Source organism: Malania oleifera, chromosome 2 (genome assembly GCF_029873635.1).
Source record: "Malania oleifera isolate guangnan ecotype guangnan chromosome 2, ASM2987363v1, whole genome shotgun sequence".
Classification (NCBI taxonomy): domain Eukaryota; kingdom Viridiplantae; phylum Streptophyta; class Magnoliopsida; order Santalales; family Ximeniaceae; genus Malania; species Malania oleifera.
The window spans coordinates 140,040,725-140,184,903 of NC_080418.1; the positions used below are offsets into that span (position 1 = coordinate 140,040,725).

The 144,179-nt window shown below is 35.6% G+C and overlaps 4 protein-coding genes and 1 long non-coding RNA gene across 7 annotated transcripts; all 5 read left to right on the forward strand.

The window, feature by feature from the left end:
• Nucleotides 1–5,147: 5,147 nt before the first annotated feature.
• Nucleotides 5,148–6,654, forward strand: LOC131149477 (uncharacterized). Its single transcript, XR_009135222.1, has 3 exons — nt 5,148–5,452; nt 5,610–5,817; nt 5,895–6,654. It is a non-coding gene; the product is annotated as an uncharacterized LOC131149477 (long non-coding RNA).
• Nucleotides 6,655–12,619: 5,965 nt separating this feature from the next.
• Nucleotides 12,620–63,564, forward strand: LOC131149478 (uncharacterized). Of its 2 annotated transcripts, XM_058099934.1 has the most exons (10): nt 12,620–12,748; nt 12,889–13,021; nt 13,195–13,242; nt 13,640–13,709; nt 14,855–14,945; nt 15,021–15,082; nt 30,540–30,856; nt 30,934–30,967; nt 31,053–31,184; nt 63,222–63,564. In XM_058099934.1, exons 3-10 carry the CDS (start codon nt 13,195–13,197, stop codon nt 63,410–63,412), a joined length of 945 nt encoding a protein of 314 aa, XP_057955917.1. In that variant the 5' UTR covers nt 12,620–12,748; nt 12,889–13,021; the 3' UTR covers nt 63,413–63,564. The 2 variants fall into 2 exon arrangements, with proteins under 2 accessions (XP_057955917.1, XP_057955918.1); XM_058099935.1 differs by having other exon boundaries at nt 12,690–13,021; nt 14,861–14,945.
• An 11,255-nt stretch (nt 63,565–74,819) lies between these two features.
• On the forward strand, nt 74,820–77,114 carry LOC131148411 (receptor-like protein 3). The gene has a single exon (XM_058098111.1). It carries the CDS (start codon nt 74,820–74,822, stop codon nt 77,112–77,114), a length of 2,295 nt encoding a protein of 764 aa, XP_057954094.1.
• A 24,352-nt stretch (nt 77,115–101,466) lies between these two features.
• Nucleotides 101,467–104,621, forward strand: LOC131148914 (tyrosine-sulfated glycopeptide receptor 1-like). Of its 2 annotated transcripts, XM_058098879.1 has the most exons (3): nt 101,467–103,610; nt 103,711–103,784; nt 104,343–104,621. In XM_058098879.1, the coding sequence occupies exons 1-2, from the start codon at nt 101,535–101,537 to the stop codon at nt 103,732–103,734; spliced, it is 2,100 nt and encodes a 699-aa protein (XP_057954862.1). In that variant the 5' UTR covers nt 101,467–101,534; the 3' UTR covers nt 103,735–103,784; nt 104,343–104,621. The 2 variants fall into 2 exon arrangements, with proteins under 2 accessions (XP_057954862.1, XP_057954861.1); XM_058098878.1 differs by having other exon boundaries at nt 101,467–103,784.
• A 4,773-nt stretch (nt 104,622–109,394) lies between these two features.
• Nucleotides 109,395–109,910, forward strand: LOC131148412 (secreted RxLR effector protein 161-like). The gene has a single exon (XM_058098113.1). It carries the CDS (start codon nt 109,395–109,397, stop codon nt 109,908–109,910), a length of 516 nt encoding a protein of 171 aa, XP_057954096.1.
• Nucleotides 109,911–144,179: the final 34,269 nt, after the last annotated feature.

Below are 144,179 nucleotides of genomic sequence, written 5' to 3' on the forward strand. Positions count from 1 at the left end.
CTGCACGAACAGAGCATTGGACGAGTACCAGTGCACAACACGAGCCACGGGGTAAAATTGGCTATAGGGATATTTTGCTGTTGGTCATCTGATAAATCATTAAATGGTCAAAACACAGATGTGGGAATTTTGTAATATGAATAATAATATACCTGATGCATAATTGTATTTAAAATATTTGATTTATATTCCAGATGTTGAATGAAAATATGCACGTATGCAGTCACACATTATTGTAACTCCTTCTTCCTTACTGAGAGGTGTCTCACCCTATCATACAACCTTTGTTTTCAGGTCCATCAGTGCGTCGGTCCTAGTAGCTCAAGGGACTGGGGAGATTATTTTGGTTAGCTTACATAAGCATCGAAAATCTTGTATTAAACTTGATGAAAGTCCTTTTTGGAGGGTTGTAATATGACGATTATTCTAAGTCCGAATTTATGTAAATTTTGGATATATTAGTGAACTCTGGTACAAGACTAGTAGAAAATCCCAATGGATGTTTATGTTTTTCTGCGACATTTACATCATGATTATGTATGTTTTACACCCATATGTCCCTGTTAAGGGCGGGTTGTTTCCATATCTTGAACAGGTATAGGTATTATGTATGAATGAGTGACACCTGGATTCGTATAAAGGGCCGGGTCGTTACAAAAAATACTTAAGTAATTAAAGTTACACAATCAATGGCAGTTATTTCGTAGAGTTCCATGTATACAAATATCACAATCAATCCACATTGGATATAGACATTATCCATTCTTACCCACATAGGGTCTATATCCACACAAATTGTAACGTTCGCACAGGACTCTAGTACACACAACATACATGTCCAAAAAGGATTGTGAACCATACATAATACACGGTCCACACAGGACTATCATACATACAACATACATATCCACATATGACTAATCAATCACACAGATTACACGGTCCACACAGGACTAATCATCACACAGATCACAACACTAACCACCCTGTTCATGGTAAATAGGTAAACAAACTCCTCATACCACTGCCAATGTTTACCTCCTAACATAAATGCCCATATAATGACCTCCTCATACCACTGCCAACGTTATATGATGGTTATATCAGGTACGATATAACGACCTTCTCATACCACTGCCAACGCTATATCACAATTTACATAAACCACAACACAAATCAATAGCAAATCCACTCACTCAACACATCCACATATCTACCACAATGTACACAACAAACAGTATCCACAACCAACCAATATATCCAAACAAGCAGAAATCGCAGCCCAAACAGCATTCACAATCACAATAAATTATCATCTCACTGTACTTGCAACCATTAAATTTTAAAGTTATTTTTGTAAGAACCTGAACCGTGATAAATGGGTGCAAATAAATAAGAGAGGGGAAAAATTGGTATTTGAACAGGCTTCGTCAACGAAGCCAGAGTTCGTCGATGAAGGCCATGCATCTCTCGTCGACGAAGTTTAGAGACTCGTCGACGAGGAGAAGCCGAAGAGTTTCGGGAACTGGTGATATCAAGATTCGTCGATGAATCCATCGTCTCATCAACGAGAAGACTATAGAGCCTCGTCGACGAGTACACCATCTCGTCGACGAAAACGCCCGATTCAAAGGGCTATAAATATCAAATTTCATTACTTCTCAACTAAGAAAACTAAATCCTATCTCCCTCTCTCTTTAGAACTCTCTCTATACTTCCTCTCTCTAGATTTCTTTGCTGATCATCACGAGAATCATGACTTTGAAGTTACCACAAGGATCGTGGAAGAATTCTCTACAAGTTCTATGGATTGGAATCTCGTTTTGGAGATTTTTGGATTTTGGCAAAAAATCGAGGTAAGACTCGGTTTTCAATTTTGATCCGGTAGTTTTGTAGGGAACAGTGTTGTGAGTATATTCTGTACTGTTGATTGTAGGTTTTTGAACTCGGTTCGCTGTTTAGGGGCCTTCGAGTTCGGGATTTGCTATTCGGGGAAAAGGTAAGGGGAACTGTGTTTATATCGATTATTTTTGAAATCGGACTCAGTGGAACTGTGGTTCACAGTCCTGTGTGTGTTTTGGCTATTCATTTGGGGGATCTAACGGGAAAAACTATAGGTTTTTCATAATTACAGTTTTGGGAAAAGGGGGGCGATGGGCTGCATCCCTGGTTTTGTTGAAAACCGAGCGTACATGTTGATTTATATTGTGTTATTGGGATGGTCATGCCTTGACTTGTTTAAACTGTATGTGTTTGGAAAATCATGATTTTAGATTACCAAATGGGTGTGATTTGTTTGGTTATATGAGCATGCATGTGTGTGTGATTTGTTGAAATGCTAGTAGGAATGGGGTTCCGAATTGTTCCAGGTACTAAGAGTGTCCGGCTCTATATCTGAGGGCGTGTGTTTATTGCCTACCACGTAGGCAAGAGTGTCTGACTCTATATCCAAGGGTGTGAGCCTATTCCGGCAGATCGGGGCGAAGGGTGTGGATCCACCAGTTAGCGCTGGTACGATGCCATAGGAGTCGGGAACTAGCCATGTGCCGGTGGCGCCGTGTTCGTAGGTTGGTTACGGGCCAACGCCGTATGTCACGGGCCGGCTTCGGGCCAAAGGGTGTAACGACACCGTGATTGCTGATCATGTGTGTGTGTGCATGTATGTATTGTTGAGAAATTAGTACTGGACTGCATTTAACTACGTGTATGTTGTATCATGATAACACTCAAATGCCACACACCGATATAACCTCTGTTCTTCCTTACTGAGAGGTGTCTTACCCCTGCTGTATGTACATTTTTATAGGTCTTTCGAGTAACCGGAACTAGCGTCCTGGTGTAGGGAGCGTAGTGGCCGGTGTACTGCGGTTAGCGCTTGGGTAAGTGTTAGGATTGTATTTTGGTGGGTTGCCTTTTGGGATGTGTTGGGCACCTAGTTGTACGTTGTATGTTAGAGCCTATTTCTGCTATTGTAAAGATTCTGGTATGGTACTGCATGTATATATAGAATGACCTTTTTCCGCTGCGTATATGATTGTGTTTGGATGTGTTTAGGGTACTTAGGAACCCCATGGGGTCAGACCCTCATCCTTTGTCCTGTATCTTTGGATGTTTTGTATGATACAGGGACATGTTAGATTACTTTTTCACCCCTGGGTCCCATTTCCGGGTTTGGGGCGTGACAATTCTCATATCACACAAATTTTTCCCAATATATTATATATTCAAAAACAGTATTTTCAACACCTTTACGTTCAGAAAATTATACCTAAATATGTAGAATTTAAACCCAAAATTAGCCGGTTTAAAATTAATAAAAATGTTGTTATAAAATATTTCCCCTTACCTGCTCCTCGGGATTCCCACCTAAACTAAACAAAACAAGACCCTATATTCCAAAAATCCCAACTTACTCAAATCTTAGAAAAATATTCATTTAATACTTCCAAGGCTCCAAATAACTATATTTATTAAGAAAATTCCAAAATAATTCACTTACCCTGATTTTGGGATGTTTCCCAAACTTCTCAAATCGAAATTTTGCTTCGCCTATGTTGTAAAGAATCTTCCCAGGAGTCTTGTGGTAGCTTTCGATCGTCGAACCAAGCTAAATCCGGGCCGAATTTGAAGAAAGAAGGCAGAGGGGCCATTTTTTAGAGGGAGAAATAGAAGTAAAAATGAATTCCTTCGCTGAAAATCTAATTTTTGCCTATTTATAGGCAACTTGCCACGTGGCCTCTTCGACGATACATCTGGACTCGTCGACGAGCCCAAGAACACCGCTCGTGGACGAAACCAGGAGCTTGTCGACGAAATTCAAATATATAAGAACCTCTCTCGGTAAACCCTCGTCGACGAGACATGCATACTCAGCGACAAGGCTCAGAAGATTGCTCGTTGACGAGAAAATCTAGTTCGTCGACGAGTGCGTGCTTGTTACCCTTTTTAAAAGTTCTTTTCCTTTTCTTCTTTTTTCCCCCTTTCCTTTTATTATCTTTCTTATTATTTTAAATAGTTACAATTTTTCGGATCGTTACAACAATAATGGTATGAGAGTAGAGGGAAGCTACTTGAATGAGCGAGTAATCTTCTCTATCCTCAGCTAATTGTGTGTGTAAGTGTAAAATAAGAATGATTTCATAAATGTGTTTATCTACTTAGTGAACTGATTATTTTATGTACACTAAATGTATGTTGGCCACATACTGACATTAATTTAATCTTTCCTTTACTAAGTTGTGTCTCACCCCTACTTTACAAACTATCTTTTCAGGAAATCCTAGGAATCGGGTCTAGTAGGCTAGAGGAGTCAGGCTAGTGATTTAAATTTATGTAGGTGGTGTGTATGAACAAAGATTTTATTTTTGTATAATTTTATGGAATGTAATTATGTGAAAATGGAGATATTTGTGTATGAAAATAGTTAGAACTCTGGTAATGTAATTTGAAGATTTTGTATTTTATTTTCGTTGGGTATATGTGTTTCATATATGATGAATAAGGTATCAGGTATACAGACATTACTAAAGTAGCATCCAAAGCCCACGTGGCTGGTCGTGGTCGTTACAATCTCCAAGTTGTTGCACATCTGTCCATAATCTAAGATTGTCTCATTCTTTCATTTTTGTTTCTTTTGTTGTTAGCTGTACATAATAGACTAGGATCACTATGATTATTAATTTGTATCAAGATATTTATTATCTTCCTAGATTAGTCTATCATGATCCTAAATTTTAGGATCCTACCTTATACAGTGGCTATTTATACCTTCGATTAGAAGAGTAGTGCGTGTCTTTAAAAATTTTTCTTTTGACTTAAGGTTAAAGTTTGAAGGATTATGATTTTTCATACTTTGGTATTTAAATAGAGAATGATAAAGAGATGAACCTATAATTTCGATATATCATGCCAATATATAATTGGCCTCAAACACCATCATTCCAAATAATAATAATAATAATAATGACGACGACGACGACGAGGATGATGATGATGATAACGATATGATGTAAATAATAATAATAATAATAATATGATGCAAAAGCTTGGGCGGCCACAAAATGAAGGTCGGATTTATCGCGAGCATTGCTCGGTTGGTGGAATCTACCACGAACCTTCCGTAGCCGCCGCGGCCGCCCAATTTAAATGAAAAGCGCTCACCCCTCACCTCCAACACCAACTTCATCCGCCCACTGCCGCACGAACCCACCTGTTTACAGAAAAAAGAAACGGTGATGATGACGAATTTGAAGGGATGCTCTAAGCTGCCAGCTGTAGGGATTTTTTATTTTCTGAATTCGAAAATCTGAATTTGATTTACTCTCTCTCTCTCTGAATCCATCTCATTCTGATTCACAAAATAAAAGATCCCTTTAGCAGACGGTTTAGTTCGCAACTAAAGGCCTCGTCTTGATTTCTTCTCTTGATCTTCTTCATCGCTCCTAACCACAATGTGCGTTTATTTATTTCCCCAATTCGTTGCTCTTGTTTTTGATTCATTGTTCTTAGCACAGATTGTTTGTTTTTCCGTTAATTGCTGGTATTCTGATTCTTTTCTTGCCATGTTAATTGATTCTTTGTTTTTATTTGAGTTTGAATTTGCGCGACAGATCTGGCACCTCGAAGGGAAGAGAAAACGTTATCGAGACAATCTGTTGATCTTAATCGACAAACAAAGCCACGAACGCAACCCACTCGATCTCTTCCTCGCTCACGATTCCAAAAGTTTACCAATATTTGAGATTGCAAACATACTAATGCATCGTAATCTTCTGATGGAAATTATGCAAAAGCAGTCGCAGACTCGCATTGAAATATGTATATTATCAATCCGCAAACTTTATCTATCAATTTTAGCGAGCTATATATGCTGATTGAAGATTTTGTTTTCTCAGGTACTCTTGGATGGTTGGCTTCTGAAGGAATATGAAATTGTGAAATCCGTTGAAACAGGGGAGCATTTGATGCTTCTTCTTATTGGCATAAAATATATTAAATTTTGTTTAAATTGATTCAAATCTAAATTTAAAGTTTAAAATTTATATTTGAAAACGCAACGTCAGAATTAAATTTTCGAGGAACAGATCAACAAATTTACTGGGAAATTCTAGTGGGTGCTTGGACGAAGCCTTGGAATTTGGGAACAATCCAGTTCATACATCCTAGGCAAGTTCTCACTCAATACTCATGTATCCATGTTTTCATCATTATTCGCTCTGTTTTTTTTTTTTTTTTTTTGTATTTTTCATCAAAGCTATTTTTTTTTTTTTGTTTCATCTTCTGTGAATTTTTTACTCATTAGATTATTGTTATTTTGATTTGTTTCTTTGTAACTTCCTGAGTATCTGTCTTATATTGGATCATGCAGCAATATGTGGGATCTGGGTGTTGTGGCAGGCACTGATCAATATCAAAAGGTTAATGAGACTAGCAAGTAGTTTATGTTTATTGATTTAAGAAATATACTTGGATGATCTTCAACAAAATTTAATATAATTTTATATTATATTTTATGTAAATTCAATACAACTTCAAATTTAAGATCTCTCCAAACATTTGGCGATTGTTTTGTGAAAGGTTTAGAACCCATCAATAACAAGATGTTATATTAATGTTCGGGATCAATAAAAGGTTGTGCAGTTTGCATTATTGAAATTCAACTTCTCACTTGTGAGTATAGGAGTTATTATGATATCTTACAATTGATGAGTTCTAAATTTTACATGGATGAACCATTCATGTTTTTCAATAGATTAATACGGATAGTCAAAAGAAAAAAATAATTCTTATTTTTTGTTGGATGATGTTGTGCTTCATTATAACTGTATCCTTAATGAGTCAAAGACATTTAATTTGCAAATGAATCGAACAGTTATTGTGTAAGAATTTTTTTAAAAAATGATAGAATTATTGCGAGGCAAATGACCATGAAAAAGTTAGGTGTTATTTTAATTAGTATAAAATAGATTATGAATAACTATTCTCAAGTTTTATGACGTCGATATTTATTTATTTTATATTATTTCATATTTTTGAAATAATACTAAATTTTGCATGACTATATTTACCTAAAAATAATACTATCTTATAAATTATTGTATTTTAATACAAAATTTACTTTATTTTTTATATATTCCTGAAGCCAAGCTCCCTTTCATCTTCAATGTTTTATGAAGAAAAAGCTAGGGTTACATTTAGTTAAGTACAAAAAATTTTAGTCAATTTTTCATCTTTATAATATTTGTATAAAATAAATTAAACATAATAAAAAGTTTTAGCACTATTTGGTTGTTGAAATAGTTTTATTTTTTATTTATATTTTTTAAAATAATTACAAAAATATCGTTTTTTTTTCAACATCCTTTTGTTATTATTTTTCTAAATTTTTTACTCTACTTTGTGAATGGGAGTATGTATTGAATTTCTTTCAAAATCGCAGAAATTAAAATTCAAGTCTCAAAATTCTATGATCCAAGATACCACCTTCAACCTTTTATAATTTTCAGTAAATCAAAAAATATATTGTATTTTTAGTAATTATTTGAAATTTAGAAATAAAAAATAAAAAAAGCATTTTGCATATTTTAAATTTTTTTATTTTTAACCTATTTAATACATGTCTTGAAAATTTTAAAAAATAAACTAAAACTTTTAAAATTTTTTGAGAAATTAAAAATGAAAAATAAAAAATATTTTTCATAACTAATCATGTCCTTGAAAACTTTATATAAAAGTATCCATATTCTGAATCAGGGCGGAACATTAGTCAACCTTATCCCAATGCACTAATTTGAGAAATGACTTCTTGATTATCTTAATATTCCTAACCTTGGCTTTAGTGCTGTCATTGAAGGAAGTGACCTTACAGGTGTACAGCATCTTCTTCCAATTTTGAGATTTTTACTACATTTAATTTTCAGCTTATCTTGTTTTAGCTCCATTCAAATTTACTACATTCCAGTCTCAACTTAATTATATTTCACTAATAGAGTTGATATTATAAAGTCTATATGACTAATGAATGAAAGAAGAATTTCGTTATGAATAAAAAATCACTCAACCGCTTAACCATTAACCCTAGATGCACCCAAGTTCACGCGGTTGAAGAAAAAATAATTATGCAAACCCTTTCTCTAGACCTCAAGATAGATAGAGAGAGAGAGAGAGAAAATCATGTGGAATTTGCCTAATCAAGAATATAAGGTCAATTAGAAAATTCCTAATTCTTACACTTAAAGGACATGAATTCCAAGACTTTAAATTTAAATTTATATGAATTTAAACAAAATATAATATTAAAATATATTAGATTTCTTTCAAATTCATACAAATTTAATTAAAATTTTGAACATGTGACGGGTAATCAGTTTATTTTAGTTGGGATTTTCAAATTTTAAAACTAATCAATACCTCTCACTTGTGCGAATCCAATTGTTAAGTGATATAGTAGAATGACTGAGTTGTAAATTTTAGAGAAATCATACCTTACAAGTATTGTCTTGATAGCTTGCTGTTTGCACATCCTCTTTCCCTTTTTATTATAATGTTTTTATTACATTTTCATATATATTTTAATTTATAGCTAATATTTCATTTAAACTAGCAGTGGTTTGTTTGAATCTTGGTATGCTTTTTTCAAGTCTTGGTGTTTATTTTTAATTTATTTAAATCCTAAAACATGGAACAACATAAAATAGCCGCAATCAGTGGAATGGAATCAGACGCAACCTTCTTACTGTCGCCTCTTATATTTAAGATTCACATAATTGAGTCTTCAGTACTACACTTCCAAATCTTACTGCACTGCACTGCACTGCAGAACAAAGTGCTTTGATGCCACGCTCCATGATGCGGCCATGGAGGCGGTGGCATGTGTACCTAAAAGCATTGTTGAAGGAGAGGAGGGTTGATGTGGTCATCATAGATGTAGGGCCAGAGGAGGGGTCGTCTTAGAAATTGATCATGGTGGGGCAAGAGATATGAGAGGTTTAAGGGATTTAGGTCTCTAAGATTTTCAAATTTCGTAAGTTAGAATTTTTAAAACACAACCTGATTGATAGTATTCTAAAAATAAGATACAATTGCATATAACCAAAGAAAGTGAACATACCTTATTCAAAATATAACGCTACTTGATATTTAAAGGTATTTACAATGAATTTTATAATCAAAGTAAGTGAAGAAGAAGAAGAAGAAAAATGGAGAATGGAGAATGAAGAGAATTATAAGGCAGTTATTGGGATTTGAATGTGTGAAGAGGGAGTTATTGGACAATGAAATAGTACATTTGTGTCATATATTATGGAGCTATAAGATGTTTTAAAAAAGTGGAATCCTTTTTTTTTTTTTCTATTACATAGGAACTCCGATCACCAACAAGTCCTTTGGATTCCTTGGTGCGGCACCAAACTTACGGATTAGCGTCCTCGCCCTAAGTCTTGCTGATCAGGTAAAGTCCGAAATGTGGACACGATTTTCGTGCATCAGTTGGACGTTTGGTCAACCCAATCCCCGAGACACATTTCTATTATTATTCACGATCCCCGTTAGCTCACAGAGAATTCTCACCATTCACGGTTTCCGCTACCTCACGGAACGAATTCTCACCATTCACGGTCCCCGCTGACTTACAAAGTAAATTCTTACCATCCATAGGTATTGCTGGCTCCGTGAGTGTATCTACCTAAAAATTGAACTCTCAATGCTCCTTCTTACGTGGAATCCTCTTTCTTTTATAAAACATGGTATTTGACTTGTACTGCAACAAACACTTATTGTAAAAATTATTTTTTATAACTATTTAAGTGAATTTTAAGAAACAATCTAAAATATCTTTTTGACAACTTATAAATGACACTATTCATATGTAGGTCAGTTTTGTAATTACAAAAAAATTAGTAGCTATTTTGTAAATTTTACAATTATATTAGAAGATAACCAAATATTATTTTATTATCTATTATAACATATTAATTATTGATGAAATGTGATTAAAATTTGGAATTAAGAAGAAGAACCATCTATTAATTTAAATTAATATTAAAAAATTAAAAATATCAACTTAATTAATAAAATTATTTTAACGTAAATTAATATGATAATCAAATGTAATAATTATACATTAAAAACAAATTATTGTTAATAAAAATTTGCTTTAAAAATATTTAAATAATATTTAAAAATAACAATTAATATAATTATTAACTAATATTAATATTTAAATATTTTAATTTAGTTATTCATACTATAACTTAAATTAACATTTAATATAACAATTCATTAAATTTTTAAATAAAATCAAGATTTCAATTTAGTTACTAAGACTATTTTAACATAAATTAATTAGATAATAATATGTTATAAATATATATCGGTAACAAAATTACTATTAATCAAAGAATAATAATATTATGTTATTTTAATTAATAATTTGTCCTTTAATTTTAATTAAAAAAATTAATATGATTATCAATTAAATTTTTTATTATAAATATTATTATTTTTATTGTATTTTTTAAAAATAATTACATATTATATTATTTTATTATGTATTATGACTTTTTAGTTATTAATGAAATATATTTGATTATGGGCTGAACAATAACTATCTATTCACTTAAATTAACATTAAATAAATTTAAAAATTAAATTTATTTAAAAATATTATTTTAATTATCAATTTTTATGATAGTAATATGTTATATATATGCATTAATAACATGATTGTTGTTAACTAATAAAATAAATATTTTTATTTTATTTTAACTAATAAAAATATTTAAATTTTGATTAAAAATAGTTAGAATAATTACTAGTGAAATTATTACTTAAAAATATTAATATTTTTAATTTATAATATATTTAAAAATAATCGTATAACATTCCATAATAAAAATATCAAAATACCACTTATTTAAATGCAAGTAGATACTCTTTATAACTTTCAATACTTTTACAGTTTAACACTTATTAAATTCAACAAATTTTTTTCTTAAAAGTAATGCACATAAGTGCTTCCAAACTATAGATATAGATTATTATATATAACATTGAAATGACATCATTAAACCTGGATTTGAGGTTGATAATTAATTCATCTTATTTAATCAATCTAGTGAGTTACCCTGATACCATTTTTAAAATGGTAAAAATCTAATAACACACTGTGAGTTTTTTGAAAACGACATTCCACCCCTTGTATTTTTAAAAACTAACAAAAAACCATTTGAAGTTTAATTCTATTAACAAAATAGACCATACATTAGTTGATGAATAGGCAACAGTTAAGTATATATAAGAAAATGATTAGTTTTAGCCTTAATAAAATTTAATTTTTAAAAAATCTGTTTAATAAATTAAATTAAAAAAATTGGTTAGTATAAAGTCTAAAAGCTAATTCAGCAAGTTAAAGATTTAATTAATTCTCAAATTAACTAGTCTATCTGATCTAACGGCTTTGGATCAATCAATTGACAATAATATAATAAAAATATTCTATTATTACTCCAATTTTTATAAAAAAATATATAAAAATTACTAATAAACCATAAAAAAACCTAATAATTTGTAATACTACAAAATATTTACTAGATGTAATTTTCATAAAAAAATAATCACTAAACATATCATAAAACTAATAAACATAGTTTAATGTTTTCAAATTCAAGTAACTTACCATGCACAAAGCTAAAAAAAAAAAAGCAAAAATTTTAAAATTCATTTTTATAAATGAAAATTATTAAATTGGATGCTAGTTCCTTGATGTAAAATATAAATGTTAAATGGATAAATAAAACTCAAATTTATATTAATTAATTGACCACTGAACAAGGCAAATCATTAACTTTATAATTTTATTTATTGTTATTAAATATGGTCTTCAATCAACCCACAAAGTAAACCATGATTCGACCAACTGTTGATTTGAATCGACTTTTATATTATATTTAATGTGTTAAAGATATATATAATCATGTAATTTCATGAAATGTATATAACAAATATTTTGTAATACTATACTTATTTAATTATTTTTTTAAAATTATTTGTATTATCTATTAATTTTTTTTATATTTTTAAATTTTTTAAAAATAATAATTTAATTATGTTGTCATACTTATATCGATCAATCAACCGAATTTGTTAGTAATCGTTCAAATTGACAAATAATTTAATTTTCAAAATATATTATAATTAATTGACTAATTTTTTAAACTTAATTTATTAAATTAATGTTAATTTTTAAAATTTATTTTATTTAAATGGAAGGGTAAAATAATTATTTTATTAAGAATAAAACTGATTTTTTTAAAACTAAATTTTATAGTTGGCTATTGATCAAGAAAAAGAAGATTTAACCCCCGGGCACTGGCTCACGTGGCAAAGGCGAACCCAAACGTGCTTGTGACCCAAAAGCGTCCCGAGTTCGATTCCTATTTTGCCAAGCAAATCCTGATTTACCTCCTTACAAGGGCCTTGGGGTGGGAACTATGGGGCGTGGGATTAGTCTCCGCTGTGGTGCATCCCAGGGCTTGCTTTGGTAGATGCCAGCAAAGGACACCCGGTGTCACTCAAAAAAAGAAAAAGAAGATTTATTTTGTTAGGAAAATTAAATTTTAAAAATTTAGGATGAAATGTCATATTTTAAAAAGTTGAGGGGTTGTTGCTATTTTACAAACATTTGAGAAAACGGCATGTGGCTGGTGGAAGCCTGTCCGCCTCTCTCCCTTTCTTTACCGCGCGCGCTCTGGTAGGATTTTAAAAGCTCGCTTCGAAAATTAAAACCCAATAAAAGTCGATTTTGGTTTGAGTTTTTCATTTTTCCGAAGGCTAGCTTTTGAATTCTAGGGTTTATTTGGCCAAACCGTCCACTGTTTGCTTCTCTATTAGCGATACGTTTGGCCGCCGGGAAAATATCGGAACGAAAACATAATTCGGATTTTGAATCTCACTCAAAGCAAGCTCACAGCTAGTTGAGTTGAGTTGAGCAAAAGTTTCTTAGGGGTGCTGTCTCCCCCTCAACGTAAGTCTTCCTTTGTGCTCGCGCGCTGCATATGCATGCAAAACGATTTAGGGTTTTGTGATAATTTTGTTTAGTGTGGCAGTTTCGTGTGCGTAAAGATGCGCAGTGACACGGCGAATCAATTTCACTGATCGGTATTTAAATTGAAGTGTGTTGTTGATTTTTTATTGCAGATGCAGGCTCTTTACGCAAAGCTCTATGACAAGTACACTAAACTCAAGGTTTGTAATTTTTGCCCTTTTGTGTAAATTATATTAGTTCTTTATCCGTGTTTCGCAATCAGCTTCCTTTATTTCAGTGAAAAATAGTTCGTTGAGAAAACTGTGCTTATAGAGTATTTCTCAAATTATCAATTTGATTGTGAAGAAAATATGCAAGAAAACAACAAATTTTGATGCCACGAAGTTAATGCAACTAGTTGGCTTGTTTGTGGATCTTATGAACCTACAATTAATTTCTTAGTGTAAGCAATTGTTGTGAAACTTAATAACTCTTGGGCTAGGTTAGGGTATTCTACATAACTAGAAATATTTTTTTTAAAGAAAATGAACCATAACTATTTATTATTTATTTGCCGTCCTCAGCCTTGTAACAAATTTATGATGCAATCTTTGTTAGGGAAAAAAGGAATCTGGATTGGAGCAATTCAATCATGATCAAGAAGTAAAATTTATGAATTATATGTCTGGTATGCAATTATTTGTCTTGTACTTCCATTTTCTTTATTTCTGTATTTTATTTTTTGGCAAGACTTCTAAGATAAGGTTCCATTATTGGGACATATCCATATAACTGCCACTATTTATTTAACTTATAATGCCTACATCTCTTTGCAGTTGATCCCAAATCCTTGGACTTCGTTTTTAGTCCTGTTGGAGTGCATACATATTAATTTGAAAAAGATACTTTGTGAAATTCTTATTTCCAAATAATCATTGGTGCTGGGGCAACAACTTTTATCATTTTTTTGGGAAGGGGGGATGGTGGTTCTTGTGGTGACTAGGATTCAGGAAAATCATGGTGGAGAGATGGATGTAGTATAGGTATACCATGAAAGTGTACTCATTGTGGATGTGGAGGTCACAGGCCTGACCTATGCTGGGGTTTTCATGGTAGACCTCTTATGGTTGCTAATGTTGCAACCATTAATTCTGTTTGTATCCTTTGATAATTAGAGAACAATCAGCTATGCTAGTACTACTGGAAGAATATTCCAACTTTCTATAGTATAAGGCTTTGATAGGTAAGCCTACAACTTGTTCGTTTTCCAGCTCTATTTCCACATCTTGGGTTATAGATTTTTCTGCCACTGGCCATATGACAATTGATGAATTACCATATTTACCATTTTACCCTTGCAAGTAGGTCTGCTACTGCAGTTAAGGGGGACATGAAGCTGGAGGACTTCACTACTTTGAGTCCCTCTCACTTTCCACTGCCTGCTCTGCTGCAGTTGTACTGCTTTTGATACATCGTTGTCTCAATTGCTCTTTTTTGATGGTACCTTGTGGCAATTATCTATCTAAAGGCCCTTACCTTAGTATCAAGCTCATGACAGTTATTCAGTCAGCGCTGATTAAGGGGGAAATATTTGGGGATTAAAATGGATTTTTTTGAGATATTAGTAGGTTGATAATTATTTCTCATGTATAGCGTTAAAAAGTGTACTTCCTGTATGAAGTTTACTGCTTGTTATCTTTAGATGTCAAAAACTAATATTAATAATCTATTGTTTTTAGTTTTTACTGTCTTTTGCTGGATTATATTTAAGCTTAAACAATTATGCTTCACTTGGAATTGAGTGTTTGATTTAAACTCTCCTTATTGTTGCAGCTGCAGATGAACTGGTAGAACACTTGAGAAATGAAAATGACAATTTGCGTGAAGAAAACAATAACTTGAGAAGTGCAATGGCTTCAATCAGGCATGCTTTTCCCAAATTTTGTTAATTTTATTTTTAATAGGGTCGATTTATAATGCAATATTACTTTGTCTGTAGATCTGACAAGGATGAACAATATGCTGAGTATCAAAAGCTTTTAACGGAAGAGAAACAAAGGAGTAAGAATAATTTATTGTTTAGTGAATTTTTCTTGGTGTCTCTATGTTTATATTAACAGTTAAACTTCTCTGAATTCTTCTGCATCCTCGAAACTTTTTGAGTGTTATTCCGACTTCCAACTAGTTTCCATATGATACTTGGGGAATATGGACCCATTATGGTCAAGCTCCTTCCCTGGACCCTGCATGGGTGCGAGCTTCGTGCACTGGCTGCCCCCCTTTGTTTTTTTGGGGTAGCTGCAACTCTGCATGCTCATATGATATTTGGCTGGTTTATAAAATGATTATATGCTCCAAATATTTTCTGGTTTATTTGATTCCAAATCTTATTAACAATGTTATTAAACATTTGAAGATGAATATTAGGTCTGGAGCATTTTTTGTGGGTTACAATATCTTAGGCCTTTCTCCCATTTTCCAGATATAGGATATATTTCTCTAGTTTGAATTTAATTCCATTTTTTCTTGATTGCTTCTGCATCTAAGTAGGAGTTGTTTGACAATTCTTCTAGTGTATTTTTTCGTTAGCATGGTCATCGAAGTGAGTTTTCTTGGTTTCTTACTTGTTTCTCCATGGTGGTGCTGGTTGAGGGTTTCTATATCTTCGCATCCTTTAAAAATACAGTGGTAATGATAAGATAGAAGAAAGGGATCAATTCTATGTGGGATAATTATACACATGTTGATGAGGGTGAAGGTTCTTTATGTTAGTTGTGAACTGTTGGAAACTTACGCATGGATGGATGCATGTATTTGCCTGTTCCATCATTGAAGTGTGATTTCTTGGTTTCTTTTTCATCCTTTAAAAATATAGTGGAAACTAGAAGAAGGAAAAAAGGGGCTAATTCTTTGTGGGATCATTGCATATGCATTGATGAGGGTGAAGATTCTTTATATTAGTAGCTAAATGGTTATTATGGTTGGAATCTTATGCATGAATGTATTGATGAATTTGCCTCTTCCATATGTACTATTTTTATGAAATTAGCTACATGTTATTCTTTCATCTATTCTTTCAATGTGTTTATAGTGTATATGTGTTTGTCTATATGTGTACTGTAGGAATGTAATTCTAGGTGAGAGGGCCTAAGAAAGCTTTAAGATCTCAATCATATTTTTGTGGAATTCTGGATTTGAAATCAGTAATACATGGGCAGTGGGATCTTTCACTTTAGAGAGTATGACCTAATGAATAATGCATACTGATATTTTTTTTTTTAAGGTTTAGTAAAGAAATTTACCTTTTTGAATAGATTCCTATAAAAAAAAAATATATAAATAAATGATATGTAAAAATATGAGGCCCTTTTACATTATTGAAAGATCTTAGCAGAGCTGAATGTGTGTGTATGTTTTTTGTAAACAAGGGTGGGATCATAATCCACACAGAATGTTGAGTTCACTGTACAATGGAATGATGAATCTCTCTCGTTGTTTTTTCATCCTCTTTTGAGGATTTCTTATTCCCCTCCTTTATACGTTCTTTCTTCCTTAATAAACTCTTCTTTTTTATAAAAAGTTACAATTTAAGAATTTTCAAGAGCAAATATCTATTCATACTTTCATTTCCTTGTGTATTAAATGAAACATTTTTTAGCGCATCTTAGTAACATATTTTATATAAGTTGATTCCATATTTTTTTGTTATAATACATTAAATTCTTCTGGGTGAATATGGTGATTAATGTTTATGGTCATTATCAAATTATGTGTTACAACTTTGTTATTGAGTGATTGTTACTGGTTACCTAGTGTTATCACCATATGTTAGTGAGCATGAATAAGGGTTTGATGGTCATTATGATGTAAATGAGATATATTATAAATAGTGAGGGAGATTTATCATCGCATTAGGTTCTCATGTTACAGCAAAGTCTTCTATTCTATTTTCTTTTAATATGATGTAAGAACAATGGTCTTAAAATCCTAAAGCATCAAAGTTGTCACCATCATCATTTACATTATTGCGCATGCCCAAACTCTAAACAACATTGTGACCATTAAAAATGTAAATAAATATGAGGCCCTTTTACATTATTGAAAGATCTTAGCAGAGCTGGATGTGTGTGTGTGTGTGTTTCATAAACAAGGGTGGGATGATAATCCACATAGATTGTTGATTTCACTATTTAACGAAATGAATCTCTCTCTCTCTCTCTCTCTCTCTCTCTCTCTCTATTTTTTTTTTTTGGTTTTTCATCTTCTTTTGGGGATTTCTTATTTGCCTCTTTTATACATTCTTTCTTCTTTAATAAACTCTTCTTTTTTCTATAAAAAATTTACAATTTAAGAATTTTGAAGAAAAAATATCTATTTATACTTTCATTTCCTAGAATTCTATTAGAGTTTTTTCTTGATAAATGCATATTAAATGAAACATTATTTTACTGCATGTGAGTTTCATATTTTATATAAGTTGATTTTATATATTTTTTGTTATAATACATTAAAGTTTGCTGGGTGAATATGGTGATGAATATGTATGGTCATTATCAGATTATGTGTTGCAACTTTGTTATTTAAGTGATTGTTACTGGTTACCTGGTGTTATCACCATATGCTAGTGAGTGTGAATAAGGGTTTGGTGGTCATTAAGATATATTATAAATAGAGAGGGAGACATATCACCGCATTAGGTTCTCACGTTACAATAAAGTCTTCTATTCTATTTTCTTTTAATATGATGTAAGAACAATGGTCTTGAAAGCCTAAAGCCTCAAAGTTGTCGTCATCGCCATTTACATTATTGCACATGCCCAAACTTTAAGCAACATTGTGACCATTCAAGTTGATGCAATCACTGTTGGGAATCTATCTTGCCACTCCCTCTTTGATTGGCAATAGTTTCGTGCCTCCTTTTGATAAGCGACTCACAATTTTATTTAGAGTGTGCCAGCCTAAAATATTTTGTTTTTGATTGCCGGCACATGTGCCCTCGCATTGGTCACCACCCAACGGCCCAAAGCCACATGCCAACACGTGAGGAGTTTGCCAGCAACATTTTTCACTCCAACTTGGTTACTCTTGGTCATATGGACCTATAGAACATGTTTTTAAAGTCAAAAAGCTCGTTAGTACCCTTGTTTTTGCCTAAAATTCAGGTCTTGAATGATCGTTTTCATTCGTAACAGGTTTATGTTAACCTGTATTGGTATGAACTTTTGTCTCTATGACTTTGATATCTTGCTGTCCACTATATTATAGTGATGGAATTGATGAATCTCAAGAGTAGGGGTGTAATATGTTTTGTTTGGAAATCATAGTGAAAACTGATGGTTCAAGAAAATAAAACCGTTGGGTAATCGGTTCAGTTTAGTTTATATCAGTTTTTCAGTTTGGTTAAACACACAAAATTTTGCCTCCATTGTACTTTCCCCCAAGGGGATGTGGACAGGGATAAAGAGATGGAGAGGAAAGGGAAGGAGGTCTTAGTTCATAATTGGTTTGCCTCTATCCCTTGAACAAATTGATGAGGAGACAAAATTGCTACATTCTTATGAGTTTAGGAAGGATTGCTGTTTTATGTAGCCATCACGACAGCCTAGCCAAGGGGAGTGTATGGTTGCAAAGGACAGTTTAGGACCGAATATTTTCCCCTAATAGCAAAGCTTTGGTTTTAAGTATCTAAAGGGAGGTCAAGTTCATATGAGACCCTAATTTTAGAGGAACCTAGCCTTCCCTTTTGGGGGGGGGGGGGGGTGCTAAACTCAGTACAGTTTCTTCAATTGTCCCAAATTCGTTCTCTTAATCCTATCCAAATGAGGTTCACAATCTGGGACATGAAAATCTTTTGGCTTGCTTAATAGATGCCACTACTGAAGGTACTCCTCCTACTCCTAGGCATTTTTTTCACTTCTTTCAATTCTAATGTTTCATAACGAGTCTATCAATGAAGGGGAATTCCAAATTGTGAACCTTCTGAGTAATGAGAGGGGCAATTGTGAGGCTCAAAATCTCCTTGATGAACTAGATCTTAGCCTGGTGAACTTTAAAGGTGAAGCTGTTGGGATCGGTGGAGTGGGTACAAAAGGTAAGAAAAAATCATCTATACTGAGTAGGGAACTAGGCAAACTTGCTTCCTTGATAAATTATGGAAAGGGCGACAGATGTTTGGTAACCGTAGAATTAATTAAGGAAGATCCTCCCTTGGAATGTTTGTGGTTTGGGTTGTATTAGGAACTTTTGAGTGGTTAAAGACTTAATTAATAGAGTCTACCCTTGATATCTTGTTCTTACAAAGTCTAAGGTATAGGTGGTGGATAGTTTTTTGGTGAGGAGTTTTTGGGAGTTGAGGCTTTGAAATTGGGCCTTCAATTCTTCTTCTGTATCATCTAAGGGGCAGGTTATTGTGTGGGGTACCATGATAGCAGCTATTAGGAACTGTGGGACTCTGGTGGTTTTTTATTTCCTCCCTATTTTTGTGTTGTTAGAACTTAGAAGCAAAGGGTTATGGGAAGTGGTGGTTTACTTCAGATTACGGACCTACAAAGTTTGCCATGAGGGCCTCTTTTCTTTTGATGAATTGGCCAGTCTTTTTGGTCTTTGTAGCCACATTGGGTGGTAAGTGGGAATTTTAATGTTATTTTCCTTGCTACTAGGAGGTTAGGGGGCACTAGGGTGACCAGCAGTATGAGGGTGTTTGACTCCTTCATTTGTGATTCTGCTTAGGGACATATGTTTGAGTAACAATTATTTTGATTGGGTTTGTTTTTGGGGGTAGATTGTCTACTTCTTGTATTGATGGCTTTCTGTTCACTAGTGAATGTGAAGATTTTTTCCCAAATGTTGCTCAAGAGGTCACTGTCAAGCCAGCTTTTAATCATTGTTTGGTTTTTTTGGATGCTAATCCCATGAAGTTGGGGTATTACCTTGTTTAGATTTGAATATATGTGGCTGAGATAGCCTTCTTTTAGGGTTTCCATTAATTCTTGGTGGGGAAAGGGCAGTGTTCAAGGGTGGACATGGTTCAGATTTATGAGTACATTGAAGCTTGTGAAAACCAAATTGAGAGTGTGGAAGAATGGTGTTTTAGGTGATCTAAAAGAAGAAAATAATGCAATTCTTAATCAAATTGAAGGCCTGGATAGGTAGGAGGAGTGTGGGTTGGCTAGTGAGGAAGGCATGATTAGCAAGTCACTATAGAGATGATTTGGATTTGATCTTGTTCCAAGAGTGCATTTGTTGGAGATAAAAGTCTAGGGTCAAGTAGGTGAAGGAGTAGGATTATAATGCCAAATTATTTCATAGGGTGGTTAATGGGAGAAGGAGGAGGAGGAGTGGTAAGATTGGAGTTAGATTCAGGAAGAGTGGTGTGTGATTCCGAACTTATAGGGAAAGAGATCCCGGAATTTTATAAAAGATTGTTTATTGAGGTCTTTGAGCATAGAATGATCCTAGATGGGTTTGATTGGAGTTCTATTAGTGAGGACTTTGCTAGTTGGTTGGAGATACTGTTTGATATTGAGGAAGTGAGGGGGGTTGTGTTTGAGATGGAGAGAGATAAGTCTCTTGGCCCAAATGGTTTTACCATGTCTGTTTTTTTTTTTTTAAGGAGAGCTATGAGGCAATTCAAGAGGATATTATGATTTTTTTTTTTTCACAAATTCTATTGTAATGGAGTGGTGGGAAAGAGTGTTTACTTTCATTACCCTCATCCCTAAAAAGGAATCTAAGAAAGTGAGGGGATTTTGACCAATATCCTTGGTTACTAGTCTTTATAAGATATCGACGAAGGTTTTGTCTAAAAGGATGAGAGAGCTGTTAGGGGGACAATTATTTTGGGATAATCTGCTTTTATTAATGATGGGCAGATTTTAGATTCTATTTGATCACCAATGAAGTGGTGGAGGATGTGAGAAGGAGAGGAGGGAGCAAAATCTTATTTAAATTAGATTTTGAAAAAGCCTATTGTCGCGACATTCCCGCAGAGCGAGATGGCGGCTCCCCCGGTTGGTGGAACTGAAAAAGGTGATTTTAATATTTTCATGAAAAAAGGGTGTGATGGTGGAGTCGCCACTAACCTTTTGAAGTGTGGTTAGAACACTTGATTACTACCCAATTAGGGGTAAAATCGGTCTGCATTACCAGAACTGGGATCGGGAGTTCGGTTACGCGAGAAGAAGGTATTAGCACCCCCTACACGCCCGTTCTTACGAATGGTATCTAATTAATCGAAAATTATCCCAAATTAAACTCAATAGCTTTTTATTTTACTCCATTTGAAAGTCTCAAAAAGCACATGTAAATAAAATAGATCACACAAATATTTACAATATAAATATTTCCCTCAGAACTAGGGTCCGAAAAGTTTAAAAAGCTCAAACCCTTTCTTTATAATCATCAGGAATAAAATCGAGAAAATATTTTACAAAAAATAGCTCCTAGAATTGCTTCACAAACTCCATAGAAATTTTCAAAATATCAAATAGTATTTTCCAAATTTTTCGGGGAGGTTTTTGGACTCCTTGGGGATAAAAAGATTTGCAAAAACAAATTCTCGACCTCAAAAACATTTTTTTAAAAATTTTTCTCTGCTTTTCTAAATTTGTGTGATTTTTCTACATTTTTCCTAAATTTTTAAACAACTAATAAAATACAAAAACAAATAAATAAAGAAAATATAAAAACCAGTTTAAAACCGGCTTAGCGGGTCAACCACGAAAGTGTCCGCGGCTGTGCGTTAACAATGTGTAAACGTGTGTTAACGGTGTGTGTAAAAGTGTGTGTAAGAGTGTGTGCATGGGGTGCGTGAGTTGGTGTGTGTTTTAGTGTGTGCATGGGGTGCGTGATTTAGCGTGTGTAAAAGTGTGCATGGAGTGTGTAACAGTGTGTGTAAATGTGTGTAAAAGTGCGTGCATGGGGTGTGTGTAACAGTGTGTAAATGTGTGTGCATGGGGTGCGTGTAATAGTGTGTGTAAATGTGTGTGCATGGAGTGTGTGTAACAGTGTGTGTGCATGGGGTGCGTGTAACAGTGTGTGTAAATGTGTGTGCATGAGGTGCATGTAATAGTGTGTAAATATGTGTGCATGGGGTGCGTGTAACAATGTGTGTGTAAGAGTGAGAGAGTTAGTATATAAATTAGTGAGGGAGTTAGTATACAAGTTAGTAAGTTAGCAAGCTTACAATTTAGTAAGAGTTAGTATATAAGTCAGTAAATGAGTTAGTATACAAGTTAGTAGGTGAGTTAATATACAAGTTAGTAAATGAGTTAATATACAAGTTAGTAAGAGTTAGTATGCAAGTTAGTAAATGAATGAGTATACAAGTTAGTATATGAATTAGTATACAAGGTAGGAAGTGAGTTAGTAAATGAGTTAGCATGGGTTAGTATGAGAGTTAGCATTAGTTAGTATGAGAGTTAGTGAGTGTGTGGGTGCGTGTGTTAGCATTAGTTAGTGTGAGAGTTAGTGGTGTGTGTAAATGAATGTGCAAATGTGTGTGCAATCAGTGTGCGTGGTGTGTGTAAATTTGTGTGCAAACAGTGTGTGTCGTGTGTGTAAATGAGTGTGCAAACAGTGTGTGGTGTAAATTTGTGTGCAAACAATGTGTGTGGTGTGTGTAAATTTAGGAATCGGCAAAGAGCTTGGTGATGGCGAATTCGAGTAAGCAGGGCCGGCCCAGAGCTCAGAGTAACAGAAATTGTCATTGAATGACTTCTGCTTGTTAGAAACCTCAATGTCAATGGGGAGTGAGGTGGTTTTCACGGTGAGGTGTTTGGAGTCATCAAACTGAAATTTAGCACAAGGTGATGGTGTTTTGGGGGAATTGGAACAAGCCCTCTTGGCTACAGGAGTTGTACACCCCCTGAACGGTGTTGGGAGTATACCTGTCCCGAATTGAAAAGCTCTACAATTAATCTCCCTGAAATTTCTTGACGGTAACAAACCGAATCTGGCAGGCTCATTAGACTGGCTTCTGCTGTAGTATTGATTCCTATGCTGTGCCAAAACAACGAGCGTCTCCATCGACAAGAACACACAAGATCTATTGCTAAATTCAAAGCGGAGGGTTTTGAACCATGCCCAGATCCATGTTTATCCAGAACTAGACATCCACAATTTTATGGTTTGGGTGGAAAGAAATGCAGCAGAGATATCAAACCGATTTTTAATCTCAGTAAATCCAAAGCAGGCATACAAAATTGATAGTTACCTTAAAATCTTTAGCTCAGGCACCAAATCAAACATCCCATAACTTCCTACTATCAGATTGAGGCCTTCAATAATGTTTGAGCCAGGAAACAGTGCTAGAACGATCCAGAGGCTGCTCTGAAGCCAACATTAGATCTATGAGAGCTCTTGCAAACACTGATTTTCTGTTGTTTTTTTACCTTTTCTTCCTCACATCGCCATGAAAGCCGAACCCCAAGCATTTTTTGCCAAATCAGCAAATCTGACTGGAAATGGTATTTAAATGAAACACTGTGTCCATGTCGAGGTTGTGAGAGTGGAGGATGCGAGAGTTGAGAATCAGAGAGAGTATGGAGAGGGGGAGAGAGCTGGGAGATTGTGGAGAGTGCTCGCGGTGAATGAGAGAAATGGAGAAAAATGGAGATTGAGACCCCCCCCCCCTCCGGGTGTGTGGATGAGAGACCTGAGAGAGATGGGAGATGCCGAGGCGGAGATGGTCTGTTGGGGTGGGGCTCTTGTGTTATGCATGGCCGTGGGTTGCGAGGGACTGAGCTTGGGGTGAGAGAGAGAGGCAGTGAGGTCGGATCTGCTGGAGGGTGGCTGGTAGTGTCTGTGAAAAGGAGGGAGAGAAGAGAATGAGCGTGAGGATGAGAGGGAGAGTGAGAAGGAGAGTGGGAGAATGAGAGAGAGAGAGAGCGGGAGAAATTGAGAGCGAGAGAAAATGCCCCGGTCCTTCCCCCTGGCCTGCACGTAGCCTTTTTATAGGCTTTTTTTATTATATACATATATACATATACGGATACATATATATATATATATATATATACACACACACACACACACACACATTTGTACTCATCTTTTTTGTATTTTTTTTTTTTATGTATTTCTCTTTTTTTGTACTTTGATGCATTTTATTTTTTATTTTTTGTATTTTTGTTGTCCAATTTTGTAAAAGGAAAGCCCGGTAAAAAAATTTTTAACTCCCAAAAAAAAGAACATCTCAATTGAAATATATCGGGACTCAATTAAAATACTAGGACTCAATCAGGTCCTCCCATTCCTGGGATTCAAAGTCAATTTTTATTATGCCGGGTCTTCCCAACAAGGCCTGGTTAAAATTGGGGTGTCGACACCTTTGACATGATGAGTAGGAAGATTTTTGGCCATGTGATAGATAAAAAGGGTTTTGGAGAAGTTTGGAGGGGTTGGACTAAAGGTTGCTTATCTTTAGGTAACCATGTTGGTCTTGGTGAATGGTCAGCCAAGGGATTGATTTAAGACTTTGCAGGGGTTGAGCCATGGGATTCCTTTATGTCCTTTCCTCTTTACTCTTCTTGTTGATATGCTGAACCATATGTTGAGGCATACTCAAGGTCTTGATGTTATTTAAGGGCTTACGGTTGGTTGAGAGGAGATCATGTGTCTCACCTTCAATTTGCAGATGATACCCAATGTTGGGATGTTCTGAAAGGTTTTGACTTTGCTAGGATATTTGAGAAAATTTTGGGATTGAAGATCAACATGTCCAAGAGTGGGGTTGTGGGTATCAATATAGGTGAGAGTGCTTTATTTTGCTACTTTATCGAATTGTAATAAGTTAGATTGGCCTCTAACTTTGTTCTCCCTTTTGGGGGAAATCCTAACTCCTCTTCTTTTTGGGAACTGGTGGTGGAGAGAGTGGGTAGCAGAATGGAAGGTTGGAAATGGACCTATTTGTCTCCAGGGGGTTGTATTACTCCTATTAGTGCTGCTCTCTCTAATATTCCCATTTATTTTCTTTCCCTTTTTAGAGTTTGGCCAGGGGTGGCTCTAGCTTTGGAGAGAATTATGAAAGATCTTTTGTGGTCAGGTGTTGGGGACCATCCAGTTAGTTGGGAGAAGGTTAAATGACCTAAGCCTGATGGCGTTTTGGGCCTTGGGGGTTTGGTGTTTTTGTTGGTAAATGGATTTGGATATTCCCCTTGGAGGTTGACTCTTTATGGCTCTTGGTTATTAAAAGCAAGTACCGAATGCATAGGAATGGATGGGATACTAGGGGTAGTTGCATTGTTTCTTATGTTAGCCCTTCGAATTTCCTCTTATGAATACATGAATCATATTCAGCTTTCAGAAGATGTTTGGGTGGGTGAGTTTTCCAAATCTTTATCCCCTCATTTTTGCAGATTCTTTGTTTTTGTATTTTTTGGATAACAAAATAAATTTTTTATGTAGCGTAAGAATGTACAATCAGGAGAAGAGACATCTCCTTAATGAAATCTGGGAAACCCCAAAGAAAACTAAAGAAGGAAACAAAAAAGTGTAAAGAACAGCACAAGGAAATCAGCATGCTGAAGTCAACAGAGAATGCCAATTGTGCTGAATATTTGAAAAGTATGTCGCCTTGAAGTTACCATTACCCATACACCATAGAGAAGCCAGAAAATGAATCTTCTCCCACGCCAACCAAAATGATGACTTCTTCCCCTGAAATATACGCGGGTTTTGTTCTCTCCACAAACCCCAAAACACTGCAAATAAAGCACAATTCCATAATGCTTTTCCTTCCTTCTTCCTACCAAACCCAACAAAAGATATTGCTAAAAACTCCTCCACTCTCTTTGGGCAAAACAAATTTTCTCCAAAATAATTGAATGACTTGTTTCAAGCCTTCCATGCATAATTACAGTGCAAGAATAGATGCAGAGCAGATTCTGAGCAATTAAAACAAAGCACGCACATATATTTGGAGAGAGAGCCTTTAAAGGCTTCCCAGTCTGCAGCAAGTTATTAGTATTTATCCTATTAAGCACAACCAACCATAGTGTTATATCACCACTTTACCCAAAAACTTAAGCTATTAGGTTGTGGGCCAACAATTTATATCAAGTTTTACACTCCCCTGCACACGCAGCCTGACAGCATGTGGAGAGATAAATAACATCCATTACAAGGAATAAATAATTTTTCAAACACCACACGGTAAACACAGGCAGAACCCAGGACCTCCTGGCAACCAGCTCCAATACCATGTTAGATCATCCCACTTTACCTAAAAATTTAAGCAATTAGGTTGTGGGCCAATAATTTATGTCAAGCTTTAACATAGAAAAAACTTTGATTTTAGGGGGGATTTCTGCCTTCCAAATTGTTTTGTAGAGTGGAAAGGAAAAATCGATGCTAACCAAGAGTTCACAAAAAGATTTGCAAGAATAAATCCCTGGGTATCAAACAACCAGGATTGACTATCTTCTTCTAATGTTACCCAACAATTATTCAACAGGACCAACAATGAAAATAACTTGTTTTTTCCCTATCATTCAAGGATCTCCAAAAATGAAAATCCCAAGAAAGTAAAGGACCACTCGGATCTATGCTAAAAGAGGAAATGGGATCATTTTGTCTTGAGCTCAAACGAAATAGGTGAGGAAAAGAGGAGGACAAAGCAACATTCCCCAACCAAAGGTCTTTACAAAATTGAATATTACACCCCGAACCCAACTCAAATTTTTAGTATGGGGAATAAAGAGAGGGTAAATCTGGGAAATAGCTTTCTACGAACTTTCCGAAAAAAATATAAAACCAAAATTAGTATCTTACCCATTTCCATCAAGTCCAAAGTTGCTTAATAACTTCATGCCATAGGGAAGAATCCTCTAGAGGGAACTGCCAAAGCCATTTGGCTAAGAGATGTGTTTTAGACGCTAAATTTACATGACCCAAACTGCCCTCCTATTTAGACCTACTAACCACCTCCCATCTCACCAAATGATCCTAAAACTCCCTACCTTACCAGAGAAAATCTCTCATAATTCTCTCAATTTTATCGGCAACACCTGCTAGAATTTGGAAAATAGAAAGAAAATACAACGGGATACTAGAAAGACAAGCCTGAATTAGGTAATCCTGCCTCCTAAAGGAAAAAAGAGCTCCCATCCACCCATCTAGATGCTTGGCCACTCTCTCAACCACCGGATCCCAAAAGCTAGCTAGTCTAGGATTACCTCCTTACACACAACACCCCCCCCCCCCCCCCCCCCACAAAAGAAAAAAAAGGGGAACCTCTAGATAGGATATTAGCACCCCAACTCAGCGCACCCTACGTCCAAAGATAATTCCCTAGCATGCTTTGCAAGCACGTTAAATTGCTGTGATACCACTCCTCCCTATATAAATCTTAAGCCTCAAATCCTTTCAAAAATATGGACAAGCCCTAATATATTCAAAAAAGAAAGCCGATGATCCTCCAAGAAAAAGACAGTATCATCAGCAAACTGAAAGTGTGAAACTGTAATCTCCTGCCTCCCCACACTTAAACCTTTCACTAAACCTCTATCCACTGCCTTATCAACCATCCTACTTCTGCCACTAAAGCAAACAAAAATGGGGAAAGAGGTGCCTCTTGCCTAATCTCCCTCGTTATGCTAAACCAAAATTTAGGCTCACCATTCACTATCACCAAATAAAACGCATTAGACATACAACCTTTCATCTATCTTCGCCATCTCTCTCCAAGTCCTTTCCTCATAAAAATCTGTTCCAGAGAGATCCAACTCACTCTATCATAAGCCTTTTTGAAATCCAATGTAAAGATGGGCCCCTTCTTCTTCCTCCTCCTAATGCCCTCAATGGCTTTATTCGCATTCAAAATGGCATCCACAACTTGTCCCCCCTCCCCTCCCCTCCCCCAAAAAAGAAAAAAGCACATTTGGCTTTAGAAATAGTCTTATCAAGCACCGCACTCAACCTATTAGCTAGTACTTAAGTGATTATTTATTAAACACTAGATACTAGGCTAGTAGGTCTATAATCAAAAATCTTAATAGACTTACTTTTCTTTGGCGCCAAAGTAATAAAGGTAGAACTAATACTATTACTTAAAGTTCCATTCCCATAAAATTTATTGAAAATTTTCATCATGTCATTCTTTACTACTAACCAACAATCTTGACAAATAGCTAAAAATCAAAACCCTCCAGCCCAAGACCTTTATCCCTCTACATCCCAAAAACTGTAGATGTGACTTTCTCTTCCTCAAAATGTCTCTCTAACTAGGCTATCTTGTCAACAGAGAAAGGATCCCACTCCAACCCTTCCATTATCGGTCTACTCTCATCGTCCTTAGAAAGCAAGTTATAATAAAAATCAGTAATCTTAGAGACAATCTTGCTAGCATCTAAGACAATAGCCCCCCTATCCACCTCCAACTCCCTATTCAAATTCTTTCTCATTTTCCCACTAGCTATCCTATGGAAAGATCTAGAATTACAATCGCTATCTCTTACCCATTTAAACTTCATCTTTTGCCTTCGACTTCTCATTTCCTTAAATATAAGCTCTTCCAATTCATTCTTCAAGAAAACCCTTCTTATCTCATCCCTTGAAAGGATAGCGCTTTCTTCCTTATCTATCTCTTCTGATTCTCCTAAAATACTAGTCTTTTTAAACCTAATATCTCCAAACACCTCCCTGATCCACTTTCAAATTTTTCTTTCTTCTCTCTTTTGCATAATGCATCGAGTAATGCTTTTTATTCTTTTGAGGGGGCATCTCTCCCTTGGGTTTTCATTTCTTTAGTAATCTCAATGAGAGAGAGGTTGAGAATAGAACCATGCTGTTGCAAATGTTAGATTCTTTTGTTCTTCAAATGGGCGGTGACTCAAGTATTTGGATTGGGGATTCTTATGGACTTTTGTCAAATTTTTTTTGAAAGAGCTTAGAATATGAAAATATGTTAGTTTAATGAGAGAAAAAGTTAGATTTATTTGAACACTAGTTATTAAAAAAAATACATATTAAATAAGCTCCAAGGTGAATTTTTTATTAAAAAATTTCTAACTAAAATTGCTATAAAAATAATACTAACTAAAATGAAACAACTTAAATTGAGTTTCTAAGCTTCAATAAAGGGAAGAGAGGGAAAAAATGCAAATAAAAGGGCTCAAAAACCCATTTTAGTCATTCATAGTTTGTTTGATAATGTAGTGGCCTATATTAGCTTGTAACGGCCCTTAGAGGTCCATAATGGCTGTTAGGGTCTGGTATGCTTTGGAGTCCAAGGATGGTGACAGCTGTTAAGGATGGGAAATCAAAAGATGGAAACAATTGCTATGATTGGGAATCAGAGGACCTTTGAGATATCGCGAGTAATGGTCTCGATGCCACCATCAACTGTTGCACACTAATTTTTAAACTGTGGTATAGAGTTATTTTGTGTTTTTACCAAAACAAAAATCTATTTTGGGGAATCGAAGAGAACAAAGGTACAACCTTGCTTAGAGTATATAATAAATTTGAGATTGTCCTAGTTAGTTATTGAATGATGTATGATATGTGTTGACTGAATTACAGATGAAGTGTGGACACTTTATTTTGTTTTTCTTTTTTTTTTGGAGAATTTTTGTTCTTTGGAAAAGAAATTCTATAACACAAATGGCCAAACTATTATAATGATGTTATTGTGGGCCATTTTTGTATATCCTTTAATCATCTATATTATTGTGGTACATCAACCAATTTTTTTGACCACCTAAGTTATTTTGTGGCCAAAGAAATTTCATTTTGGGTGGTGGATCATGAACATGGTTTTAAATTTCCATGAAATTTTCAAAATTTCCAATTTTCATCCCCCTCAAAATCGAAATGGCAGTTGATTTCTGCCTTACAAAAGTTCTGATGAAACTTTAACAAATCATCCAAAATTTTTCAAAATCTTTAAATTTTTCAAAATCTTAAAATTTTGGCAAAACTTGTCTGAATTTAAGTACAGAATGGAGTTTCCATGGAATTCAAATGAGAGAGTTAAATGCAAAGTGAAATTTCTCTTTTGTTCTATTTAATTTTTTATTGAAACAACATATTATTACAAGGGCTTTTGAAATCATATAACAAAATTAAACCTAGATATTAGCGAGAACATTTTATTTCACCATTCATGCCTAAATTATCTTATAATAAAAAATATTTAAATGTATATTTTAATACACATTATACTATAACTATTGCACCTCATACACAGCATAGATATAATACACAGCATAGCTATATTTTTAGTCCCAAAACTTCATTATTATGGCTATTAATCATGTGTAAAGTTTCATAAATGAATTCCATGCTTTACTACTAATCTCCATCATTTTTTCAGATCAAAATGGAAATTGACATTAAAATTGAAATTTCCATACCTTTGGAGCTTCAAATTATTAGTCAAAAATCAAAATTTAAGACCTTGATCATGACTGCTTTGTGTGCCTTACTATGCAAGCGCATTGTTGTCAACCTATGACAGTGGTCCTTATGTTAAAAATAAATTCATCTTTCATTATTGGGGCATTCAAATTTATGGCAGATAAACAGCTTTCTGAGGAAATTGAGAGACTTCAAAACTTGCAACAAGAGGGTTATTTCAGCAGTTTAAGGGATGAAAGAAATGAGGATGGACAACTTAGTACACCCAGAGCTACTGAAGTTGTATCAGTGTGTGTATCTGATGGTTCAGCCATAAAAAAAACTAGAAAACGTAGTAGGCACTCTAAGGATGAGGCAAAAGAATGCATGTCTACGCCACATGCTAGAGATCAAATAGATCGAGCCATGTTAAAAGGGTCGGCAAAGGACCCATCCATTGAGGTCTTGTCCAGTGAAGCTGTTGTAACTATTCAACAGGTATTTCTAATAATTCTACATGTTTTAAGTTATTGGTTCTCTCTTTCTGTTCTGACCTATTTGCTGTTGGTATTCAGCCAGAATGTTGTAGAAGAATCATTAAGGGTTCAGGTATGTTTTGCAACTGGAAGGTTTCTGGAAACTACTGGGGCCTAATATCATTAGGGTTTACTAATGCATTGGCCATGTTTTTTAGGTGCCACTGTACTTGATGTGGGTGTTGCAAATTGCTTATTCCAGACTCTCATTGAGTGCTTAGTTGGCATGAAATTTTCTGCTGTTAATCAAACTGAAGGAATCTGCATATCAGCACTGCATCAATCGAGTGGTAATTGTTAAGCTTGAATGATATGATCAGTTGCTTGAATTTTAGGTTTTTTTTAATTCCTACTCCTTATTTGGCAGTTAGCTTTTTCTATTTCCTATCAAGTTTACTATTGTTTTCTGTATTCTGTCATTCGTTTAGTTTAAATTCCCACCTCAAGGTTCTAAGTTTTAGTTGACTAATGTAATGTTTTTTTGTTTCAAACATGCTTTAAGTCAAAGGATGTCCAGGTTGCTGTCTATTCTAATTTTATGAATTTTTACTGCAATGAGCATGTTTGAAAACACACATGCACAGGTGGGTATGCACACACGGAAAACGAAGGTTTTCCAGTGAAAATTATGATCACTTTTTTCTTTAAAAAAACAGTGAAAGAACTGGAACCACTGTGGGCCTACATGCATGGTGCACATAGTGGACACATCCAGTCGTAATTCACATACTTATATGCATTCATGATCATCATTAGGGTTGTAATCGGTTTGGTTTGGTTTGGTTATGGGCAAAACTGAAAACCGAACTGAACCGTGGGGTTTTTGAACTTCCCGAACTGAAATTGAAAACCGAACCAACTGTATTTATCCCATGGAGAACCGAACAATAGCGGTTTGGTTACGGTTTTTAACCGATTTTCTAATTATTTAACAATTATTTTTCACGAGGGTTGTTGAGAATCTATTAGGCATTTTAATTTTTTATAATGTTTCATAATTTTAACAAAATTAAACCTGTTAAATTGTTTAGGCAGCTGAGAACGTGTTGGTCTTGTTGGGCCTTTTCTTTTTATTCCTAATTCCTACTAGCTTTAGTAGCTCCTACAAACCATCATTATGCGAATTACATATCAATTAACCACAATGTCCCAATCCCTGGGCATTTTAATAATTAAATCTCTCTATCCTTAATTTCACAAAACAAGTAAGCAAATTCTTTGACTCTTTAATAATTAGGTTTATCTGTTTCCAATTACCCAAAATAAACAAATATTCGCAATAAACAAAAAAAATATAAAATATCCCAAAATACAAATAAAAAACAGACATTCAAATTGTTCACCAAAAGAGAAAATCAATGGTTTAAAATTTTAAGGAATTGAAGTCATCCACACTCTTCAATCCTATTCTTCAATCTTCAAGATTGTACTTCAATTCTCCAATCTCCATACAAGCATCATTCATCATTTATGGTTCCTAATAAAATGAAACAATATGAACGTTATAACAAGATAAAATTAAATTGACGATCAATGTTCAATTGTTCATAAAAAGAGATGAATACATAATCTTACCAATATATCATCGACAATGTCAATACTAGAAGAATTTAGGCCAAATTTATCAAATTCTGAAATGAATGAAAAAGAAAAAATCAATAAATTAGAGAAAATAAATACAGAACAATAATTAGAATAAAACAACTAGGAAATGTGAAAAAGATGCCGTAAGAAATTATTTTTACCTTTCTCAAGTTTTTCAAGGTTTTCTTCGTAGTTAGGGCGGAGCACGACCTCCTGTACTAAATGCAGACTCAGAGGCAACAGTAGCTATGGGGATAACCAAAAGATCAAGTGCTACTTGTGAAAGGATAGTAAACCTTGGATTATTTATCTTCCACCATCCTAAAATATTAAATTCATGACTAGCCTCTTCAAGGGTCCTTAGAAAGATACCTATCAATATCACTCTTGCCTTCCCCACCTTCTTCTTTTGACCTATGCCTCTTTAATTTATCTACCATAAGCATCCTTAGCTTCATTGATGGTTGCTTAGAATACACTCTACCACTAGAAGAAGTAGAGCCAATTTCATAAGTTTTAGCGCTAGGTCCACTGCATTGTCTACCACCATTTTTGTACTCATCAAACATAGAAAAAATACTGTCTTTCACCTTTTTACTCAAAATTGAAGATTTAGGAGGAGAAAAAAAGTTGAGAAAGGCCCCACTCCACATACTCTAACTTGTATCGAGTATCAAGAACGGTGGCAACAAACATCATGATGTTCAGTTTTTCTGGATTCCCCCAATAATTATCATATTTATGTTTCATTTTGAATGCCATTTCACTTAATTCAAAATCATCACTATTGCACCAATCTTCCAACAAAGCATTAACCATGCAAATTTCATTGAAAAAAGTATTAGAAGTCACATAATTAGAACCAGAAACATGCACAGTGAATTCATAGAAACATTCTACGAATTGCACCATCCTCACATGATCCCAATCATCTTCCATTGGCATTCCTTTTCCACCATCTCTCGAAAGATCAAGTGCAAAATCTCGATCTTTTTCATCATATCTATCCAATTTTTTTTGAAATTTTTGAGCTGTGTCCAACATCATATATGTGAAATTCTATCTAGTTGGCACAACTTAATAGAAATATTTTTTAAAATTAACCTTTTCCTCATCTGCACTCTTTAAATTTTGCAGTTCTACCAGGTGATTGCCTACTATATTTTACTGCTTGCCTTATTTGAAGTACCGAATCTCCCATAAGTTTCAATCCATCTTGCACGATTAATTTAATGATACGTGCAACACACCTCATGTGCTAGAACTCAACATTGAGCACACTACCCTTCCAATTGTTCACCCTCCTCTTTAAGTAACTAATGGCTGTACCATTAGAACTTGCATGCTTATACCCTAATCTAACAAAGCTTTCTCAATAGCAAAACTTAACACTTCCCCTCGGTGATTGGGAACTGGACTAAAACTTAAAATTCTTTTTTGTAACCTCCATTCAATGTCAAAAAAATGCCCAGTTAAACACATGTAACTAACATTCTGTAAAGACGTCCAAGTGTTTGATGTAAGGCAAACTCGTTGACAATTATGTTTCAAAATTTTTTTCAATTTCTTTTTCTCCTTTCCATATAAAAGAAGACAGTCCCTTGCCACTGTCACTCGTGATGAAACCTTAAATCTAGGTTCCATGATGCTACAAAAATGTTTAAAACCTTGTTCCTCCACAAATATGAAAGGTAATTCATCCACTATCACCATATATGCTAAAGCCTTTCTAAGAACACCTGCACCATATTTGTGGCATGTTAATTGTTTTTCTTCCATTTTTGTTTGTGGTTTGAAGTTAATTTGTGATTTATTATGATCATGAGGTCTCCTATAGGGATACTTAGCACATGTATTCTAGTGATTCCACAAAACTCTTGTTCCATTTCTTCTTGAATCAGCACAGAACACTTTCAAACAATATTTATATTGAGCTTTTACCTCTTGATTGTCATCAACACATAATCTAGTAAAATGGTCCCATACCTTTGATCTTGATTTAAACTTCCTCTTCTCACCCGATTCTTATTGATGCTTGGGCTTGGACTTGGGTTTGGGCTCAAACAAGGAGTTGTATTGAGACTTTCATTGTCCCCAATTTCAGACATCTATAAAAATCATGCAGAATTGCAAATTCATTAGATTTGAAACATAAACTAATATTGAAACACTCACAATCTCATATTCTCTATAATATTTGAGAAGCTAGTGCATGATGAAAGAGATTAAAAAAATAAAAAAACTGAGAAAACTTGTATGTCCAACTATATTTATCAACACAACTATATTTATCACGAGGTTGTCCTAGATATAATCACCTAATCTTGTTCTTCCAATTCTTCCATCTTAACAAAAATGCAAGCAATAAAACTGAAGGCAAGAAGAAAAATTACTAAGACTGAGTATAAATATTGGAAGAGAAGGAGCCTTGCAAAGAAACAAAATATAAGGAGAAGAAAAACAAAAAATTGCTGTGATAACAAATCCCTCTGACCTCCTTGCACATCGACCAGCTTCACTCTTGTAAACAACACAAACATAGGGCAGTAGAAAGAAGCAAAAAGTAAATAAATAAAAGGAACCTTACTCCACCATGCCCCATCCCACCCCAAAGCAGAGGGCATCACATCACCCTCCGAATTAAATGCTGATGCTTGTTCCAAACAAAAAACGGAGGAGCCATGACTAAATTTTGGATTGCAACCCAAATCATAGGACCAGTCTTGACACTGTGTTATACTTGCACCCAAACTTTCAGAGGTTAAACTCATGGAAACAACCTCTTAAAAATGTAGGGGAAAGGTTGTGTACATCACACCCTCCTCAAGCATCCAAAATGGCAAGGAAGCCATGTGCACTCTCTTACACAAGATCAGTTTACATGACCCAGCCATGGCATTATATGATAATGTTGAGGGCTTTAAAAATAAATTTGCACTGTTTTAAGCTCTGCGAAAGGAAAGAATAAGAAGCAAATGAGACTTAACCAGTTATCACACATTGGAAAAGGAAGAGAATTTTGTTTACATTATATACTCTTAACATGGGCGCAATAAAATAAGAGTGCTGCATCATAATGTTTGCACAGGTGCACATATAGGCAAAAAATGCATGGCACAATATGGGGCTCTGATAACCTGCTTCATCTGTACAAGACATAATAAACGTGCTTAAATTTATGCAGGCGGATCATATTACAATCTCGTAGGTTGAGTTAATTGCTTAGATTTGCCCTGATGAACCTATCCAACAGTTTGGTTGGTCGACCTAGCAACCAAACCACAACTCACAGTGCCAACAGGTGCCTCAAAGTGGTGCAATAGACTGTTAAGAGATAACAGCCTGGTTGTATGGAACAGATTCAAACCTGAACACTGGAGACAATCATAAAAAGAAGCATAAATAAACCAATAAATAGGCAACGAATTAGGCATTCCAAAACTTTACTAATACCTGTTATGATAAATCATATATGGTTGCATCAATGTAAAAAATCTACAAAATAAAAGAGAAAATTTAAAATCAGCGGGGGGATCGGTGAAGGCCGAGGCAAACGGTACCTTAGGTCCTCAGCTGCTTGAGAGTTGAGAGGACAGGGGAGGGAGGCAGAGCCGCAAAGGCCACCGGACGTTGACGGCATTGGTGCAGCACAGCTGCACAGCCTGGCGTCGACTTCGACTCTTCGAGTGTCTCAGAGACTGAGAGTCGAGAGACGGACAGATGGAGAGAGACTGAGAGTCTGAGAGAGGGGCAGTTAGGCAGAGTCGAGAGACTGAGAGTCTCAGAGAGAGGCAGTCAGGCAGACTCACAGATACAGAGAGCACTCAGATACTGAAAGTGAAACCCTAGCCCCCGTCCCTGACGACTCTGTCCCCAATCCGCAGCCCAAATTTATATATATTAACTGTTAAGTAATTATATTAATTTATATATATATATATTTTGTTTAAGATGGTTTTTTCAGTTCGGTTATGTTTTGAAACCGCAAATTTATGATTTCGAAAACCGACACTGAAACTGAATACCGAAAACCGAACTGCTTTTGATTTTGGTCTGGTTTTTGGTTTTTTGGTAATTTTTGTACACCCCTAATCATCATGCATGTATTGAATTGGCATAGTGAAGCTGAAAGGGTGAAAGTTCCCTTTTCACCAAGTAAAGGGACATTGCTTCATTTTTTTTTTGGGTTAACAGCTTGAAGACCATAAAATGCTTCATGTTAGGAACAAAATAGTTCTACAGATCTCCTAGCAAATGATGTGTTTTTTAATTTTCTAAGCATGTCCATGCAGTATTTGATTTGATTGCCTTTCCTGCATGTTATTTGTTGACTCTTGGTCTGGATATACATTTGTTTGCCACTCGGCTCCTACTTCAAAGGTTAGCTTTAAGGTTAAGTTCTGACATAAGATGGTACAAAGGCCATGGTTGGGTTGGGTTCAATTCTTATTGCTCAAGTTTGTTGTTTGTGCAAAATTATTGTATTCCTAAAATGGGCGTTATTTGTTGTCTGTATGTCTTCATTTGCAATTGGGCTGCATGTCTAGGGGAAGTGTTGAGGCTTGATATGCATTCTTGACCGAAAATCTAACAACTTTGGGGTCGTTTGGTGTCACTATAAAAAATTATGAAAACAAAAATAAAAAACGAAAACTAAAACTTAGAAATAGAAACTGAAAACCAAAAACCAACAACTTGTTTGGTTAATATTTGTAGAGCTAAAACAAATTAAAAATTAATTAAAAATACTCATTTTTGTCTTTAAATCAAATTATGTTTTAAAAAGTATATTCAAAATAATTTAAAGAGTAAAATAACACAAATTAAAAATACTATAATGAAATAAAAAATTATTATAATTATTTTAATTAATTGTACATTTTCAAAATTCAATTTTACATTGACAATCTTATTGTACATGACAACAGAAAAATATTAAAGATATTTTGTAATTGAATTTTATTATTCTATTATTTTTAATTTTTTTAATATTATATTTTAATTAGATTTAAATTCATATGATCATTTTATTTTAATTTTAATTAAAAGGTATGTATAAAATGAATGATTTAATCCAAATTTTTTTTTTTTATGGATATTTGAATTTTCTAGTAACAAGTTGTCGAAACAACTAAAAATCATAAAATCTGGTATTCATTTTTTTTCACAAATAGTTGAAAATTGACAATAAAAATAGAAAATAGGCAACATAAACAGTCACATTTTTATAGTCTATTTCTTCACTATGCAGAAATGAAATAGAAAACAAAAAATAATAATGATACCAAACAGGCCCTCAAGTTTTTAGGTCAAGTGGTGACATAACATTGTTGTTAGTGCCATAAGAAACATCATTATAAAATAGTCTTCTTTCTTCTTTGGGCCTTCTTGGAAATTTTTAGTATTATTAAATGTTATTATTGTGGCATTTTCATTCTTTGGGACTAGGTTTATATCTTAGGTTCCCTCGATGATGCAACCTTTTTTTGACGAAGCTCAGTCTATCTTCTCCAGCGAGACTGCTCCTCCGACGCCATTGTTTCCCTCTAGCAGACCATGAGTCTCTCATCTCTCATCTCTTATCTCCTTTGGTGATGCAACCTCTTTTTTATCTCATCTCGACAAACTTTTTCCATTTCTCGTTTTGAGTCTTTCCCTTCTCTCTCTTCCTCTCGTGAAACAAAACCTTCTCCCTTTTCGTGCATATGATGCTATGTAGCCTTCTAGTGTAGGCTATGATGAATTGAGTGATACAGATCGAAGGAAAACCCTTTGATCTACATTTGGACTAGCGTGAGTGGATCTCATCTTTGCTTGTGGTTGAGAACAACACCATTCGCAATTGATGGGTATCAAAAGAGGCTGTATCAAGGTTCATTGATGGATTGTTTTTGGTCGGATGGAGAGAGGTTTTCAGAGCATTCACAAGGGTATTACAAATTATTGGTTTTTGATTAGGTGGATGATGGTGGGAAAGTTCCTAAAGTTTTGCGTGGTGTAGTTGCAGATGTTCATCCATGCATCAGATCATGGAGATAGGTGGTGTTGGAAGGCAATATAGGTGAAGGCGAGGGTCGTGACTGCCAAACTTTTCTAGAATCGAGGTATTTTGGCGGAAAGGCAAGAGAGGTGCTTTAGGTGTGGTGGTTTGATTCAGACAAAGAACTTTGGGCTTTAAAAGACAGTACTGGTCAATCATAATTGTCTAAGAAAGAAGCTACATTTTGTTAGGGATATGCTCTTCTTAGAGGTTGCTAGGGATGCATTTGCCGGGGGTGGGGGGTGTTGTGGGAGGTGTAAAGGTAGATGGGCCAGGCTAGTGTTGGACCAAGCCCGACCAATTGAAAAGAAAGGTATCTCTTTTTATATAAATTGAGCCATGGACTTGAGCAAGCCTAGGGCTTAGGTAAATCTGAGTTGGGCTCCAACGAGGAGTCTAAGGGAGGACTCATTCTTTGGGATCCAAACAGAAGGTTAGTGGCGATAGTCAAGATGCTGGATCTCAAGAATGGGAAGGCCTAGATTTAGTCCTCAGAGCTCAGAAAATGAGCTGTGGAAAGGAGGATGCTAGACTTGATTCCCAGTTTCCAACACTCCATTTTGTATTGGGCTGAACAAACTCTGGAACATACTCAGAATATTAATAGTTCGGAGTTAGAATTAGGCCATGGTGTTAAAAATGTAATTAGCCTTGAAGAGAGTTCAAAAGTTGGGGAGGTGAGAAGTAAAAAACCAGGAGCTGTTTTGGGGCAGATTGATGATGTCCTGCGTCGAATTTTGATAAATTTGAGGGTAGTAGGTATATGCTTGTTGAAAGGTAGTTTGTATGCGTGCTAGATGAGGAAGGTGAGAGAAAATTTTGGTGTAATAGGGACTAAATTTTTAAGGGGATACTAATGGAGAACTTAGTCTAATGGAAGACTATTACAAAGGAGGAGGTTGGGTGTAGCAATGGGGAAAGAAAAGAAAAGTAGGTAAAGAAATAGGGGGACTTTTCAGATTCAGATTTATGATGTTAGTGAATTTGATTGTGAGTGGTTGTTTTTGGATGAGATTTGAAAACAATATGGGTGCGTATCAAATTCTTGTAATGAAGTAAGCGATTTATTTTATGTTCACTCTCCTCCGTCGGAAGGTCTGGATGGAGTATTTTTGAAAAATGGTGGTTTAGTCAACGATTTACAGCGTAGGGATGGAATATTGCCGACTCCTGTAGAGGAAATTGCCAAGAAGGACTTAGAAGTTCAAGATCTTTTGGATAAAATTGATTTAGAGTTGAGTGATATCAGAAGAAATGAAGTTTGCTTGGATAGTGGCAAAAGTTGTAAATTGAAGGGTCAAAGGGAATTAGCAAATTTGAAGATCTTGGTATATAATGGCGGAAAGGGTTTGAAAAGGGGTTTCCTTGGTTGATTTTGTCTAGTTTCATGTTGCAATCTTTTATTTTTTAATTTTATTTTTAATTTTTTCTGTTTGTTTGGTGGATTCCTTGTCCTCGCACGATGTACCTTCTTTTTTCCTAATATACTTCCTTTTATTATTAGGAAAATGTTCATTCTTTGTGTGTGTGTGTGTCTGTGTTTTTTTTTTTAATAAGTTGAATAAATGTATTAAGATAAAGTAGCATTACAAGGAAGGGAGAAAAAGAAGTGAAAAGAAAAAAAGGCCAAAACTATTAAAAGGTTGAGAAACTATTAAAAGGCAAACCCCTCCAATCTCATTGTACATTAATTTGTCCCATTCCAAAAAGCAAACCAAATTCTGAACATGATAGTGTTGCCGAAAGAAGTCTACTCCACACCAAATTAGGAGGCATCATCCTTTGAAGATTGTAAAGCTACATTCCAACCAAATACATCATGCCATGGAAAAAGTAGCACATCTTCAAAGAATCTTCCTCTCTTTCCAACCTCTAAAGTCCTTGATTTTTGAAGAAAAAATTTCCAAGAAAAAGGGCATTCCAATACTCAAATGCATAGAAAAAAGACTGCTACTAATTCCCCCCCAAAAAAGGACAATGCAAAAATAATGTGCATTTGCTTCGCTGGTTCAAAAGCACACAACACAAACAAAGCTTTAAACAATCTTCTAACCTGAAGCAAATCATTAGTTTTCTTCTTTTTGGATAAAGCATTAGTATTAATCCTGTTACAAACTGCAAAGCAAAGAAAGGCCTTTATTGTGGAAGGGATCTTCTATATTTGTTAGAAAAAAAACTTTATCGAAAAGCAAAAGAAGAAGACAACAAAAAAGGAGGACAAGAAGTCCTCAAAAAGCACAATAGAAAAGAAAATATTACATCATATTAATAAAACACTCTAGTCTCTAATGACATCTTGGAAACAGAAACCCGTAGAACAGCTGGTACTATAAGCTCAAAGCCAGGTTGAATCATGTCCCTAAAAAGCCCAGTGGTAATTTCTTTCCTGTAAAAATTCTAGTAGTTCTTTCCACAACTTTTTGGCATCCTTGCATTTCCCAAAGCCAGTAAAAGATATAGTCAACATATCTTTCACTATGTTTGGACAGATTCATAGTTCTTCAAGCACCACAAAAAGAGTGTTTGAGAACCACTTGACCTAAAAGCCTAAGCTGTTAGGTTGTGGGCCAACTATGTATATCAAGCATTCAAGCTTTAACACTCCTCCCCATGTGGATAGATAAACACAATAAACCATTACAAGGGATACAATAATTTTTTAAACAACACACAATAAATGGGGGCAACAAGACTAGAACCTAGGACCTCTTGGTAACCAGCTCTAATAACATTTAGATTACCACTTTTTGTAAAAGCTTAAGCTATTACGTTGTGGGCCAACAATGTATATACAGATTTCTATCATCAAATCCTTTCAAAAGTGAAAATCCAAATATGAGGGATGTAAAGAATAAGAAAAGACGAAATCACATCATTATGATAGCGATATAATCGAACACAAGGAGAGAGACCCCCCCCCCCCCCCACAAAAAAAAAAAAAAACACACGCACACACAAACAAAAATAAATTGAATGCAAACATTTTCCCAAAAACCTAACACTGTCATCTCTCCCCAATTGAAATTTTGTTAGAAGAGAAGAAGAATAAACCTGAGCAAGGAACTTGTAGGGACTCAAAAGAATTTCTAACACCCGAATTAGCATCCCACCCATTTTTTATAAACTACGTTTACTCTTTATTACTATGTGCAAAGAGACTTCACCTCCAAAAGAAACCTGCACAACCATTTAGCCTAGGGAGGTGCTTTTAGACTCCAAATTACCAAGACCCTACCCTCCCCCTTCTTTGGACCTATAGACACCTACCACCTAACCAAATGATCTCTCCTCCCCCTTACACTTGATGAAAGAAAGCCCTCATAATCTTCTCGAACTTTTGAGCTACCCCTCCCTAAATCAAATAGGAAAAAAATATAGCAGATAGTAGAAAGGTTGGTCTAAATAATAGTAATTCTACCACCTAAAGAAACCAAAGATCCTCCACCTATCCAACTTCTTTGCTACCTTAGACACAATTGAATCCTAAAAGGCTAATGAGCAAGGCTTGCCACTCAAAGAAACTCCTAAATAGACCAAAGATCACTTTAAAACTCCACACCTAGTTTGGGGCAGAAAGCTCCAAAACCCTCTAAGGGCTAATATTAATCATGCCAATACCACCCTTCTCCAAATTAATTTTAAGAGTAGAGGCTCTCTCAAAAATCTGTAGAATAGTGAAAATGTTTACAGAATAGTCCACATGGTCATCTAGAAAGATAATGGTGTCATCTGCAAACTGTAAATGAGACAACAATGACTCCTTTCTCACTTTAATACTCGCAATTCCCTAGTCAGTAGTCTTGTCGACCATTTCTAGCTTGGGAATAAAAGTATACTCGGCTTGGGTTTGGCTCATTGCCCACAATATTTGTCATTGCCTATGAGGTCTTTGTTCTTACACCTCTTTGTTGCTCCAGTAGTTGCTAACATTGGTGGCAGCTAGCAAGAGGAAATAATTTAGATGGAAGAGGATAGTTTGTGAGCAAGGAGAAGAAGTTGGTGAGGAAATTGGAGAGGAATGATTTCATAGGGGACATTGGAGTTGAAATCTCCAAGTTCAGGGTTGTAGAAGAATCCATCAGGAAAGGAGGATAGTCTATTTGGGAAAGCAAAGAAGTTTGCGACTGTTTGAGATCTTATAATGATTTAGATGAAGAAGGGGTGAGAATGCAAAAGGGGTGAGGTGAAACTATGGTTTGTGGATGGGTTTTTTTAGTAAGTTACACATTTGCCTCCTTTACATTAGCTGAAATTGGGCTAAGTGAGTGCATGCTAGTGCCCCATGCACAACAATCCAGGCCTTAGGGCTAAACAAGCTCAGTACCTAGCCTAATTTGAGCCTATTAAAGAAGCCCAACAACAAGCCTAATTTGAGCTGATTATTGAACCCAACTAAGCCTATAATTGAGCTGCTCACAAGCTGAAACAAGCCGATCCCATTTATGTTTAGATTCGACTCAAAATTGGGCTTGAGAAATTACTCATTTAAAAAATGAAGGAGCTTGAGTGAGCTCTTACTAAGCCAAGCTCCTGAACTGCTCATGACCTAGTTCATTTGTAGTCCTAGTTATCATGTAATTAAAGTGTGCAAACTGGTTTGGGAACCTCTGAAGGTGTATTTTGGTGTAAATAACATCACTTAAATCTATCAGGCTTTTCAATCATACTTTAATGAGAAGTCGGATTATAGGCTCTTAGAAGAATACTATTTTGACATGTTATGATTTTTATTGAATTAAATATGTTTTGGTGCATTTCCTTTAATTTTTATAAGATGACTAAAAAACATGATTATTGACTTTATGGGGTCTGAGGGTTGAGGTTGAACTTGTTTTTGCACAGATTCTTGTGAGCTTAGAAATTACTTTGTTGGTTGAAGCTTTTTCTCATATTTTTCAAGCTAAATTGACCAAGCAAATCAAATCTTACTTAAGTTTCAATTGGGGTGATCTATATTTGCAACTACATGTGTTGGTTGTGATGATTATAGTCAAGGTTGTAATAATTGTTAGGAAAGAGGAAATTTTGGAGGGTGTTTTGAGATTGGGTGAAGTTGCATCATAGCCGGCGGTGGGTGTGGCATTGATTGATGTCCTATGGGTAGACGCTGATAATTATGGTGCTGGTCGATAAATTAGTCGTAGAGATAATGGGTGTATTTATTGTGGCTTTGTAGGCCTCTCTTGTAGTATTATTGGTATCTCTAGGACTACAATTATTTTTGCTAACTTTGTAGTAGTAGAGGAGCAGTCTAATGATAACACTCTCTAGCCCCCAAGCCTATACCCGTGAGCAATTATTTCTAGTGATGTGTACTCTCGATTATTGGATTCTTAGGCTTCATCTTCATCTACTGCTACTGCTGCCTAGTTAGGTAATGATGATCTTGCCTATCTATTATCCCCTTTTGTACCATGGATTTTGGACTTGGGAGCTTGCAATAATATGACCAAATCCTCTACCTTATTAATCTAAGCATCCTCGTCCCGAGTAACACTTGCTGTGGTACCATATGGTCTGTATCTCCCATTTTGGTGTTAGAATTTCTATCCATGTACAAATATTTCCCTCTTGTTGTGAGAGGAAGGGGATGAACGTGTGTGCAACTGAGGAGGGGTGGGCCTAGTATGGGGTGCACAACTGCTGGAGAACAAGTCATGGGCTTGCTAGGGCAGAGCGGCCCATTTACTAAACAGTTTAAGCAATAGAGGCCAAAGTGTTGAAGGGCTAAGGAAGTATTAGGAGCCTGTGGGCTTTCTGATACATTATGAGATTATTTGGACTACAATGGGATAGCCTCTTCTTCTCATACCCATGACCATCCAACTTCGAGAAAGCAATGTTTTGAAGAGGGCCTATAAGTGAATCCTCTTCAAACTCATTTCTTTCTTTAGAAGTTCGGAAGCTTGGGAAAGTATTGCGTGGTAGTGGGTGTCAAAACGATTGAGCGCAGCAGAATCAACCTTGCTTGATGTGAACAAGGGTTAGAGAAACTTGATTGGGGTGGCCAACGGGAAAGAGCTGGGTAAACCTTTATCTAGAGGGTTGAGAGACAAGCAAAGGGAAGCATTGAAGAGTGTTGAGCCTACCAGAGGGGTTTCTAAGGATGATGGTTGTTAGGAAGCGCACACAATAGACAATGGTATGCTTGTTCATATTGGTAACTAGAATGGTACAAATTCCAATAATGATTAGGGGAGCCAGGATGGGATAAAACATCCTCAAGTTGTCAATAAATCAACAAATTCAAAGGTTTACACTCGTTGGAAGCATAAGAGTGAGGATAAAGGGGATGGTTCCTTTGAGGGGATGTTTAGGGCTGTTAAGGGGCCAATTAAATTCTTGAAAAGATGTTGTCATGGTAATTTTTACATCGAGGACTCAAATTGGTTGAACATTGGTATAAAACAGAAGGTTAATGGGGAAACCCCTACTGCAAAGAAGAAATGGGGAGATGTGTTAGGTGAGGAGGGTGATTTGGATAGTAATTTTGATTATGACTTAGGGCTATTTATAGATGAGATTCATGCAGAAGGAGGCTTTGAATCAAATTATTTAGATTTGTTGGGTGTGCCTTCTTTGCAGTCCCCTTCTCCTAAGGATGACTTAGGACGGAGAAATTGGTTCAGGGAATGATAAAGAAAATGACAGAGGAGACAAGAATGTGCTGAATGAGTTTAGTTATTACTTTATGTCTCATTTTCAACATGCAGTGGATAATAAGGATATGTGGCTTGTTGATTTGGAGGGAAAGGAAGTCCGTTTGGATGGCAATAAAATCAAGGCTAGGAAGGGCCAATGGGAATTGCTCAATTTGTAGTGCTCTATCAACAATGATGGGAAGGGTTTAAAATGAGGTTTTTCCTAGGTAGTATTTTGTTTGGGGGTAGGTAGATGGTACAAGTTTTGTTTAAGTTCCCTTTTGGGGGACGGTGGGCAATTGTGGTTTGTGTATTTTGTTTTTTTCGTTTATCTTCTTTTTTGATTTTGTGAAACACAAATCTGGATGCCTCTACTACTTTTTGAATCAATAAAAAATTATTGTTAAATATTTAAGAGAGTGATGTTGCATGGACACACTTACTATTGTTGATGCCGCTAGGGCTCGCACACAACTCAGACTCAAATATCAAACCCTAGAACAAACAAATTCTAATCCAAATTCCGATGTACCTCCAAAAGGTTTATATTCCATCTATATATGTAGATTTCCCAAAACTCTCAAGGGAAACATTTTCCTAATTTACTAAATGGAAACACTTTCTTAATTTAATAGATGGAAACATTATTGAAGTCAAATCAAATCAAAGTCCAGGATAATCAGAATTTCGGTTGTTTTTTACAGGATGCATAGGGTTTTTGGGTAGGCCTAATTCTTCATGGTTACCACTTTTGCCACAAGAGAGAATAATTACAGAGAGAAGGATAATGTATCCTTCAGTGAAGAATAGAAAGCTGATGAATAAGAAAAGAAATAAAGACAAGTTTAATATAATTCAACATGGTGTTATATCATGATTCTAAAATGTGAACCCTAATTGTTATCACCACCGTCAAACCTGAAGCCTAAAACCCAAAAACTGCTGCATATATACCATCATAAAAGAATTTCTAGCAACACTATAGCTCTAGAAAACAGCCAGAAGCTACCGGAAGTTTGACTAATCACTGGAAATTTCCTGGGCTACATTGCCATTTCAGGAACACAAAATCACTATAGATTTTGCAAAAACAACACCATAGTCACCCATAGACATTACTAATCTAACCCCCACCCACACCCCCCCCCCCCCCCCCCCAAAAATTGAAATCCCATCTCCAAGAATTGGCCCACGCACCCTCGTGCTGTTTGAAGGCTGCTAGGGCCGAGGTGAGTGAAGCTACTTTTAGGCATGTTTTTGACCTAAAATCATCTAGTAGTGATCCAATCCCTTTATTAACATGTTCATTGAGTTTTTCGTGATGTTTTTGGTCCAAAGATCTCACCTTTTTTAATTGGTGATGTGTGGCAAATGGTTGGTTGATGCTTTGTGAAGCTGTTTTTCAATGGTTATTGAGTTTATTGGGTCTGAAACAGTGGGATTTGCTGTCTTTTGATTTAATTTTCTAGTTCCTTTCATATAACAAAATATCAAGCTGTTGGGCATGTGCTTTGCTCAAAGATCCAATCTTTGTTTTGACCATGCACTCATGGTAATTCGTTAGTTGTTGTTCAGTGTCAATAAAAGTCATTGGTGACTCTCCTGGAGCAGTGGTAGTGTTCATAAGCTGTTTTTTGTGAGGCTGTGGCAGTGTTGTATAAATTTTTGGTGATTTGTCCATGGTAGTTTCAATGGCTTGCTTCTTCAATTGTTTCAGTGCTTTTTGTTGCTTTCTTGAGGCTGTGTTTGGGTTTTTTTGGTGCTGTGGCAGCCTTGTACTGATTTATTTGCTACTTGTTTTACTTGGTTGTTCTGATTGTTTGAATAATTAATCATGTTATCATTGGTCTGAGTTTGTGAGTGTTGGGATGGAGTTTGCGAATCCCAAAAGCATAGTTCCCTCATTAGTCACTTGTTTGAGTGAACTGCGTACTATGACCATATCAGAGGAGAGTATTCAAGGTTTCTACAGTGCCAATCATCTCAACAGGCATCTTATCACATTACATCTTTTGCCCAGAAAGGTAATCCTACAGTCTGTATGTCATTTGGTATCTTTCCCACTAGTCCTTAGGTTATCGATTCTGCTATCACTGACCATATAACAGGTGCAATCAACCTTTCTCTGACTTCTAGTATCCCAAAAATCTACCTCAAGTTTGTTGATGGGTCCACTATTGTTGTTAAGGGGATAAGAATAGTAAATCCTACTCCTTCTAGCTCTCATTCTTTTGCTTTACACATTCCTAAATCTCCTTTTAATCTCATGTCAGTTAGTAAGCTTACAAAGTCACTAAATCGTTTTGCCACTTTCTTTCCTGATTCTATGGTTATTCAGAATTTGAAGATGTGGAAGACAATTGGCATAGGATGTGAGGCTTGTAGACTTTTGCTACTTTGAGTTGCTTTCTCCTCCCATTGCTTGCATAGTCGCAGCTACACCACTTCAAATTCATTGTCGCCTTGGTCATCAATCCTTGGACAAGTTGAAACAGCTAGTTCCTACATTGTGTTCTGTGTCTAATCTTGAGTGTGAGTCTTGTCAATTGGGAAAACATCATTGTGTTTCCTTTGCTTCTTGGGTCGATAAACGGGTGGTTAGTCCCTTCATGCTAGTCCATTCCGATATTTAGGGTCCTAGTTGTGTCACATAGAAATTGGTGTTTTGGTTCTTTGTTACATTTATCGATGACTACTCTAGGATGACTTGATTATATTTATTGAAAGATCATTTTGAATTGTTCGATATATTTTATGCCTTTTGTTCCCAAATTAAAGACTCAATTGGATACGCTAGTTAGGATAGTTTATAATGATAATGCTAAGGAGTATTTTAGTACCCAATTCATTACCTATATGACTAATTTTGGTATGATCCATCAGTCTTCTTGTGCCCAGACTCCACAACAAAATGGATTTGCAAAGCAGAAAAATAGACATATTCTTAAAGTCACTTGTACCCTATTGTGTCAAATGAATGTCCCCAAAGTTTTTTAGAGTGATGCCGTGCTCACTACTTGCTCCCTCACAAATAAAATGCCATCCTATGGCCTTGGTGGTAAAACCCCTTATTTAGATTTCTTCCCTATGGCTTCTTTGTTCTCACTTCCTCGTATATTTGGTTGTGTCCTTTGTCCATCAGCTAACTTTAGGGATGGATAAGTTGGATCCTCGTGCTATCAAATGTAATTTTATTGGCTATAACTATACTCCAAGGGGATATCGATATTATAGTCCTACTTTACATCAATTCTTTGTCTATGCTGATGTCACCTTTTTTGAGTCTGTACCATACTACTCCGATTCCTCGAGTTTTGTTGACCTTAATGCTTCCCTTCCTTTGCCTTGCCTTCTAGATCCAAACCCATTCCTTGTGCCCAATCCTCCTACATCTTAATTCAGTTTGAGTCCTTGTCGCTATCCCAATTTGAAGGTATAGACACGGTAACCCAAGGAAGGAGTGCCTTCTCTAGCTTCTATTACTATGCCTCTAGTTCTCTCGTGAGATGATCTTATTTCCCATGATGTTGATCTTCCTATAGCTATTCGGAAAGGCAAATGCATTTGTACCAACATCCGATCTCTAATTTTGTTTGTTATGATTTTTTGTCATCCTCTTATTGTTGTTTTGTTAGTACTCTATCTTTTGTTGTTCTTCCAAAATTTAGTTCTAAAGCCTTATCCCATTTTGGGTGGAGGACTACAATGGTTGAAGAGATGCATGCACTACATGATAGTGATACTTGGGATTTGTTATCTCTTCCTCATGATAAGTTTGTGGTTGGTTGTCGCTGGGTGTACAATGTGAAAGTCAATCTTGATGGTTTTGTGGCTTGTTTTGAAGGCCCGCCTTGTTGGTAAGGGATATACTCTGGTGTATGGTTTGGATTATTTAGACACATTCTCTCTAGTCGCCAAACTTGCTTTAGTACCTTTGTTCATTTTTTAGCTTCCACTTGTCAATGACCTCTACATCGGTTAGATGTGAAGAATGCTTTCCCATATGGTGATCCTCATGAGGAAGTATATATGGAGCAACCACTTGGGTTTGTTGCTTAGAGGGAGTCAGGATCAATGTGTTGGCTTAAGAAATCATTATATAGATTACAACAATCTCCAAGAGCATGGTTTGGCCGTTTTAGTGCTGTAGTACTTGATTTTGGCCTTTGTCAGTGTGCAATAGATCACTCTGTATTTTATCGTCATCCTCCATTTGACAAGATTTTGCTTATTGCTTATGTGGATGACATTGTGGTCAACCTCCATCCTCCGTCTGCACAGCTACGAACCTTCTTCCCCGTCAATTTTTGATTTCAAGATTTAACTTCAAATTGATTTCAAGCCCAAACCATATTTTCAACCTAAATTTATTTTCAAAACCACAAGCCAGATTTTCGATTCAAACTATAAACCTGAATTTTCAAATCATGTATTTTCTCGTGCACGTTAGTTTTCATCCTTGCCCTTCATGAGCGGCCCTTCGATGACCTTTGTCGTCGGAGGGAATGAGAGGGTGGGTCTTAGGTGGATGGGTTGGATGATGTACGGGATGGAAAGATGGTTGAGAAGGAAAATAGTGCTTTGGGTGGTAGATGTTCTTTTGCGTAGACCCTTCAACGGCCTGTGCCTCAATCCAATTTCGGTTACCGTTGAGGAAACTTGAGATCATCAACGGGGAATTAGGTTTTGTCTGTCAGATGTTGAGATGGATAGAGCAGTTGAGGATCTGAAGTTTGCACTTGTTCTGAAATTCTTATCGATGAGGCCGTCAGTTGATGTGTACGGCTTCAGATTATTAAGACGTGGGGTTTCAGTGAGGTTCCGATGATTAGCTTTATGGATAAATATTACGTGTTGCTGCACCTGACTAATGAGAAATATTATTTGCACGCATGGGCGAGGGAGGGACGGGTTGTGGCTTGTTGTTAGTTTCGATTGTTTAATTGAACGGTTGATTTTGATGTTAAAAAAGAATCATCCATTGCTCCTCAATGGATCTTCCTACTGTGCCGTTGCTCTTGTATCGGTTGGATTGTCTTCAAATTCTTGCTACAAGGTTTGGAAAATTTCTTAGAACAGATAATGCCACACTATATAGAACTCACGCTATGGGGGCGAGAATTTGTGTGGAAGTGAATTTGCAAGAGGAGCTAGTTGATGGCTTCCCATTGGTGGTAGGTAAAAAACATCATGTTTGGCAAGAAGTAGGACTGTACATGGTTCGGTGCGGTTCGGTTTTGGCTAGAACCGAAAACCGAACCGAAATTTTTGGTTTTGGGATTTCCGAACCGAAACCGAACCAAAATTATGCTTTAATTGAAAATCGAAAATGTGGCGGTTCGGTTGCGGTTTTTCAATTTTAAATCGATTTTTTTTTACAAAAAAAATAACATTTATTTTTCATAAAGTTGTTGAAAATTTATTGAGCATTTTAATTTTTTATAAGGACTCATAATTTTAACAAAATAAAATCTATTGGGCACTTTTAACAAAAATAACCTTTATTTTTCATAAAGTTCTTAAAAATTTATTGAGGATTTTTATTTTCTATAGTGGCTATATGGCTATGTTAAATGCTATATTTTTACTAGCCATATATATATATGTATGTATCTTATATAAATTAGTTTTTCGGTTTTTTTTTTTTGCGGTTCGGTTTCAACATAAAATCGAAATCGAAATTGAAACTGAACATTTTTATTTTTGAAAACCGCAACCGAAACCGAAAATAGAAAAACCTAACCATTTATGGTTTCGGTTCGGTTTCGGTCTGGTTTTCGATTTTTCGGTAATTTTTGTACACCCCTAGCAAGAAGTGGTGTATGAGAAGCGGGGTTTTTATTGCAAAAAGTGTTTCTGTCAGGGCCATACAGAGGTTGTTTGTAGTTTGGGTGATTGTGTAAGGGCGAAACTAGTTAACAAGAATGGGCTGTAGATTGAAGGGAAGAAAGGGGAGGTCAAATCTTGGAAGGAGGTGGGAAGGAAGGATAAGAATTTAAATAAAGGTGCAAGTGAAAATGTTGAGGTGGATCTTATTATCATGTTTGATAATAAGGAGATTGGTAAGGACGTAATGTTAGTTTTGGATAAAGGAAAACATGTTTTAGAGCTGGGGACCGCTTGGATAAAGGAAACCATGTCTGGTAATCTTATTATCATGTTTAATAATGTTGAGGTGGATCTTATTATGCTTGCCTTGTCTCGTGTGCTGGGGATGAGTTTCCATCATGTAAATATTAGTGTAGGGTTATTTTTTGCTAGTAGATTCTTTGTATGCCAAATAAGGCACTATGACTCCTCAGTCACTTTGATGTTTCCTAGTGTTGGGATGATATTTACATAAAAACTCTTTAGGGGAGGGTGAGTGTTCATCAGTCTTGTAAAACTCACTAGCTATTGTCAACGTGTTTAGCCTACTTGCCTCGCTCGCTAAACACACAACGTCAATGGAGGTGGTGTTAATGAATTGCGTTGCTTCAATGTTTACTGCTTGCTTGTCACTGCTTTCATGATTGCTCACTGTTTTTGTTGCTATTTGATTGAATGCTAATGAAAGTGTTTCGTGGATGAATGTTGGTAAACGATAGGCTGGCTAGTTAAGCAAGAGTGCTTTTGCTAGCGCTGCACGACCCTTTTACAAAGGTGTGAAAATAGTCGGTTGATGACACCTAGTATCAGAGCTTCGTATTGGGAATTTAGTTACCTTCATTGTGGGATTGAGATAGCTTTGGTAAGTGACCATGGCGCACTAGCCAATGTTGAGAGAATCAGTGTGCTTGAAGCATAGGTTGAGACAACAACCAACAATGTGGCCGCACAGGTGGCCCGACTGAGGGAACTTGTTGATGAAGTGATGAGATGACAAAAGCATCAAGCAAGTTTGATAGGTGAGCATGGTTTTAAATAAAGGCCGTGACTGTTACGTAATGCCGTTACGTAAAGGTTTTTTGGGTTACTGATACCGTTACACTCCGCGAAATCGGTGGGAAGAAAAATCACGGCCGTAGCGGCCGTTACAGACCGCGACCGTTACGTAAAGGCCGCTATGGCCGTTACGTAACCGCTACAGGACTGTTACACCAAAAAAATATTTTATTTTTTACTTTTTCTTCTCACTTTTTCTCTCTCTTTCATATATCATTCTCAATATACCAAGTGGCAAGAGGGGGAAAAGATTATAATGAGGATGACAATGATACAAAATTTACTTTTTCTTTAAATACTCACAATAGATGCATTAATTAACAATTTCAAAATACTAACTTGTTATGAATTTTTTTTTAATAATATTAGTAATGTGATATTTATGTTCTTTATTTTTCAACTTCAACCTTCTTTCTTTTCTAGCTATTTTATATTTATATTATTCGTATGTCTTATGTGTCTAATAGACTAATGGAGTGTATAATGTATTTTATTTTATTAATTCATTTAGCACACATAAGAATTTATCACAGATAAGAACAATGAGAAGTATAAATACGCGCGCACACGTAATTTTCTATCAATGATGGTTTAAAACAAATGTAAACTTGTTGCCCTTACCAAATAACTTAGTTACTCGAACTAAAGGGTCTAAAATACACTAAAACCCTTTCTAAGAATGGCCAAAAGTTTAAAACATGCAAGTATGCTAATATGCGCAAGGTTGTGCGTGCTTCAAAAAAATTCACGGCCGTTACACCCGCTTCCCGTTATGTAACATCCGCTACTCCTGCTTCCCGTTACACCTTTTACCGTTACGTTATGCTACCCGCTACCGCGATTTAAAACCATGTAGGTGAGATGTTAGAGGATGTTCACGAGACTATGGAAACTTTGCAATCTCAGATAGGTGATCTAGATGCAAAGATTAATTTGATGGTTCTTGCTATGGGGAACTGCAACACTTCGGGAGTTAGCAAGACCAAGGTACTAGAGCCCAGGACGTATAGGGGTGCCCGTGATGCCAAAGAGTCGGAGAACTTCTTGTTCGATATGGAGCAGTTTTTCCGCGCTGTGAGGATGGCCTCAGAACTGGTGAAGGTGGATACTGTAACCATGTACTTGGTTGGTTACACCAAACTGTGGTGGCCTACCAAGTACAATGAAATTGAAAATGAATGCTGTGTGGTGGATAGTTGGCCAGACTTGAAGAGAGAGCTTGAGGCTCAATTCTTTCCTGAGAACGTTGAGTATAATGCTAGGAAAAAGCTGAGAGACCTCAAGCATAGTGAGTCAATCAAAGAATACGTGAAACAATTTTCTGCTTTGATGTTGGATATCCGGGACTTGTTGGAAAAGAATAAGCTATTCTATTTTCTTGAGGGATTGAAACCGTGGGCAAGAATTGAACTTCATAGGCAAAGAGTTCTAGACTTGTCTACCACGCAAGTTGTCGCTGAACGCTTGATTGACTACGCTGGTGATAATACCGCTTCGTCCAAAGAGTTTGGCGGAGAGGGAAACAGTGGAAAGTCTTTCAAGAAAGGTAAACCCAAGAGTGGGAGAGCCGACTATAAAGCATCAACTTCGAAAGAAGCTTCATCCTCTCGAGGGTTCGACAAACCCAATGGAAAGGGGGAAGATTTCGTGCTACTTGTGTGGAGGCCCTCATAGAGTTATGAAGTGCCCACTCAAGGGATCCCTCCATGCTTTACAAGCTTCCACTTTGGGACAAGTGGTGGAAAGCAATGAGGAAGAGGAGGATACCCCGAGGGTGGGTGCAATGCATCAAGTGAGCGCATTGAAAAAGTAGGCGAAATCACCGAAAGTTACATAAGCCAAAGGACTGATGTTTGTAGACTTAAGATCAATGGGAAGAGTATCCGCGCTATGGTAGATACCGAGGCTACTTATAATTTTGTTTTGCAGTTGGAAGCATGGAGACTTAACTTATCCTTGGAGAAGGATACAGGACGCATGGATGCGGTAAATACCGTAGCCCAGCTACTCCGGGAGTAGCCAAGCAAGTGAATGTGAAGTTTGGACTGTGGGAAGGTCATGCGAATTTCACAGTGGTGCCATTGGATGACTTTCCAGTCATTCTGGGAATGGAATTGTGGAGGGAGACGTAAACAGTGCTGATGCCTTCTACTGGTTCCTTGTGCCTGATGGGAGATTACCCTTGCATGGTGCAAGCTGTTGTGACGAAAGGAGACGATGGGATGTCCCTTTCATCCATGCAACTTAAGGAGGGATTGAGAAAGGGTAAGCAGACACATCTAGCCACGGTGGTGGTAGATGAGGAAGTAGGCCAAGAGCTAGTTCCTATGACCATCTAAGTGGTGTTGGATGAGTACAAGGAGGTGATGCCGGATAAGCTACCTCACAACTTGCCTCCACGATGGACCGTGGAGCATGAGATCGAGTTGTTGCCAGGATTGAAACCACCTCTAAAGGGGCCATGTCGGATGACGCCTATAGAGTTAGCAGAGTGGAGGAAACAACTTGATGAGTTGGAAGAGGGATATGTTCGCCCTTCTAAAGTACCGTTGAGAGCATTGGTGTTGTTTAAGAGGAAACATGAAGAGCATCTACGAAAGGTGTTGGACAGGTTGAGGGGAAACAATCTGTATGTGAAGAAAGAGAAGTGCTTTTTCGCTCAGCAGAGCAACAAATTCCTTGGCCATGTGGTTGAGCAAGGTCGCATTCGGAGGGATATTGAGATGGTAAGGATGATTCAAGAATGGAAGATCCCCATGAGAGTGAAGGAGTTGCGTTCCTTTCTTGGCCTTACCGACTATTACAGGAAGATTGTTGAGGGGTATTCGCGGAGAATGACTCCAATGACAGGACTATTGAAGTAGAGGTATTATTGGCCGCATATGTGCGATGATGTGGTTCATTATACCCGAACTTGTCTCACTTGCCAACAAGACAAGGTGGAGCAGAAGAAGAGTGCAGGGCTGTGGGAGCCCATTCCAACACCGTCCAAATCGTGGGAAAGTGTCTCACTGGACTTCATCACCAACCTGCCCATAGTGGGAGATGCAGAGTTTATATTTGTGGTTATAGACAGGTTTTTGAAGTATGGTATGTTCATGGCCACACCAAAGTACTGTTTGGTGGAGAAGACAACACAATTGTTCCTTTTGAATGTTGTGAAATATTGGGGTGTTCCCCTAGACATTGTTTGTGACCGAGATTTAATATTCACTGAAAACTTCTTGACAAAACTTTTTAGGATCCTCAGTTCACATCTTGACATCTCTTTCGAGTTCTCACCGACAGAAAGACGGACAGATGGAGAATTCAGAGCTGCTGGAAGAGTACTTGTGCCATTTCGTCAACGAAAGCCAAAAGAATTGGGCGCAACTATTTGATGTGGCTCAGTTTTGTTTCAATGTCCAAAGAAGCTCAACAACCAACAAGAGCCCTTTTAAGCTTGTTACAGGCCAGCAGCCGCTGTTACCTCACACACTAGGTGAGCCGTACAGAGGAAAGAGTCCCAGGGCGTACATCTTCACTAGAGAATGGAGATAGAATGCAAAGATTGCCCGAGCCTCTATGGAGAAAGCTTCTAAGTAGATGAAGAAGTGGGCAGATCAGGGGGAAGACCACAACACTTCAGCCGAATGAAAGTGCATCATGTGTTTCATGTCAGCTGCCTTAAGCCATTCAACGTCGACACCGATGATCTGAGCAGAAGTTAGTCAAACAGAGCAAAGTTGAAGATAGTGCAACCTGACAGACGTGAAGTTGAAGATATCCTTGCAGACAGAGAGTTCATATCCTCAAGGAAGAAGCAGCAAGAGTTCTTAGTGAAGTGGAAAGGCCTTGGTGATGAAGAAATTAGTCGGATTTCTGCGGAAGATATGTACTGTTCGTGGACAAAGTTCAAGTGTACCTAGCGCCAAAGTCTATAAGGATGTCGATTGCATAAGTGGGGGAGTGTCACGAGATAAGCTTGTTCAGGGCATTATGCTTGCCTGTGACCGCTTGTCTCGTGTGTTGGGGATGAGTTTCCATCATGTAAATACTAGTGTAGGGTTATCTTCTACTAGTAGTTTCTTTGTATGCCAAATAAGGCAGTATGATTCCTCAATCACTTTGATGTTTCCTATTGTCAGGATGATATTTACATAAAAACCTCTTTAGGGGAGGGTAAGTGTTCATCAGTCTTGTAAAATTCACTAGTTATTGTCAATGTATTTAGCCTACTTGCCTCCCTCGCTAAACACACAATGTCAACGGAGGTGTTGTTAATGAATTGAGTTGCTTCAATGTTTACTGCTTGCTTGCCACTGTTTTCAAGATTGGTCATTGTTCCTGCTGCTATTTGATTGAATGATAATGAAAGTGTTTCGTGGATGAATGTTAGTAAACGATAGGGTGGCTAGTTAAGCAAGAGTGCTTTAGCTAGCGCCGCACGACCCTTTCCCAAAGGTGTGAAAATAGTCTGCCCATGACTTATAGGTACGTCAAAGAAATGCTTGAGGAATTTGGTTAGGAAATATTCGATATCTATGTTGACCATTTCGGAACTGTTCATGCAGGAGGACTCTATGTTTCGTTTCGCACAATTTTTAGATTTTCCTAACTATTGTTCGAATAAAGCAATGGGAGGTAAAGTGTGGTAATGTGGAATGAGCATGATGATTTTGAAGTGGTGAGTATGTCAGATCAAATGATCGTGGGATAGGTGGTCTTAAATGGGACAAAAGTGCTTGTCACCTTTGTATATGCGAAATGCTCCTTTTATAAGCATAGGGGTCTTTGGAAAGATTTGGAAGCTCTACAAGTAGGGTTGAATCCTTGGCTTATTGTGGGAGACTAACATTATTCGGGAGGACGGGGAATGAATTGGGGGGCAGCTTAGACCTTTGACTGACATGGAGGTGTTTAATAATTGTTTGAATAATTGTGGTGTTGTTGATTTAAGGTTCCATGGTGGGTGTATGTCTTGGTTTAATGGGCAAGTAGGTCCGACTAGGAAATGAGCGAAGCTTGATCAGGCTCTTGTGAATGTGCTGTTTATTAATCGTTTTCAAACTACTAGGCTAGAATACTTGGCGAGGAAGGCGTCGAATCACAAGCGTATGCTGATACATTTCTTAAATCCTTCGACAAGATATGGGCCACCTCCTTTCAGGTATCAAAATATGTGGAGTTCCCATGAAAATTTCATTTCTTCTATGCTATAGATTTGGATGGAACCAGTTCAGGTTTCGGGCATGTGTAAGTTGGTTGCTAAGCTAAAAAAGAGCTAAAGTTGCTTTAAAAAGGTGGAATGTAGAGGTCTTTGGCCGGGTGGACCTTACTATCAAGGATTTAGAGAATAAAATGATAGACCTAGAGGAGCAGTTATAAAGGGGATATAACAGGAAGTGGAGACAGAGTTCTTGGTTACAAAATGTGAACTGGATTATTGGGAAAAAAGGGAGAAAACACGTGTTTCTCAGCTTGCGAAGAAGCGATTGTTGATGAAGGGTGATCAAAATTACTAGTTTTTTCATGCGGTTATTAATAAAAAACGGAATTCTTCAATGATGAATTCTATGGTCTTGGAGGATGGTTCGGTTCTGGCGTCCCCTGAGGAGATTCATTAAGGTGCGGTTAAGCATTTTCAACATCTTCTCTCTGAACAGTTTAGTAGAGCATTACCTGATTTGAGTCAGCTTATTTCTATGGTGATCTCGGATGAAGAAAATGAGTGTTTGGTCAAAGAACCTTAAAAAATGGAGTCGAAAACAACTGTAAATTCTATCCCAAAAGATAGTAGTCCAGGACCTGATAGGTTTGGTTTGGGATTTTAAAAATCTTGTTGGGACTTTGTTAAAGAGGATTTGTTGGAAGCTGCTAAAGAATTTTTTAGTGGAGCGCTTCTCTCCAGATTTTTCACTTATTTTGTTCTTATCCCTAAGGTGAATGATATAAGAAGGTTTGAAAAGTTTAGACCAATTAGCCTGTGTTCTGTCGCCTACAAAATTTTTTCAAAGATTATTGTCAGTCGATGGACGCGATGTCTGAATAGAATTATCTCTCCGGAGCAAGGGACCATTCTCCCTGGTAGAAGTGGCTTTGAAAATATTACTCTGGCACAGGAAACGGTTCACTCAAATCAATAGAAAGAGCAAATGGGGAAATGTAGTATTAAAAGTGGATATGGCAAAGGTTGATGATCAGGTTGACTTAAGATTTTTGATTTGGGTCTTGGAGGGTTTTGGCTTTTTTAGTCAAGTTTGTAACTTAATAGCAGAATGTGTTAAGACCCCATGGTTTTCGATCATGATGAATGGTACGTGTAGGAGTTTTTTCAAGTCCCAAGGGGGCCTTCGACAAGGTGATCCATTATCTCCATATTTATTTATTTTTATGGAAGAGATTCTTTCTAGACTTTAAAAAAGTTTTTTTGAGGAAGGCAGGATTGGAAATTTTATCTTCCGAGGGGAGCTCCTTTAATCTCTCATTTATTATATGTGAATGACTTGCTTGTTTTTGCTAACGGAGAAAGGTGATCTTTGAAGATGCTTTTGAAGATGTTGGATTTGTATGAAAGGTGGTCTGGCTAATTAATCAACAAGGAAAAATTAGCTCTTTTTTTGTCCAACAAGATCAACATTTTTAGAAGAAGGGGGCTATTTCGATTGATGTGTTTTGCAGAAGGAAAATTTCCTGCGATGTACCTTGGGGCACTTTTGATTTCTAGACGCCTTACTGCTAGAATGCTTGAACCGTTGGTCTCAAAAATTTGAAATAAAGTTGCGAGTTGGAAGATGAGGTTGCTGTCTCAGGGAGGTCGTCTCATACTTATTTGGCATGTGTTATCATGCATGGTGACATATATGCTAGCGGTTCTTTCAGTTCCTTTGGTGGTGATTAGAAATATTAATTCCATTCTATCTTCTTTTCTCTGGGGGAGAGTAATGGTAGGGAGAAAATGAAATGGTGTGCTTGGTCAAAGGTTTGTAAACCCTTAGATGAGGGGAATGTTGGCGTAAGAGACCTTAATGACGTTCAAAGATCTTGTCACATGAAGTTTGCTTGGAGACTTATGACGTTAGATAATCTTTGGACCCTTTTCTTTAAGGCTAAATATGTTAAATCAGTTAACATGGCTTTAACCAAGTCTACTCCCGCGGTTTCTTGGTTTTGGAAGACAATCTTAAAGGTTTTTCTAGAGGTATATGAGAATGTTTATGTGAAGGTTAGAGAAGGAAAAAACTTCTTTTTGCTTTGATAAGTGGTTGAGCAGTGATCCCCTTGCTGAGTGTTCTTACGCGGTCCATCATCTTGAGTTAAAGATTCAAGATTGCTAGGAGTTTGAGAATTAGGATACCGATATGTTGAAAGATGTCATAGGGGTTCCCAAAAGGAATGAGACTTTGTTGTCGTCTATAAAGCACAAAGCGGGGCTTGATGTGTTTATTTGGAAGCCTTCCATAAATGGAAAATTTTCAACTTCCTGGGCTTGGGAGGTGATACGAATTAAAGGGGAGTAGTGCCCGTGGATGGAGTGGGTTTGGCATAAATTACTTCCTAAGAAAGTATCGCTGTGTATGTGGAAAACCATGTTCCAATGTATTCCTGTAGATGAGAGAGTGAGGAAACTGAGAGTTGATATGGCCTCATGTTGCAACTGCTGCGCGAATAAAAAAGAGGAGATCCATTGCAAGTATGGTATGGAAGAGAGCAGCGTCTGTCTTGGGAATTCTAAATTTTGATGCTGAACCTTGGAGGGTGAAAATTCATAGATGGTTCAAATGTGCCAAAAAATCAACCCAAAAGGGAACATTATCGGTTTGTTACCTGCTATAATTTCTTGGAGACTATGGCTCAAACGTTGTAAAGCCCGTATGGAAGATAAGTATGAGTCGGGGAATGCAGTTTGGTTATCTGTGAGGTTTTGGCTCGCAAAAGTTGCAGAAGGTGTGAAGAGTTTTCTGACCTGTATAGATAAGAATTTTATTAGAAGAGTTCTAGGTGAAAACGAAAATGCCGAAGATTAGAACTCCTTGAAAAGTAGTATGGGAAAAGCGTCCAGTAGGTTGGTTGAAGCTAAATATTGATGGCTCTTGTAGAGGAAATCTGAGTTCTTGTGGTGGTGGTGGTATCATCCGCGACTCATCGGGTAATATTAAGACCGTTTTCTCTGAAAAATTTGAGCCAAGTACTGACAATGGAGCGGAGTTGCGGGCTCTTAATAGTGGTGTTCGACTCTTTAAAGAGTTAGGATATCAGAATATTTGTATTGAAAGCGACTCAGAATTGGTGGTGGGATGGCTCACATTTGGAATTTGTTCCTCTTGGTATTTATGGGACTTTCGGGAATTATTAGAGGAGTTACAAGGTCTTCAGTTCTCTATAAAGCACCAATTTAGAGAAGGTAATTAGGTGGCAGATTTCTTGGCTCGTCAAGGTGAGGGAGGCAACACAAGGAAATATTTTGTAGGTGATGTGCTGCCAAGTAAAATGAAAGGTCTCATTCGTGTGGATAAGATGAGTATTCCAAGCCTTCGTCTTTAATTGACATCATTTGGTTTTTCCTCTAGTTTATTTTTGCAGGTAATTGACAACATTTTGTAGGTAATTTGTTTATGTTTGTTTTTGTTTGGTCCATATAGGCATGTTTAGATTGTTTTAGTTGGATTATGGTACTGGTTTTTTATAATTGGTTTCGATGCATGGGATGATTTTTATAGTTTATTTGTAAATCCCATGTGTCTTGTTTGTAATCACTGCGTTCTTCTGCCATAAGCGAGGACTATCAATAAAATTGCGGTTTCGTTAAAAAAATAAAATAAAAAACTTGGGACCATTGAAGTACTTCTTGGGTATAGAAGTATTTAGATCTCGTATGGGAACTGTCTTGTCACATAAGAAGTATGTTCTTGATCTTTTAGATAATACGTCACTATTGGGATCCAAATGTTGTTGAGCCGCGTCACCTTCTGACCGAAGATCCATGACGGGGTATTGTATATTTTTCGATGGTAATTTGGTGTCTTGTAAAAGTAAGAAACAAACCGTGGTCACCAGGTCAAGTGCTGAGTAAGTGTATAGGGCTATGGTGCACACTACGTGCGAACTTGTTTGGTTGAAGAACATATTGAAAGAATTAGGTTTTCCACATTCTTAGCCTATGGAGTTTATGTGTGACAATCAAGCTGCTATTCATATTGCCTCCAATCCAGTCTTCCATGAGTGGACAAAGCACAGTGAAGTTGATTGCCACTTTATTTGAGAGAAACGTGTATAGAAGCTCATTACAACTACTCATGTGAAGTTTGAGTTCAACTTGCTGATTTGTAAAGCCTTGGGAGGTGCTTGTGAAATTCACTTGTTATAAGCTAGGAGGATATGATATTTATACTCCATCTTGAGGGGGGTTGTTAATGGTTATTTAATCATTTAGCATTATTATTATGTGTTAGTTTTGTTAGTAATAAGAGTATTGTAGTCATTACTATTTTACTTGACATATATTATAAATAGAGGGAGAGACCTATCATTGAGGTAAGGTTTTCCATTTTATCCAATAATTCAAGAGGTACATGCTGATGCGTGGTTGACATGCCTTATGTTGTATTAACTATTAAGATATTTAACATGATTATTAAAGAATGACATGATTGTTTACCATGTCTCTGAATATTTTTATCTCCCTTTAGTAATTATATGAAAGTTCAAGGGATGTTTCATTATTCTTCTTGTGTTGCTGCCCTGCAACAAAACAAAGTAGCTGATTGGAATAATCAAAATTTACTGGCTGTTGTTAGTTCTATGTTGTTTCAGATGACTGCTCCAAAATTACATTGGGATGATGCCATTCTCATGGAATATCATCTTATCATCATCAACATTCTCCAGTGCTACAAAATCAATCTCCTTTTTCTGTGTTATTTTCACGTCAAAATCCCTTCTCACAAGTTGCATGCATTTGCTTGTATTTGTCGTGTCCATAATCTTACTTCTGGTTTAGATACTTTTGATCCTCAGTTCTTTGAATAAGTATTTTTAGGTTATGCTTGTACTTGAAGAGGATAATTGTTGTTTTCATCTCCCCTCGTCTTCAATCTAAGGATCAAGGATGTCACTCTTTTTTGAATTCTCTTGTTGTTTTTTTTTTTCTCATTTGAAGCACTCTCCTTATCTTTTTCCATTTTCTACTTCTTCTTCTCACAATGGAGGAGAGTAAAAGAAACCAACACTAACCCTGTGTTTGGGAGCATGGTTTCGGACCTTGGATTTGGATTTGGGTGGATCTGGACAAAATTCAATACAATTTTGTATTACATTTTGTAAGTTCACTCAAATCCAAATCCAAGACCTCTCCCAAACATAGGGTAAGAGTTTTACAGAAGCGTGATGGTTCGATACCAAATGATGCAAGAGAGAAGATATCAAATAAGAGAACTATGCAAAGTAGGAGCAAAAACAATGAGACAAAATGGATAAAGAGGAGCCAAGGTAAACCATGGGATTACATAAGCAATAGGAGACATTTTCAAAGTAGAACAATACTTCTCACTATATGTAAGGCTCCTTTTTTATAGCCCTTAATAATTTGCTAATTACTGTAGACTCCTCACATTTCCTAGACAACTAACATTAATTTATACTATTTTTTCTTTGATACATTAACTACGGTGAAGACTTGGCTTGTGCATTCCCTGCAAACAAGACCCTAGGAGGCTGTCCTACATAAATTACAGGAGTCAATATATAGTTTTGTTTTCTTTGAAAGATGCTACTCAATAACTTAAGGAGGCCTTTGCAGATAATATTTTGACCTTTTTAGCCTTACGCTTTTGATTTTATCCCTTGTTCTGTTCATCTATTTATATTTAAATGGATTGGGAAATGAAGGCTGTAGAAAAGATAATCTTCTAAAACCACTGGCAAATTGAATTTTCTACTGATAGAAGGTTTCTATATCATATCCTTAATTTGGGCGAGCAATTAGCTAGTGTTTAGTTGATGTTTGACAGGCAAATTGTGCTTTATCAATCCAATTGTTCGCAGTGCATTATAATCAAGTTCAATTTATATCTTTTTTTTAAATACAGCTCAAGAAAAAGCTGCAGCTGTGAATCATGTAGTTAACAGAACTTCTTATTTGATATTTGTGGTGGTTGCAGGATTTTCGTTCAGTTTGACATGGGTAACCAAGCCAGGCAAGGATGAATCAGAGCTGCTATACCAGGTGTTGTCATTGGGGACGTTTGAGAGAGTTGCACCCGAGTGGATGAGGGATGTCCTTATGTTCAGCATGAACATGTGCCCTGTCTTCTTTGAGAGGATTTCTCGTGTCATCAAGCTGCATTACTGATATTTGCCGAGTCCATGACTCTGTAATGCGCTGGATCTGTTTTTTGGATTGAAAGGCAGCCACATGCTGCTTTTGATGTGCTAATGTGATTTGTCCTTTTGTTGTACAGCATTGGATCTGAAAACTTTTAATTTATGATTGCCTTTTGCACACCTACAGATTTCTAGGAATGTTGAAAGATGATCTAAAATCCTGACCTTAACATTATTGATATGGGTCTCTCGTAAACGTATTAACGAGAAAGCTTAAAGCTGCATTCAGTTGCAAGTGGCAAATGAATCCTGAAGCGACAATAGTGAGCAAAAAATATGTATGGAGAAAAGCCAACAAGTTTCACAGGGGTGATGCAGTGGATCTATATGGGCTTCATAAGATGATGATGTCTAATTGTGATCGATTTAAGGAAACCATACTTAATGGATTCACATATTTTGGCTGAAGAATGCAAGCACTCATCTTCATCAGTGCCCATTTCATGGTGGTCCAGCTGCCTACTCTTCTAGCAGCTGTCTCTATTTCAGATAATTGGGCGAATTGCCGCGTAGGATAATCTTTCCAAGGTGTACAGAAAGAAATTTACCCGCAACTGTTGTTTCTCAAATGCAACATCTCAGATGGCTTTCAAAGAATCATTTAGTTTAATTAATATAGGCAGAATGTCCTCACGAATGATTTTGTTCATATTTGGAATCTAGACCCATTTTTCTTGAAGGCATTGACATCTTTCTTTGACTAGAGCTTTAGTTAGAAATGGAGACTGGACTAGCCTCCCTCGAAAGAAATTGCCAGGGAGATGGGTGTGCTGTTATATATTTGATGAAAAGAATGACGGTAATTCTTCGTGCAAACAGTTGAAGCTGAGATGACTTGAAATATGAAAAAGAAGCATGTGGGAGAGGTTTAGTGAAGTGGGAGACATGCTATCATTGAGGCCTTTGGAGGGAAGCCATAGATGGGTGACCCAACCATTACGATCGCACGCAATCCCTTCCTAGAGGCAGCAATTGACATTACTAGAAGGCCAATCTAGAGGGAGATGGACATGAGACTCCCAATCAAGTTGGTTGCTAGCAGAGCACAGGGAAGGACATGGCAAGTGAATGGTGATGATGCTCAAGCATATGGCTTTGGTTTGGTGCCTTTGTGATGAAACACCAATTCATCATTTCTTATAGAAGCTTCTAATCAACTCACTTGAAGAAATCAGGGACTTCAGGTTGACAACTTGATCACATTAATATTGGAGTGGTTCTTCCGACCCCCTCCAAGACTTCTCTTTAACCTATCATCATCTTGTGCCTTTCCGAAAGATTTGGCATAGACATGAATGAGCTACTGCCATACAAAATATTAGGCACTTTGGGAGGTGACTGTATGTTCCATATATTTTCTTCTTTCTTGACTATCATAATTCTTCGTAGTTCATTCATTCCAGTGACTAGAAAAGAAAATATGAAATTGAGTAACTTACCACTTTATCGCTATTCATTTTCCCTTGGAAGCTTGGCTTGAATTATCTTGCAATATTGCCTAGATGTAGACTTCGAAATATTTGATAACTAAAATACAATGTTTCAAGATAAACATTCCCTTAATCTGATCAATACTAAATAGAATAATTAATTATAAAAAAAAAAATTAATGAGCAAAGAACCATACTAATCAACCACACGATCACAAAGAGAATACCAAGATTTATGTGAAAAATCCTTTGGTATAAAGGAAAAAACTACGGGACCAAAGTTATGTCCAAATAGCAGGTTATAATAGATTTTTCCTAATTGAAACTAGAGTCATATATCTCCTAAATTCATCAAGAACAACAAATTCTTGACATACAAATCAATTTGCATCATCACCAACAAAGCTAGAATCAAACTTCAATGACGAAGAGGTCTGCCAAAAAACATAGACTATTGTCCAAGTCATGATACTAAGGAAATTGAACTCCAAATGATAATCAAATTGAACATAATGAAGAAGGATGAGTTACAAACAAGGTGTCGAAATTTAAGCTTAATCGGGTGAGAAATCATCATTTTATTGTTGCAATCAAGCTAATTGTGCAAACACCTTTAATTCGAAATTCTCGGCAAGTTTTCTTCTCTTCCTCACTCTCTTCTTGGCTGCCCCCAAAGATGCACGAAAATGCACTAAGTTATAACAATAATTTTCCTAATGTATTGCCTTTAAACTTCTCAAAAAATGATCCTTCATCTTCCAAACAAATCACAACAAACTTATTAATGAACTCCTTCTAGCATGACATCTAATTAGGCATTGGTTAAAGCATCCAACTAAACCAATTTGTATAGGTGGCCCATTGTCCACATAGGAGGGTTATGAATGTAAGATACTCTCAGAATATGAGTATTTTGTATTCATGGTGTCCTCCTAATTAGATAGTCTTAGATCTAATGACACATGTATGTGCATGTAACACATGTTATTATTATTATTATTATTATTATTATTATTATTATTATTATTATCTTTCATTTTTTATTTGAAAGAACATTTATTTATTCAAAAAGAATACTCGATAATTCATTTATAATTTCATAATGTCTCGGAATACCTTTTTGTCCCTTTTAGTAGTTTTATGAAAGGTCATGTGATGTTCCATTACCATCTTACATTGCCGCCCCACAACAAAATAGAGTAGTTGAAAGAAATAATCAAGATTTACTGGTTGTTGCTAGTCCTTTAAATATTTATTTTTAGGTTATATTTGTGCTAGAAAAGGAAATCGTAATTTCATCTCTACCTCTCATCTTCAGCCTAAAGTAAGGATGTCATTTTTTTTTTTGAATCCTCTCCATATTTCTCCTATGAAACACTCCTCATCTTCCTCCGTGTTCTACGTACTGGTCTCACCATGGAGGTGAGTAGAAGAAAGTAAAAGTAATGTATTTGAGAATATAAAATCTTAAATTTTGATTTAAAATTTTGTAGATTAAAAAAAAGTAATATAATTTTATATTAGATTTTTGTTGAAATCAATATAAATCCAATATAGACCTGAAATTTATACTCCAAAATGCTAGATAAGAGTTTTACACTAGTTTTGATAGTTTGATATCAATAAAGAGATTGAGGATCGAAAGAGAATTATGAAAATTAGGGGATTCCACATGAGGCAAAGATGAATGGAAAGGAGTGACATTAGCACTTGGGAAACATTTTCGTGCAAAATCAAACAATACCTCAAGCTATTGATAATTATATTAACTTTTCTAATTAAAATTTAAATATTTTTTTATTAATTAAAATAATATAATATAATATTTTAATTAACAAAAATCTTGTTACTAATATATGAATATAACATATCATATTAAAAAAAGCGATTTTGAAAAGAACACCAATTATAATAAATGCTCCTTACAATAAAAATCAAATACTATTTTTATTTATAAATAAGTGATATAATCTTTTAAGTTCTCTCAAACAGAGATTAGGTCGCTCTATTATTTTATTATTTTATTTTTAGGTTTTCACAAATCAAGAGTGGGTCCAACAGTTCTTCCCATGGAAGTCTTTTCTCTTCATCTCACATGCTGGAAGAAAAACTGCCCAATAGCTCCACAATTTTCCACAGCCGGCGCCCGGCGTGTATGTTGAGCTGAGTTGAGTCGCATTAGGTGAAGAAGAGTAGGCATTGATTTTTTCTCGGTGGTCATGGGCCGGCTCCTCACAACTCTAAGCGAATGATTTAATCAGGGAACTTTAATATATATATTTTTTTATTTTTCATATTTAGATTCATATTTTCTAGTTAATATAATTAAATTTTAAAATTAACACTAATTATAAATTAATAAATTATGTAAATAAATTTAATAAATCTATAGAAATAATAGATTGAAATAATATAACCTAATTATTATTGTTATTACAAATCGATCAACGAGTGAGACTTTAGAGATATCAAATTATCGCTGGATACAACGCTTTAACCTCAAAACTTCTAAAATCTAAGAAAAAATAGAAAGAAAAAAATTCAGAGTAAAAATAATGCACAAACATTGAAATCAAAATTAGGGTTGATGAAAACTATAAAGAATCGAAGGCTCGAAAATGATGAACACAAGAGGCGGAGTAAAAATCATATAGAGACTAGGAGATGAGAGTGAGAGATGGAAATTTTTTTTAAAAAGACTAAAAGAAAGAGATGAGAGAAATAGATAGTAAGAAACATAATAAAGTTAGTTGGGAAGTTAATGAAACTTGAAAAAAAAAGAATTAAATTGCATATATTTTATATTTTAAAATATAATTTCATTTATTTGTTAGTTGAGAAGTCAACGTATGAGAAGAAAGCATAATAAATAATGTTAACATTATTTATTTAAAAAAAATTAGGGCCTAAAAAATATATTATTATATTATTAAAAAAATAATGTCATCAGATTTTAAAGAACTCTACTTTTAGAAAAACAAAAATATAAAGCCTCTCTTTTCCTAAAAAGAGGGTTAAAATTTTTTAAATATGTTGAGTTCTGTAAAATATATTTTATATTTTATTTTTAGTTTTTAAAAAATTGTGAAAAAATGAACCATTTTTTAATTTTATAATGTTTGTAAAAATATGAAAAACAATTAAAACTTTAGACAGTATTTGCTTGTGTAATTATTTTTATTTTTTTATTTCTAACTTTTCAAATAAGTACAGACATGCTAGATTGTTTTTTTTTTTTTTTAAAGTTTTTAAATTTATATAAAATAGTTGAAAAATAATTTTTACTATTTTATTATTTTTATATTTTTATCATTTTTTTGGGAATAAAGAATTTAAATATTAAATTTAGATTAGTATAAATTACGAATATATATATATATAATATAGAATTATATTAATTTTTTTCTACTACACACAAATTCAAATATAAGTTTCAAAATACATGCTCACCTTGATTACTTTATATAATTTTGTAAAATTAATTTTTATAATTATTTTAAAATAGAAAAGAAAGCGGGATTTATGAGGGCACAATTTTGTCAACCTCACAAAATATTCAAATAAAAAAAAAGTTTTCAAAAAGTCATGTAATACAGTGATTCAAAACTTTAATTAATTACTTTGGGCCCCACCAAGTCCTTTCAAGAACTTTTCCGTCTCCATTCAAAGAGCCACCCCTTTGATATGCGTGAAACAAAAGTGTTGACTTTATGAATCGAGTGCCTCTCACGAGGTCAGGTGTTCAAACCCTCCTGAATTCATTTCCGCCCCTGAACTCCTGAATTTACCCTTCCTTTGGAGTTGTGGGGTCAACTTCAAGGGGCGCAGGATTAGTCACGTAGACCGTAAAACGGACACGTGGATACCCGGTGCGTAATCTAAAAAAAAAAAAAAAGAGCCACCCCTTTGATATGCGTGAAACAAAAGTGTTGACTTTATGAATCTAATTATATTTTGATAATGACAAATCACTTGGTATTTAACCTATGCAATTGAGTTTGTGAACATGATTATAATTTAAAATGCAAGAACAATAAACTTGTATAGAAGTCACGAGGAGCCTAAAGTACATATCACTTGGGACAATCCGTAGATCTAGAGGAATGAAAAGATGATAAAACAAACTTCAAGTTCAAGATCTTCAATGGAGTGAGTATATAAAATTGAATGTATTTACATATGTCATATGATATAATTCAAAGCTCAAATATACCCTAAACAGACCTTAGAACTCATGCATTTCATGAAAAATACATTTACATTAGTTTTAAGTTGAAAGAAATTTTAGAGGCCTCGTCGATGAACTCATGAAGGTCACTCGGCGATGAATAGTGTTGTCTTGTTGACGAAAAAATACCGAGAGCCCATAAAATTTAGACAATACTCTCGTCGACGAGGCCATCGTCTACGAACTCATGGCCTCGTCGACGAACGAGTGTTGTATACTCATCTGCTTATCCTAGATAAATCTCAAAAAATGATAAACACTTAATACATATTTGATACTATTGTTATGTGAGAATTGGAGGATAATAAATTATGAGAAAGAAAGACAACAGAGAGTCACGATCAACTTGATTACAAGTGTTTAGGTACAATTATTCACTTATTACAAACTAGTTGCTGCTTATGACAGTTAGTTGTGATCAAAAGGCCATTATAATTTAACAGTGATGATTTTTTGGGCAATTAGTTTGGCTTGTTTCATCTCGTGAGTGACTCGATTATGGGTTCGATTTGAGTTTCTTTAATATAGTTGAGTTAAAATTATTTATGATTAGCTAGTTCAATCAGGTCAAATTAGATGTGAGAGATTATAGTGAGCTTACAAGTTGGGATTGTTTGTGGATAAAATTATTTAGTTCAAACTCTATAACATGAATGTAGTGAGAAGGCTAATTCTTGTCGCCAATTGGCTAGCTCGACCATGTAAAAAAAAAAAACTTTAATCATATGTTTGAAGAGGCTTTGGATTTAGATTTGTACTAAATTTTAAGAATATGTAATTTGCATTGAAATTTATCTAAATCCATTCAAATTCAAATTTAAGGTTCGAACTTCATGCTCTTAAATGCAATAAGGGAATATTACTATGAGCTACTTTTTACCCTTTTGCCTAACAAAACCTTTGACCTCTAAAAATAAGAGATTTCAGGGGAATCAAATTGTTAGTAAGCATTTTGGTAGCTCGACTCGATAAAGGCTCATGAGGTCTTTCATTTGCATGATAAACAAAGTTAAGCAACTATATTAAAACTCAATATGAGCTCGACTCAAGCTCAAGTTTAGTTAAAAATTTAATGACTAAGTTTGAACAAGACAAAATTTGGCTCCATTCGATTTTTTTGCAGATCCTAACTCCTATCATAGTTAGATATACAAATTTGAAAATTTATTGGTATAGATTTAGAAAAGAAATTGAATGTAATTTTATATTATATTTTATTTAAATCTATATAAGTTTAAATTAAACATTTATTTTTATTCTCCCAATTAAATGCAAGAATATTATATATTATATATGTACGCGGCATAAAACGGACCATGACACCGAGAAAAAATCAATGCTGGCTCTGGAAAATTGTGGAGATATTTTTTCTTCCTCCACGTGACATGAAAAGAAAAGGCCTCCATGTCAGCTGTTGGACCCACTCATGATGGTTGAAAACATTTTAAAAAATAATAATAATAATTTAATTTTTATTTGAGAGCACTTAAAAGGAAGCTGTTATTGAATTTATCACTTACAATAAATATTTTTATAAAAAAAATCTGTATTTTACTTTCCTATAGCAAACACTTATTGTGAAAAATAATTTTTCAAAATCAGTTTTTTGATAACCATATGTTAATAAATATCACTTTTTTGCTAATTAAATATTATATTATATTATTTTAATTAATTAAAATATTTAAATTTCAACTAGAGAAGTGATTAATACAAACATCATAACATGCCATCTAAAATAAAATATAACTAGCAACAACCAGTAAATCTTGATTATTTCGTTCACCTACTCAAATTTGTTGTGGGGCATCAATGCAAGATAGTAATAAAACACCCTATAACCTTTCATAAGACTACTACAAAAAGGTATTCCAAGACATTATGAGATTATAAAAAATAAGTTATCGAGTATTCTTTTTGAATAAATTATTATTTTTTTAAATAAAAAATAAAAGAAATTAAAAAACATTTATCGTGTGTTACACGGCATACATATGGCATTATAGAATAAGGAGTGATTGCCACAACAGAATGTTAAGATCCTTTAAAGCCACCCCTTTGATATGCGTGAAACAAGAGTTAGGGATCCAAAAGTCATACTTGCGTACTTTTTAGTCTTTAAAAGTAATGACCGTACGGATGACCAAAAGGGCTTTATTTCTGTTCTTTTCTTTCTTATTTAAGGCCAATGCATACATAACTAACAAAAATTGTTCCTTGAATGGATATCATAGAGTAGTAAATTAGCTAATTACTATTTGAATGGTTAGTCAACCATTTCGTATTTACAATTGTACTTTTGAATCTATTCTCAATTTCTTGTAAACTTTACCCATTTTTAGTTATGTTGGAAGAGAATGAATTTGAAGTGCAATGTAATGAGAAAGTTATATGATGGATTTGTAAAATTATGAAGATCTATGGGCGATAAGCGATTTCATCCCTTAGATGATTTTTCTGTCACCTACAGTGTTTGAATTATGTCTCCTTTAAACGATTCTCCACTTAGTAACTTATGCGATTAGGCAATATGTGATTCATTTTATCTAGGAGACCTATTTTTTAAAATGAGTATCCTGACTAAACGATCATCATCACATTCTAAGGAGGTGCACAAAAATATGATTCAATTAATTTCACATGTATCTTGCATTATTTGTCTCAATCCCACTTCATTAACTACGAGATACATCTTCCTTTAGAGATCCAAATCAGTTTGGCCAACTATTTTAAAAAAATAAAATTTTTTAAAAATATATCGTGTTTATATGATTAAAAAATGAAAAAAAATTATCTTATTTCAATTTAATTATATTGTCAACAAAATAAACTTTCTTGTATAATAATATAAAGTAAAATAAAATAAATATATTTAGAAGCTATGAGCAATTAAATGAACATTAAATATTTTATTTATACACACACATTCACCTAGACATACCACATGCATGCATATATTTATTTTACTTATATTTGAGATAGATTAGAGGTTGATTTCGATTAATCGTATTAACATTTAGAATAAGATTCGAGCTAAGAATACAAGTTCTACTTATTGCCCCAAATTGCGCGATTTCACAAAACTTATCCCAATAGCTACTCTTAATCTATCTAAGAACTACTAAATTTTTCTTAGAAATCAAGTTAGAATATTCACCTATTTGATTCTATTTACATCTCTAATCTCCAAAAATGAACTCCAAACTACCATTATTAATTCGATAATAACTATTTAAAAAGAATTACTTTGCATTTTGACTGGCACAAAGAGTATTGTTTAACGAAATTAGAATAACATTAAAGTAAAAATTAATAAATTATTATGAAAGCCATAAAAAACTAACAACAACAACAAGAAGAATGATTGTTATTGTCACTATTTTTATTTCTAAAAGATAACAAGAAAATTCAAATAAAAATACCATTTATTATTATTATTTTTTGAAATAGAAAAATATAATTTATTATTTTTATTAAATATATTAAATATCATGATATAGAAAATATAACATTTTCAATAAAAATAGCATTAAATTGAATCCATATATTCACAAAAGTATAAATTAAATATTTTTATATCATGAGAGTTTTGAAAATATTTTTTTCTCACTCCAATAATAGTCATTATAAAAAAAGAAAGAAAGAAAAAAAAAACAAACATTGAAAAAAAAAATTTTAATTTTCGATAGTTATTCTTTGTTACTAGTCAAATATAATATTTTTTTTCTTAACAATGACCATATTCATTTTACAATTTCATTCTTAGTGAATTTGTTTTATCAATTCATTTTCATTCTACAGGGGGACCTTAACGCGTCTTATTAGTAGAAGCCAATGAAGTGTGTTGACTGACTAGGTCATTGAAATTAAATGCAATGTTTAGAAAATTCCTTCAGGAAAGGGATTTTTCCATAGAATATTGGCAGTTCCTTGAGGATTGGGGGGTGGGTGGGTTGGGGTGGGAGTACGAAGGTCTATGAAAAAAAATATATTTTAAGAAGCCTTTAATTTGCTTATTCTAAGGTTGTATTTAGAAATATTAAATTTTTTTTTAAAAAAATTGACCTTAAATTTGTTTAAATTCAAATGAAAAATACCTACGTGAATCTAGAATAATCATCCAAAATAGTCAAAAAATATTTCGCATTGGAAAGAGTGGCAATTTTATAGGGGCCTCAAATGTCACAATGAATTAATTCAGAGGGTCTAAAAGACGAAATTGAACTAACAGAAAATGGAAGTCGACTTTGTTTTACAAGTGCACAAACATCACAAGCATTATTAGACTAGAACGGGAAATTTAACAAATGTTTTGCCATAAAATCTAATCTAGAGGAAGACAAATGCCCTAATCGGCGATGCCACAAAGCGGTGGAGGAGGTGACCAGAGAACTAGGTGAATGGCAAGAAGTGACTGCTGTGGATGGACTTTGAAGTTTTGGCTTTTCGGATGCTAACGCAAGCAAGTAATGGAGTCAGTCTCATTATTCACCCAAACCAATCGTTGTCCTTGTCATCAAGTCCTGTAAAATACACCAATGAGAGAAAAAAGGTTACTAAACAACTGAGATCTCTAGTAACTCACACAGACATTAAATCCACCTTAAACAATGGCACACCAAGCATATTTTTTAAAGTAACAACATAATTCAAAGCTATATTCCCAATGGATGTAATCGAAGCTTGTTCTCCACTTGGGATAGCAATTGGTGGCAAAAAGGTGTTCTTACTGTTGTTGACAAGCAAATTTGGAGATGAAGTAATGTGGTCTGTTGTACCACTGTCGATAATTAATTGATGGAATCGCAACAATGTTTGTAGCAAACTTAAGGAAGTATTAGGAGCATTAGCTTTAGGATTGGCAGATTGTGTTGTCTCTTTTCCCTACATAATAGATAAGATTTGCTAGATTTGCAAATCTGAGAGCTCATTTGTCACTAACGATGCTTCCAGCATTATTGGACTCTCCTTGACATTGTTGATTGAATGGTTATGGATTGACGACATCAAGCTTGCCCTCATTTGAAGGTTGCTTGTTCACCATGATAATGGGAAACAACGATAAAAAGAAGGCAAAAAAAAAAAAAAAAAAAAGGGTAGGGAGCTAGGGTATTGTTTCCTGCTCTGATACCATGTAAAAGAAAAAAAGGATATTTGCCTTTGAATGAATTTTATTGAATTGGAAGATGCAGTTTTATACAAGAATTTTTTTTCAATCACTCCTACAATCATGCTAGTCTATTCTAGGTAGTCAAATATAAAAGGCCTTCCCAAAATCACTCCTACAATCATGCTAGTCTATTCTAGGTAGTCAAAGTATAAAACGCTTTCCTACAATCACTCCTACAATCATGCTAATCTATTCTCGATAGTCAAATTATAAAAAACAACCAAACAAATATAAAAGTAATACAACATATTTGTCAATGGCTGGGTATTGTTACCTTCTCAACAAAGTCAAGTCATTTCAACCACACAAATGAACAAAAAAAGAAAAAGAAGACTAATAATGAAGAATGATGGAAGTTAAGAGAGAAGAAAATATCTTGGATGAAGCTCATTCATGTGTTTTTTTTCTCAAGTCAAGTCTTTTCGGAGGAATTAGATATGCTAGGACAACTGAGGTGTTGATGATCAATTGAAGAAACTTCTATAAGAAATGAATTGCAATTTTCATTATGAGGTGAGTACTACAGTGCATGATTGCAAAAGGGGTTATGAGTCATCAAACAAGAGCCATGCTTGAGCATCATCACCGATCCCGCATGATCTCCATCATCCCATGGATCGTATTGTCTTGCCTTATCCCTCCTTTGCTGTGCTATGCTTGCAACCAACATGATCGGAACTCTCTTTTGTCCATGTCTCCTAGCTTCTCTCCTCTTCTAAATTGGCCATCCAATGTCAATTGCTGTCTCTGGGAAGGGATTGCATGTGATCATAATGGTTGGGTAACCCATATTTTGCTACCCTCTAGAGGCCTCAGTGGTAGCATCCCTCCATCTTTAAGAAACATTACACAACTCTCTCACCTCAATCTTTCCCATAATTCCTTTGCTGGACCACTTCCAGATGATTTCTTTTCATCTTTAAATCACCTCAAGATCCTAGATCTCAGCTTCAATAGACTACATGGAGAATTACCGTCACTTCTTACATCAAATGGCTCACCCATCTCCCTCCAAATATTGGATTTGTCTAGCAATTACTTTCAAGGGTTGTTATTCCAATCTCCATTTCTTCAAAGAGCATGGAATTTGTCAATTCTTAATGTTAGCAACAACAACTTCGTTGGCCTTATCCCTTCCTCTATTTGTAGCAATTCTAGCCCTGTTAGACTCTTGGATTTCTCTTTCAATGATTTTAATGGCCAAATCCCTCACGAACTAGGGAAATGCTCCAAGCTTGAGGTTTTTCGTGCAGGTTTCAACTCGTTAATTGGACCACTTCCAGCTGACATTTATCATATGTCATCAGTGCGAGAAATTAGTTTACCTTCCAATAAACTCTCGGGACCGATTGGCAGCGACATCGTTCAGCTTGCTAACCTCACCACCATTGAGCTTAACAACAATGAACTGAATGGCATGCTCCCTCAAAATATCGGGAAGCTTTCTAACTTGGAACACTTGCTCCTTCAAATGAACAATTTAAGTGGTACAATACCTGCTTCCTTGCTGAATTGCACCAATTTGAAAAGATTGAGTTTGCTGATGAACAAATTAGGAGGTGATATCTCCACTTTTAATTTCTCCAAGCTTCCCAAACTTGTCATAGTTGACCTTGGTGTTAATCACTTCATAGGTCAATTGCCAGTAAGCCTTTACAAATGCAAGTCCTTGAAAGTAATTAGACTTGCTCGTAACATGCTAGAAGGACAGATCACATCTGACATTCTTGCTTTGCAATCTCTTTCATTCCTTTCACTTAGTACAGTTAAGTTAACCAACATCTCAGGGGCAATAAAAATTCTAATGGGTTTGCGCAACCTTAAGGTCCTCTTGCTTACAGAAAGCTTTGTAAATGAGAAAATGCCAGATGATAACAACTTGGTTGATTCAGTTGGATTTCAAAATCTTCGATATTTGGATATAGGCTTCTGCCAACTCGTTGGACTAGTGCCAACATGGTTGTCAAAGCTTAGAAACCTAGAGATTCTCATACTAGCATGGAACCAAATTAGAGGTCCAATTCCTAGTTTCTTAGGGACTTTGCCAAGCCTTTTCTACATTGACTTGTCAAATAATTTCATTTCTGGAGAATTTCCACTGGAACTTACTAGACTGCCTGCATTAACATCCAAGCAAGCTTATAAACAAGTTGATCAAATTTATCAAGATGTGCCAATCTTTTTTGCCACAAATTCAGCTTCACAAATCAATGCTCGGAATATTACACAATACAACTCAATCTCAAACATGCGAACAAAAATTAGTTTGAGTAACAACAGCTTGAGTGGCCGTATTCCCATTGAGATCGGTCAATTGAAATTTCTTCAATGCTTACGTCTCTCTCGAAACAACTTCTCGGGCAACATTCCACATCAACTATTCAACCTTAGTAACTTAGAAGAACTATACCTCTCAAAAAACAATCTTTCTGGTAAGATTCCAGAATCCTTAAAAGGTCTCAATTTTTTGTCCATGCTTGATGTCTCATACAACAATCTTCAGGGAGCAATACCATTGGGCACTCAACTTCAGAGCTTTAATGCTTCTGCATATGAGGGGAATCCTAAACTTTGTGGCCCCCCACTACCATACCAATGCCAAATTGTTGGTGTCAATGAAGATGGGAGCATTCAAGATGAGGAAGACGGGCATGAAACGCCTTGGTTCTATGTGAGTATGGCGCTTGGATTCATCACAGGGTTTTGGGCAATCTGCGGTAGTTTATTGTTGAAACCTTCTTGGAGGTATGCCTACTTCCAATTTTTGACAGATACAAAAGATCAATTTTCTATGACACTAGTTGCATGGGAGGCTAGAATTTGGAGATGGATTCAAACTTAAGTGGTAATAGTCCTTTTTTTTTTGCCTTTCTTCCAATTTTTTATTTTATTAAGGTTTTATGAATGCTTTATACACACACTGACACCTGTGCGTGCATAGACATGCACGTTCTTATGTTTTATTCATGGCAATATGCATCAATACAAATAAAAAAAAATCACCCTCAGGTTGTTTCTAGAGGCATTTTTATTTCAGATAAAATAGTATAAATAATTTGTATGCTGGTTCATTTATCAAAGTCTTCATGAACTTGAAGATTTTGTGAGTGCATGGCTCAAGCATGCATTTCAATTAGAGTTATATGAATTTGAAGAGAATTTAGAAGCAGTTAACACGACTAATTGAAGAATTAAATTGAAAACTTCGAAACATAATACTAGTTTGGTATGTGATGAAACAGGCGACGCGTACCCAGCTATAAAGGTGCTTGTAACTATTCAAATTTCTTCGTACTTAATTTTATTATGGTGCCAACTAATTGCAGCTTTTATTTTGTTTGTTTACGAACACATAGTAATTAAGCTTTTTTTTTTTTAAAAAAAGTTTTGAAAGGCAACAAGTTGATCTCCATGCATGAGGATCAAGTTTTCCTATAACTGGAGTGGAACAACAAAGTGCTAAAGGACAAAGGGACCAACATACCAAGATTAATTAAAGAGTCTTTATTTTTTGTGTAACGACCTGCTTATCTTAATATATAATAAAACATAATAAATATAATAGTCAACCTGAATCTGTGGGTAGTGGGGACATCTGTCATACACAGCGGAACCTAGACAGCAGTAAATGTAAATCACATTTATCAACCACAAATAACATAATACCAGAGTCTACTATATTCCCAAAGATGCTATATTTATATACAATCTCCAAAACATCAAAATAAACCTAGGATCTTACAACGAAAATCTCTTGATCCTAGATCAAAACTTACCATTCTAGCAGAGAAGCTCAACTAACTCAGCGGCGGCCCTGACCCGCCGGTCTCTCCGGGTTTCCTGAAATAATTTAAACTTAGGGTGAGACACCTCTCAGTAAGGGTAGATAAATTAAAATTAGCTGTGTGGCAACATGAATATTTAATGCTGTAATACATATACCGTACATTTCACATACCATAAAACATAAATCGTAATATGGTTAGATAAACATATAATTTCATACTTCCAAGTAATCATACTAATCATGTATTATCTAATATAATCTATAATACTGAAAACTACCCAGGATGTATAGCTAGCGGATGTCATGTATTACCCCCCATGACGAGTTGTGCAGCCCGAAGGAGGGACCCGGCAATGGCTGGCCGACCACTGCCTAGTACAAAATGTCTGTAAGTACGATGGGCTTGCCACACCCTGGTCCGGATTGCGAACGTCTACAACTCTACACTGAAAATGGCTTCAACTATCCATCTCCCACCCCCTCGGGAGGTGGTTAGCACCAATTTAAATATAGATATCTGATCTATAAGCTACAGTACCGTGCTCCTGAAATTGAACTAAACTAACATCCGGGTTCTAATAACATATAGTATATAAACATATGCTGTTTATCATAAATCAAATAATAGCATTTTCTGAATCCTACATTAATATAATAATTACGACCTAGCACCGAAAACATGAATAAATGCGGCCTTGCGCTGAATAACATGAGTAATTGCGGCCTTGCGCCGACCATCAATTACGGCCTTACGCCGAACATATCATACATTCTGAAATCATAATTTACTGTGTTTATCATGTTATTCATGAAAATATTTGTAAACATGCTTTATTTTGTAAATCTAACTTAACATTGTATAATATATATAATAATATTCATGCTACACGAATTGAATGAAACCATATATTCCGTTCTGAAATCACATTTCTTGTACAATTGCATTATTTTCCCAAACTTACATTTTCTTAATTATACTCATATATAATCACATGCTTTCTGAAAATTATTCTACTATTAAATAATAGTAATTCCAATGGAAAATAATTGCTTTAATTTATCCCCTTACGTGGCAACTAAAAAGCCCCTCTATAACACTAGTCTTATATTTGTAGGAAACCCTGAACAGTACCCTGAAAATGATAACTTCCAGAACTAAACTTCAGTACTTATTCGAGTACATCATTTACTTCAACTGTGAAAAGACCAAATTTCGAATAAAAAGCCTTACCTCAACTCAAGGATGAATTTTGACTTGCTTCCACCCACGATCCGCTCCGTCAGATTTGGAGAGAACTTCCCTAGGAGTTTTTGTGAATTTTCTGCATAAAAATCCGAGTTTCAGCTATTTATAGGTCCAGATTCGTCGACGAGACACGTCACCTCGTCGACGAGTCCTATAGAAAGTTCGTCGATGAACTTGCACCCTCGTCAACGAATTTCAGACTTCCAAAAATCCTCTCTTGGTATCTTCTCGTCGACGAAACTTGTCTTCATCGACGAGACCCAATTGTACCCTCGTCGACAAATCCCCAGTGTTCGTCGATGAGGACCTGATAAATTTTCTTGAGTCATTGCATCCCAAAGTGCAATTCGCGTTTGTCGACAAAATCGGCTGCCTCCTTCTGTTACTGTTTCCATTTCCTTTCCTTTCTATTTAAATACCATTATTATTATTTGAGTCATTCCATTTTATCTTTCTTTTATGCCTTTGAATAAGCAAATTAAATAAAGATGGTGCTTTTAAAACAATTCTCTTTGGTATTTTGTTTCAAAATTAGGTCAAAATTTAAAGAGTTTCATCTCCTTCACGAAATTAAGGCACTAAAGAAGATTGAAATTATGTGTGTCACGTTCTTCTTATGTGTTTCATGTTTTGGTACAATTAATTGTTCTTGGAATAAGCTTTTTTTTTTTTTTTTTGTTCCCTTCACTATGCACTTGTGAATTTCTATTGAAAAACTGTGTACATGCCTGTTATTTATAAGCCTACTCATTGACTTATTTTTTGCGATGAATAATGATACCCTTTTTCCTACTTTATATCTAAGTGATATAGTTTGTAACGACCTGATTTTTCATGCTATTTTTTTTCCACTTAAACATATATAGTAAATCTCTCTGTATTATCTGCTAAAAATGTTTCAGGCCCCAAGGGAGCATTGAGGAAAACTCTTTTCACATTACATTCCTAAGTAGTGATAAACATAAAATTGTGAATTATATTTATAGTTCCAGAAATCTAATAAGTCCCAAATATACATTACAAAACTCACAGTGACATCCATCAAAAACCCTGGGATCTATCCAAACAACCAATACCCAGGAAACACTCACCCTTCAAAAAGGGTAGCGCAAGAACCTCCTTACCTGCGAGCCTGATCTTCTCGCCTAGCTGGATTACCTGAAAAATGTTGAGTCACTGGGATGAGACAATGCTCAGTAAGAGTAAACATGCTATTACTAGTGTGTGGCAACTGAGTTACACATTTAATATACTGATATAATACTGAAACTGTAAAACTGTTAGTCTAGTATACCGTACATATTACATTTATTATAGTTTAAATACATCTGTATATCTGAGTTTTCTAGTTACACATAATTATAGTTATATAATAAATCTGATGTACTGTAAATTTGTGTATATATAGAAATAATTGTGATAATACCCTAGAACTGAATATCATGATTTAACCCCTCATGACAGGGTTGTGCGGCCCATAGGCGGGACTTAACACTGGTTGGTCCACCTGGTAAGTCAACCTAAAACTCTATCAATCATTAATCTAGTCCACTGCAATCTCTCCACGCATGATAACTAGTCTCTACCTCGTCAAACCGGCCAATTCGACCAAGACTTTTGGGGAGACTACAATCTCTCCTGGCACGGTAGACATTAACCCACATACTATCTGAGATATGTGATTGCACTCTGATTTGAAATAGTAATGGTACCGTGCTTTGCTGTTTGAATCTGACTTAATAATTCATCACAGTTTGATACTATTTAGTACTGATACTTATAATTATCTTACTGTTTTTGACATGATTTTGAAATAACCATAACATTTTTAAACTGATCTGCATAATCTGAATATCTGGCTGAATAACTGAATAACCGAGTGTTATGGTTCTGAAGTCATGACATTCTGAAAAATACTATAAATCATATTTTCTAGAAAATTGCATATTTATATTTTCTGCTAATATACTGTAAAACATAATATTTGTAAAACTGTATAAATACTATACTAAACTATTATGAACTCATGCCACACAATTGAGTAATTAAATTTCCATTCTCTAAAATATGCATTTCCTAATATAATAATAATATTCTGGAAAAATAGAATAATAAACTGATATATATATATATATATATATATATGTAATTTTCTAGAAAACTTTCTAAAATCCTAGCATAGCATATTCCCCTCCACTCAACTCTCACACCCTCGATGTACCAACCCCAAAAACCTGCATTTACATATACAAATTTTCCAGTAAATCAATACACCCATATTTTCCTAAGATTGCCTATTCATAATTTCTTGAACTATAATTTACCTGGACTCTCAAACAGAGACTTGCCGGGGTCCTCAACCCATGACTATAGGGTCCCAAAACATCCTACTCCTGAAAATATGACACCCCAAATTTATCCCACAATACACCAGTATATTCTTATAGAATACAAAATCTGACCCCAAATAATACTGGTAATACTGAAAATACCTAAAAATCCACTTACGCAAATTTTAGGATGGTTCCTAAACTGCTCAAATTGAATTTCCGCTCTAATTAGGTTGTAGAGAATCTCCCTAGGATCACTGTGGTAGCTTCTGATCATCAAACTGGGGAGAATCAGAGCCAGAAATTTAGAGAGAAGTGAGAGGAACCATTTTATAGAGAGAGAAAATGAGAGAGAGAGAGAGAGAGAGAGAGAGAGAGAGAGAGAGAGAGAGAGCGAAATTTTTCCTGAAAATCTGTTTTTGCATATTTTTTGGTGACTGGCCACATGGCCTCGTCGACGAGTCCATGAGAGCGGTTCGTTGACGAAGACAATGCTTCAGTCGACGAAATTTAGGCCTTGAAAAAAACCTCTCCATAAATTCTCATCGACGAGACACACGTCCACGTTGATGAGCTCGAGAAGATGATTCTTCGACAAACGCGAATCTTTTGTAAAAAAAATTTTGTTTCCTTATTATTTAATTACTATAAATTCTCCGAGTCTCTACATTCTCCCCTTCTTATAAAGTTTTGTCCTTGAAATATATTATATGTACCATACACCACTCTCTGAAGAAAATTGACTACTTATTTGATTAATTACCCTCATTTGTGACGGAGGAATATCGTGGTTATATTCAAGGTCCTGGGAGATTACAAATATACTCATAAAAGAAAATTCTCCCAAAACCAAAACATTACCTATCCTATAATCTAAAATACAACTATACAGTCATCATTCCCTACTAATTAAATTAAAATTGCTGTTATTTGAACAATACCGACTATTACTGTATCCCACTAAATAGGTGTGGGCATTTCTGTCTGATTTCCTCTTCAAGCTCCCATAAGGCTTCTTCTATAGCATGGTTTCTCCACAAAAATTTTTCTAGTTGAATTTCCTTAGTGCGCAATTCTTGTGTCTTTCGGTCTAAGATTTGTACTGGTGCTTCCTCATAGGCTAGTGAATCTCTAAGCTCTATTTCTGCATAACTGAATATGTGGGACGAGTCTGCAACGTATTTCCTTAGCATGGTAACATGGAATACAACATGTATTCTAGGAAAAACTGATGGCAGAGCTAGCATATAGGCAACTGACTCCACTCTATCAAGTATCTCAAAAGAGCCAATAAACCTAGGGCTCAACTTGCCTTTCTTCCCAAACACATAACCGCTCTTAGAGGAGCTACCTTCAAGAATACCCGATCCCCCACATCAAATTCTAACTTCTGGTAGCGAGTGTCTGCGTAGCTCTTCAGCCGACTCTGAACTGTACTGATTCTTTCTTTAATTAGTCAGACTTTATCATACGTCTGCTGCACTATCTCCAGACCCAAAACTCGCATTTCTCCTACTTCATCCCAGAAAAGAGGAGAATGACACCTCCTACCATAAAGCGCCACGTAAGGTGCCATGCCAATGCTGGCGTGATAGTTGTTATTGTAAGAAAACTCAACCAACGACATAAACAAGGTCCAGCTACCCCCAAAATCCCGCATGCATGCACAAAGCATATCCTCTAATATATAGATCGTCTTCTCAGTCTGACCATCTTTCTGAGGGTGAAAAGCAGTGTTGAATGCTAATTGTGTTCCCATAGTCTCCTGGAAGCTTTTCCAAAATCGTGAAGTAAATTGGGGATCTTGGTCTGAAACTATGGATACCGGCACACCATGGGTGCGAACTATTTCCTGAACATATATTTATACCAGTCTGTCCATGGTATAACTGACTTTAATAGGGATGAAGTGAGCGGTCTTCATCAAATGATCAACGATCACCAAAATAGCATTCAACCCCTATCGCACTGGTGGTAGCCTAGTAACAAAATCCATAGAGACGTGATCCCATTTCCACTCTGGAATGAAATGTGGCTTTAATTACTCCGCGGGTCTCTGATGCTCATCCTTTATCAGCTAGTACGTCAAGCATTGGTTTACAAATTCAGCGATGTCCTTCTTCATGCCACTATACCAAAAGGATCCCTATAGATCCTGATACATTTTAGTACTACCTGGATGTACGGTGTATAGGGATCTGTAAGCCTCCTCCAGTATAGTTTTCCTATTCTTGACATCTATAAGAATGCATAATTTGTTACGGAACCGCAAGGCTTTGTCATCTGGTATGCTAAAATCCTACTCATGTCTGTATTGCAGTATTGCACCTTCTCTATCAACTCCGCTAACCCTGGGTCAAAATTCTGGCCAGTTTCAATCCTTTCTTGCAATGTACGCTAAATCACTAGGTTAGCAATGAATGAATGGTGATCATTCTCTATTAGCTTCACACCTAATCTCTCCAAATCCATCAAAATAGAGTGTTGAATCTCCACTGCTGATAATATTGCTCCCACTGATTTTCAGCTCAATGCATCAGCCACCACGTTTACTTTCCCTAGATGGTAGCCAATAATGTAGTCATAATCTTTAATAACTTCCGACCATCTTCTTTGCCTTATATTTAGCTCTTTCTAAGTAAAGAAATATTTTACACTTTTGTGGTTTGAAGATTTCACATTTCCCTCCATACATATAATTCCTCCAAATCTTGAGAGCGTACACCACTGCAGCTAGTACCAAATTATGCACATGATATTTTTTCTCATATTCTTTAAGCTGCCTAGAAGCATATGCGATAACCCTACCATGTTGCATCACAATGATCCCAAATCCCTTCAGAGATGCATCACTGTATATCACAAAACTGTCCTCTCCTGATGGAATAGCTAACACTGGGGTGGTGACCAACAGCTGCTTCAATTCCTGAAAGCTCTGTTCACAGTCATCAGTCCATTCAAACCTCACATTTTTCCCCTTGAGTCGCATCAGCGGACCCGATAATCTAGAGAAACCGTTAACAAAGCGTCAGTAGTATCTTGCCAAACCTAAAAAACATCTAACCTCTTGGACATTCCTTGGTCTCACCCAACACACCACTGCCTCTATCTTACTCGGGTCAATTGATATGCTAGCCCTAGAGATCACAAGGCCGAGAAAAGAAACCCGTCTCAGCCAAAATTCACATTTCTTGAATTTTGCGTACAACTTCCTTTCTCTCAATATCTATAACACAAACCTCAAATGATACTCGTGCTCCTCAAAACTCCTTGAATATACCAGTATATCGTCAATGAATACTACAACAAATTGGTCCAAGTACTGATGGAGCACCCGATTCATTAAATCAATAAATACTGCTGGGGCATTAGTCAACCCAAATGGCATCACCAGAAACTCGTAATGCCCATATCTAGTTCAGAATGCCGTCCGTCTTCGAAATGTCTTTTGCCCTAACTTTCACCTGATGGTAACCCGACCGAAGGTCAATTTTATAATAGACATGGGCCTGTTGGAGTTGGGAAGAGGATATTTATTCTTGACTGTCAGTTTATTTATTTCCCTATAATCTATGCACATCCTCATGGTCCCATCTTTATTCTTCACAAATAGAACTGGTGCTCCCTAGAGCGACACATTGGGCCTGAGAAATCCTTTATCTAGTAATTCTTACAATTGATCTTTTAGTTCCTTTAACTTGGTTGGGGCCATTTGGTAAGGTGCTATAGATATTGGTGCCGACCCCGGTAGAAGATCCATAGTGAATTCAACTTCACGGCCTGGTGATAAAGTAGGAAATTCTTCTGGAAAAATGTCTGAAAATTTTCGGACCACAGAAATATCAACTTATTTCAATTCTTCATTTGGAAATTATTTTATGTAGGCAACAAATCCCTAACAACCATCTTGAATCAGTTTTCTCACCTGAATAGTTGACACAAGCTGTGGCGAAGCGCGCACACGAGAACCAATAAATTTGTATTCTTGCTCACCAGGAGGTCTGAAAATCACTTTCTTCAAATGACAATCAATACTAGCATGATTAATTGCCAACCAATCCATACCCAATATCACGTCAAACCTTTGCATGTCTAATATTACTAGATCAGCTAGCTGTATTTTTTCCCGAATAGCCACTCGAAAATCCCTAAGTACCTTCCTACACCTCACCACTGACCCAGTTGGCATAACTACAACCAACTCGACATCTAACAATCATGCCTCATACCCAGTCAATTTAGCATACCTTGGCGAAATAAAAGAATGGATGACACTTATGCCAGAAAAAAAAAAAAAACAACTTAATATGAAAAAGTGGTAAAAGTACTTGTAACTATGTCTCTAGCTGCCTCAGCGTCACCCAGCATCAACGCATAGACCCTCGCCAGTGTAGTGTTCCTTTACTGGCCTCCATGGGGCGCCTAATAACCACCTCGAAATGGTCTAGGAGCTGATGCTTGAATCGACAATCCCTGACATGACTAAGACTTGTGCACAGGTCTCCCACATCAATAGTAGACTTTCTCTTCCATCCTACATTCACTTGGATGCCTCCAGCCACATATGGGACAAATAGGAATAGTTTGTCCACCCAGAGGACCATGGCGCCCCATCAACCATCCCTGAATTCCTCTATATTGGTCTCCCCTCTATGGCCCCCAGCTAGAACCTGCCTGGAAATCCTGAGGCGTGGGCCTCTTCCTCTGACTTTGAGCTACGGCACCCCTCTGCATGCCACTCTCGATAACAGCAGCTTTGTCCACCACCTCCGCAAATGTCTGAGCCTAAAAATCAATGATCTGCTCAAACAAATTCTGCCTCAAACCTTCCTCAAATTTCCTTGCTTTCTCCTCCTTGTATAGTGCCAAGTATGAGGCAAATCGAGACAACTCAATAAATCGTGCTGCATACTGTGATACTGTCATTTGCCCTTGAACTAAATGTAGGAATTCTTCCGCCTTCGCACTCCGAACAATAGTAGGGAAATATCGCTCGAAGAAAAGCTCCTTGAACCGAATCCACATCATTGGCACGGGATTAGGCCTCTGCCCCTCAATCAGCTTTGCCAATCTCCATTAGCGTTTTGCCTCCCCTGTCAATTTAATCAATGCAAATGATACCTTCTGTTCATCTGTACATGAAAGCACCTCCAGTATCTCCTCAATGTCCTCAACCCAATTTCAGCTACGATCGGATCAACTCCTTCAACAAAGGATGGGAGCTTCATCTGTGTAAACTTCTCGATCGTGTAGCCATGCTCCCTTGAGCTTCTAGCCATTTCAGCCATCGCCTGCTGGGTGACATTGAGCAGTACTGCATCAAATTCTGTACCCCCATACTAGAAGGTCTTGCTTCGTCACCTTCAGCATTTGTACCATTGCTTCCCGGCTCCATCTTGAAAAGATGAAGAATATAATAGAATGACCGTATCTCCCATACAAATCTAATTTATTTCATCGAATTGAAATATCATATTCACTATTAACTACCCTCCCTGGTCTTAACTCAAAATCCAATCCTGCAACCTAGACACACGACTCATCAATAGTTTACTATGACTTTCCTGAAATCGTCACCCCAAAAAAGACACAAAACCACCACGAAAATCCTAATACCCAGACCACAGAACAAAACCTCAAATCCCTTTTTCCTATTTTATGGTATTGTTTCTACTGCATTCGAGGGTCTACAGAACCTAACAACCTTGGCTTTAATACCAAATTGTAACAACTTAATTTTTCATTCCATTTTTTTTCCACTAAAACATATATAGTAAATCTCTCTGTATTATATGCTAAAAATGTCTCAGGCACCAAGGGAGCACTGAGGAAAACTCTTTTCACATTACATTCCTAAGCAGCGATAAACATTAAACTATAAATTATATTTACAGTACCAAAAATCTAATGAGTCCCAAATTTACATTACAAAACTCCTAGTGACATCCATCAAAAACCCTAGGATTTATCCAAACAACCAACACCCAGGAAACACTCACCCTTCAAAAAGGGCAGCGCAAGAACCTCCATACCTACGAGCTTGATCTTCTCACCTAACTGGATCAACTGAAAAATTTCAAGTCACTAGGATGAGACAACGCTCAGTAAGAGTAAACATGCTATTACTAGTGTGTGGCAACTGAGTTACACATTTAATATACTTATATAATACTAAAACTTTAAAACTGTTAGTCTAGTATACCGCACATATTACATTTATTATAGTTTAAAATACAACTGCATATATGAGTTTTCTAGTTACACATAATTCTAGTAATGTAATAAATCTGCTGTACTATAAATCTGTGTATATATAGAAATAACTGTGATAATACCCTGGAACAGAATGTCATGATTTAACCCCTCATAACAGGGTTGTGCGGCCCATAGGCAGGACTTAACACTGGTTGGCCCACCAGGTAAGTCAATCTGAAACTCTATCAATCATCAATCCGACCCACTACAATCTCTTTGGGCACGATAACTAGTCTTTACCTCGTCAAACTGACCACCTCAACCTAGACTTCTAGGGAGACTACAATCTCTTTTGGCACGGTAGACGTTAACCCACACACTATCTGAGATATGTAGTTGCACTCTGATCTGAAATAGTAATGGTACCGTGCTCTGCTGTCTGAATTTGACTGAATAATTCATGAGGGTCTGATACTATTTAGTACTAATACTTATAATTATATTACTGTTCTTACCATGATTTTGAAATAACCATAACATTTTTAAACTAATCTGCATAATCTGAATATTTGGCTGAATAATTGAATAACTGAGTGTTATGGTTATGAAGTCATGACATTCTGAAAAAATACTATAAATTATATTTTTTGAAAACTGCATATTGATATTTTCTACTAATATACTGTAAAACATAATATTTGTAAAATTGTATAAATACTATACTAAACTGTTATGAACTCATGCCACACAATTGAGTAATTAAATTTCCATGCTCTAAAATCTGCAATTCCTAATATAATAATAATATTCTGGAAAAATAGAATAATGAACTGATATATACATAATTTTTTGGAAAACTTTCTAAAATCCTAGCATAGGATATTTCCCTTACTTATTTGACTGAGAGGTTGGCCTCCACTCAACTCTCGCACCCTCGGTGTACCAACCCAAAAACCTGCATTTACATATACAAATTCTCCAATAAATCAATACACCCATATTTTCCTAAGATTGCCTATTCATAATTTCTTGAACTATAATTTACTTGGGCTCCTGAACAGATACTTGCTGGGGTCCTCAACCCATGACTATAGGGACCCAAAACACCATATTCCTAAAAGTATGACACCCCAAATTTATCCCACAAAATACCAGTATATTTTCAGAGAATACAAAATTTGACCCCAAATAATACTGATAATACTGAAAATACCTAAAAATCCACTTCTCCAAATTTTCAGATGGTTCCCAAACTACTCAAATTGAATTTCCACTCCAGTTAGGTTGTAGAGAATCTCTTTACGATCACCGTGGTCGCTTCTGATCGTCGAATTGAGGAGAATCGAAGACAGAAATCTAGAGAGAAGTGAGAGGAACCATTTTCTAGAGAGAGAAAATGTGTGTGTGTATGTGAGAGAGAGAGAGAGAGAGAGATTTTCGTTGAAAACCCATTTTTGCATATTTTTAGGTGGCTAGCCACGTGGCCTCGTCGATGAGCCACGTCGTCGCGTTGACGAGTCCATGAAGGTGGTTTGTCGACGAAGATAGTGCCCTCGTTGACGAAATTTTGGCCCTGAAAACAGCTTCTTGGTAAATTCTCGTCAACAAGACACGCATCCACGTCGATGAACCCAAGAAGATGATTCGTCGACGAACGCTCCTGTATTATTTTTTTTTTAAATTTCCATTTCCTTATTATTTAATTACTATACATTCTCCGAGTCTCTACACAGTTAGACTCTCTTTATTTGGTTAAAATGCACATACTACATTTTCATAATTTTTATAATATTTTCTTATTTTTCAAATTAATTTGGTGTCATTAAATATAGAATTCAAGGCTTTCTTTTCCAATATTTACGGTCATTTGTAGTATGCTATGTGTGTCACACATAAATTAGTTTTTCTAACAAATTCTCAATGCACTGTAACAAATAAATTTATTAATTAAAATACAAACACTCAGAGTTAATTACAAATTAGTTGTTTAATATTTAAATCATTAAAATTCAAAAATTATAAAAATCTTAGAACTTTAAAAAAATAGAAAAATTAATTTTGGGTGATAGTGTAGCCCTTACTATTTTATTTTAGCATTGTTACTTACTCATTTCATGGTTTTTTATTATAATAAAAAAATCTTAAAAAAAACCCATCATAGAGGATTTTTAATCCTTATGTTTTGTTTGAGATGTGTCATTTTATAAGAATAAAATAGTCATAGTTTACAAAAAACAAAAAAAAAAAAAAAAGTGATACATTTCATTTCCTCACTTGCAGTTTTTTTCTCGTGAATTATAAATGATGCATTAATGGACAGACTACAATGCTTTCATGCCCCGATTTTGTGCCACCTGAATGGTTCAAAAGACTTGCCCAAATTGGAATTTCAAATCATATATATATATGTTATGATATAAAAAATGATACCTCATATATTTTAAAAACTTGCAAGCAAGGGGAAGCATTGAATTATTTTTTAATCTATTGGAGGCTTGCACTAGGCCTAGGCTACAAAATGGGAGGTAATCATCTCCCATTCCATATTTCCTGCCCCTATCAAATTCAAACTTGAAACCTTCAACAAAAATGTCTCAAACATTAACCAGATATTTCCTAAGGGGCAACATTAAATTATTACTTTATCTAAGTTAAGCCAATAAACTTTATTATTAATCATCTGCTTATCCTAGTTAAATCCCAAAAAATGATGAACATTTAATACAAATTTGATACTATTGTTATGTGAGAATTGGAGGATGATAAATTGTGAGAAAGAATGACAATAGAGAGTCACGATCAACTTGATTACAAGTGATTAGGTATAATTATTGACTGATTACAAACTAGTTGGCGCTTATGAAAGCTGGTTGTGATTAAAAGGCCATTATAATTTAACAGTGATGATTTTCTGGGTAATTAGTTTGGCTTGTTTCATCTCGTGAGCGACTCGATTATGGGTTCAATTTGAGTTTCTTTAATATAGTTGAATTAAAATTATTTATGATCAGCTAGTTCAATCAGGTTAAATTAGACGTGATAGATTATAGTGAGCTTAAAAGTTGGGATTGTTTGTGGATAAAATTATTTAGTTCCAACTCTATAACATGAATGTAGTGAGAAGGCTAATGCCTGGGACCAATAAGCTAGCTCGATCATGTAAAAAAAAACTTTAACCGTATGTTTGAAGAGACTTTGGATTTAGATTTGTACTAAATTTTGAGAATATGTAACTTGCATTGAAATTTATCTAAATCCATTCAAATCCATATTCAAGGTTCGAACTTCATGCTCTCAAATGTAATAAGGGAATATTACTATGAGCTACTTTTTAACCTTTTGCCTAACAAAACCTCTAACATCTTAAAATAAGAGATTTCAAGAGAATCAAATTGTTAGTGTGCATCTTGGCAGCTCAACTCGATAAAGGCTAATGAGGTCTTTCATTTGCATGATAAACAAAGTCAAACAACTATATTAAAACTCAATATGAGCTCGACCCAAGCTCAACTATGTTAAAAATTTAATGAGCAAGTTTGAACAAGACAAAGTTAGGTTCCGTTTGACCTTTTCGCTGATCCTAACTTCTATCATATTTAGATATATAAATTTTAAAATTTATTGGTATAGATTTAGAAAAAAATTGAATGTAATTTTATATTATATTTTATCTAAATCTATATATACCTTTAAATTTAAAATTTGACACCGAGAAAAATTATTGTGACTTTTCTTTAACTCAACTCAACTCATATACACGCTGGCTCTGGAAAATTGTGGAACAGCTAGATAGTTTTTCTTCCTCCACGTGACATGAAAAGAAAAGGCAGTTTTTCTTCCTCCACGTGACATGAAAAGAAAAGGCCTTCATGTCAGCTGTTGGACCTACTCTTGATTGTTGAAAACTTTTTAAAAAATAATAATAATAATTTAATTTTTATTTGAGAGCACTTAAAAGGAAGTTGTTATTGTACTTATCACTTACAATAAATATTTTTATAAAAAAAGTATGTATTTAACCTTCCTATAGCAAACATTTATTGTGAAAAATCATTTTTCAAAATCACTTTTTATATAATCATATGTTAATAAATATCACTTTTTTGCTAATTAAAAATTATATTATATATTTTTTAATTAATTAAAATATTTAAATTTCAATTAGAGAGTGATTAATACAAACATTTAGAAGAATTTAAATCAAAAGTTCAAGATTCATATTTCCAAATACATTACTGCTGCATTCTTTTAGTCATCTCCATGGTGAGAAGAGCAGGTAGAAAATAGAGGAAGACAAGAAAAGTGATTCATAGGAAAAATATGGCTAGGGGATTCAAAAAAACAAAAAATCCTTACTTTAGGCCGAAGACAAGAGGGGAGACAAAAAAATGATGTCCTTTTCTAGCACAAATATAACCTAGAATAGATATTAAACGGACTAATACGAAACTAAGAAATTTTGATATATATGGAAATAAGATAAAAAAAGGGGGGGGGGGGGGATTGATTTTTTTAATACTGAAGAATGTTGTAAATAAGATTTCATATCATGAGAATGACATGCCATCTAAAATAAAATAGAACTAGCAAGTAAATCTTGATTATTTTGTTCAACTACTCAAATTTGTTGTGGGGTAGCAATGTAAGACAATAATAAAACACCCAATAACCTTTCATAAGACTACTAGAAGGGACAAAAAGGTATTCCAAGACATGATAAGATTATAGAAAATAAGTTATCGAGTATTCTTTTTGAATAAATAATTATTTTTTCACATAAAAAATAAAAGATTTTAAAAAACATTTATCATGTGCTACATGTGCATACATGTGGCATTATAGAATAAGAAGTGATTGCCAAACCAGAATATTAAGATCCTTTAAAGCCACCCCTTTAATATGCGTAAAACAAGAGTGTTGATTCTATGAGTCCAATTTTATTTTAATAATGACAAATCACTGGGTATTTGACCTGTGTAATTGAGTTTGTGAACATGATCATGATTTAGAATGCACGAACAGTGAACTTTGTATGGAAACCACGAGGAACCTAAAGTACATATCATTTGGCGCAATCTATGAAACTAGAGGAATGAAAGGATGATGAAACAAACTTCAAGTTCAAGATCTTCAATGGAATGGGTATTTAGAATTGAATGCATTTACGTATGTCATATGATATAACTTGAAGCTCAAATATACCCTAAATAGACCTTAGGACTCATGCATTTTACAAAAAATACATTTTAATTAGTTCTAAGTTGAAAGAAATTTTAGAGGCAAAATTTAGAGGCCTCGTCGACGAACTCATGAAGGCTACTCGACGATGAATAGTGTTGTCTTGTCGACGAAAAAATACCGAGAGCCCATAAAGTTTAGACAGTACTCCCATCAACGAACTCATGGCCTTATCGACGAACGAGTGTTGTACACTCCTCGGCGAACGTACCCATTCGTCGACGAAGGTTGGGACGGTGATTCACGTTTCAGCACGGACACGAATGGAAACTCTTGTTTTTAAATGATCCAACAGCCAAGATTTAATCTAGGGTCGAGAACACTTATAAAATAATTGCTAAACCCTAGAGCACCACTTTTTGCCTATCTCTTGAAATTTTTGAACGAATAGCTAAGAATCCTTGCCTGCACTCCAAAGAAGTCACATTTGTCTGAGCATTCGCATATTCAAGATCTGAGCAAATACACGCACTACTTCTGCTAAATCTGGTTTGATCTTGAGATTTGGAATAATATTTTATTGAACTTTCAATTTTTATTATTTGGTCGTCTTCTCCATTATTCGTTTATCTAAAAAATTTTTTTGGGAGCAATAAACTTATTTTCCCATAGTTATTTATTTGAAAATTTTTTTGGGAATAGTATTCTAAAGTTTTGAATGCTTGTGATATTCAAAGTAATATTTTTATCCAAAGAGATCTACTTCATTTGTGCAAAGAGTGTTGAGAAATATTGTTTAAATCTTTGAAATATTCAAAGTCATATTTTTTATTCAAAGATTTAATCTTACGACTATTTTTTAAAAGGTCTTATTTGGTATTCTTGCATAAAGTGATTTGAACTCAAACCCTAAGTTCTCCAAAACATTTATTTATAAAAATTATTTTTGGGAGATATTGATAAAAAAGTAGATTTGTGAAGCATATCATTCTTCTTATAAAGATCGTATTATTACATACATACCGAGCTTCAAACATTTATCATATGATTATGTGCTAGGATTTATCTTGTACTCACTAGCTTAGTTAAAAGCATTTTGAGTTGTTGCTGAAATTGTAATCTTTATTTTATATACACGGTTCGGGCTGTGAATCGAGATTGAGGAGGAAGTTACGCCTCTTGTAAGCAACAGGTTGTAAGGGAAGCTTCATCTCAGTTAAAGGAGTGGACTTTTTGTAGAATTCATGAGTGGGTTGTTCAAGGCGAGGACGTAGGCTGGGATAGGCCGAACCTCGTAAAATCGAGTTTGCATCTCTCTTACCTTTACCTCTATTTAATTTCCATGTAATCTCATTGTGTATGTGTTGAGCTTTTGGAGCGTGTGTGAGCAATTGGGTAACATTGTATGCTTGATAAAGACATTCATAAAATTAATTAATTGTGAAACATTGAGGTAGTTGCAAGTAGCTTGCAAGTTAGAAATTGATAGTTTTAAAAATTAGAATCTAAATGATCTAATTTTTTTTAATATACCCAATTCACCCACCCTCTTGGGATAACACCTATGGATCCAAGAGTCATACTTGTGTACTTTTTAGTCTTTAAAAGTGATGACCACACGGATGACCAAAAGAGCTTTATTTATTTATTTATTTTTTCTTAATGAAGGCAAATGCATACATAATTGTTAAAATTGGAGAAGAATAAATTTTCACTATTGATTATTGTGTTTAATACAAGAATTACAATAGTATATATACATAAGAGAATTGGGAAAAATGGAAAGTAAATATTGTGCTAAAATGGAAAGTGTATATATTTTTAATACTCCCCCTCAAGTTGGAGCATGGAGATCCGTAATGCCCAACTTGCGTGACAAGGTTTGGAAATGTTTAGGACCCAAAGCTTTGATGAAGATATCGGCAAGTTGACTGTGGGTAGAAATATGCTTAGTAAAGAATAGGCCAGCCCATAACTTTTCACGAATAATATGACAATCGATTTCTATATGTTTGGTACGTTCATGGAAAATAGGATTCTGGGCAATGTGAAGTGCTGCTTGGTTGTCAAAATATAAGAGCATAGGCTGATAATGTGGTATGCCAAGATCATGTAAAAGAGTTTTGAGCCATGTAAGTTCACAGGTAGTGGAAGCAAGTGCCCGATACTCAGCTTCGGTGGAGGAGCGAGAGACGGTAGGCTATTTCTTAGTGTGCCAGGAAATTGGACTAGTGCCCAACTGAATGAAAAAACCAGTGGTGAAGTGGCGAGTGAGTGGACAACTAGACCAATCCGAATCAGAATAAGCTAAGACTTGAAGATTGTTGGTAGCGGGAAAAAAATAAGCCTTGACCTGAAGATGCCTTAATGTATTGAAGAACACGTACAACAACATCATAATGCAGTTGTCTGGGCTGGTGCATAAATTGACTGAGAAAGTTAACTGAAAATACAAGGTCGGGACGAGTGATGGTGAGATAGATCAAACATCCAACGAGTCTCCGAAATGAGCTAGGATCGGAGAGGAGAGCACCATTAGTATTATTGAGCTTCAAATTTTGTTCCATGGGAAAGTGGGCAGGACGAGCACCCAGATGACCACTATCAATGAGGATGTCAAGTGCATATATGCATTGGTTGAGAAAAATGCCAGTGGGAGAGCGAGCAACTTCGAGGCCAAGGATATATTTCAATTTGCCAAGATCCTTGAGTTTAAATTTCTGAGCGAGCATGACTTTGAAAGTGCTAATAGCGGTGAGATCATTGCCTGCCATGAGAATGTCGTCAACATAAATAAGTATAAGAGTAAAAGATTGACCCCAAGAGTGGGTGAAAAGAGAGTGATCGGCCTGAGACTGGGTGAAACCTGCAGTAAGTAAAAAAAAAGATAATTTAGAGAACCAATTGCGAAAAGCTTGCTTGAGGCCATAAAGGGATTTCTGAAGATTGCAAACGTGAGTCTCCCCCTGTTTTCAATAACCCAGGGGGGGGGGGGATCATATAAACCTCCTCATCGAGGTCACCATGGAGAAAAGCATTGTTGACGTCCAATTGAAGGAGATGCCAATTCCGAGTGGCCGTCACTACAAGAACACACTTGACAGTAACGAGATTAGCAACAGGAGCAAAAGTATCATAATAATCCAAACCTTTTACCTGAGTGTAGCCCTTGGCTACCAAGCGAGCTTCGTGTCGCTCTATGGATCCATTGGCCCAGAGTTTTGTTTTGAACACCCATTTACAGCCAAATGATTTTTTTCTAGGTGGAAGGTGTTAAAGAACCCATGTATTATTGGTTTCTAAGGCTTGGATTTCAGAAGTCATGGCATCATGCCAATGGGAGTGTAGCACAGCCTGAGAATATGAGGTAGGTTCGGGATGTTGAGACATAACAGAAAGAAAATCCAAATGTGGTGTGGAGAAACGATAGTAAGATAAAAAAGAGGAGAGACAATGAACTGTACCTGAGGGGCATCTTGAAACCTGTGGAGCCATGGAGGACTTTGATAAAGTAGGGCAGATATAATCAGTTAAGTGAGAGGGATGTGTGACAGCTCATTTGGGCCATGAAGAGGTGGGGGGGGGGGGGGGGTGGGGTGGAAGGGGGTGAGGGTGGGGATGTCGGGGAGGGAACCAAGGGAGGAGAAGAGATAGATGAGGGGTTAGGGTTAGGTGTGGGTGGTGGAGAAGGAAAAGTGTGGGAAAGATGTATATCAGGAATAGGAAGAGGAAGGACTAGGGAAGATGTAGGAGTTGGAGAGACGAGATGGTAGGGAAAAACATTTTCTTCAAAAGTGACATCACGAGAGATGACAATTTATTTGTTTTCAAGATCGTAGATACGATAAGCCTTATGATGAGTAGGATAACCTAAGAAAACACATCGAAGAGCACGAGAAGAAAATTTATCGCAATGTTGGCGAGTAGTTTGGGCATAGCACAAGCACCCAAACACCCGCAAGTGTGAATACAAGGTGGGTTTCTGAAAAAGAAGTTCAAAAGGGGATTTATGATTAAGGCTAGGTGAAGGAGTGCAATTAATTAAATAGGTGGCTGTGAGAATGCATTCGCCCCAAAAGGAAACAGGAAGATTGGCTTGAAAACGTAAACACCGAGCCATATTAAGAAGATGATGATGTTTACGTTCGACAATACCATTTTGTTGTGGTGTATCCACACATGTGCGCTTATGAAAAATGCCTTGATCATGAAAAAAGGTTTGACATGGGGTGGATAGAAATTCTCGACCATTATCAGTGCGTACATGCTTAACAGTGCAATTGAAATGATTTTTGACCATGGCGCAAAAATTTTTAAGGCAAATGAAAGTATCAGATCTCATGTGCATAAGATAGACCCATGCAACACATGAGTAGTCATCCACAATTGTTAAAAAGTAATGTGCACCAGAGAGTGAAATGGTAGGATAACCACCCCATATATCATAATAAATCCGATTAAAACAAAATGTGCTCTTATGTGTATTCAAGGAAAAAGGTAAACGAGTGTGTTTTGCTCTAACACAAACATCACAAGGCAAAGAAGGGGAAGAAATATTTAAGATTTTCGGCATACATGAAATGGAAGGGTGACCGAGACGTTGATGCCAAAGAGTAGTGTTAGAAACACGTTGAGAGTGGAAAACTGAGGCGGAAGGGGGTTTATAGTGGTAAAGTCTATCCCGTACGTCACACATTCCAATTAGCCTCCTCGTTGATAGGTCCTGAAAGACACAAAAGGTGGGAAAAAATATGGTAACACAATTGAGATTAGTGGTAAGTTTGCTGAAGGAAAATAAGTTAAATTTAAATGAAGGCACATAAAGAACATTAGAAAGAGAGAAATTAGGAGAAAACTGCATAGTGCCTATATGAGTTACAGAAACAATGTGACCATTTGGAAGCTTAATGAGACATGGCTGATTGAGAAGCTGAATATAATCAAGAGAAGACAAATTGGAAGTCATATGATCGGATGCACCTGAATCAATAATCCATTTAGTGTTAGAAAGAGAAGCAGAATGACAAGAGACGAGATTACCAGCGAAATTGGTATAGTTGGTGTTCAAGGGTGAAAGAGGATCCAAGAGTTGACGACATTGTTCGTTGGTGAGACTAGAGATAACAATCTCAGAAGAGGTTGAAGAACTGGTGACAGTATATGCTACCATTAAAAAACCAGATGCTTCCATGATGTCATATGAGTTTAGATTAGTTCAGTTCAAAGGAATCAAATCGCCGAATTGGGTCAAATCCGAGTTTTGCAATGACCAAAAAATATAAACCTTCAATTTAATAGTCTTCAAGTGTAGAGAAGCCGAAGGTGCCGTTAGAGTTTTGGGACCACGAAAGCGAGAGATGGTCAATCGAAAAAAAACCCTTTGAAAAAAGACAATTTTCTCTGTTTTATAATTTAGCATTACAGGAGGCTGTGAGCTTGAGGATCTGCTGCCGGAAAATGATTCAAAAACAAGAATGATACCGCAGTCAGAGCAACAAGAAGAGATGTCACTAGAGAAGGCAACACGAGGCTTGAGAGATACCCGGAGATGATCAACCGAAAAATGCCGCTGGAGCTGAGATGGCTTGATCGCCAGAAAAATAGAGTGGAGATACTGCTGGTGAAGACGAACTGAGAAATAACCTGGTGTGCTGCTGTGTTCGGAGCGTCGTGCTCCAACCGAGAAGCTCCAGCTGAACCTTCGACAGTAGACTCCTGCGGCGCATGAACCCAAGAAGAAGACTCCAGAAACTTTTCTAAACCCAAAAAGAGAGACGCCGAAATTGCTACAGAAGACGGTTGAGAAGAGGGGGCCGGGGAGGATGACGGCAAGAGATAGTCGAAGCAGTGTGCCGAAAAGTGCAGTAGAGAAACGCCGAAGAGAGGCAGCTGGGAGATGCTACGAGCACGGGGAGTTAGACGAGAGAGTCCGTGGGCGATGAAATGTCGGAGAACGTAGAGAGGCGATGATGATGGATGTCAAAGACGAACACTGGAGACAGAGAGATCAGAGAGAGATGCAGTGATGAGGGAACTGACAAAGCCACGCATTGTCAACGAACTGATGGAGATGAGCGATCGGCGAAGAAGGCGACGGGAAACTGAAACTGAGAGACTGAGCCATGAAAGATGAATGCTGGAGAAGAAGAACAAGAGAGAGGCGGCCTGAAAATTAACCAGAAAAAACGACGGGCGGCCGAAAAAAAAAATTGGGTTAAGGAACCCTAATCTTTGATTCCATGTTAAAATTGGAGAAGAATAAATTTTCACTATTGATTATTGTATTTAATACAAGAATTATAAGAGTATATATACATAAGAGAATTGAGAAAAATGGAAAGTAAATATTGTGCTAAAATGGAAAGTGTATATATCTTTAATAATAACTAACAAAAATTGTTCCTTGAATGGATATTATAGAGTGGTAAATTAGTTAATTACTATTTGAATGGTTAGTCAATCATTTCTATGTACAATTGTACTTTTGAATCTATTCTCTATTTCTTGTAAACTTTACCCATTTTTAGTTATGTTGGAAGAGAATGGATTCGAAGTGCAATATAACGACAAAATTATATGATGGATATGCAAAATTGTGAAGATCGATAGATGATAAACGATTTCATCCGTTAGATGATTTTTTTGTCACCTATAGTGTTTGACTTATGTCTATAGAGTGGTAAATGATTCTTCACTTAGTAACTTATGCGATTAGGCAATATGTGATTCATCTTATCCAGGACACCTATTTTTTAAAACAAGTATCCTGACTAAATGATCATCATCACATTCTGAGGAGGTGCACAAAAAAAATGATACGATCAATTTCATATCTATCTAGTATTATTTGTCTCAATTCCCACTTCATTAACTACAAGATGCATCTTCCTTTCGAGATCCAAATCAGTCTAACTAACTATTAAAAAAAAATTAATTCTTTCTAAAAAAAATATATGATTAAAAATTAAAAAATGATCTTAATTTATTTAATTTAATTTTCAATAAAATAACATTTCTTGTATAATAAATATAAAGTAAAATAAAACAGGCAATTATTTTCTTGTATAATCTTATTTTAGAAAGCACTGAAGGCAAGGTTGAAAACACAAGCTGAGGGGAAAGACAAATAAATAATTGAAACAAGGGAGAAGTTGCTAAAGGCCATGGATCCAGCAGAGTGCAGCAACTGCTGTCTGCCAAAGGCCTTAACAGTAATTTGCGGAATGAAATTAAAGCAGGAATCCAGATGACGAATGGATTTAATAGAGGAATGGAATCAACGTACCAATATAATTACTGCATTTGATTAGTAACATGAAATTATTACAAGAATTCAGTTTTAATTCCTTTTCAACATTTGATAAATTTTTAATGGATTCTATAATGGAATAAAAAAATAAATCATTTTTTATTAAAAATTCTTAATACATAATTATTTAATTTATTATTATTATTTTTTAAAAGTGATTTTTGTTAGTTTTAATATTATTTTTTATTATTGTTACTATTTTTTTGTTTTTATACTAATTAGTATGCTTAAAATAATAACAATTATTTTTCCTTATTATTCTTATTGTTTTTTTCTTATTATTATTTTATAGTAATATTTATCATTGAAATTGTAATTGTTATTAGTTATTATTTTTTATTATTTTCTTTATTGAAATTTTTATTAGTTATTATTTATTACTATTTTTTTAATAATTATTGTCCCCGAAATAGTAATAATAATTATTTTTTCATTTTTATTGTCATTGTCCTTGGTGCTATTTTTTTTAATTACTCTGCATTTTGATTGGCACAAAGAGCACTATTTAATGAAATTAAAATAAAAATATCATTTATTATTGTTATTAAATATCATGATTCAGAAAATGAAAAAATTCAACAAATAAATTGTATCCATATATTAACAAAATTATAAATTAAATATTTTTATATCATGAGAGTTTTGAAAATAATTTTTTCTGACTCCAATGATAGTCAATATAAAAAAAAAAGAAAAAAGAAAAAAGAAAAACCAACATTGACTATTCGTTTCATAATTTCATTCTTATGTGAATTCGTTTATCAATCAATTTTCATTCTGCAAATGGAAAAAAAGGACCTTAACGCATCTTATTAATGGAAGAGAGTGAAGTGTGTTGACTTATAGGTCATTGAAATTAAATGCAATATTTAGAAAATTCATTCATGAAAGGGATTTGGATAGGAGTAGGAAGTATGAGATTTGTGAAATTTTTGACTTTGGAGGGGTTGAGTTGGTGAGCTGAGCTGGTTGGAAGAACGATGGAAGTCAAGAAAGAAGAAATTATCTGGGATGAATAGTCACTCATTCATGTGTTTTTCTCTCAAGTCAAGTCTTCTTGGTGAAATTAGATGTACTAGTACAACTGAGATGTTGATGACAAATAGAAGAAAACTTCTATAAGAAATGAATTGCAATTTTCATTATAGTGCATGATTGCAAAAGGGGTTACGAGTCATCAAACAAGAGTCATGTTTGAGCATCATCACTGATCCCCCATGTTCTCCATCTTCCCATGGATCTTATTCTCTTGCCTTATCCCTCCTTTGCTGAGTTATGCTTGCAACCAACATGATCGGAACTCTCTCTTGTCCATCTCTCCCAGCTTCTCTCCTCTTCTAAATTGGCCATCCAATGCCAATTGCTGTCTCTGGGAAGGGATTGCATGCGATCCTAATGGTTGGGTCACCCATATTTGGCTACCCTCTAGAGGCCTCAGCGGTAGCATCCCTCCATCTTTAACAAACCTTACACAACTCTCTCACCTCAATCTTTCCCACAATTCCTTTGCTGGACCACTTCCAGATGATTTCTTTTCATCTTTAAATCACCTGAAGATCCTTGATCTCAGCTTCAACAAATTGCATGGAGAATTACCGTCACTTGTTACATCAAATGGTTCACCCATCTCCCTCCAAATATTGGATTTGTCCAGCAATTACTTTCAAGGGTCATTATTCCAATCTCCATTTCTTCAGGCAGCATGGAATTTGTCAAGTCTTAATGTTAGCAACAATGACTTCGTTGGCCTTATCCCTTCCTCCATTTGTAGCAATTCCAACCTTGTTAGACTCTTGGATTTCTCTTTCAATGATTTCAGTGGCCAAATCCCTCATGAACTAGGGAAATGCTCCAAGCTTGAGGTTTTTCGTGCAGGTTTCAACTCATTAATTGGACCACTTCCAGCTAACATTTATCACATGTTAGCATTGCGAGAAATTAGTTTACCTTCCAATCAACTCTCGGGACCGATTGGTAGTGACATTGTTCAGCTCGTTAACCTCACCACCATTGAGCTTAACAACAATGAACTGAATGGCACGCTCCCTCAAAATATCGGGAAGCTTTCTAACTTGGAACACCTGCTCCTCCAAATGAACAATTTAGGCGGTACAATTCCTACTTCCTTGTTGAATTGCACCAATTTGGAAAGATTGAGTTTGCTGATGAACAAATTAGGAGGTGATATCTCCACTTTTAATTTCTCCAAGCTTCCCAAACTTGTCATTGTTGACCTTGGCGTTAATCATTTCACAGGTCAATTGCCAGTAAGTCTTTACACATGCAAGTCCCTGAAAGCAATTAGACTTGCTCGTAACATGCTAGAAGGACAGATCACATCTGACATTCTTGCTTTGCAATCTCTTTCATTCCTTTCACTTAGTACAGTTAAGTTAACCAACATCTCAGGGGCAATAAAAATTCTAATGGGTTTGCACAACCTTAGGGTCCTCTTGCTTGCAGAAAGCTTTGTAAATGAGATAATGCCAGATGAAAACAACTTGGTTGATTCAGTTGGATTTCAAAATCTTCGAATTTTGAGTTTATGTTGCTGCAAACTTGTTGGATCAGTGCCAACATGGTTGTCAAAGCTTAGAAAGCTAGAGGTTCTTATACTATCATGGAACCAAATTAGAGGTCCAATTCCTAATTTCTTGGGGACTTTGCCAAGACTCTATGACATTGACTTGTCAAATAATTTCATTTCTGGAGAATTTCCACAGGAACTTACTAAACTGCCTGCGTTAACATCTAAGCAAGCTTATGAAGAAGATGATCAAATTTATCAACTTATGCTAGGGTTTTTTCCCCTCAATTCAGCTCCACGATATTGTGAATCTAATGCACAATACAATAGAATCTCAAGCTTGGGAAAAGGAATTAATGTGGGTAACAACAGCTTGAGTGGCAATATCCCCACTGAGATTGGTCAATTGAAGTTTCTTCGATTCTTGCATCTCTCTCAAAACAACTTCTCTGGCAACATTCCACATCAGCTATCCAACCTTTTTAACTTAGAAATACTAGACCTCTCCGAAAACAATCTTTCTGGTGAGATTCCACAATCGTTCAAAGGTCTCACTTTTTTGTCCCATTTTAATGTCTCATGCAACAATCTTCAAGGAGCAATACCATTGGGCACTCAACTTCAAAGCTTTGATGCTTCTATGTATGAGGGGAATCCTAAACTTTGTGGCCCCCCACTACCATACCAATGCCAAGTTGTTGGTGTCAATAATGAAGATGGGAGCATTCAAGATGAGGAAGACGGGCATGAAACTCGTGGGTTCTATGTGAGTATGGCGCTTGGATTCATCACAGGGTTTTGGGCAATATGCGGCAGTTTATTCTTCAAACCTTCTTGGAGGTATGCTTACTTCCAAATTTTGACAGATACAAAAGACCGATTTTGTGTGACACTAGCCGTTTGCAAGGCTAGAGTTTGGAGCAGGATTCAAACTTAAGTGGTAATAGTCCTTTTTTTTTTTTTTTTTTGACATCCCTCTTTTCCTATTTTTTATTTTCGATCTTAAGATTCTGTGAATGTTCAATACACACAGACACATGTGCGCACACATACATATGCATTCTTATGATTTATCCATGGCAATAAGCATCAATACAACTAAAAAAAAAAAAAAAAAAATCACCCTCGGGCTGTTTCGAGTGGCAGTTTTATTTCATATATAACATAGTAAATTGTTTGTATGCTGGTTCATTTATCAATGTCTTCAAGAATTGGTTACCAATACACCCTTTATATTTTGTTTGAGAGCATGGCTCAAGCATGCATTTCAATTAGAGTTAGAAGCACTTAACACGACAAATTCTAGAATTAAATTGAAAACTCCAATAGAATACTAGTTTTGTACGTGATGAAACAAATTACGCATACCCAGCTATACAGGTGCTTCTAACTATTCAAATTTCTTCGTGCTTAATTTTTTTAAGCTGCCAACTAATTGCAGCTTTTATATTGTTTGTTTACAGACACATAGTAATTATGCTTTTTTATGTTTTGAAAGGCAACAAGCTGATCTCTGCATATGAGGATCAAGTATTCCTATAACTGGAGTGCAGCAACAAAGTGGTAGAGGACAAAGGGACCAACATATCAAGATTAATTAAAGAGTCTTTATTTTTTTTTCTTTCTTTCTGTTTTTCCTTTTAGTAAGCAAAATAAAATAAAGATGGAGCTTTTAAAACAATTCTCTCTGTTGTCCTGTTTCAAAATTAGGTCAAAATGTTAAGAGTTTCATCTCATTCACGGACTTAAGTATGGTACGATTAAAGATTGAAATTATGTGTGCCACGTTCTTCTTTTGTGTTTCATGTTTTTGTACAATTAATTGTCCTTGGATTAAGTTTTTTTTTTTTTATTGTTCATTTCACTATGCACGTGTTAATTTCTATTGAAAAATTGTATACATGCTTATTATTTATAGGTCTACTCGTTGACTAATTTTTTGCGATGAATAATAATACCCTTAGCTAACTAATATAGTTAGACTCTTTATTTAGCTAAAAAGCACATACAACATTTTCATAATTTTTATAATATTTTATTATTTTTTAAAATTAATTTGGTGTCATGAAACATAGAATTCAAGGCTTTCTTTTCCAGTATTTACAATCATATGTAATATGCTATGTGTGTCGCGCATATTGTAACTGATAAATTTAATAATTACAATACAAACACTCAAAGTTAATTACTAATTAGTTGTTTAATCTTTAAATCATTAAAATTCAAAAATTATAAAAATCCTAGTGTAAGACATTAATTGCCTCAAATGAAATTATAATCATATATATTGAGGTAATATGAAAGGTCTTTAAATAAAATATTGTTATCATAATTGTAATAGTTTTCTCATTAATGATCTCAGAATTGTGTAAAACAATAATAACATCTCAGAATATGAGAAGTCTATAATTATGATATAGTTATGATACATTATCAATCACTTGACGGAAGTGATTATAAAAGAGAGGTTAGGGGCTGGTCCTATCTCAGCCTATGATGCTTATACTAAATATATCCATCAAATTAGGTTGAAGCATAAGGATGAGTAAGGTTGTGAAATAGAAACACATTCTGAAATATATATATTTGGAGGCTATGGATCAAGGTATGTTTTATTTTAAATTATGAGTTTATGATTGTAAAATTATGAGTTTCGAAGGTCCTAAAATTACGATGTATGAAGGTCTTAAAATTACGATGTATAAATAATGTTTATTATGTTTAAACTTACATGTGGTATCAGAGCCATAGGTTGTAGAAACTCATGATTTTCGATTATGATTAAAGGTTCATGTTTCGTTAAATTTTAGTTTATGAATCAAGGCATAGTAACCTTCTATTTTTCTAAGGCATAATGGTGTAAGTATGGTACACATTGGTTAATAAAATTTGACGCTGCAACACTTCTCCAAACTTATTTTATGTACATTGTGTTTAGTTCTGTTCTGCCATGATGCTTCTTAAAATTTATGTAATAACAATGATGGTGCAGAATGTCTGATTTGATAATAAATATATATAATGTTAATGCATGCTAATATGAATCTACAAGTATTTTGCTAACATGTTTATGTTACTCACAATATTTTAACATTGTGATGTTATAATGTATTTTGATTTTAATCACCAAAGTGATTAAATCATTAAGTAAAGTACTCATATGTTTGATGCTAGAATGATATAAAATTATTGTAAGACATCAAGAATCACTCAAAGGTCGATTAATTGTTCTTATAATATAAGGATAATGTTTTGGTAATATTATTATGTATTATTATTATTTTATCTATTTATCCAAAGATAGTAGATACTTATAATGAGTGCATATAATGTTACCAAAGTAATGTTAAAATTTAAAATTTAATTAGCATCATTTTAAAGCTCTTTACATTAGTGTTTTTCCCAAAGGAAACATTAATATATTTATGTTTGTGATCTTATAAATGATTCGTTCAAAGCATTAAGTATGGTTAATTCTTGCAATATCTGTGCATGGATCGTTTCACTTGCATGCTTCATTTGTTCCAATGTTCAATGGGTTAAATTTTTCTGATTGGAGTGAACAAGTTCAATTTCACCTCGATGTATTGAATATTTATTTGACACTCTTAAGTGATCAACTTGTTGCTATTACTGATTCTAGTAGTGCTGAAGAAATAACCTATTATAATAATTGGGAAAGATCAAACAGGTTAAGTTTGATGTTTATACGAATGAGTGTTGCAAATAACATCAAGACAACTATTCCCAAAACTGAAAGTGCTAAAGAGTTTTTAAAGTTTGTGGGAGAGCGTTCCCAAACGGCAAATAAGTCTCTTGCTGCGACATTAATGGGTACGTTAACCACCATGAAGTTTGATCGTTTACGTACTATCCATGAGCATGTTGTTGAAATGGCAAATATTGCAGCAAAACTTAAGACTTTGGGAATGTATGTGAATGAAAATTTCCTTATTCAGTTCATTTTAAACTCATTACCGATTGATTATGGACTGTTTCAAATGGACTATAACACACCATGAAAGATAAATGGTATGTGCATGAATTGCATAGTATGCTAGTTCAAGAGGAAACACGACTGGACAATAAAAGAATTTACTCTATTCATTATGTGAACAATCAAGGAGCTAAAAAGAAAGTAAAGAAGCATGAAAAGGGGAAAGGATCTTTAAAGGATAATGAATCCTCTTCTCATATCTAGAAGAAGGTATCAAGTAAGAATAAGTGTCGTTTCTGTGGGAAACCTAGACATTACCAGTAGTACTGCTTGAAACGGAAAGCTTGGTTCGAAAGGAAGGGTAAGCCTAGTGCTTATGTATGTTTCGAATCAAATTGAAGTTCCTTATAATACTTGGTGGATTGATTCTGGATGTAAAACTCATGTTTCTAATATGATGCAGGGATTTCTTACAATCTGGAACATAAACCCAAATGAGAAGTTTATGTTCATAGGGAACAGAATAAAAGTGTCAGTTGAAGCTGTTGGGACTTATCGTTTAATCTTAGACACTAGTTATTTTTTGGATTTTTATGAGACTTTTTATGTTCCTAGTATTTCTAGAAATTTAGTTTCATTATCTAAATTAGATGTTTTTTGGATACACTTGTAATTTTAATAAAGGATGTTTCAGTTTATTTGAGGATACCTATATGATTGGTTGTGGTATGTTTTGTGATGGATTATATAAGTTAAAACTTGATAATCATTATGCTGAAACACTTTTAACCTCGCATTATAGTATTGGCACTAAACGAAGTTTAGTGAATGAATGATCTGCTTACTTGTGGCATAAACGGTTAGGTCATATTTCCAAAGAAAGACTAGAAAGATTTGTAAAGAGTGAAATACTTCCAGATTTGGATTTCACCGACCTTAACATTTGTGTAGATTGTATTAAAGGAAAGCAGACAAGACACACAAAGAAAGGATCCACAAGGAGCACTCAACTTCTAGAAATTATACACACTGATATATGTGGACCGTTTGACGTAAATACCTTTAGTAATGATTGATATTTCATCACCTTTATCGATGATTTTTTATGTTACGAATATGTCTACTTGCTACATGATAAATCTCAAGCAATAAATGCTTTGGAGATTTATGTAAATGAAGTTGAAAGGCAATTAGACAGAAAAGTGAAAATTGTTAGATCTGATAGAGGAGGTGAATATTATGGAAGGTATAACGAAATTGGACAACTACCTAGTCCATTTGCTAAATTCCTTGAAAAACGTGGTATTTGTGCTCAATACACAATGCCATGTACACCATAACAGAATAGTGTATCTGAAAGGCGTAATAGGACTTTGAGGGATATGGTTAGAAGCATGATAAGTATAAAATCTTTAGCCAATTCATTGTGGATGTATGCTATAAAAACTTCCATGTACGTATTAAATCATGTTCCTAGTAAGGTAGTTCCAAAGACACCATTTGAGTTTTGGAATGGTAGGAAACCAAGTTTACGACACCTAGATGTTTGGGGTTGTCAAGCTCAAATTAAAGTTTATAATCCACAAGAAAAGATGCTGGATGCAAGAACAATCAGTGGTAATTTCATTGGTTATTCAGAAAAATTGAAAGGGTATATATTTTATTGTCCTAATCATGTCACAAGAATAGTTGAAAATGAAAATGATAGGTTCTTTGAGAATGAAGAAACTAGTGAGAGTACGGTTCCATTAAATGTGTAAATTTAGAAATTACAACTCCCCTTATTCAAAGTAAACCTATTAAAGAAAAACCACAAGAGTTTGCATTAAGACGATCTTAAAGAGAAAAGAGATCTGCTATCTTGGATGATTATGTGGTTTATCTTCAAGAGTCATATTTTGAATTAGGAGTTGAAGATGATCCAGTTTCGTTTTCACCGGCCATTAGCTGTGATAATTCTGATAAATGGATGGATGCCATAAGAGTTAAAGTCTACGAAACAAAAATGAAGTCTGGGATCTTGTAAAATTGCCAGAAGGTTACAAGAGAGTTGGATGTAAATGGGTTTTTAAAACCAAACGAGACTTTCGTGGTAACCTTGAACATTATAAGGCCAGACTTGTTGCTAAAAGCTTTACTTAGAAAGATGGTATTGATTTTAAAGAGACTTTTTCACTGGTCTCTAAGAAAGATTCTATCAGAATTATTATGGCTTTAGTAGCTCATTACGATTTAGAGTTACATCAAATGGATGTGAAAACTGTCTTTCTAAATGAGAATTTAGATGAAGATGTTTATATGGATCAACCATGGGTTTTATAGTTGAAGGGAAAGAAAATTTGGTGTGTAAACTTAAGAAGTCAATATACGGACTTAGACAAGATTCCCGACAATGGTATATTTCTGATTCTGTATGTTGATGATATTTTGCTTGCAACTAATGATCTTGGTCTGTTACATGAGACTAAAGAATTTCTCTCTAAAAACTTTGAAACAAAAGATATGGGAGAGGCAAAGTATGTGATTAGAATAGAAATATTTTGAGATCGGTCCCAAGGACTGGTTGGTTTGTCTCATAAAGGTTATATAAATAAAGTTTTAGAGAGATTTAACATGGACAAATGCTCAGCATCACCCATTCCAATTCATAAAGGAGACAAGTTCAGTCTCATGCAATGTCCTAAAAATGATATAGAACGAAGGCAAATGAAGGATGTTCCTTATGCATTTGTTGTTGGGAGCTTGATGTATGCTCAGACGTGCACAAGGCCTGACATTAGCTTTGCAGTTGGAATGCTAGGTAGATATCAAAGTAATCCAGGAATGATTCACTGGAAGGCTACAAAGAAAGTTCTAAGATACTTGCAAGGAACAAAAGATTACAAGCTTATGTATCAAAGGTCTGATCATCTTAAGGTGGTTGGGTATTCGGATTTTGATTTTTCTAGATGTGTGGATATAAGAAAGTCCACATTTGGCTATGTATACTTGCTAGCTGTAGGAGCAATTTCATGGAAAAGTGCGAAGCAGTCAATAATTACTGCATCCACTATGGAAGCTGAATTTGTAGCTTGCTTTGAGGCCATAATTCAGGCTAATTGGTTGCGGAACTTTATTTCAAGCCTTTGAATAGTCGACAGTATCGCCAAGCCTCTGAAAATTTATTGTGATAATTCCGTAACTGTCTTCGTCTCTAAGATTGATAAGTATTCCAAGGGTGCTAAGTATATGGAATATAAATACTTTGCTGTTAAAAAGGACATACAGAAACAAAAAGTATCAATTGAACATATTAGCATCGATTGTAAGATAGTTGATCCTTTGACGAAAGGATTGTCGCCCAAAACATTTATTGTTCATGTTGAAAAGATGGGCATTATTGAATCTTAATGTATGTTGTTTAAATGATATTTAAGCTTGATAATGAAAATGTTTCTGCTATTTTTGTTTTCCATTTCATATACATAATTATTATGAAATAATGATAACATGATTAAAGTTGGACCTAATGTATGTCTCTCAACTAAAAGATCATTATATGTAGCAGAACTTGTATTGTAGTGCATGGAAGGAACTATGTTAATAAAGATGAAATGGAACCGTCATGACTCCTACAAGTTTTCCATATATTAATGATAACTAATGTATGCGCATTATGATCAACTACGTTAATTAATTTCACTTGAGCCAAGTGGAAGAATGCAAGACATTAATTGCGTCAAATGAAATTATACTCATATTTATTGAGGTAATAAGAAAGGTCTTTAAATAAAATATTGTTATCATAATTGTAATTATGTTTTCTGATTAATGATCTCAAAATTTTGTAAAACTATAATGACATCTCGGAATATGAGAAGTCTATAATTATGATATAATTATAATACATTATTAATCACTTGATGGAAGTGATTATAAAAGAGAGGTTAGGGGTTTGTCCTATCTCAACCTATGATGCTTATGCTAAATATATCCATCAAATTAAGTTGAAGTATAAGGAAGAGGAAGGTTGTGAGATAGAAACATAGTCTGAAATATATATATTTGGAGGCTATAGATCAAGGTATGTTTTATTTTAAATTATGAGTTTCGAAGGTCTTAAAATTACGATGTATGAATAATGCTTATTATGTTTAAACTTACACCTAGAACTTTAAAAAATAGAAAAATTAATTTTGGGTGAGTGTTTAGTTCTTACTATTTTATTTTAGCATTGTTACATACTCATTTCATGGTTTTTTATTATAATAAAAATTCTAACAAAAAAGCCATTATAAAGGATTTTTAATCCTTATGTTTGGTTTGAGATGTGTAACGTCTCCACCCTTTAAGTGGGCTCGGAGTGCTACTAATCCATTCATTTACCTGCTAACTGACATTCTAATATCACTTATAAAGTGGAAAACATAAATATAATCTTCCACTAATATTAGAGTTTTCTACATCTAACTACATTCAAAACATACCATACATCCACCTGTATCCACATATACATATATCTCCAAAAATATAATCTACAACTTCTAGTATTCACAACCATCCATTTCTCAGGAGACTTAAAATATAAAACATAAAACATAAAATATTTACATCCCAAAATATTATCGAAATTATACCCTTTTCTTTCTATAACCCAAAAATGCTATATCCCACTCGAGCTCTCTAAGCCCAATCTCATGGAGGCCCTGAAAAAGATAAATTTGTATTCGGATAAGACACATCTCAGTAAGGGAAGAACAATATTTTAAAACAGTGTGTGACCAACATGAGGTTAGCATATAACATATTACTCATCATTTGCAAATCATTAACATAATTTCTAAAATAATTTTCTGATCCTATTCAAACACATGCAAGGTATTTTATCCACGAGATTACCTAAGGATAGGGGTGATTACTCACCCATACAAGTAACACCCCTCTGCTCTAATACATTAGGCAACCCAAAGGTTACAGCTGAAGCATACCAGGGCACTCACCTTTCTTAGTAAGCCTTCAAGTGATAGATTAATCTCGTACTCACACAGTTCATACAAAAGTTTACCAGCGAAGGCCCCGAGGATAGGAAAACCTACCCGCCCATACAAATAGTTTCCCTCTACCCTAGTATGTTATGCAGTCCACTGCTACATCTGATACTTACCAGGGCTCTCGCCTTTCTCAGCAAGCCCTCAGACGAAGAGTCTGCCTCACCCAAACGTAACATGTTCTATTAGCATAAATACCGATAATATCATAATACATTATTCTATCTGTCATTTCTCTGTAATTCTCATTTTTTTATGTTCTCAAATTTATCATTTTGTAGCGTTTCACTTTACATGACTCTTTTCCATTTTACGTTGTTCACATTTCACATTTAATTTTCGTTTCATCCATTTCCATTTTTATTTCATTTCATAACATACCTAGCATTTTTCAATTCTTTTACTCAGCATCTTTCAGCTATTTTACTCAGCATTTTTTAGCTATTTTACCCAGCATCTTTCTGCGATTTCACCCATCATCTTTCAGTTGTTTTATCCATAATTTTTTCAGTTATTTTACCCAACATCTTTTTGCTGTTTCACCCAGCATCTTTCAGCTGTCTTACTCAATATTTTTCAATTGTTTTACCCAATATCTTTTAGCTTTTTTACACAATTGCATTAACACTCACATGCAGCATATTTCATATAACATTTCATACTCTGTTCATTTCCTGTATATCCTGCATCTCATACATTTAATATATTTCCACACAAAATTCTTATTTACTCATGCCACACTATTTAGCAGTAAAATTCATATATATATTTTATGTAAAATAAGCCAACCTACATTTAATATTTATATGCTATAAATATACCTTTCATTTCTTACATAATTATCTTGAAAATATCTTTCACTTTCATCAGTTCAATTTCACATATACGTATCTAATAAAACAACCTTAGGCTCATAAAACATAATTTAAACAGTTGACATTTTAAACCCATAAAAAAACATATACACGTATATTCATAACATATTTCATTTCTCAATTAATTCATAAAAGTTTGGTTTAATATATATATACTCCCCCTGCGGCGCTCACCCGAACCTTGAATAAAAAATCCTAGTTCCATTTAATCAACCCTAAATAAAATACTATTTTAATATTTCTTAAGCCCAAAAATTTCAAATAAATAATTAGACCCTAAAATATAACCAATTTACTTAATTCCCCAAATCCCACTCTCGCTTTGGAGGGGGCCTAGGAAACCCAAATTAAAAATTTACTTTAACCAAAATGACGACGATCGCGACTAAGATCCCGTGGTGTGCTCGATCGTTGATTTAGTGGCAGATTTAAGGAGAAATTTCTAAAATAGGAAAATGTTACCTTACCCCAGGAATGGTACGTACGCCGTTCCCACGACAAATCCGCTCTGGTAGAAATATTGGTGGCAGAGCTAGGAACCCAACGGTACTTTCCATTTCCTTATTAACCTTTGCTGAAAAATGAGAAAAGAGAGAGACATTTTCAAGATAATTATGTAAGAAATGAAAGGTATATTTTCAGCATATAAATGTTAAATATATGTTGGCTTATTTTAGAGGAAATAATATGAATTTTACTGCTAAATAGTGTGGTATGAGTAAATAGGAATTCTATGTGGAAATATGTTATATGTATGAGATATAAGATATACAGGAAATGAACTGAGTATGAAAATGTTATATGAAATATGCTGCATGTGAGTGTTAATGCAACCATGTAAAATAGCTGAAAGACGTTAGGTAAAACGGCTGAGAATGCTGGGTAAAACAACTAAAAGATGCTGGGTAAAATAGCTGAAAGATACTGAGTAAAACAACTAAAATATGCTAGGTAAAACAGATGAAAGATGCTAGGTAAAACAGTTGAAAAATGTCAGGCAAAACAGCTAAAAAATGTTGGGTAAAACAGTTGAAAGATGCGGGGTAAAACAGCTGAAAAATGTTTGGGATATTATGAAATGAAATGAAAATGGAAATGAATGAAACAGGAATAAAATATGAAATGTGAACAACGTAAAATAGGAAAGAGTCACGTAAAGTGAAACGCTACGAAATGACAAAGCTGAGAACATGAACAGATGAGAATTACAGAGAAATGATAGACAAAATAATGAATTATGGTATTATCGGTATTTATGCTAATAGAACATGTTACGTTTGGGCGGGGCAGACTCTTTGTCCGAGTGCTTGCTGAGAAAGGCGAGTACCCTAGTAAGTATCAGATGTAGTAGTGGGTCGCATAACGTACCAGGGTAGAGGGAAACTACTTGTATGGGCGGTTACACTACAAAAAAACTGGTTTTTAGTGACGAAAGTATTAGTGACGAATTCAATTTCGTCACTAAAAGTTGGTATTAGTGACGGTTTTTATGAACCGTTACTAATATTTTCGTCACTAAAAATAGCGCGGTAAACAATTTTTCGCAAAAATTTTTTCGGGAAAATATTAGCGACGATTCTAGGGTATTAGTGACTGTTTTGAAAACCGTCACTACTAGTGTTTTCATTTAAAAAATTTTTAAAAATAAATAGTTAAAGGTATTACTGTGGTTTGGGAGAACCATCACTAATAAGGGGGTATTAGTGATGGTCTTGAACCGTCATTACTAGTGTTTCATTTAAAAAATATTAAAAAAGAAATACTTAAGTGTATTAGTGACGGTTTTGAACCGTCACTATTAGTGTTTTCATTTAAAAAATATTAAAAAATAAATAGTTAAAGGTATTAGTGACGGTTTGTGAGAACCGTCACTACTAGTGTTTTTATTTAAAAAATTTTAAAAAAGAAATAGTTAAGGGTATTAGTGACGGTTTGGGAGAACCCACACTAATACCACTGTATTAGTAGTGTTTTCATTTAAAAAATTTTAAAAAAGAAATAGTTAAGGGTATTAGTGACGGTTTTGAAAACCGTCACTACTAGTGTTTTTATTTAAAAACTTATTTTAAAAAATTAGTTAAGGGTATTAGTGACGTTTTGGGAGAACCGTCACTACTACTTCAGACTTCACTTAACCCAAAAAAACCCTAAGGGCCCCTAACCCGTGCCGCAGATCTTACTGTTTCCTCATCTCTGACCTCTTAGTTCTCACTCTCTCAAATCTCAATCCTCTCCTCTCTTGAGTCGCCTCTCCTCTCCTCTGGTGCGCAGCTACGTGTCAGACCTGCCGGTGCTGCGAGCCTGTGAAGTGCGAACGATCCCCAGCTCAAGTTGTCGTCTCCTCCAAGCTCCACGGACCACAGCCACAGGCATTAGTCATCCCCAGCTGCACAGACGATTTGACTCCACACCTCCAGCCTCCAGTTGCTCCACGGTAAGATTAAGCTCCATCTTCCATGCAGTCATGGGTTATCATGCCCCTTTCTTGCTGCTTCAAGCCACATAGTCATTTTTTTGTGACTTTTCGAATGATGCTTCTTGATATTTAAATATAGTGCTGAGTAATCCAAAATATATGTAGTCTTTAGAAATTTTGAGTATTCCGATGTTTGGTGCAGAAAAACCTCTCTGGTTGTCACTTGGTGAGCCGTTATATTTGATAACACTCTTAGATGTTCTGAGCATTGCCATTTTATGTGCAGAAACACCTGCTTTGAGTTTTTAAATTTATTGAATGCTCTATGCTTGTCTTTAATTCATAATCAATCTGAAGTAAAACATATTTTGTATGATCCCTTCTATCAAAAAAAAAAAAAAAGAAAAAAAGAAAAAGGAATGACTTCAATTAATATGTGTTCATGGGTGTTATCAAAGCAATAAAAAAATTAGTATGTGTTCCAAGAAATGAGTGTTAGTGTGAATAAGTTAACACATAACACGTGCATTCTCATATTCACAATGTCATGAAAAGAATTTTGCAATTCCTGCTTGTACAAAACAGGTGAATCATTATTGATTTATTGATACATAGTAAATCTGCTTCCCAACGTGACAAAGTTGAGAGTGCTGTGAGATAGAGGATTTATGGTGCTTGTAATAGATGAAACTTGTGCTTTCTTGTGTTTATAATGCTATGAAAAGAATTTTGCAGTTTCTGCTTGTACACAGCAGGTACATATTTGATTACCAAATGAAATTAATTCTGCTTCCCAACTTGACACAGCTGGGAGCACTGTGAGATAAAGGATTTAGTTCATTTGTCTATTGAAGCCTACTTGTATAGAGAGAAACGATAGGTTCTTGCTAGAACTTAAAAGCCAAAAGCTGGAATTTATTGAGAGTCAAACTGCTTACTGTGAGTCCTAAACATCTTTTTGGTTGAGTAAGCTCTAGAAATCCTAGCAACAATAAATAGTTAAATACCATCCCTTGTCCTAAAGTACTCCCAGCCATACAGAATGAAATAAACTAGAAAGAATCAAGCCCTTGTACAAATCTAAAGAATTATGCTGCTACATTAAAGCATGAAGAGTAACCACACTACAACAATGTAACAGTAATGTGAACAGTATTTTGTCAGATTTGTTCTGCATCTCTATTACCTATTAGAAATCGTTAAAACAAATTTTTATCAGTATTTCCATTTTTAGATTTTTAGACAAAGGCATTTGTAAGAGCGTGTGGATTATTTAGACTAGCTTCAAAGGCTGGTTTGTTGGAAACTTAGGATCATATAGGATATACAAATTTTGAGATATGTTTGGCTATGATCCACTTATCTCCATGTTCTCAGATCATTGTCTCCATAATTTCATATTAACATATGGCTTGATATGTATTTGATTGTTATTCACTAAGGCATTGAATAGTTATGTTCATATTTTATCTTGTTTGGTGTAATGCATTTTTATGCAACTGAGTGATTCATGGTTGGAAATAGTCTTGTTAGTGCATGATTAATTCCTTTTCAGTATTACTCTTATAGTCCCATCAATTGTGATTGTTACCTATTGAAGCATTTATCTTCAACAGCCACATCTTTATATATTTCATATCCCGTCGAAGGACATTGTCAACTAGAGGTAGTTTTGTTAGCGCATGATTAATTTCTTTTCAGTATCACTCTCATAGTCCCATCAATCATGATTGTTACCTATTGAAGCATTTATCTTTAACAGTCACATCTTTATATATTTCATATCCCGTTGAAGGACATTGTCAACTATCTACTGAATTTGTTAGGTCAAATTAGGGCTGGATCTGAAAAAGAAAACTTCCCTTCAGTGAATTGATAATCTCTAGTCCTTTAGCAACCAATTAACTCCTCTTTGTATTTGCATCTTTGAAGTTAATCTGGCTAGTTTTTATGCAAATTTAATGGAAAGGCAAATAGAACCTTGAGAATGTGTCTAGGCTGTAAATAATTTTTGTGCTGCAATATTGTAAACTAATTTTTCTTTTCTTTCTTTATCCTGGGTAGGTATTAAGAGTAAATGTTTGTTAGAATATAGATATAGAGTGATGAGTGTAGACACCCTATTTTTGCCCTAACCAAATAGAACAAGGGGTCCCCTCTTATTTTTTTTCATTATTATTATTATTATTATTATTATTATTATTATTACTTTCTTATAATTATTTTTACTTATTATTATTTATTACCAGTAGTATTATTAGTATTACTTTACTATTATTATTTTGGATATATTTATTATTATTATTATTATTATTATTTTATTATTTTTAGCATTTTTTACTATTACTATTAGTATTATTATAATAATAATTATTATTATTTATTACCTTACTCGGTTGTTTCTGACTCTCCCTTGTTAATATTTACTGGTTGGATTAATTTCTTTGAGCTTCGTAATTTTATCTTCATCTCTTGGACAGCTTGTTCACACACCCACAACACACACTCAGTACACTGCCTACACGTACACTGCACACGCTAAATATAGGCTGTGTATTATTATATTTATTATAATATTGTCAAGTTCTTATATTTCTATTATATTGTATTATTCATAAGATCTTTTAAGGTGTATATGTTAGTAAGCTAATTGCTTTTTAGTCATAGTATCACTTATATATCTATCTTGAGTTTTGGGTTTTTATTGTTGTGGTATTTATCGTAGACATTAACTAGTCTATTCTCGTTGTGGTAGGATTTTAATAATTTTCTTGTTTACATATATTTGTTGTAGATGTTAATTGATTTATTGTTATTCTTGTTATTTGTTTTATTATTTATTGTTAAAATTTTGTCTGTTCGTTTTTCCTGTATTGTCATGTGTTTATTACTATTATAATATGTGTTGATTATTTTGCATTTAGGGTTTTTGTCATAATTAAGGTTCACATGTGGGGTTATTATTATTTTATATATTTAGTGTTTATATCATATGTACATTAATTTTTGATTTGATTTATTTCCATAATTTCCCATTTGATGGTCATATTGGATATTTATATATTAGTATTAGCTTTAAATTGTTTCCATAGTTTCACAGCTTGCTTACCCTTTGTATAATTACCTGCTAGTCTTAGGGTTACTTGATTTAATTTGATGAGTAGATTGTTTCCTTAGTTTTGGTAATTTTGTTTATATATGTATTGATTGTGTGTTCCCATTAGGTAAGTTGCTATTATCTAGAATATTATGGTATTACTATTATACTTATATTAGGTATTATCTAGTAGGATATTCTTTTTTTTTATTTCTAATATATATGGTATTACCTTTTATGATGTCTTTAGTATCTTGATACATATATTATCTTATGATGTTACTTATTATCCTATTATTATATATTTAAACCTCCCATACTAGTATTTTCCTATAAAAAATTTAATACAATTTCAAAATTTGGGAGTGTATTTTCTTAAGAAATTTCTTAATTTTTTATCCTTATGATTTTAATGCGAGGGTATGAGCCTTTGGGCTTCACGTACCTTTAGCTCTGAGGGAATATGTAAATATTTATATAATACGTATATTTTTGTATTATTTATTTATTTGTTTATTTTGCTTGTGTGTTAGTAAATTCACTAGTGGAGTAATTTTAAAGACTTTTTAGATTAACTTAGGGATAATTTTAAATTAATTAGGTACCGTTCATAAGAACGGGCGCATAGGGGGTGCTCGTACCTTCCCCTTTGCGTAACCGAACTCCCGACCCCAGCTCTGGTAACGTAGACCCATTCTACCCCTAACAGGGTAGTAATCATGTGTTCTAACCACACTAAAAGGTTAGTGGTGACTTCGACATTCCCCATTTTTCCTGAAAATATAAAAATGATTTTTATTTCACCGCCTGGGGCACCTGCGCGTCGGGACGTCGCGACAGTTTGGCGACTCCGCTGGGGACATTAGAGAGTCGAGCAATAAATTAATTAGAAATTATCCCAAGTTCAAATTTAATAAATCTTTTAATTACTTCTTATTTTGTGAATATTGTAATTCGTAAATAACCTTAATTAATTGTAAATATTTTACTTCCATAATTTACAAACAACCGTAATTAATTAAAAATATTTTGTTTCCTAATTTTTTTTGTGAATATTAATTGTAGATATTTTGTTTCCAAATATTCTGAATAAGCATATTAATTGGAGATATTTTGAATAAGCATATCAATTATAGATATTTTGTATACTAATCGTAAATATTTTGTTTCCATATTTTTTTTAAGTAAACATATTAGTTAAAAATATTTTGTTTCGAAATTTTTTTGAATAAACATATTAATTGCATATATTATGTTTCCCTATCTTTTGAATAAATATATTAATTGTAGATATCTTGTTTCCATATTTTTAATAGCATGTGAAGAAATGTGGGGATAGCGGGATTAGGTTAAATTTAAATTCACACACTCTCACGCTCTATACCCGGGCTTTACCTGCTAAGATTAGAAAGGAGTGTAATACCGTTTGTCCCCACGTGGCAGGGCTTGTGGGGACCCGCGAACCACCCCGCTCAATTTAAACTTTGTCCAAACCCCTTTTAGGTAAGGATAAAGGTTAGATTGGGAACCTTTTTATCAATAGGGATTAGAGCCTACCCACACATACTTGTCTATAGTCTTCCCTAACTAAGATAGAGTTATGAAGAACCCTATATATACGTACCTACCCTGGGTTGGGACAAGAGCCACACCCTTCTCCACGTATAGCATGTTGTATATATGTTATGAGATACTTTGTATTATATCATACATTTGACATCCATTTTAGACATAGATACTACTTAGCCAGTATTCAGAAAAAGCTCAATAATGAGACCAAGTCCCATCCTTTCAAAAAATGAAGCACTTGGCCCAAGCATTTTAAAATATGGGTCGGCCTAACCCTTTTCAAATAACTCGAGCTCAATTTTTTTTTTAAGAAAAAAAAACCAACATAGGCCCGACCTCTTCCTAAGCAAAGATTCAGCCCATGCCTGATTTTCAAAAAGGGTAAAACCCAGATTTCAAAAGTGGGTTTCGGCCCTATTGTCTAAAAATATGGGCCAACATTTTTCCAAGCAAGTCCAAGCCCAAGTCCTTTTAAAACTAGGGCCTGATCCCATCATTAAAAGCTTGAAGCCCATATTTTAAAATACTCAATGTCTAAGTGCATATCAACGTCCATAAGCCTGTATTGAACAAATCCAATGGATTGATTAGCCTGAGTCAACTCCAAACTCATATCATAATCTGACCTTCCATAGAATGTGAGGCATATGAACCATCAACAAGAAAATGAATGGTTGAGGGAAGATTTGAACTAAAATTGTGGCCCATCAATGGTCATGTTAATCTTGAAATCTTTCATTAGTGAGATTTTTCCTGAATTTTGGCAAAGTAGTTATTTAGGTTACATTGCATTCATGCATTCATGCATAATTTCACATATAGCCATACAGGATAGGTTGCATACATGTTCATATCCCTATTTGTATGTATTTGTGCACTAGGTACACTCATGCATAAACACCCATTGCATAACATAATCATTCCATGTTCAATTTCATAACCATGCTTGCATGGTCATCTCCAATGGGTCAATAATCAGATTCCAATTGTCTGCAAAATCATGGGCCAAGGTGGCAAAGTTAAAGATCCTGGATTCCAGTATTGAGTGGAGTAAGATGATTTGTCTATAGAGAAAGGTTAGGATCATGGGAACTCGTTGCGTGATCATAGTAGGAATGTAATAAATGTCATCGGGTTGGAAGATTGATTGGTTTTCAACTTCAAAAGTGAGCTCACATGATACAAAATGTGTGCTTGATCACCTAAGGGTGATGACAAGAGTAATGCATCAATGCTTTTCAGTTAAATCATTTTGAAATTGAATGAAATAAGAATGTCTTTTAGTCTCATCTCATTTCATCCTCCTTGAACCACTACCTTGTGCCAAATTTTGTCCATTTTTGCTTGTATTTTGTGTAAGTGACATAGGAAATAATTTTATCAGTACAAAGAACTTGAAGCCATAAGTTGATTTTAGGGGTCTATTCATTGGGGCAATAATAATAATAATAATAATAATAATAATAATAATAATAATAATGTAGATGAAGGAAAAACCTCCAAGATGAAGTAAAGAACACCACTTCAAGATGTTGTTAAGAAGCTTGGTGGGATGTGGGTTTCAAAATGATGAAGAGTCGTAGGAGAAATATACAGAAATGACTTATCAAGCTTGGTCCTACTTTTGTTTGATGAAATTGATAAAAAACCTCTTATCTTTGTTATCTAAGTTATGATTGGTCTCTTAAAGGTATGATGATTATATTCTGATCAAATGAGGGGTGACTATCTTTGATCGACCAATTTTCCTAAAAAGAACCAAATATTGATTTACCGTTTGTTAACCAAGTTGAGCCTGAATGTTAGATCAATCATTTCTTAAAAATCAGTTCGTCAGAAATTCAACCTGGGTTTGGGTCTCCTAGTGTTTGACAAGTCATTTGAGGCGATGGTCACTACCAAAATGATGGCAGACTATTTTTCCACTACCCAAAAGAAAGTCAAAGAAGAAATCCTTTACAAGCCCTTTTGAGCCTGAAAAATTCATTTATTGATTAACCCGTCAAATGATCACACCCCATATTGGGGTAGTTTTAAAAAATCAGTCTCAAGTAGAATTCAAATGAAAATGAAGTTAAGATTCCTTCATAAAACGAAAAGCAAAAGTTTCGGAAAAAGAAGAAGAGGAAGATGAAAAAATGAAAAAAAAAAAAGAAAGAAAAAAAAAGGGAGAAAAGGAAAGAAAAAAGAAAAAGAAAAATAAAGGACATGGTTCATATGTGATCTTTGACTAGCAAATACCTGTGATAAGATTGATAAATTTTGAGCCTTATTTAAATCTTTCTTTCTTTAACCCACACCCTTAGCCTACATTACAATCCAAATGAAAGTCCTAACTAGATTGGTATACATTGTTGTCTCAAATGATTTGTCAGATTTAATGTTAAGTCTGAACTATGTAATGACCTGACCCTACAAAGGTACGTAGGCAACTTGTTCAAATGACAAGTTCGGTCAATACTTCGTGAATACTGCACCACTGGGGCAGAAATCTTTATTAGGGGATGGGATTTTTGAGCCTTAGTTTCTTTATTCTTGGTGAAACCTAAATCCTAAGCCTACATTTCGTCCCGTGTCTTAAAGTCCACCCTGAGATTGGAATATTGATCAGACTACTTAATGAGACACTAGTTATAATTCAAAACAAAGAGTTTGAAATAAGCTTGAAATAAGCAAGAAAGAACCTCTAAGCGGCAATACAGTGGAGGACTTATGGTTATGAGGCTAAAAAAAAGAAAGAGAAAAAAAAAAGGTTTTGCTCATTGATATGATTCTCTAGGCTAGCAAACTTATATTAGTGTCAAAGTACTGGTAAAATTTGTCTCCTATTTAACAAGCACAGAAAATCAAGTAAAGACAAACAAGTTTGTGCATTCCATTCATATTCCTATTGAGTTTGAGTTATCTGATTGCATGCTTATTCATTTAAATTTCAAAGAGATTTTAAAACATTAAGGATGCAATCCAAATAACATCCTTGTGGAGAAAATGTAAGACGGATAGGATCAGCTACAAATGCATATACTAGGGTAGGTGTCATGCCGAGTTTCAGAGGAACACATTTAGGGACATCTATGTTAGTTGGGAATTCAAAAATATGGCCAAAATCAGAATTGGGTTTGTTACGAGCTCGTTGGTAAATTGGCACATCATCATGTTTTATATCAAAAAAAAGAAAAAAAAAATCTTCTTGCCCTTCAAAGTTTTAAATTAGGATGGATAGTCAAAGGGTTTCAAAATCACCAACAGTTTATATAAAGAAGACCTATGTAGAGAAAAAGCAGTCTAACTAGGGCAAATGTCATGTCAGGTTTCAAAGATCCGTTTAAAAAAGAATTGAGTTTCAGTGGACCCATTCGAGCACCTTCTTACCAGATTGGAATATGAAAACAGGGTCAAGATCAGTTATAGATCCACTCAACTGAGGTAGATTTTGTGATCTAGTTTCATTTGAGCCAAGCCAATCACCTCCATGGCCGAATGAGTCAAGAAAATTGAAGCCAATATCAGTAACAAATGATGGTAACAGGGGCAGATGTTGGTTTGAGTTTTGTCTGGACTAATTCCGATGCCTTAATATCAGAGTGTACAATGATAACATAGCCAAGATCAGTGGACAAGGATCGAAACTGGGGCAGTTTTTAAAGCACACCCAAGATCAGAGATTGGGTTCTCGATTACAAGCACGTTGGAAGGAGAAAAGATTCATGCATTACCATGCATTTCATGCATTGCATAAGAAAGAAAATATAAAGGGCATCTCATTCAACATGCATACATCTTTGCATTCACGCATCATTATGCACACATAGCAACATATCATTGCATTCTAGCATCTTAGGTAGCAACATGCATACATATAGCAATAGAGCACCATTCATTCATACTTGCCTGGTTGAATAAACTTCTAAATAATTCTTTTACATTCTTGACTGAGCCATTCTTGTCTAGACATATTTTGAAACTGGGGCAACTGGCCCCCATGCACAGATTGACATACTTTGAAACTGTGGTAGTTGACCCCAGGAAGCAATGAATGCATTGGTTGTTGAGTCTTAAAGAGGGTAATCTAAAGACAGCCAAAGAAACTCAGAATTTGGTTCCCGATCGATAATCCCCAGTGGAATAATTCTGAACCCCGATAATGGCTGACCGACCACTGCCAAATCAAAATTGTCTGTAAGTACGATGGACCCGCCACACCCTGGTCCAGACTTTCAGGTGGATGTCTACACTCTATATTGAAAGCCACATCAACTATCCATCTCTCACCCCCTCGTGGGGTGGTTAGCACCAATTTGAACATAGATATATGATCTATAAGCTACGGTACCGTGCTCTTGAACTAAACTAAACTAACATCCGGATTCTGATAACATATAATACATGATGATATAGCATTTAACATAAATGGATTGATAGCATTTTCTATAATTTTATAAATACGGTATCGTGCCGAAGCATTTCATAAATATGGCCTCGTGCCAAACATTTCGTAAATACGATCTCGCGCCGAAATCATACGTAAAACACGGCCTCGCGCCGGCTATCAATCACGGCCTTGCGCCGAATATCTCATACATATCATTCTGAATAATGAATCAATTATCATGTATTTTCAACATCATTTTGTACTATAATATTTCATATTCCTGAATACATGCTTCATTCATAACATAGTCATATCATAATACCTCTCACGTAAAGTAATATTCATGCCACACGTATAAAACCATACTTTATATTCTAAAATCATAATTTATGGCATCTCATACATATGTATATATATATATATATATATATATATATATATATACATTTCAACATAACAACAGTATTTTCCCAAATGTACATTTCCTTCGTAATACACTGATATAATACATGCTTTATTGAAAATAAATTTATTGATAAATAATAATAATTTGCATAGAAAATAACTGCTTTAGTTTATTCCCTTTCCTGACACTGAAAGAAATCCCCTAAAATTTCTAGTCCTGCACTCGTAGGGTTTCCCATTCAACTCCTTGAAAACAATAACTCGAAGAACTAAACTTTGGTATTTCCATGTGAATATCATTTCCTATAACTACAGTAAGACCAAATTTTGTATAAAAAGTCTTATCTCAACTCAGGGATGAATTTCGACTAGCTTCCACCAACGATCCGCTCTGACAGATTTGGAGAGCACTTCCCCAGGAGCATCATGGTGGCCACAGATCGTCGATTCGACGAGCAACGGGGCTGAAATCGAGGAGAGAAGGGAGAGAAATCGAAGAGGGAGAGAGAAAGGGTGAAAGATTTCTTAATTTTTACGTTTAAATCCGAATTTTGGGTTATTTATAGGGCTGGATTCGTCGACAAGACACGTCACCTCATCAACGAGTCCTGTAGAAAGTTCATCGACAAACCTGCACCTTCGTCGACGAGTTTCAGACTTCCCAAAATCCTCTCTCGGTATCTTCTCGTCGACGAAATTCATCTTCGTCAACGAGGCCCTCTTGTACCCTCGTCGATGAGGACCTGATAAATTTCCTCAGTTTATTTCTCCCAAAGTGCAATGTCATCGATGAACGTGAAGCATTCGTTGACAAAGTCTGCTGTCACCTTCTATTTTTATTTCCATTTTCCTCCCTCTTTATTATTTAAATGTCATTATTCTTCGGGTCGTCACATTCTCCCCTCCTTATAAAATTTCATCCTCAAAATTTACTATTCATATAATCCATCATCCCTTAAGGCAAATGGTCTACTTATTTTATTACTTACCCTCACTTAAGGAGGAATACCGTGGTTACATTCTAAGTCCTGGGGGATTACATATACAAAAAGAAAATTCCCCCAAAACTAAAAAACTACTTACTAACTAAAGCATTACATGTAACTGCAAAAGAAACATAACATATTTACTCACATTTCTTAATCACATATGGACTTTTTGGAACAATTGTGGGTACTTCTGTATAATCTGCTCCTCAAGCTCCCAAGAAGCCTATTTTATTGCATGATTCCTCCATAGAACCTTTACTAGAGGAATTTTCTTATTACGTAATTCATGTTCCTTCCTATCTAAAATATGCAGTAGTACCTCCTCATAAACTAACGAATCACTGAGCTCTAACTCATAATAGCTGATAATATGAGAAGGATTTGGGACGTATTTCCTCAACATAGATACGTGGAATACGTCGTGTATCCTGGATAGTGTAGGTGGCAAAGCTAGCCTGTAAGCAATCAGTCCCACTTTCTCTAAAATCTCAAACGGACCAATAAACCTAGGACTAAGTTTACCCTTTCTACCAAACCTCATAACCCCTTTTAATGGAGCAATCTTCAAAAATACATGATCACCCACATCGAACTCCAAATTCCTATGGCGATTGTCGGCATAATTCTTCTGTCGACTTTAAGCTGCACTGATTTTATCCTTGATAAGCCAAACTTTATCATACGCCTGCTGTACCAGCTCTGGCCCCACAACTGGCTACTCACCTATCTCATCCCAATATAAAGGAGATCGACATCTTCTACTATACAGTGCCCCAAACGGTGCCATACCAATGTTGGCCTGAAAACTGTTATTATATATGAATTCCACCAACGGCATGAACTGAGTCCAACTACCTCCAACATCTAATACACATGCTCGGAGCATATCTTCTAGTATCTGTATCGTCCTCTCAGTCTGCCCATCTGATTGAGGATGAAATGTCGTGCTGAAAGATAGTTGAGACCTTAAAACTTCCTGTAAGCTTCTCCAGAACCGTGACGTGAAACGTGGGTCTCGATCTGACACTATAGATACTGGCACCCCATAAGAACGAACTATCTCCTGGACGTAAATCCCAGCTAAATGGTTGAGGGAATAGCTGATCTTGATAGGGAGGAAATGGGAGGTCTTAGTCAACATGTCTACTATCACCCAAATTGCATTCTAACCATGCGATGTCGACGGCAGCCCTGAAACGAAGTCCATGGATATATGATCCCACTTCCACTCTAGGATGAATAACGGCTGCAACTGACCCGCTGGCCTCTGGTGCTCAGCTTTTACCTGCTGGCACGTCAAGCACTGGGCTACATAATCAATAATCTCTCTCTTCATACCACTCCACCAATAATATTCTCGTAGATCCCTGTACATTTTCGTACCGTCGGGATGAACCGTATACAAAGATCTATGAGTCTCCTCCAAAATAGTCTTCCTAATGTCAGCATCGGCAGGAACGCATAATCTAGAACGGAACCGCTGAGCTCCATCGTCTACAATACTGAATTCCTCCCCCTAACCTCTCTCCACTCTGTCCATCACCTATACTAATTCCTGTAGAGTAAGCTGTACCACTAGGCTGGTGATACATACAGAAGGATCACTCTCAATCAATTCAACACCGAGTCTCTCTAGATCCATCATGATCGGACGCTGGATCTCTATAGCCGTCAATGCTGATTCCCCAGACTTTCTACTTAGTGCATCAGCTACCACGTTTGCTTTCCGTGGATGGTAACTAATAGTACAATCAAAATCCTTAATTAACTCTAACCACATTCTCTGCCTCATATTCAATTCCTTCTGGATGAAGAAATACTTTAAGCTCTTATGGTCGGAGAAAATCTGACACTGCTCGCCATACAGGTAATGCCTCCAAATTTTCAATGCGTGTACCACTGCAGCCAATTCAAGATTGTGGGTAGGGTAGTTCTTTTCAAATTCTTTCAACTGTCTGGACGCATACGCCACCACCCTGCCATACTGCATCAATACATAACCAAGTCCTTTCAAGGACGCATCACTGTAAACAATGTAACCCTCAGCCCCTGACGAGATGATCAACACTAGTACTGTGACTAGCCTCTATTTCAATTCTTGAAAACTCTACTCATAGCTATCGTCCCATTCAAATCTAGAATTCTTCCTAGTCAGTCGTGTCAAAGGTCCTGATAAAGCTGAGAACCCCTCAATGAAACGAAGGTAATAACCAACTAACCCCACGAATATCCTGATCTCCTGGACGTTCCTCGGTCTAGCCCAATTCACTACCTCATCAATCTTACCGGGATCTACAAAAATTCTGTCTCCTAAAATAACATGCCCCAAAAACACAACTTTCTCAAGCTAGAAGTCACACTTGCTAAACTTTGCATACAGCTTCTTCTCCCTAAGCATCTGCAAAACCTGCCTCAAATCTATCTCGTGCTCCTTAGAGCTCCTCGAATAGACCAATACATAATCAATAAAAACAACCACAAGCTGATCTAAATATGGATGAAAAATCCTATTCATCAAATCCATAAATATCGCAGGAGCATTTGTCAGACCAAATGGCATAACAAGGAACTCGTAATGCCCATATCTGGTCCTAAAAGTCATCTTCGATACATCTTCTGCCCTCACCTTTACCTGATGGTAACCTGACTTGAGGTTGATTTTGGAATACACCCGTGTACCCTAGAGCTGGTCAAACAAGTTATCGATACGGGGTAGAGGATACTTGTTCTTTACGGTCACTTTATTATTCTCCCTGTAGTCTATGCACATCCTCATAGACCCGTCCTTCTTCTTCATAAATAGTACTAGAGCTTCCCACGGTGATACACTAGGTCGTATGAAGCCCTTATCAAGCAAATCTTACAACTGATCTTTCAATTCTGCCAACTCTGCTGGCGCCATTCGGTACGGTTCTTTAGAGATCAACGCTGTACCTAGAAGTAGATCAATGGTAAAATCTGCCTCACGATCAGGTGGCAAACCCAATAATTCATCTGGGAACACATCAGTAAACTCCTTTACTAATGGCGTGTGGGTGAGCTTTACTTCATTTCTTATTGTTTCCTTCATGAAGGCCACAAACCCCTGACAACCACTCAAGAGTGGTCTCCTCGCTTGAGCAGCTAAAACCATCTAAGGTAGAGTTGCACTCATGACCTTGTAAATCTGAATTCTAGTCTTCCTGGCGATCTAAAAATTACTTTTCTTGCATGGCAGTTTATACTGGTAAAATTAGCTGCTAGCTAATCCATGCCAAAGATAATATCAAATCCATGCATATCTAGCACTACCAGATCAGCAAATAAAATCCTCCCCTAAACATCAATTGGACAACCACGGAGTACCCTACTACATCTTACTACTGACCCGGTCAGTGTAGCTACTAATAATTCAACGTCTAGTGATTGTGTTTTAGCCTTACACAATTTAACACATTCCATAGATGCAAACGAATGCATGGCCCCTGAGTTAAAAAGTGCAATAACTTTAAATGAAAGCATATTAATTGTACTTATCACCACGTCGTCGACTATCTCAGTATCACCCAACGTCAGAGCAAAAACCCTTACTGGGGCCACATTCTGTTGCTGGCCACCACATGGCGCCTGGTAGCCTCCTCGAGTAGGTCTAGGAGTAGGAGCAGCACCAATCTAATCCTGACACTCCCTCATCACTTGTTCTGGCTCCCCACCCTGGTAGCAGACACCTTCCTCAGCATGACACTCCCTTAGGTGTCTTTTCCCGCAAGATGGGCAAGCTGGAGATGGTTGCACCCTCTGAAAATCGCGAGTCCCGGTTTCTTTTCTTTGGTCTCTATAATAGCCACCTCTCTTCCATGAACCACGGCCAACTCCCTACTACAAACCGGAAGGTGCGGATTTCTTCTTTTTCCTCTTCTCCTCAGCCTCCAATCGCTCCCCAATCTTCGCTATAGTGGCTCTATCCACTAGCTCAGCAAAATCCTGCAACTTCAATATCGACACCTGCTTATAAATTTCCCTTCTTAGGCCTCTCTCAAACTACCGTACCTTCTTTGCTTCATCTAGTATGATGTACGGGGCGAAGTGAGATAATTCAATGAACCTCGCTGCGTATTTCTGTACGATCTACTGTCCCTGCTTCAGATTCAGGAACTCCTCAATCTTCACTTCCCTGGATGAGGCTGGAAAATACTTGTCGAATAATGTCTCCTTAAATCGCTTCCATGTCATCTCCACAGGTATCTTCCTCTGCTGCTTCAAAAGTTTCACCGCCGACCACCATCTCTCGGCCTCCCCAGTCAGTCTGTAGGTAGCAAATAGTACTCTCTACTCCTCTTAAAACTACAACACTACAAATATTTTCTCCATCTCCAACACCTAGTTTTCAGTGACTGCAGGATATGTTCCCCCTGAGAAAGCCAGAGGATTCATCTTTATAAATTTCTTTATAGAGCTACCGTGGCCTACCAATGGACCACCCTGTTCCCTCGAACTCCTGACAATTTCTGCCATAACTTGTTGTGTTACGCTGTGTAAAACTGCATCTAAATCACTACCCGCAGCGCCTGAGGGTCCAACACCCTCATTCCCACTAGCGTGGGCAATACTGCCACCAGGGTCCATCCTAAAAAATAAACAACTTAACTCAGAACCCCTTCACTATACATATCATCCAACTCATATAATATATTCTCTTAATTAATTCATCACTCCTGATATTAATTCAAGGTTTAATCCTGCAACCTTGACACCCAACCCGATGATAGTTTACCATAACTTTTCTAAAATCGTCACCCCAGGAAAATCACACAAGCCACCATGGAAGTCATGCATCTAGACTATAAAACCAGACCTCAAATTCCCTTATCCTATACTCTAGAATTATTATTGCCGCACTCTAGAGTCTACAAAACCTAGTATCCTAGGCTATGATACCAAACTTTAATGTCCCCCTTTATTATCATATAATAAAACATATTTAATAATAAAGTTAACTCGAACCCGTGGGTAGCGGGGACACCTGTCATTCACAGCGGAAACTTAAGCAGCAGTAAATATAAATCACATATTCAAAACCATAGAATACATAAAACCAGAGATAACTATAATCCCAAAGCACAGTATTTATATACAATCTTCAAAATACCCAAAACACCAAAAAGTATTTGTTAGGATCCTATAATAAAAACCGTTGATCCTAGCACCACACTTACCCTCATAGCAGGGTAACTCAATAAACTCAACGACAGCCACGCTCTGCCGATCTTTCTGGGTTTCCTAAAAATCATTTAATATTCGGGGGTGAGACACTTCTCAATAAGGGAAAATAAACTAAATACAGTTGTGTGACAACATGAACATTTAATGATAATATAGATATATAGTACAAATTTCATACCAGAAAACATTCATTATTTAGTAATTGCATAAAACGTATACTTTCATATTTCTAATACATCATACTAATCATAACTGTCTGGTATAGCTAATAATACTGAAAACATACCCAGGATGAATAGTTAGCTGATGTCATGTATTACCCCCTATGACGGGTTATGCAGCCCAAAGCCAGGACCCGACAATGGCTAGCCGACCACTGCCGAGTAAAAAATGTCTGTAAGTACGATGGGTCTGCCACACCCTGGTCCAAACTTCCAGGTAGACATCTACACTCTACACTGAAAGCCACATCGACTATTCATCTCTCACCTCCTCGTGGGGTGGTTAGCACCAATCTGAACATAAATATCTGATATATAAGCTATGGTACCGTGCTCCTGAACTGAACTAAACTAACATTTGAGTTCTAATAACATATAATACATGATAATATAGCATTTAACATAAATGAATTGATAGCATTTTCTATAATTTCATAAATACGGCCTCACGTCGAAATCATACGTAAAACATGGCCTCACGCCAGCTATCAATCATGGTCTTGCACCGAATATCTCATACATATCATTCTGAATAATGAATCAATTATCATGTATTTTCAACATCATTTTGTACTGTAATATTTCATATTCTTAAAAACATGCTTCATTTATAACATAGTCATATCATAATACCTCTCACGTAAAGTAATATTCATACTACACATTTGTTGTATAAAACCATACTTTATATTCTAAAATCATAATTTCTGGCATCTCATACATATATATACATTTCAACATAATAACAGTATTTTCCCAAATGTACATTTCCTTCGTAATATACTGATATAATACATGTTTTACTAAAAATAAATTTACTGATAAATAATAATAATTTATATGGAAAATAACTGCTTTAGTTTATTCCCTTACCTGACACTAAAAGAAACCCCTTAAAATTTCTAGTCTTGCACTCGCAGGGTTCCCCGTTCAACTCCCTGAAAACAATAACTCACAGAACTAGACTTTGGTATTTCCATGTGAATATCATTTCCTACAACTACAGTAAAACCAAATTTGGCATAAAAATCCTTACCTCAACTTAGGGATGAATTTCAACTAGCTTCCACCAATGATCCGCTCCAGTAGATTTGGAGAGAACTTCCCCAAGAGCATTGTGGTGGCCTCAGATCATCGATTCGACGAGCGACGGAGCTGAAATCGAGGAGAAAAGGGAGAGAAACCGAAGGGAGAGAGGGAGAGAGAGAGAAAGAGAGAGAGAGAGAGAGAGAGTGAGAGAGAGATTTCTTAATTTTTATGTTTAAATCAGGATTTTGGGTTATTTACAGGGCTGGATTCATCGACGAGACACGTCACCTCATCAACGAGTCTTGTAGAAAGTTCGTCGATGAACTTTCATCTTTGTCAACGAGTTTTGGACTTCCCAAAATCCTCTCTCAATATCTTCTCATGGACGAAATTCGTCTTTGTCGATGAGACCCTCTTGTACCCTCGTCCACGAATCCCCTATCTTCATCGACGAGGACTTGATAAATTTCTTCAGTTTATTTCTCCCAAAGTCTGCTGCCTCCTTCTGTTTCTATTTCCATTTTCCTCCCTCTTTATTATATAAATACCATTATTCTTCGGGTTATCACACTTCAGCCTGAAGCCGGCCCGCAATACCTAGCGTCAGCCCGTAGCCGACCCATAGTACATGGCGTCCACGATACATAGCTAGTCCCAGACTCCTATGACATCGATCGGTACAAACTGGTGGATCCAATCCCTTCGGTGATCAGCCGGTAAGGCTCACGCCCTGGGATATAGAGTCGGACACTCTTGCCAAACATGGCCTAGCGATTTTATACGCCCACGAATATAGAGCCGGACACTCTTAATACCTGAAACAACTTAGAATCCAGTTCCAATTGCATTCAACAAAACACAACTATGCATGCTCATATAACCAAACATATCACACCCATTTGGTAATCTAAAATCATGGTTTTCCAAACATATATAGTTTAAACAAAGTCAAGGTACGGTCATCCCTATTACACAGTATAAATCAACATATACATACGGTTTTCACAAAACCAGGGGGCCAACCCAATACCCCCTTTTTCTCTAAATTGTAATCATAAAAAACTCATAGTTTTACCCATTAGATTCCCCAAAATAAGTAACCAAAATACACACAAGACCGTGGACCATAGTTTTACCGAGTCCGATTTTGAAAATAATAGACATAAACTGATTCCCCTTACCTTTTCCCCAAATGGCAAATCCCAAACTCCAAGGTCCCTAAACGGAAAATCGAGTTCCAAAACCTACAACGTACGGTACATAATATACTCAGGACTCCATTCTTTACAAAACTAATAGAACGAAAATAAAAACCGAGCCTTACCTCAATTTTACGCCAAAATCCAAAAATATCAGAACCAAAAATCTGATCCGTAGAAATTGTAGAGAATCCTTCCACGATCCTCGTGGTAACTTCGAATCAACGATTCTCACTTCCTATGGCGAAGAAATCTAGAGAGATGGAGAGTAGGAAGAGTTTCTAAAGAGATAGAGAGAGAAATTGAGTTTTTTTAGCTGAGAAGTAATGAAAATATCTATTTATAGTACCTTTGACTCTACCTTCCTTGTCGACGAATGGCATCCTCGTCGATGAGTCCATAGAGACACCTCGTCAACGCAGCAGTGACCTCGTCGACGAGCATGAGAATCTTGATTTCCTGAAATCTCTTAGCTTCTCCTCGTTGACGAACACCTGAAATTTTTTGCATTCAAAAAACCTCTCGGCTTCTCCTCATCGACGAATCCCAGAACCTCGTTGATGAGAAATATAGGGCCTTCGTTGATGAACTCTGGCTTTTTCGATGAAGCCTACTTAATTACCATTTTTCCCCTCTCTCTTAATTAAATCCATTTTTCATAGTTCGGGTTCTTACAGCAGGTCTTCTAATCAAGGCAGACTCTCAGCTAGGGTGGCTGGTTTCGACTAGGATGGCTAGCAGCAGATGGGGCAGTAGGAACTAGTCGAGAGAGAAGGAGCAGCAGCAGACGCACACACTAGCACCACAGGAATTCTTCAAGGCAGCAAGCAGGCTCAGGTGTGGCTATACATGAGAACAGCAGCTTCATTCGCTTCTTGGGTAGGAGAAGCTCGGTTTGTAGCACAGGGAGTAACCGGAGCAAGGAGCTAGCAATGGTGGAGGAAGGAAGAAGAAGAGGAAGAGAAGAAGCGAGGAAGAAAGGGAAAGAGAAAAAGGAAGAAGGAAGAAGAAAGAAAAAGAAGGAGAAGGAGAAGGGAAACGAAGGAGGAAGAGGGGGCTCCAGTTATGACAGAGAGGAGAGAAAAATGAGGGAAGGAAGAGGGCTAAGAGTAAGGGTTTGAGAGTTAGAGAAGGAGAAGGAGAAGGGAAGATGGGGCTAGTGCGGCTTGAAGAAAAAAAAAAAGATTTATAGAACAAAGGGGGGAAGCCCTAAGCGCAAGGATGCCCAGAAAAAGGGACTCGACCTGACTACATGACCAGGTCACATCAAAACCAACTTTAAATTGTTTTTTTTCTTTTTTTCTCATTTGTTTTTCTCTGCGAACGAGACCAATATTGACCCTCATGGAGCTCGCTTCTCTCAAAACTCAAAACACAAAAGTTGTAGATAATCTTTTCATCTTTTTCAAAAATTTTGAATCATCTCAATTGGAGTGTAGAAGAAAAATTTATGCACGAATTACAAATTGCTGGCGGTTTTAGCTCTCGATAATTTTCCCACGATAAAGAAAATGTCAAAAATTCATAAATTGCTCAACAAAACCCAAATATTATAAATAGGATACTGTATTAAAATATTGAGAGTAATTAGGTATTTAATTAAAATTATACGCCTCAATGCAAGAATTAAAACGCCTAATTACACAATTTAAGCGCGTAATCACACCCCCCCTAACTAACGTTTTGTTAATCTCTAGCAAATAACGTGAATGAATTCAAGGGCGGTATCTATAAATACTAACTCCAGAAAACATGAAATTAATGCCCATGCAACACAATCATACCGTTTCACATACAAGAGTATAACTGAATTTCACACAAACTCATTCATATTTAATGCACACTCTCCAAAGCACGTCACTAATATGAGTTTCATCGTTTATGTTGGCTTTTTGAGTCCGATCTTTGTTTTGATGCTGACAAACCACCAGTATCTTATGTGTGCATTTAGTTTTTGAACAAGTTCTCATTTTAGCACGAACATAAGATACCGCAAAATGGAAGCTAGCAGGGACATAAAGCTCACACACTCCTGGCAAATTCCACTAAAAATGAAGAGCAAGAGAAGAAGACATTTTGATTTTAAATTTTTATTGGATTTAATTTTTATACTTTTGGTCTGTTAATAACGCATGCATTTGTATTATATGTTTTGAATGCTCAGAAAAGCGGGAGATTGACCATAGGGACCGAATGTCCTTAGGGCACGGTCGACCGACCCCAGGTTTGTGGGCGTACTTGAAAAGACCTTAAGTCCCAAGACACATGCACTAAAAAGGTCCCAACATCACTTATTATATTTGGGGAATTAAATTGGCTAAAAAAACTAAATTTAATTGAAAATGTTGAGAGGGTTCGGTCAAGCCGTGTAAAACGGCTCGAGCGACTGAACAAGTCAACATGTTGACTTGGTGTTCAGGCACCCGAACCACTTTTGAGTGTATCTCCCTCGAGCACCCGAACCTGTGCCAGGTTCCTTTTCAACAATCCAAGCGCCTAAATGATTACGCTCAAAATGTGCTCGGGTAACCAAATTGGTCAATTCGGTTAACCGAACTTTGAGCCGGGCACCCGAACCATGCGCCAAATGTTTCTGACTTTTGTTCAGCCTTCCAAACCTAGACTCGGGTGACCGCACTCTTTAAAATGACTTTTTTAGCTGAGTCTATTCGGGCGACCGAACTAAAGTTCAGCCACCCGAAGCTTCTCAGGTTGGAAATTTTTTAAGGACTTAAATGCCATTAATTTTTAATTAATATTTTCCAAAATACCGAGTGTGTCCCCAACGGTCAAAAATTTTCCTGAGTCTATATATACCCTTTCATAAGCCAAGATTAACAACTTTGATTAGCCCATTTTCTCTCTAATTTTTATCCTAATCAAAGTTCCCCCAAAAATTATTTTTATTGTAAAATCATTTATGGGGTTATTTTTTATGCTCTCCATTCTCTTCCACTCATTATTTTGAAAAGCTTTTTTAAGAGAACATTTTAGTTTAGGCATTCATTTTGATTTGCACATATAATTTTAAAATGCTTGTATTTTTTTTTTTGTTGTGCAAACTTATTTGAAACTAAAACCCTAAGTTCTCCGGTTCGTTCTTGAAAAATATTATTAAGAGAAAATCTTTTGTAGGGTTTAAATCTTTGAAGCTCTTTATTATATACATTCTTTTCAAAGATTAGAAAATACTATTTAGATAAGCACCCTTACTCTACTGAGCATTATTACATATCATATTAGAGGGCATTTATTTGAGCTTAAACGTGTACATCTTAGCTTGTATTTTAAGAAGCATTTTCATGTACAAAAATTGTTTTAAATGTAATGGTTAGGTTTAGCTTGTTAATTGAACTGGGGAGTCTCAGCCCTGTAAATGAGATCGGTTCGGTTCAGCCCGGAATTAAACTGGGGAGTCTCAGCCCCGTAAGTGAGACTAGTTTGGCTCAGTCAAGCAATTGAGTTGGGATTTTCCTCGCCCCGTAAGGAAAGGATGTAAAAGTCTTTTGCTATGCCTAGTTAAGTAAGCAGGTATAGTGGAGTCCTTGGGGGATAAGCCCAAGGTGAGGACGTAGGCAATATTGGCCGAACCTCGTTAACAAATCTGTGTGTCATTCTCTCTCTATCTTATTTAAATTCCTGAATTTAAATTTCAGTATGTGTATGATTGTACATGTTTTTTTATAACCATCTTGCATGCACACAAAACTACTTTAAATGAGATATGCAACACACGTGTATGTATGCACACACTGATAACTTTATCGTTGTACGTACACGTTTTCAATATTAAATGGGATATGAACTGTGGTGAATCAGGAGTGGTTCGGGGGATGATAAGGTCGAAAAGGGGGAAGGTTTCATTGGGGGAAAATCGTTTGTGGAAGCCTTGAAAATGCCAATTCCATCTTCAAAATTAAAAATCCCATTAAGGAAACCAGAACTGATTAATAGGGAATTAGTTTTTGTTTTCTCTGAAGTGAAGATGGAAAATACTGCTGAGGATCTGAAGTTTGCGTTGGTGCTTAAATTTCTTTTTGCAAGACCATCTATCGATGTCCTTCAAAGGCATATTATCTAATCTTGGGGTCTCTCTGAAGTTCCAATGATAAGTTTTATGGACAACTATTATATTTTGTTGCATTTGGTAAATGAAAAGGACTACATTCATGCATGGGCACGAAAAGGAAGATGGATGGCAGGGTGCCAATTTGGGCTATTTAACTGGTCCGTGAATTTTGATGTCAACAAGGAGCCATTGATCGCACCTCAGTGGATTTTCTTACTAGCTCTGCATTTACATTTATATAGAATGAACTGTTTACAAAGTTTGGCCACTAAATTTGGTAGATTTTTGGGGACGGATAATCCATATTATATAGAACACGAGCCACTAGTGTAAGATTATGTGTTGAAGTGGATTTGCAGAAGGGTCCGGTGGAGGGTTTTCCGTTGGTGGTAGGACAAAAGCAGAATTGGAAAAGGGTACTCTATAAGAAGAGGGGTTTCTATTGTAATAAATGTTGTAGGCAGGGTCACACTGATGTAGTATGCTGGTTTGGAGTTAAGCCTAAGGATAAAAAGAAGGTAGGTATGAGGAAAGAGGGAGATGAGATGGTTTGGAAAGAAGTGGGTAGAAAATAAAATATGATAGTTGAAGAGGAAGGTCCTATTTTGCATATTCAAGATTAGAGGGTGAAGGAGAAGAAATATGGATACGTGAGTGGTCATTCGAATGTGATTGAGAAAAATAAATAAGTTGTAAATGAGGTTAATAATGTGGGTACTCAATAAGTGGATGAAGTTAATTTGGTAGAGAAGAATAGTGGAAAGAAAGTCGAACGTTGTCAAGATCATAAGTCAGGGGTGGTAAGGGTGTAGGTAGAACTGGGAAGTTGTTCTAGGACTACCCATGAAATCAGAGTTCTTTATGAAGGGGGGAGGGAAAAAGTTGACAAGGATAAGGATGGAAGGTGTTTTTGGCAGAGGAGGTGGATGAGAGAGAAGCGAATGTGGAGGGTGTGGTGTGTAGGGATAATTATGATGTGTTATCTGAGGGAGATATAGAGGTTTGCATTGATACTCAAAAAGAATATTACTCTGATCCAGGTAATGTGACTGTAGACACCCTATTTTTGTCATAGTCAAATAGAACAAGGGGTCCTTTCTCATTATTATTATTATTTCCTTATTTTTATTATTATTATTTTATTATCACTATTATTTCATTATTATTATTATTATTATTATTATTATTATTATTATTACTATGATTTTTTATTGTTGTTATTTATATTATTTATTATCATTACTATTATTTTCACTATTATTATTATTATTATTATTTTTACTATTATTATTATTATTTTTCTATTAGTATTGTTATTACTACTATTAATATTATTATCATTTTATATATATATATATATATATATTATTACTCTATTATTATTATTATTATTATTTTCATATATTATTGTAATTACTTTATTATTATTTTTATTAATTTTCTATTATTACAATTATTATTATTATTATTTTCATATATTTTTATTATTACTTTATTATTATTATTATTATTATTATTGTTTTATTAAATTATTTTATTATTAGTATTATTAGTATTAGTGCTATTATTATTTTATTATTATTTTTAGTAGTGGGTCTAGGGTTTTGGGGAATGCCTATATAAAGGCCTTATTCACACAGCCAAAAGGAAGGGGGGGGGGGGGGGGGGGGGGGGGGGGGGGTGGGTGGGGGCGCACACAGCTGGGGTGGCAGCGTAAGAAAACAAAAAAAAAAATAAAAAAATCTAGGCGTCCATCTTCTTTATTCTCACATCCGGCCGCACCCATCTGGACCTTGATCTCTTCTCCCCCTCTTCCATTCCATCCCCCAGCGAATCAGCCACTCCCCATAATCCTCACGCCCTCACTCGTCCTCTCTACCTCCGTTCTATCCATCACTGTTTGCAAAGCACAACCAGCAGACCCCCCGGCATCCACTCGCGTCACCTCACGATACCATCGCCCCCACGCTCACAGCCCCCTAGTCATCTCCCTCCCTCGCTGCCATCATTCTTAACTCCCACGGCCCGCCTCCCACCCAACTCCGGCAGCACCACTCCACTATACTACGACCACGTTACTATACTACGACCACCTTGCTCTGGCAGCCCCCGCAGCAACCTAGCTCCGGCGGCGAAGCTCCCAGCCGCTCCTCATCCGGCGCCTGCTCCCGGGCAGCGGTCATACGGCTTCACGGCACAGCCGCGCCGTTGACTCTCGACACCATTGCCACCACCGTCACACCAGCCTCCGGCCACGCACAGCAACTCAGCAGCTCCGTCATCGTCCTTGCCGTCGCCCCCTCACTCTCGCCGTCATCATCGCTGCCACCCCAGCTCCTGCTCCCGGCGAGATCCCCCTGCACACACGCTCACAACACAACACACACCCTCATGCCACTCACACACTACACGCCCCTGCACACACACTCACTCGCACACAATACGCACGCAGGGAACACACACACACACTCACAGCAGAACACACCAAAACACACACTCAAATACACAAATGCACGCATTCTTTATTTTTACTTTTTATTTTTATATGATTGTTATGTTTGTGTGTTTTTTTTTTAGGGTTATCATCATCATGTTTATATTTAGGTGTTCTCATTGCTTATTATTATTACATATTTGGGTGATATTGTGGTTTATTATTATTTTTATCATGTATATATTTAGGTAATATGGTGATATATTATTTCATATTATTTTTATTATTATGGTTTATTAGGTTATAAGGTTGTTATGCATATATAATTTAGGTATATTAGGGTTTATTATATTGTTTCTATTATCATGTATATGTTATAATTCATTATTTTGTATTGTCTGTAATATAATGGTTTACCATGTGATATTGTATTATTATCATGCTGACTGTTTAGGATTATATATCGAATTTGATTTGATTTATGACTATAAGTCTAGAAGTTACCATACTGATTGTTTATATATTAGTAATAGTTTGAATAGGTTTCCATAAGTTTGTTATTTGTTTGCCTTTAATTTGATTTGTTTTATTAATTAATTGCTTATGTACGCGTGTATTGTATCTTTCAATGGGGTGTCAATATTAAGGTAAATAAAATATGTATATTCTTATTACTATAAATATTGTTATTATGCCTATCATTATTTATTATTATCCTTATCATTTATTACTTATTATTATTCTCATATTTATTATTTACTATTATTTTTATTCGTTATTATTACTATTATATTTACTACGTATATTAGTATGGTATTATTATGATATTATATACTACTATTATAGTGTAACGTTGCAATGTTAATATGATATTATTAATATAGGGCTATTATTATAGTAATATGTTTTTATTATTGTTACTATTATCATCACTTTTTATTATTACTAATGTTAAATATTCTTAGTATTTTTTTTCCTTGGGTATATTTATATTTTGTATCATATATTATGATATTTATTTTTATAATTTTATAGTATTATTTATTTTCGTGTATGTTTATCCCTATGATTTTAATGTTGGGGTATTAGCCTTCGGGCTTTACGTACCTTTAAGCTCTGAGGGAATATATATGTATATATTATATTTATTTATTTATTTATTTTTCATATATATTTATAAATTCATAAGAAGAAGTAATTTAAAGATTTATTAGATTAACTTAGGGATAATTTCAAATTAATTAGGTACCGTTCGTAAAAACGGGCGCGTAGGGGGTGCTTGTACCTTTCCCTCGCGTAACCGAACTCTCGAGCCTAATTCTGGTAACGTAGACCCATTCTACCCCTAACGGAGTAGTAATCATGTGTTCTAACCACACTAAAAGGTTAGTGGCGACTCCAACATTCCCTATTTTTCCTTGAAATTAAAATTGATTTTTTATTTCGTCGCCTGGGGCACACACGCTCCTGGGACGTCACGACAGTGACAGTGGGTGGAATGGAAGGAAGAAATAAAGATGATGGACAAGTGATAAAGTCTAAGAGGGCTAAGGCAGTGCCTCAAAAATTAAATTTATGATTGACAAAGTTATGTTTTGGAATATAAGAGGGTTGGGCACGTCGAAGAGAAGATTGAAACAAATTGTGAAACATCAGAAAGTTTCGATTTTGGCTATTTCAAACCTTTTCAAGATATAAAAAGATACGAAGGTGGGCGGTGTATTTACAAGTTACTAACTTTTGTTCTAATGTAGAGGAAGGTGGGAAGATTTGGCTATTATGGAAAGATGATGCTCAAGTGGATTGGGTGGGTGCTTCAAATCAATATTGGACAGTTTTGTTAACAGAGGATAGAGGCTCTCTGCTTTTTACTTTTGTATATGCTAAATGTTATTATATTGAGAGAAGAGAATTATGGGAACGACTTCAGGGGATGTCGAGTTTTGATGTGGCTTGGGTTGTTATAGGAGATTTTAATGTAATTTGGTCAAATGAGGAAATGGTGGAAGGTCGACCTCACTTGGGTTCGTATATGGCTGAATTCAATGGTTGTATTAATAGATGTGGATTATTGGACCTTAGATTCGAAGGAAGTCAATTTTCATGGTGTAACGACTAGCAAGGATTGACGAGAATTTGGGTGAAACTTGATAGGGGGCTGATTAATAATGTTTTTTCTGTAAAATATGGTGAAGTTAAGATATATTTGTTGAAAAGAAATACTTCAGATCATGCTCCAATTATATTACAGCTATGAGCCAGTATGGAGAGGTATGAGCCAGCGCCTTTTAGACTTCAGAACATGTGGACATCTAATAGGGATTTTTTGAAAATGGTTGAATCATCTTGGAGAGAACACATTATGGTGGATTCATGATTGTGTAAATTGGAGGATAAATTGAAAAGGCTAGAACAAAGGCTTAGGGTGTGGAATAAATAGACTTTCGGTCGTGTTGGTGGTATTATTTAAGAGTTGGAGGAAATGGTGGAAAAATTTGAGAATTTACTGCAGACAGAGTACTCATAATTAGTTGAAGAAGAGTTCCTGATTTCTAAGGCTGAATTGGAGGTATCATATTGAATGGAAGAGGCTAGGTTGGCGCAGCAAGCAAAGATGAAATGGTTGACTGATGGTGATCAGAATTCAAAGTTTTTCCATGCAGTGATTACGCAATGAAGGCGCAACTCTTGTGTGAACTCAATGGTGCTTCCTGATGGTTCGGTGTTGGAAAATATGCAAATGGTCCGTAATGATCCTGTGAATTATTTTGAGCAATTCTTGAGGTAGGATAGTTCAGTGCAAAGGTCAAATATGGACAGTATTATCCATTCGGTGGTTTCTAAGGATTCTATATGACAGCTAAAGGAAGAACTGACTGAGGAGGAGGTTTATGCAACTATTTCTTCTATTTCTATGAATAGAAGCCCGGGACCGGATGGGTTTGGTTCTTCTTTCTATATTACATGCTAGAAGATTATTAAAAAAGATGTGATGGATGCGGTAAGAGAGTTCTTCAAAGGTGATATGTTGCCTCAGTACTTTCGTTCCTCTTACATAGTGCTTAATCCAAAAGTAAAGGATCCTAAGTATTTTGATAAATTTCGGCCGATAAGCATTTGTAACGTAATCTATAAAATTTTCTCCAAAATCCTTGTTGGTAAGCTTTCATTAGTGATGAGTGATTTAATATCTTTTGAACAAGGTGTTTTTATGAAAGGGAGGAGTATTTTTGAAAATATATCACTTGCTCAAGAGATGACAAAATTATTACATACGCGGGTGAGAGGAGGCGACATAATGCTAAAGCTTGATATGAGTAAAGCGTATGATCAAGTGGAGTGGCAGGTGGTAGATCAGATTTTTTATGCTTTTGGTTTTTTAGATTGGTTTTATAAGTTGATTCAGAATTGTATTTCTACTCCATGATTTTCAGTTATGATGCATGACACTTACAGGGGTTTTTTCAAGTCAAAAAGGGGCTTGAGGCAAAGGGATCCATTTTCGCCGTATATTTTCATCATCATGGAAGAAGTTCTTTCTAAATTAATCCAAAAAAATTTGACTGAGAAGCAGATTTTATCGTTTGCACATCCGAGTGGTGCACCTATTATATCGCATTTAATGTACGTGGATGATGTTATATTTGCTAGTGCTGGAAAAAAAAAATCTGTTAGATAGTTAATGGAGGTGATTAAGGAATATGAAAACTGGACTGGCCAAAGGGTGAATAAAGATAAATCAGCTATTTTTTTCTCAAAGAAGTTAGGTGTTCAGAGGAAGGGAGAAATTCTTCAAGAGATTGGTTTTATTAAAGGTAAGTTTCCTTTTACGTATTTGGGTGTGCCGATAGTGGATGGTAAATTAAAGGACTGTCATTTTGACCCTTTAATTTAAAAAATTAGTAAAAGAGTTGAGGGCTAGAAAAGTATACTGTTGTCTCAAGGAGGTCGTCTAGTTTTGTTGAGACATGTGCTTTCGAGCATGTCATTACATCTGTTAGTTGTTCTAAATGTCCCGAAACTGGTGATAAAAAAGATACAAGGTATGTTGCTTCTTTTTTCTAGGGATTTAAGGATGGAAAAGAAAAAATGAAATAGAGGGCTTGGAAGAAATTGTGTGTTCCTGTGGAGGAGGGTGCATAGGAGTAAGGGACATTTCAGAAGTGCAACGGTCTTTGTTCATGAAGTTTGGTTGACAGTTATTAACACAAAATTCTTTATGGGCTAAATTTTTTAAAGTTAAATATGTGAAAGGAGGACATATTGCTCTTTGTAGGGTATGCCTAAGCTATTAAATAAATCTATGTGGAAGGTTAGAGAAGGAGATGTAAAATTATGGTATGATAAGTTTCTGGATTCAAGACCTTCATTTTTAGAATGTACAGATGGTGCACATTCACATATCATATTAAAAGATTTGGTTATCAATAATGCGTGGGATGCGAAAAAGTTGCAAAGGATTCTAGGATTTAATAAAGAGGAAGAAGTGATGGA

Excerpts from the sequence above, each read along its gene's own strand:
- LOC131148412 (XM_058098113.1), top strand. The coding sequence starts at position 109,395 with ATGGACAAATGCTCAGCATCACCCATTCCAATTCATAAAGGAGACAAG.
- LOC131149478 (XM_058099934.1), top strand. The coding sequence starts at position 13,195 with ATGCAGGCTCTTTACGCAAAGCTCTATGACAAGTACACTAAACTCAAG. Across the intron at positions 13,710-14,854 it reads ATTTATGAATTATATGTCTG|CTGCAGATGAACTGGTAGAA; the intron begins GTATGCAATTAT and ends TTATTGTTGCAG. Across the intron at positions 14,946-15,020 it reads AGTGCAATGGCTTCAATCAG|ATCTGACAAGGATGAACAAT; the intron begins GCATGCTTTTCC and ends CTTTGTCTGTAG.
- LOC131148914 (XM_058098878.1), top strand. The coding sequence starts at position 101,535 with ATGTTCTCCATCTTCCCATGGATCTTATTCTCTTGCCTTATCCCTCCT.
- LOC131148411 (XM_058098111.1), top strand. The coding sequence starts at position 74,820 with ATGAGTCATCAAACAAGAGCCATGCTTGAGCATCATCACCGATCCCGC.